General features: G+C 62.6%; 3 protein-coding genes across 5 annotated transcripts; 2 read left to right on the forward strand and 1 right to left on the reverse strand.

The window, feature by feature from the left end:
• The first annotated feature begins 3,491 nt into the window (after window positions 1-3,491).
• Window positions 3,492-60,262, forward strand: CAMSAP1 (calmodulin regulated spectrin associated protein 1). 2 transcript variants are annotated; one of them, XM_039219633.1, is made up of 19 exons: window positions 3,492-3,597; window positions 3,746-3,905; window positions 23,505-23,767; window positions 24,560-24,721; window positions 34,281-34,361; window positions 35,330-35,362; window positions 38,015-38,156; window positions 45,039-45,178; window positions 45,269-45,365; window positions 47,320-47,497; window positions 47,882-47,973; window positions 48,479-48,563; window positions 49,227-51,504; window positions 52,463-52,599; window positions 53,194-53,402; window positions 53,512-53,614; window positions 55,274-55,389; window positions 56,082-56,200; window positions 59,123-60,262. In XM_039219633.1, the coding sequence occupies exons 2-19, from the start codon at window positions 3,746-3,748 to the stop codon at window positions 59,423-59,425; spliced, it is 4,698 nt and encodes a 1,565-aa protein (XP_039075564.1). In that variant the 5' UTR covers window positions 3,492-3,597; the 3' UTR covers window positions 59,426-60,262. The 2 variants fall into 2 exon arrangements, with proteins under 2 accessions (XP_039075564.1, XP_039075565.1); XM_039219634.1 differs by lacking the exon at window positions 35,330-35,362.
• A 9,596-nt stretch (window positions 60,263-69,858) lies between these two features.
• Window positions 69,859-117,687, reverse strand: KCNT1 (potassium sodium-activated channel subfamily T member 1). 2 transcript variants are annotated; one of them, XM_039219645.1, is made up of 32 exons: window positions 117,593-117,687; window positions 99,026-99,067; window positions 93,293-93,372; window positions 92,643-92,742; window positions 89,704-89,760; window positions 89,481-89,529; window positions 89,336-89,395; window positions 89,125-89,199; window positions 88,975-89,058; window positions 88,601-88,695; window positions 87,396-87,576; window positions 85,442-85,606; window positions 85,162-85,298; window positions 84,011-84,074; window positions 83,819-83,927; window positions 83,174-83,282; window positions 82,632-82,781; window positions 82,226-82,464; window positions 81,832-82,063; window positions 80,858-80,963; window positions 78,650-78,822; window positions 78,352-78,423; window positions 77,997-78,131; window positions 77,665-77,776; window positions 75,484-75,585; window positions 75,118-75,201; window positions 74,906-75,034; window positions 74,578-74,598; window positions 73,699-74,020; window positions 72,526-72,588; window positions 70,112-70,196; window positions 69,859-70,038 (listed from the first exon to the last, which is right to left on the reverse strand). In XM_039219645.1, the coding sequence occupies exons 1-32, from the start codon at window positions 117,685-117,687 to the stop codon at window positions 69,918-69,920; spliced, it is 3,648 nt and encodes a 1,215-aa protein (XP_039075576.1). In that variant the 3' UTR covers window positions 69,859-69,917. The 2 variants fall into 2 exon arrangements, with proteins under 2 accessions (XP_039075576.1, XP_039075577.1); XM_039219646.1 differs by lacking the exons at window positions 72,526-72,588; window positions 99,026-99,067.
• Window positions 117,688-128,843: 11,156 nt separating this feature from the next.
• SOHLH1 (spermatogenesis and oogenesis specific basic helix-loop-helix 1) lies at window positions 128,844-133,120 on the forward strand. The gene is made up of 8 exons (XM_039219659.1): window positions 128,844-128,884; window positions 129,077-129,160; window positions 129,581-129,716; window positions 130,016-130,137; window positions 130,223-130,335; window positions 131,282-131,468; window positions 131,938-132,008; window positions 132,797-133,120. Exons 1-8 carry the CDS (start codon window positions 128,844-128,846, stop codon window positions 133,012-133,014), a joined length of 972 nt encoding a protein of 323 aa, XP_039075590.1. The 3' UTR covers window positions 133,015-133,120.
• The last annotated feature ends 3,055 nt before the right edge of the window (window positions 133,121-136,175 follow it).

Genomic DNA, 136,175 nt, shown 5'->3' on the forward strand with positions numbered 1-136,175 from the left:
GGATAGCCTAGAAGAAATGGATACATTCCTGGAAACACACAGCCTCCCCAAAACTGAGTCATGAATAGAAAATCTGGATACGCCACTAGTGACTAAGGAGATTGAAAAAAATCATCAAAGATCTCTCAACAAAGAAAAGCTCAGGGCCAGATGGTTTTACTGGTGAATTCTACCAAACACAAAGAATTAAAATTGGTCTTTCTTAAACTCTTCTAAAAAAAAATTGAAGAGGGGAAGTACTCCCAACCAAATAATCCAATTTAAAAAATTGGCAAAGGATCTGAACAGACATTTTTCCAAAGAGGATACATAGGGGCGCCTGGGTGGCTCAGTCAGTTAAGCATCCGACTTTAGCTCAGGTAACGATCCCGCCTTTGGTGGATTCGAGCCCCTCCCTTCCCCGTGTCAGGCTCTGTGCTGACAGTTCAGAGCCTGGAGCCTGCTTCGGATTCTGCGTCTCCCCCTCTCTGTGCCCCTCCCTGCTCACTCTCAGAAATAAACACTAAAAAAAGAAGAAGACACATAAATGGCCAACGTGTACATGAAAAGGTGCTCAACATCAGGGAAAATGCTAATCTACAAGGAGCTATGACTTCACCCACCCCGTCAGAATGGCCACCATCAAAAAGGCGAGAGCTGACAAGTGTGGGCAGGGATGTGGACAAAGGCAAATCCCATGCACTGTTGGTGAAAATGTAAATGGTACAGCCGCTATGGAGAACAGTGTGGAGGTTCCTCAAAAAATTAAAAATAGAACAACCCAATGATCTAGCAATTCTACTTCTTGGTATTTATCCAAAGGAATCAAAAACACTAATTTGAAAAAATACCCACACCCCCATGCTTATTACAGCATATTCACAACAGCCACGAAATGGAGACAACCTGAGTGTCCATCAGTGGATTTTATAGTTTTATGTACACGTATGTGTGTATCTCACACGTATGAACAAAATACATGAATACAGCCATAAAAACCCCTGTCATTTGTGACAATGTGGGTAGGCCTCCAGCGCGCTGTGCTCAGTGAAATCAGAGAAAGACAAATACTGTTGTGATCTCACACGTGGAATCCAGAAACCAAACTCGTATAGAAACAGACAGCAGATCTGTGGTTGGCAGGGGCTGAGAGGTGGGGGACGTGGGAAGATTTTGGTTAAAATCGTTACCAACTTACAGTTTTAAGAGGAGTGAGTTCTGGGGACGTAGTTTATAGTATTCTGGCCACTCAATACTGAACTGTAGCCTTGAAGGCTGGTGAGGGAGTAAATTTAAATGTTCTCAAAAGACATACACACAAAAGGTAACCAGGTGAAGTATGGATGTTAACTAACCTGACCACAGTAATCATTTCACGATACATACCTACATATGAGTGCTACGTGTACCGTGTACTATACATGTAACAAATCATCAAGTTGTAAGCTTAAACTTACGCTGTGTTACATGTCAACTGTATCTCAGTAAAGCTAAAAACTCCAAAACAACAAAAACCCCAAGACCCAAAGCTGCTTTGCTGCACTTGAAAAAAAAAATTATATACTATGACCAAGTGAGGTTTCTCAGGAATGCGAGGCTGGCTGAGTATCTGAAAATCAAATCAACGAACCATACCACATTCACAGGATGAATAAAAAGACCTCACGGAATCATCTCAATAATCACAAAAAAAAAGGCGCCTGGGTCGCTTAGTCGGTGAAGCGTCCGACTTTCGCTTAGGTCATGATCTCGCGGTTCGTGGGTTCGAGCCCCGCGTCGGGCTCTGTGCTGACTGCCAGCTCGGAGCCTGGAGCCTGTTTCAGTCTGTGACTCCCTCTCTCTCTGACCCTCCCCTGCTCATGCTGTCTCTCTCTCCTAGAAATAAATAAAAATAAAAAAAAATATTTTCAAATAATCACCAAAAAAAAGCACTGGACAAAACCCAACACCCTTTCCTGATAAAACCTCAACAAAACAGGAATAGAGGGGACCCCCCCCCCAACCTGATGAGCAGGAAAGCCCACATCTGAGTGGTGCTGGGCAGCACAGACTGGCTGCTTTTCTCCTAAGAGCAGCAACGAGGCTAGGATGTCATTCTACCGGAGGCTGTGGTCAGCGTCCTTAGGCAAGAGGAAGAAATAAACGACACCAGGATTGGGAAGTGAGAGGCAGACTGTGTCCGTCCACAGATGGCATCACCTTGTGTGCGGAAAGTGTGGGAAGTCCTTAGGGATCGACTGAAAACCTTGGAACTAAGAACGCGTCCACCAAGGTTGCAGGACAAAAGGTCGATACTGAGACCCTTGCAGGCGCCCTTGACCTCGGTTCTCCGCCCCAGGGTCCGCATGGGGGGGGCATGGGGGGCGGTCTTCCGGAAGAATCCCGGGCCGGCCCGCCCCTCCTCCCTGACCTCGGCAGGGTCTTTCACACCCTTTCTTCACCGCGCTCGCGGTCTCTCTTTGGCTGCCCATCTCGGGGAAGGGGTCGGGGCTTCCAGGGCTGGCCTGCCAGCACCCCCGTGGCCAGCCCCTCTCCGAAGCCGGCTCCGGACCACAGGCGTCCCTGTCGCCCACGTGCCGGCGCTGCCCGGCCCCCGCGTGCCCTCCCCGCGCCCCCCCCCCGCACGCCTGTCCTTGACCGCCCTGCCCCCGGCGCGACCTCTGCCGGGGGGGGGGGCCCTCTCCGCTGGGTGCTTGTGCAACGACCGCAGGCTCCACATTCCGGCTTAGGGCGGCGGCCCCCCCACACCCGGACCCCCACCCAGAAAGCTTCTGCCCCTGCTCTCCGCGGGTCCCGGGTCTCTGGGCTTGGGGTTCTCCGGGGGAGGGGGGACGGGGAGGGGCGGCGGAGGCGCGGGCGGGGCCGGTGCCCAGCAGGCCCCTCCTCCCCCGCGGCGGGTTCGGGGTCCCAGCAGCGGTGGGCGGGGCGGCCCCGTCAGCAGTGCCTCTCTCCGGGAGGGGGAGACTCCGGGGTTGCGCTGGGGCTGGGGGGGGGGGGGGCGTCGCCCTCCCGAGGTGGCAGTCGGCCCGTCGGACGGCGGCTGGCACCTCCGCTGCAGACGGCCAGGGTCCCGGACGGAGAAGGCGCGGCCCAGACAAAGAGCTGCTACGGGACCCGCCCGGACCTGCCCACCCGTGCCCGCCCGCCCCGCGCGACTCGCGCCCGGCGCCCGCGGAGAGGGGCGGGGCCGCAGGCTGGCCCGAGGCGCGTGCGGCGATGGGCGGGGCGAGCGCGGGCCGGGAGCGGGTCGCTCCCACTGCGCGTGCGGCGGGGGGCGGGGCGAGCGCCGGCCGACCCACTGCGCGTGCGGTAAGGGGCGGGGCTAGCGCGGGTCGGGGGCGGGGCGGCGGGCGGCACCCAGCGCGCGTGCGCAGGGCCTCGGCGTTGCGCGCGCTCCCGCCGGTTGGCCGCCCCCTCAGCGGCCGCAGCCGCCGCCGCCCCCGGCCCGCGCAAGCGCCCCCCGCCCCGGCCCGCGGCCGGCCCGCGCCCCTCGCCTCGCCGCCTCCCCGGCCTCCGGGCCTCCGGGCCTCCCGGCCTCCGGGCCCTCCGGCCTCCCGGCGCGGCCCCGCAGCATGCAGCAGCAGCACCCGCGGTGGCGGCGGCGGCGGCGGCTGTGAGGTGAGGCCGGGGCGGGGGCGGCCTCCCGGGGGCCGCGGTGCTCGCCGGCCCGGCCCCCTCGCGGGTCCCGGCGCGGCGAGGGGCGCGGCGCCTTTGTTGCGGCGGAGGCCGGGCACCGCCCGCGCTGCAGCGGCCTTTTTGTGTGCAGATGGTGGACGCGGGCGGCTGCCCGGCCGGGGAGGGCTGGAGGAGGATGGAGGCCGCGCCCGACGGCGCCGTGGACATCGTGCCCCTGGACCGCTACGACTCGGCCCGCGCCAAGATCGCCGCCAACCTGCAGTGGATTTGCGCCAAGGCCTACGGCATAGGTGGGCCGCGGCGGGGGCGCGGGGCGGGGACCTGGGGTCGGCTCCGGCCGGGGGCCGGGCGGGGCCGCGGGCGGGGCCGGGGCCCCGCGCCGGAGCCGGGGCGGGGGGTGGGGGTGGGCGCGCCGGGGGCGGGGGCCGGGGCCGCCTTTGTGCTCGGGGTCCCCCGGCCGCGACGCTGTGCGGGTCGCTTGCGGAGCGGGCCGCGGGGGCGCGCGGGGCGGGGGCCCCTGCCCGCAGGTGTCGCGACGAGCGGGCGCTCCCCTCGCTGCCCGGGGGTGGGTGCGGGGCCGGCCGTCGAGCCAGACCCCTGGCGAGGCCGGAGTGCCGGGGCCAGGCCTCTGGGTGCGCGCCAAGCATCAGACGTGGAGTTCCCCGAGAAATCGCTTTTTGAACGGGTTGTGCTTAGCGAGCATCCTTCCCCACGGTTAATTCCCGTTTTGAAGAACTAGGTAACCTTGTTACCGAATCCAGTTTGTTAGGCCCTAATGCGCTTCGTGGATTCAGACTCTCCTATTTCCAAGCCCTCGAATCGCACGGACCTGGTGGTTCCCGTAGCGGCTTTATTGACGTCTGGGGCTTTGTTTTGTGTACCACCTTGGGAGCTGATACGGTGTAACCTGCCTTCTGATTTGAAACCGGTTTAAAGGGGCGCCTGGGTGGCTTAGTCGGTTGAGCGTCCGACTTTCGCTTAGGTCATGATCTCGCGGTTCGTGGGTTCGAGCCCCGCGTCGGGCTCTCTGCTGACGGCCAGCTCGGAGCCTGGAGCCTGTTTCAGTCTGTGACTCCCTCTCTCTCTGACCCTCCCCTGCTCACACTGTCGCTCGCTCTCTCCTAGAAATAAATAAAAATATTAAAAAAAAAACCAACCTGTTTAAAAATGGCCGTTACTCTGGTGCCAACAAGCCTGTTTCCAGAGTGACCCCGAACTGGAGAGGGCCCTTTGGGGGGAGTTTGGTGGACCCTTTTTGAACGTTGCGGAGCAGCGTTGCCCTGTGACAGGGTCCCAGCAGGCGGAGTGGCGGGTGCTGTCGGCGGCGGCCGCAGGTCCCAGCCATTCCACTGTCGCCTTATTTGAGGCAGGTTTCAGAGCGAGCAAGGGGAGCGCGTTCCTCGAGTTTGCTGTTGACGGGTTTTGTTTAGGGAAGACGGCTCGGTCCGAGCGTCCTTTGGTGCCGGCCGCTGCCACAGCCGCGAGTTGCCGTGCTCTCCGGGGGAGCACGGAGGACTGTGGAGCAGGAGGCAGAGGGGAACACCGAGTGGCCCCGCGGCGGCGGGCGGGCAGGTGGAGGAGACGCAGGTGCGGGTGGACCTCAGCGCCCCGTGTCCCGTGTTGGCTGGTGGTTACAGTTCACCACGCCGCTTCCGTCCCTAAGCCGTGTCTCGGAGTCTTCCACGTTCTTGCATCTTCCGTGACTGCTTTCTTCCCGTGACCCTCCGTGATCCTTCCCAGCGTCGTCCAGGGGTCTGGCTTTTCCACGGCCGTGTCGTGCTTCACAGGAGGCCTGTTCACCCTCCGGGCGCCGGCGGGCCTGGTCCTTTGCTTTCAGCCACAGCGCATTCTTGGGCGCGGCCCCTGGGGCGTGTGTTCGAGGTGTCGCTCCTGTACGTATTTTAAGATTTTGTGAACGGATATGGGGAAGTTTCTGGTAACGAATGCCGTATCGACACGAATACCTCTAAAAAGCGCTCTCTGCGTGCTTTACGATTCTTTTAGCAAAACGAACGTGTGTTTATCTTCTCGCCTTTCACTTTGGCGTTCGGCCGGGGATTGGTCAGCTATCTGGCAATGAGTGTGCGCCCTCAGGGGTGGGTCTAGTTTTATTTCCAGTACCAGTTCTCTCTTTAATGTTTGTCGACTCATCAGATAATTATTTCAAAAACTCATATTAATAGGCCTTACTGTTTTGAAATCATTAAAAGCCGGTGTTCATAGAACAGAACGCGAGTGCGGGCAGAAGGCGGGGAGGTGCCGTCCTCACGCCGACGACCAGAGCTGCGTTGCCCGTTGGTCACTGTCCCGTGGCAGTGCTGTGCTCATCACACGCTTATTTGGGGAGGTCTGGTTTCCATCAGTTTTGCCAGACGAGAAGGTTTTTCCATTCTGTACATTGATTCAGAAGGGGAGCAGATATAGGTTTTTTTTTTTTTTTTTAGTTGACAGCCTGTAAATTTACAAATTTGGGAGCTCTTAATTCACGTGATCGAGAAGACTCACCTTGGCTGAGCTGAACCGATTTTATGTATGTCATTGGTGTGGAGGTCACAGCCTGGGTGGAAGATTCGCTGCTACCAGTGCACCGTCTGGTGTTTCAGGAGAGCAGAAAGGTGGAGGGGGGTAGTATTGTGGTCGGATAGTATCCCCCCCGCCCCCCCCAGTTCCTAATCCAGGGGCCTGTTCTTTGTTTCTTCTTTTGGATGTTTCCCCGTGTGTCTCCGGCTTAGTTTTCAGCTAATTAGACATGGTTCTTTCAATCAGCAGCTTTAATGGTGAATCAGCGTTGGGGGTGGGGATGTTGCCGAAAATGGCTTCAATATCTTATTTGTACAATTGTCATATGTACCTAAGTGAGAGTGACCGGCGTTTTCCCTTTGTGTGGGAATTGGAAGCCAGCAGACACGCCAGGGTGAGGTGCACGGAGGCTGCCTTCACGTTTCGTATTGGCCTTTTGGGGCTCTGGGTGTCTCCCGGGAAGCGCCGCCCTGGGCCGGTGCCCGGCGTCTGCAGGGGGGGGGACACGGGAGCGCTCACCTGGGCCCGGCCTGCGGTGGCAGGTGGCCAGACGGGAAGTGTCCTCCGGCTCTCGGCTCCGGGGCTGCCGCCAGGACTGTGGGCCACCTTGTACTTTTATTTCTAGGTTTTGCCCCTCCTTTTTGGGGCAACAGTTGTTTTATCGATGACGTTTTAATTCATTCTTCCAGAAGTAACATATCGGTTGTGTTGAAAGTTACTCACTTACAAGTGACTGCAAGAAAGAGTAGAACGTGGGCGCCCGGCAGGGTTGTGAGCTCAGGACCCACCTGGGCCTCGACTTGACTTAGAAAAAAAGAGTAAACCGGCGTGGCTGGCGCGTTTGTGCTGTGTTTTGGGTGAGAGCTGTAAGACCTTCGGAAGGAAGGTCCTGCAGAGTGCGGGGCCTGCTGCCTTCCTGGCTGTTGATTTTAGCCCATGACCTTAGAAACTCAGGGCCATGTAGGCCTTGGTCTCGGGGGGGTGAGGGGCCGGTGGTAACTTTTGTCACCTTCCAAGGGAAGAGCCAGCGGGGAAAGGGCTGGACGGCACCCCGCTGTTGGCGGACCCGTTGCAGTGTGGCCGAGCGGCCGAGCAGCGGTGACCTCTCCCTCGAAGCCCTGGAAACCGAGCGGACGCTGACCGCAGCTCCCCACCCCGCCCCCTGAGCCGGGCAGGGCCGTAGGGGCCGCCAAGGTCAGCCTTCCTTTTTTATGGGCAGCCCGCTGGGGTGGAGGCCGGCTGCAGGCCCGTCTGGAGGCCGAGGAGCTGACACTCTTCCTCTCACTCGCGTGTGGGAGTCCTCCCGGAGCGCGCGCCGCCCGCCGCCTCCCCGCACGGCCGCCAGGAGGGCCCGGTTGTATTAGGAGCTGCATCTCTTTGTTGTCACCTCCAGGCCCCGGCTTTGTGGCAGTGGCCTCCGGTTGAGATGAATCGTGTGCTCGGAGCCCGTCTCCAGGCCCCACGACCAGAAGTGGAACCCGGCTGCGGGACAGCCCGGGCCGTGTGATCTTAGCGCCGAGGCCCTCATTCGTGAGCAGACGGTCGTTTTTCACTCGGTGATTCACCCAGATTAGCGTGCTTTATGAGTTTAGAGCGTATTTTGTAATGTAGTCTTTTGTTCTTGGCAAGGGGTTGAGTGCCCCTGAGGCGGAGGCCATGCGTCCCGGGTGCGTCTGCTGGGTCGACTAGATTCCGAAGGGCTCACCGCTTGGCCTTCTGGCGTGACTTTCCCTCGGCCTTGGGGCCCCGAGAGCCGCCTGGTGCGTGTGAGCTCAGGGGTCACGGCTGTCCCGCTGAATGCCACGTCTGTAGCACTCGGCTGCTTGTCACACACGTACCAGCTGAGTAGAGGGATGCGGTCTGCACCGTGTCGTGGTGGCCGGAGCACGGACGGGTTTGTACGGCTGTGCCCGTGTGCAGACGCTTTCTCTCCTGTCCGGTGCCAGGAGCTGAGTGTCAACCAGAGAGCGCACACTCATCTTTGAGTTCAGACTGTCCTAATCTTTTTAGTATATGTGCTGCCGAAGCGAGCACTGTCCTAATCTTTTAAATTTGAGCGACTCTCAAGATGGTCGGCCGCTGTTGTGCTGCAGGGTGTTAAATTTGTGCGCATGTTCTTGCAGAAATCCCGTAACATATGTGTATTTTTATTTCATTTATTCTCCTGCCTGCCCATAGGCTCCTCGTGCTGTTGATTTTTCTGTGGCCGTAGTGCTGCTATAGGTACCAGTGTTCTTTTCCACTTTCTAGTTGAGCTGCTGAAAAATTCAGATTGCTTTCATTTTTTTGTCCGAACGTGACCAGGATGGAGCCAGCGTTCTGTTCGCTGAGCCAGTAACAACCACGTAGCTGTCACGTGTGTCATTGTATCGTGCAGCACGCGCCATGCAGGAAACAGGTGCTGTGGTGCCACCCTCCTGCGTGCTCGCAGCCACGGGCACCGGTGACACGCGTGAAGGGAGACGAGCTCACTCCGCGCGGTGCCGGCACGAGCGCCGTCTGCCGGCGGGCTGTGGGGCTGCAGGCGGGTGGGTGGGGGCCGAGGGGGGCGCCATGGGGCCAGAGGCGCTGGAGGGTCAGGTGCTGCAGCGGCTCCAGGAGCGCAGGGGAGGCGCCTGGCTGGGTTCTGTGCAGGCGGAGCCAGTAGCCTCCTGATGGGGTGTGTGGCCTGAGATGGCAGTGACTCGTTTGGAAGGCACTGGGCAGCCTGTTGGTGGTGCTCTGGGGGCCTGGGGAGGTTTCTGGGCAGGGGTGCGGGGCTGTGAGAGGCCGGGCCTGGAGGGGTCCCGCTAGCTGGTTGGTGTGGGTGGAGACTGTGGTGATGGGGGGGGTAACCGGTGGCTGCCGGGACAGCTCCCGTGTGCTGGAGGGCTCACCAGCGACAGGTCCCTGCCCGCCCCGGGGGGCTGCGGGTCCGGGTCCTGCTGCCGCCAGAGCCTGTGTCCGGTGAGGCCGTTTCCTGGTGCGGGGACAGCCGTGCTCTGGAGCCTCCTGATAAGGCCGCTAACCCCGCTCGGGAGGGCGCCACCCTCAGAGCCCATCGCCTCCCAGAGTCCTCGCCTCGGCCACATCACCCTGGGGGCTCGGTCTCAGTGTCCAGTGGCCCCATGGCCGAGCCTGCTGTGCCCAGGCCTTGCGTGGCTCGTCTGCCGTGGGAAGGAGAGCGGGAGCAAGCTGGCAGGTGTGAGGGGAGCAGAGCTCTGGGACGGGCCTGGCTGGTACCGGGGCAGGAAGAGTCAGTCCTTTGTCCGCGGAGCAGAGGGAGCTTTTTCTTTTTTTTTTTTAACATTTGGATATTTGCCTTCTTTTATTCATTTACTTATTTTTAAAACTTTTTTAAAAATTTTATTTATTAAAAAATTTTTAAAAAAAGTTTTTATTTATTTCTGAGAGAGAGAGAGAGACCATATGAGCAGGGGAGGGTCAGAGAGAGAGAGGGAGACACAGAATCTGAAACAGTCTCCAGGCTCTGAGCTGTCAGCACAGAGCCTGACACGGGGCTTGAACCCACAAACGTGAGATCATGACCTGAGCCGAAGTCGGACGCCTCCCCAACTGAGCCCCAGGGCGCCCCTAGAGGGAGCTTTTCTGCCTCTGGCCTGTCACACGCTGAAGGGTCATCCCTGAGTTTCTCTGTCTGCTCCTTTCCTGCCTCTGGCCTGTCCCTTTCCCTTGTTCATGCTGCCCAGGCCACTTACATGCCCCCCGCCCTCTGTCCCGGAGTCACTTTGGAATAAGTCGGTTGGAATATGGCAGAGACTTTGGTTTGGGGCTTTGAGAAAACGAGCGTAGGGGCGCCTGGGGGGCTCAGTCGGTTGAGCGTCCGACTTCGGCTCGGGTCATGATCTCGTAGTTCGTGGGTTCCAGCTCCGGGTCAGGCTCTGTGCTGACAGCTCGGAGCCTGGAGCTGCCTCGGATTCTGTGTCTCCCTCTCTCTCTGACCCTCTCCTGCTCATGCTGTCTGTCTGTCTGTCTGTCTATCTCTCTCAGAAATAAAACAAAACAAAACAAAACATTGAGAAAACGACCATTGCTGAGATATGGCAGACGCACGCATTTGGAGTGTAGCTTGAAGGGTCTGAACAAACGTAAGCACCCCTGTGAGCAGGACCACAGTCAAGGTCAACCGTTTTCACCGTCTCCAGCCAGTCCCCATCCCCGGGCCCACTGACTGGCTGCTGCTGCTGCTGTGGATCCGAGGGGTCTTTCTAGAGCTTTGTTCACGCCCTTCGTGCGTCAGCTCCTCCCCTCTGGCTTCCCTCGCTCGGCCTCACGGTGTGCGGGGTCCCCCCGAGTGCATGGAGTGCCCCCCCAAGTGCACGCCCTCTGGCCAGGCCGTAGGAATGGTGGGCTCGTTCGGCCGCCCGCGGTCTGCTCGCTCGCTGGGGCCGAGGCCGTGCGTGTGCTGCCGCGAGTGTCCCCCCCCCCCACCCGGCTGGGGCGCGTGCCCGTGCGCTGCGCTCCCGTGTCCCGGGCAGGACTGCGGAGCCGCCCGGCTGGTTGCCAAGGTCGGTGCGGGAGCTTCTGTTCCCCCAGCCGAGCGGGAGCTTCCCGTTGACCCCGGTCCTTGCCAGCACGTGGCATTGTCAGTCTTTTTAATTTTAGCCGTTCAAGTGGATGCGGGTGATGTGTCACTGTGGTTTGGGTGTGCATCTCCCTGGTGACTGATGATGGTGAACAGTTTTTTCATGGGTTTACTGGCCGTTTGAGTGTCTTTTTTCAGTTAAGCTTTATCATGTCTTTGGCCAAAGTTTTAAAAAACTAAACTTTTATTTTGAGGTAATTGTGTTACCGTGCATTTGTAAGAAAGTAGGCAGAGGGGTCGTAGACACCCTTTCCCCAGTTCCCCCAGTGGTAGCTTCTTGCAAAAGTGTAGTTTAATATCACAGCTGGGATATTGACATTGTATAATCTAGATGCAGAACATTCCAGTCCCACAGAGACCTCTTCCGGTTTGTGGCCCTTTTCTAGCCACACCTGCCTTGGGTTTATTTTGCTCTTTTTTTTCTAGTTTCTTGTGGTACGAACTTAGATTATTAAGACCTTTTTTCTTCTATAGCATAAGCATGTAGTGCTGTACACTTTCTACTTGGTTCTGCCTTAGCCGCATCCCACAAAGGTCTGGTGTGTCGTATTTTCGTTTTCATTCAGTTCTGTGTACTTTGTTTCCTTTGCTACTTCTTGACCTGTGAGTTATTTGGAAGTGTAATTCCCACGTGTTGAGATTTTCTTGTTTTGTTTCTTTGTTACTATTTCTAGTGTGATTCCCTTGTGGTGAGGTGACATTCTGTAGGATTTCTGTTCTTTTTTAAAAAAATTTTTAATGTTTTATTTATTTTTGAGAGAGAGAGAGAGAGAGAGAGAGACAGCGTGAGCAGGGGAGGGTCAGAGAGAGAGGGAGTCACAGACTGAAGCAGGCTCCAGGCTCTGAGCCGGCAGTCAGCACAGAGCCCGACGCGGGGCTCGAGCCCACGACCCGCGAGATCATGACCTGAGCCAAAGTCGGACGCCCAACCGACTGAGCCCCCCGGGCGCCCCCGGATTTCTGTCCTTTTAAAGTTGCCCAGAGCAGGGTGTTTTTGGGTGAGTGTCCTGCCGGCATTGGAAGAAATGTGTTTTCTACTGCTGTTGGGTGGAGCGTTCAGATCTCTCCTGGCTCATTTCCGTCTAATCATCTGTCAGTTTCTGACGGGTGTTGGAGCCTCAGCCGTGCCGCACGCTGTGTATCTCCCTTCTCCGCTCTGCCATTTCCCCTCGTGTTCTGTGGCTCTGTAGTTTGGTGCATACGCACTTGGGACTGTAGGTCTTCCTGCTGGGCGGGCCCTTTTACCGTTATGTACTATTCCTCTCTCTCTTCTGTCATCTTCTTCCTACTTTGTCGTGTGTGCACACAGCTCGTCCTGCTTTTTGTCCATTAGCAGTGTTTACCTGCTGTAGCGTTTTCTTTGGCCCTTTTCTCGGCACGTTGAAGTCCTGGAGTCTGACGTGAGTTTCTTGTAAACATCGCATAGTTGGTTGTTCACATATATTTATTTATTTAAAGTTTATTTGTTTTGAGAGAGAGAGTGTGAGAAGGGGAGGAGCAGAGAGAGAGAGGGAGAGAGGGAGAGTCCCAGCCAGGCCCCTCACTGTCAGTGTGGAGCCTGCTGCAGGGCTCAGACTTTCAAACTGAACCCTGAGATCCTGATCTGATCGGAAATCAAGAGTCGGAAGCTCAACCGACTGAGCCCTCAGGCGCCCTGCCTTTTTTTTTTAAGTCACTCTGCCAGTCTTTGTCTTTTACTTGTGTATTTAGGGTATTTACACTTAATGTAATTGTTGATAGTTAAGGCTTATGTCTGATGTTTTATTCTTTTTGTGTTTCTCATTCTTGTTTTTTTCTTCTTAGCTTTTGTTTGTTTGTTTTTCTGTGGATTATCTATTTTTTTAAGATTCCGTTGTGATTTATATGTATCGTTTTGGGTGTGTCTCTATAGTTTTCTTAGTGGTTACTCTGATATGATAGTGCTCATGCCCGATGTCCAGCAGCTGACTGGTATTGCATTGCCATTTCAAGGGAGGTGCAGAGATCCTTTTTTCCATCTCGGTCCCTTTGCTCTCCTCAACTTCTAATACCGTTGTTGTGAGCGCCTGCAGCCGTGGGACTTTTTGTCTGTCACCAGATGGAATGCGGAAAACTGGAGAGGTGGATAGTCCGTTGTATTTGCCCAAATGATCTGTGTGTTTGTGTCACTCCTGCTGCCTGGTGCTCTCTGGACTCTTCCCTTCTCATTCTTTCTATTTGGAGAATCTCCTTCCTCTGCTCTTTTAAGGTTTGCTAGAGATGAGTTTTTTAAAGTTTCCCTTTGTCTTTATGTCTCCTTGCTGCCTTGAGGAAAGTCTCCCCAGCCGTGGAACCTGGCTGACAGCTTCTTTTCCTGTAGCCCTGGAAGGCGGCGTGCCCCCCTCTGGCCCCGTGGTTCCGAGAACCCTGCCGTCCCCCGAGCCCGTGGCCCCTCTTTGGTGTGTAGGGTCTCCCTGTAGCTGCTTCATGATCCGCGCTTGGTCAAGTTAGGGGTGATGTGTCTTGCTGGGCATTTCTTGGGGTTTGCAGTATTAGGGGTTCACGCGACTCTTTGGAACCTGTGGGTTTGTATCTTTTGCCCCATTGGGGAGGTTTTCAGCCATTGTTCCCTTCAGCCCCCCCCACTCTGTCCTCTTCTCTGCGACTCCGCTGATCCAGCTGCCGGGTCTCGGGTTCTCCCCCCACGGGCCCCTGAGGCCGTGTCCGTGTTCCTGCCGCGTGGCTCCTGGCTGTGCTTGGAGCTGGGCGGCTGCGCCCGCGAGCTCACCAGTTCCGTCCTCTCCTCTCCACTTTCCTATCCAGCCCCATCCGGTGAGTACGATTTCTTGCTCAATTTTTCAGTTTTATATTCAGTTCTTTTTATAACTTCTTTTTCTTTGCTGAAATTTTCTGTTCTTTTGTTTCCAAAGAGAATGTGTAATTGCTTGTGGAATTGCGGATACGATAGTTGTTTTTAAGTCCACGTTGGAGAACCCCAGCATCTGACTCGTTTTAGTGTTGATGCCCATCGATTGTCTTTTCTCCTTAAAGTCATGGTTTTCTTGGTTCTGGGTGTGCCGGTGACCCCCGGCTGCCCCCGTCACTCTGCCTCTTCTGTCGGGGACTCTGGGTCCTGTGTAAAGCGTTCCCTGCAGCAGCAGCAGCAGCTCCCGGTCGACGGACAGCCCGCGGGGCCTGGCCGGCCTCCGTGGAGCGTGGTCCCCGCCAGTGTGATGGTCACAGCGAGCCTTTGCCCGTGTGTCCGCCGCCGGGGGGAGCTGGGGGGAGGGTGGCCGCCGTGGGGCTCCCGTGGCCCTGCCGTGGCCCAGCCGGCGCTGTTTTACGGAGGCGGAAGGGGCTTCCTGGTGCTGGACTGCGTGTGCCCCTGAGGACGCAGGCCGTCTCCTGGGGGTCCCCACGCATCTGGTGTCGGTGTCGGTGGGATGGTGTGTCTCCGGCCCTGCGGGGAGGGAGACTGCCTCCGGGCCGGGGCTTTGTTGCGGCAGGCGGTATAGACAGCCGAGCGGGGCTCCTCCCGGGGGTCCCCGTGTCTGCCCACGCACCTCGCCCGCTGTTGCTGGGCCGAGGGCTGGGGGGTGCCAGGTCAGGTCACCTGGCGGGTGGGGGGTTGTGAGGCGCCCGTTGCCGTGCTGGCGTCCCACCCGGTCTGCCTCCTCCTGCGGCCTGCGGGTTCTCTGTGCTGGTCTTTTGAGTCCTTTCCAAGGTTTATCGTTGCGCTTCGTGGACAGGAGCCACCTCGTCCTGACCGCAAGTCCCTCGTGGCCGCTTCACATTTTCATTTTGTTTCTCAGTTTACGCGCTTTGGTGTGTGCGTCTGCCCTCTGTCCCGCTGGGTTGCGTGAAGTTTACGGGGACAGGAAGCTCCTGGTCCCTCGTCTCCTGCAGTAATACCGTTTTCTGTCCCACATTTTCTGTCCTGTGTCTCTGGGCCTCCAGCCGTGCTCGGTGACGCTGGCGGGACCTGTCACCTGCCTCCTCGCCTGCGCGCCCTCCTGCGCTGGCCTGTTCCCCACCCCGTGTGAGAATGAAGTGCAGTCACCCTGTCTTTCTCTGCCAAGTTCTTTCTTTTCTTTTTTTGTAATTTCCAAATCGTGTTCCTGTCAAAATTCTTCATCTTGTCTCTTCCCGGTCTGGTTGTAAGCATGGTCGCGCCGGCTGCGGGTGCCCAGGGCTGTTACTTCCTCTCTGTCTGGAGCGGTTTGGTCAGAAGCGTCTGGGCGTGGTTTTCTTCCAGTTGGTTCTGTTTGGGTTTGCTGGGCTTCCTGCGCCTATAGATGGGTGTCTTTCACCAAGTATGGGGCGACTTCGGCCGTTACCTATTCAGATGCTTTTGGGCGCCCTCTCTCTCCTGCAGGAGTGCAGGGGCGAGGTCCCCCCTGCAGGGGTGCGGGGGTGAGGCTTTTGATGTCCTCAGGTTGCTCCTCCAGGCTCTTCCTTTACCTCAGTCCGCGCCTTCTGGGTGGTAATTCCCAGGCATGTGTCTCAGGTTCGCGGGCCCTCGTCCCTCCCTGTCCTCCCCCTCCTCCTCTGCGGGGACGTTTTGGCAATATGCTGCGCTGCTCTCTAATTCTGGTTCTTTTATTTTAAAAGCTTTATTTCTCTGTGGAGAATGTCTGTTTTCTCATTTATTTCAAGAGTTCTTACCTTGACCTTGGGGGCCTGGTTATAATAGATGCTTTAAGGTCCCTGGTAATTCTGACATCTGGGTCATTTCAGGGTTGGCATCTGTGGATTATCTCTTGCCCTGAGAATTGGTCACGTTTCCCTCTTTCCTGTACGTTGAGTGATCACGGGTTGTGTCCTGCACGTCTTGACTGTTGCACCGCGGGGCCGCTTTCCGGCCCACGTTGAAGTTCTGGTGGTCTGTTCCGTAGCCGGGTGGCAGTAAGCACCTTGAGGCTCAGACCCCAAGTCTGTTTTGCCATTTGTATGCCGTGGTTTCAGGGTCACTGTGGTTCTTTGGGTCTGTCCCACGTGCGCGAAGCCAGGGGGGTGCTCAGGTTGTGTGGAGGAGGGGTCCCCTTTGCTGGCCTCCCCTGCACTTTCTGCTCTGGGGGGCCCCTCTTCCCTGTCCCCTGGCTAGAAGGACGGGGCTTCGCTCGGAGTGGTACTGGCCGAGCAGAGGACAGGGACGTCAGTGCCCTCGCCGCCACAGACCCCGAGGCCCCCGCCCTGCAGAGTTCTGTAACTGGGGCTGAAAGGGAAAGGAGGGAAAGCCCCGATTCCTCCCGCTCTCCCGTGCGCAGGACCCTTTCCTCGTCCTCTGGCCAGAAAGGCCGGGTTTCTGTCCTTGTTTTGACTGCCCGCATATGTGCCTCCGGGTGCCCTTGGGTCAGAGCCCCGAGGGGAAGTGGTTGCGGAGCCCGGGACCCCGTAGGTGTTGCTTCTTAAGGCTTTGCGTCTGCTCCCTGGTCACTTGCTGCTGCTGGGGCTGCTTGTGGCATCGGGTGGGGGTTAGTTGTGGCCGGTGGGGAGAGACTGTCCCTTCACGCTGGCGGCTCCGCAGGCCTGTGACCTGCTCGTCGCCCAGTGTTACTGCTGCCTTTGTTCGGGACGTCCTGTTACTTTGCTCACTGCTTGTTTGCACGTGGCTCAGTGGGCGAGGTCCGGGAGATGTAGTGTCGCGGGAGGCCGGGGACAGTGCCTTCCTCTGGAGGAACCTGCGTTCCCAGACACGGGCCGTCTCCGACCCCCTCACTCCGGTGCTCCCGGGCACGCATCAGGGTGCTCTCGAGGCCTGCTGTACTTGGTCAGGTCAGCTCCCAGGGAGCAGCCTCTGGGGTTCCCGGCCGCATGCCTGCCCTGCTAGGTCACCAGGGTCCCCTGCAAGTCCAAGTTCTGTCCTGACTTAGAAGGGGCCAGAAACGCAGTGCCCCCTCGTCACGCCTGCTGTGGATGGAGCACAGCCTCCATGAGCGTGCTTTCGGGTCTTGGGCTCTCTGGGCTGCAGGCTTCTCCTGGCACGTGGCCCGGCCACCTTGCCCCCTGGTCAGCTAGTCCGGCTAGCAGAGGAGAGTTCTGTGCACCCTGCCTGGACCGTGCTGTCCCCAGGTTCTGGAGAACTCCTCTCTACATGGGCTGCGTACAGATGCTCCCTCGGCATTGGGCCATGTTTGGTCACAGAATCTTACCTTGCCAGACATAAGTTGCTCAGCTTGCCGGACTTGCTGGTGGGCGGGCTGGTGGGCGAGCTGGTCAGCACCCTGGTGGGCAGGCTGGTGGGTGTGCTGGTGGACGCGCTGGTGCGTGGGCTGATGGACCTACTGGCCGGCAGCTGTGTGGGGATCCCTGGGGTGTGTCAGTTGTGTGTGACGTCACTTCCCTGGGAAGAGGGACTGGCTAGCTCTGGCACTTCCCTAGGGAGTGTCTGAGGCGTGAGTGTGTTGTGAATGGGGGAGGAGTTAGCCAGGACCTTGGCATTCGGGTTTGTGCTCAGTCCTTCCCGTTGGTCACCTCCCCTCCTGCAGGCACCGTCCTGGGTCAGAGCTGTCCCCCAAGCTGTCCCCTGGGCCTCGAAGTGCAGGGGAGGAGGGGGTGTCGAGGGTTGATCGGGCTCTCCCCACTTGGTTTGGTGGCGCGGCATCCCCATGGGGCCTGTGAGCCATGTGCCTGGGCCAGTGGGGCCGCCTCTCCTCCTCCCTGCGGGGGCAGCGCCCGTGGGGGTGCAGGCATCTGTGAGGCCTGCGCCCCTGCCCTCCCGGCCCCGGCCGTCCTCTGCTCTGGCCTGGGTTTTCTTTCCATCCTGGGACTTCTCTTTTCCTGGGCTTTCTCATGGTTTTTTGCTAGTTTTTTGTCTGTTTAAAAAATGTTTGTTCTTCGCTCTAAAGGCACGTTTGTGAAAGCCGGTCATGTGCTCCTCAGAGGCTTCTGACATTGGGCCATTATGGGGTCGGGCTGTGCTGACTGCTGACTCTGGTGCTTGCGGATTCCCTCGGTTTTCCGCGCTGAGTGAGTTTGCATGTGGCCTGGACGTTCTGACTGTTGCGTGTGAGAATCTGGGGTTTGCTAAAATCCAGAGAGTTTTCTTTTTTTAAACAGGTAGTCAGTCAGCCCAGTTAGGCTGAGACCGTGAGTCCCCATGAGCCGCTTCGTGGGCCTTTGCTCCGTGCTGGTTTCGTCCCGAAGTCTCTGGGCCGTTGCAGTCTGTCCGCAGGGCACTTCTGTGAGCCAGGGCCCGCTGTAGTTCCCAGGGTCCGCGCTGTGCCCTTCCCGGTTAGTGTCACACGGGGCACCTTGCGTGGTCCAGGACAGTACACACAGATTTTAGGGTTCTTCATTCAGCACCCCTTCCTGCTCCCGGGGGGCTCCCTGCAGGGGTCTCCCCAGGCTGGCCTGAAGCATCTGTGCTTCCTGCACCTAAGGTGTGTCAGAGAAAAGAGCCTGGGGGGCCTCCCGCTTCCCCCCACCATTTGGTACAGTTTTGTTAATGGTTCTGGCCTGGTGTGGGGGCAGGGAGCCTGGCATGGGGCAGGGGGGCACCTTGTGTGGGGCAGGGGGCCCAGTGTGGGGCAGGGGAGCACCTGGCGTGGGGCAGGGGGGCACCTGGCGTGAGGCAGGGGAGCACCTGGTGTGGGGGCAGGGGAGCACCTGGCGTGGGGCGGGGGGGCACCTGGCGTGGGGCGGGGGAGCACCTCGTGTGGGGTGGGGGAGCATCTGGCGTGGGGCGGGGGAGCACCTCGTGTGGGGCGGGGAGCCCAGTGTGGGGCAGGGGAGCACCTGGCGTGGGGCAGGGAGCACCTCGTGTGGGGTGGGGGGGCGTGGGGCGGGGGAGCACCTGGTGTGGGGCGGGGGGGCGTGGGGCGGGGAGCCCAGTGTGGGGCAGGGGAGCACCTGGCGTGGGGCGGGGAGCACCTGGCGTGGGGTGGGCGAGCATCTCATGTGGGGCGTGGGGCCGGGGAGCCCACTGTGGGGCAGGGGAGCACCTGGTGTGGGGCGGGGGGGCATGGGGCGGGGAGCCCAGTGTGGGGCAGGGGAGCACCTGGCGTGGGGCGGGGGGCGTGGGGCGGGGAGCCCAGTGTGGGGCAGGGGAGCACGTGACTCTGCCTCGCAGAGTGGTTTCTCTCTTCTCTCTGGCGTTTCCAGCTTAGGCCCGGGGTGTGGCCAGAATTCGAAGGCCTCTGGCCATGACATGGTTGAGGGTCCGGGCGGGGGCCTGGCGCCACGGGTGACTGGGCCGCTGTCCTGCTGGTCACCGGAGGTGTGCGGGCTCTGCTTTCCTGAGACCGAGCTGGGGCCAGGGGAGACACCCCCGGGGGCTCTCGTGCAGGGGTGTGGCGGCAGTCCACAGGGTGGAGCACGTGGCAGACGCGACGGATGGAGTGGTGTGTGACTGTCACCAGCCACAGGCTCTGCCCTCAGCACCGAGGCTCACACCCGGCCCTCACCTCACCGGTCCTCACCCGGGGGGCCGGGGACACGGGCCATCGCACATGCGCCTGGGGTTCTGAGAGGCCGGGCTGGCCCGCGTGGGTCCTGCTTCCTGCCGTGGAGACCTCCAGCTCTGAGCGCCTGTGTCCCCAGCCGTCACCCGTTTCTGCTTCCTGCTGCACGTAGCGTCCTGCTGGCTCAGGCTTCTCAGAACCCTCCGGTCCATCGTGGGGCTTCCCACCCGGTGTGCCCGCGGGGTCCTAGCCCTGGATCGCCAGCCAGCGTATGTGCTGTCGCCGCAGACCAGTGTCACCGGGACCGCTGTCCCTCACGCCGGGCTGTGGCGGTGCTCTCTCCTGATCAGGGCCCCGCCGGGCACCCGCCTCCTGCTGCCCAGCGTGTCCTGGGGTGCCCTCAGCCCAGAGCCACTGCCCTCAGGCTCACCTGCCGCTTCACCCCTCCTGCCTTCTGCCCTTCGTCCACCCCTTTCCGCCAGAGACGCGGGGCTCCTCCCTCCCACCGGCCAGAGCCTCCAGACCTTGCTCTCGAACCCCCACCCCCATCACCGGCTGCTCCTGTGGTTGGCTAGGCCCGTGGGGCCCGGCCTCTGCATGCCTCCCTCCAGGCACAGGGGGCTGCTGGCCCTCTCCGTGTCCCTCTCCGTCCTTCACCCTTCCTCACTCTGCTCTTTCCCAGCCCGGCACTGCCTCCTGCTTGCAAATCCACGGGCCCCTCTCTGTTTTCCTGGTGTTTTATCTGTTTCCCCCGTGGTTGCTGATCGCTCCTGCTGTGAAATGTTCTTTCTCGGAGCCCGCCTTCTGTTTCCCCCCTTCCCCGGTGGCTTTTCTGGGCCGGTTCTGGCTTCTGTTCCCCACTCCCCCAGGTCTGACCCGCACGTGGCCAGGGGCACCCAGCGGGCTTTTCTTCCACCCTGCGTGCTGCGGGGCTGCGATGATGAGTGCTCCGGGGTGGAGTCCAAGCTTGTGTGCGCGGCGCTTGGTGACCTCTCAGTCGTCTTAAGAGGCTCTGCCCTGAGTGGTGACTTCTTCATTCTTGTGACCCTCTCATTTCTGTGTGTCTTTGGCTCACAGTAGGTGCTCAGTAAATAACGGCTATGCACACGAATAATTCTGACAAACTGTCTTTTGGTTTGTAGAGGAAATGAAAACTAAGTCACTAATAACAGCTTCAAGGCATCTGCAAAGTTGTCTTCTTTTAAATAGCTGTTGATTTTAATTAAACTGATATGAAATTTCACAATTGGTGCATAAAGGCCTTGGAGTAGGTGACCTGCTGAAGCAGATTAACTGGCTTGGCTCCTCCCACGGCTGAGGGCAGGGGCTGCCCTGAAAAGGGGGTGCTGGGAGGTGGGAGTGTGGCCGCATGATGTCCGGAGCACTTACCTGCAGTAGGTGCATCATCTTCCCGAATCTGGAGTTTATGAGATTCAGTTCTATGATTCGTATATTCATATTCAAATGTGGTTAAAAAGTGAGTTATCCGAATCAATGTATATTGATTAGTTTTGAAAGTTCCACCAAGTGGGCTGCCCGTGGGAAGTCTTTCCCCTCGGGACACAGAGCAGCTGCCTCAGAGCCACGGCCGTGGTTCTGTCCAGCCTTGCCAGGCCCCCGTGTGCGGGCAGACTGTGTCTTTCTGCACCTGCGCCCCTGGGCCCCCGTCCTTCCTGCGGCTCACCCTCCACTTCTGCCTCTGTCCGCTCCCCTCCTCCCAGAGCTGTGACCCTGAGGGAACTTTCTGTCCTGAGGCCTGCAGGCCTCTGCTGTCCTGGAGGGGAGCCCATCAGTAATCTGAGAGGTGAGGGGGTGGGGCTAGGGGGGCGGTGGGGGGGCGGTGGCTGTGGCGGTGGCTGCGGCATGGCAGCAGGCTGTCGTTTTCTGGCTGGAGGCTGGGTCCCCACCTGTAGGGGCAGGAAGGGGGAGCGTGGCCCCAGCAGCTGTGGCACAGTGTTAGAGGCTCTGCCCTGGGGTCGGTGTCCTGCCGTGTGCTCGCTCGCTCACCTGAGGCACAGCCGCCGCATGTGGCCCCGAGCTCAGTGATGGGGGCGAGGAAGACAGGCTGTCTCTTACCCGTATCAGCGGAGTTGGATAGGCAGGTCTCTGGAGTTCGTCGTTGCTGTATGTGTAAGGATTTGGAGAGTACTGATTAAGGAAGCCTTTTCCTGATTGATGAAAATAGCTCTGTTATGCTCATCCATCACTTCCAGAAGGTTTTGCAGTGTACCAGTGTAGTTCAGAATAAAAACAACAAAAAAGTTAAAAAAAAAAAAAAGGGAACGTCAGCCAGAGCTGCCGGGCTTTGGCAGGAAGAGAACTGGATGACCCTGACGCTTTCGGCGAGCAGCCAACCTTGAGATGGAGCCCAGGAGGGCGAGTTGGCAGATTGGGCTCCGCGGCCACCAGCCTCCTCGTGCAGCTCTTAAGGGGCAGGGGGATGAGGAGATGAGCTCGGGAAGCGGCTGGGGTCAGGACGGGCGTTATGGGTGCCAGCCCATGCGTGGTCCTTCAGCCACGAGACTGACAGAGGTCGCCTGGGCCCTCTAGTAGGCAGGAAGTGCCCCTTGTGGCCCTGGGGAAGTGAGGGGGCACTAGGAAAGCAGATGGAGCTGGGGCCGGCGCGGCGGCGGGGGGAGGGCGCGGCGGGCGGTCGTCCCGCTGCCCAGCGTCGGCCTTGCCTCTTGCAACCGAAAATGGACTCGGATGGTGGACTCCCTGGCCAGGTGTCCCCCTCCACTCCCATCCTGCACCCCCTCCATCAGAACCAGGTCCTACGTCCTCCACGTGTGTCCTCCCCGGCCGCCAGCTGCTCTCTGGAACCGTGCACCCTGGTGCTCATGGGGCCAGCTCCTGTCCCTCCCTCAGCCCCCCCCCCCACAAGTCACCGCCACCTACAAACACAGCAGGAATCTCCCCACGGTGTTCTGCACCGGGGCTCCCTTCTGCTACTGTCGGGGTGATCTGTTCTGTCCCAGAACTCGGGGTGATTTTAAAATAGGATGGTCTCTGACAGTGTCGGCTTGTCCCAAGGAGGCAAGGGTGTGTCCCTCCGGAAGGGGGAAGGGGGAAGGGCTGGGCCTGTGTGCCCACAGGGCTGCCATGGTGTTGGTCACCGGAGACGTGAATCGAGGTGCTTGCAAACAGACCGCCAGTGTGAATGTCAGCCGCTGTTAGAAGGAAGAGCCAGTGGGGACAGGAGGAGCCCCACACCCACAAGGAGATGATTCAGGGCCCCTAGAATAGCGTCAGTGATGAAGACAGTGAGGACCTGCGGGGGGGGGGGGTGGTTGCGGAGAAGCTGAGGGCACTGTTGGAGGTCACTTGCAAGGTTGCCACAGAGAGCCTGGACTGTGTGGGAGATGGTGTGCCGGCGCCGCGGGTCTCAGCACTAGGTGCCTTGGGTGTCCTTCCCCAGCATCTGTCCGTGGAGAGCCCAGGCCTGTCTGGACTCTTCCACAGGCGGGGATGTTCCAGAACTCAACCGAGGGGGCCGTCTCAGGTCCAGGGGCCCCACTGGGAAAGCTCAGTCAGCCTAAGTCTCTGTACCTTCGCATTTCCCAGTCTGCCATCCCCACGGGGCACAGCAATGGACACCTTACGGGGCAAGCGGGAGGGACACTGTTGGGGAGACCGTGCCAGTCATTTAGAAACCGAGTGTCCCCAGCTGTGCACATGTGGCTGGTGTCTGTGTGGGAGCTGGTGTAGACCTGTGATGTGAGTCGGGCCAGGATCAAGAGTGGCTTCTGCTGCTCGTGGCCTTGGGCACATCGTGTACTCTCTCTGTGCCTCCGTTTTCCTTTCTTGAAACGCAGAGAAGAAAGTCTCAGTTTGACAGACTTGTGGCGTGCCTAAGTAACAGGGCTTGTGTGGCATCGAGTGCTGCCTGGCCCGGGGTCACGGGAGGGCTTGTCCCTGCTGTTCTGTCTTCGTCACAGTGGCTGCAGGCCTGGCGTCCTCTTCCAGAGAGGCTGCGGCGTCAGACCTCACCGCCGTCTCCAATTTGATGTCAGAAAATGGTGCACTTGACTCATCCCCAGCACCAGTGCTGGGCATGCTCCATGCCATCCGCAGGGTGATGAGGACCTGTGTGTCGTGTGGGCCACGCGCGGCCCCCGTGGCGTGACTGGGTGCCGGACTGCATCTCGGTTTCCCTCTGGCCCCGCTGCCCGCTTAGGGCTCCCGCGCTTGCTTCTCATGGCTGTCTGGCAGGAGAGTTACCCCGGAGGTCGTGGCGGTGAAGTCACTGTGGGGATGGCATCGCCCACACCCCCAGGTGCCACCAGCAACCGGTTGGCCTTGGCCGGAGATGCCGGGGACTTTTATGTTGTTGGTTGCCCTTAGTGATTGACAGCAGCTCTGCCTTCTGTTGGCATTTTGAGCGAATGTGTCACGCTCACGGGGCACTCTCTTCCTTGGCTCAGATAACATCCCCGAGGACCTCAGGGACCCCTTCTACGTTGACCAGTACGAGCAGGAGCACATCAAGCCGCCCGTCATCAAACTCCTGCTGTCGGGCGAGCTGTACTGCCGGGTCTGCAGCCTCATCCTGAAGGGGGACCAGGTGGCTGCCTTGCAGGGACACCAGTCTGTCATCCAGGCCCTGTCCCGGAAAGGCATTTATGTGATGGAGAGCGACGACACCCCCGTGACGGACCCGGACCTCAGCCACGCACCCATAAAGATGGTGAGTGTCCTGTGTGTGCGGGGTGGGGGAGGGCTGTCTGTCACCGAGGACGACCGCGTCTACCGCGGGCACTGGTGAGGGCACCCCAGCCTGTCACGCTGCCACGCACCCTCTGCAGCGTGGATCGCAAGAGTGTCCGGCAGGGTGGCGGGCTAGCGGCTGTGCGGCGGTGTCCTGAGGCGCGTGTCTCCCAGTGCCTGCGACTTGTGGGGCGAAGGGTGGCTCCCCGTCCGCGCTCTTCCTCCTTCCAAGCGCTGTGTGAGCGCGGAGGGGAAGTTGAGGCGTGTTCGTGGAAACATCCGGAGGCAGGCATCTCGTGGACGTTGTGGTGTGCGGCAGTCGGGCCTGTTCTGTTAGGCTGTGCACGCATATCGTGTTTTTATGTCCAGGTGAAGAAAAGACTCCTTTTTCTGCCCTCTCCCCTGTCTCTGGAGGCCACACCGTTGATGTGGCTTGTCCCGCCCGCCCCGGGTCAGCCAGTTCCGGTGCCTCCCACGTCACTGGGATTGGCTGTTCCCTGGCGATTTGCGTCCCGTGGCTTTTCACTCTCGGGCTTCTCGGAGGGTGTGTCATGGGTCAGCAGGTGCCCCTTGGGTGCCGGGAGGACACGGCGCCAAACTGTGGCGGGGGGGGGGGGGGTGCCGCGGCAGGGCTCCTGCGAACCTGCCCTTTCATGCTCGTGCAGCCTTGGGCACATCTCCCGCCCTTGTACCCCACCCCCTGGGGGGGCGCTCAGGGTTGCCGCGGAGACGAGGTGGGTTTGGCCGCCCTAACTGTCGCCTGTGCTGCCAGAGTGCCCACATGGCCATGGTGGACGCCCTCATGATGGCCTACACCGTGGAGATGATCAGCATCGAGAAGGTGGTGGCCAGCGTCAAGCGCTTCTCAACATTCAGTGCCTCGAAAGAGCTTCCGTACGACCTCGAGGACGCCATGGTGTTCTGGGTCAACAAGGTCAGTGCCAGGGCTGCATCGGAGGGGGGACGGGGGCCACGCGGCGCCTCCTCGAGTAGCGCGAGTGGGCCGGGGGGCTCCCCAGTGGCAGGTCCGCCCCCCGAGAGCTGCGCCCCCCTCGTGTGTCGCACGGAGACCCAGGCCCTGGCAGGGGCCCCAGGAGTGAAATGTGCCGTGTCCAGAAGTGTATCTGCTGCAGGTGTCCCCCGGGTGTGCCGAGCGCGGCCGAGGTCTCAGTTTCTGCGTTCGTGCTGTTTCCATCTCAGGAGCTCCGTGCGTCGGAGGGGCGCTCGAGTTTGGAAGGGGTTTTGATTATGAAGAGAAAAGTAATGTCTTCCTAAGTGCTGTTTTCTCTCTTTTTAAAAAATATATACGTATTTTAAATGTTTTTATATATTTTTGAGAGACAGAGCACAAGCAGGGGAGGGGCAGAGAGAGAGGGAGTCACAGAATCCGAAGCAGCTCCAGGTTCTGAGCTGTCAGCACAGAGCCCGACACGGGGCTCGAACCCACGAACCGTGAGATCATGGCCTGAGCCAAAGTCGGACACATAACTGACTGAGCCCCCAGGCGCCCTGCTGTTTTCTCTTTTTATGTTTAGAGGTTTACAGTGTGATCTTTTATACGACGCTTAGAAAGGAGGTTTTCAGTGGCCCACGAGTGTTTATAAGATCACCTTGCCAAAGCATTTTGGTTATTCGGCGTCTTTATACGTAAACAGATGTTAACTGGGGACACTTCCCTAACGCAGCAGCAGGCGGAGAAGGTGGAGCAGCTCCTCGTAAAGTTGTCTTAGGGGTTCAGTCGGTTAGGCGTCTGCTCTAGATTCAGGCTCAGGTCATGGTCTCACGGTTGGTGCGATTGAGCCCCGCCTCGGGCTCTGCGCTGACAGCGTGGGGCCCACTTGGACCCTCTCTGCCCCCTCCCCCCAAATAAACTTCAAACAAGTAGTTGTGTTAGTCTGCCCCCAGGATTTAAGTTATTTCCTTACATAGTTTTTTGCGTGTATTCTTTGTAATGTAAGGCTTTACAAGAGGCAAAGTAAAAATCGGTGGCCGTGGAAGGAGTTGAAGAAGTGGGTGAGCTGGGCCGCGGCGGGTGTGCCGACTCCCCTGGGGGGCGTCAGGCACGTGTTGTGACTTCTGGCTAAGATGCTTGCCCTGCTCTTGGCTTGGTTTCCTACGCGGAGGTGGGGTGGGGGCGTCCAGTCACGGGCAGGCCCCCTTAATTCCTGACTGCTGGGTGAGGTAGAGCGCTTTTTCGCGGTTCGCTGCAACCTGCGGGTCCTGGTTCGGACTGAGGCCAGTGCCCGTGAGTCGGCCTGCTGGTGGTGGGCACCGTGTCTGACCTGCCCCCCGGCGGCGCACAGCACCGCCCGCACCTGTGGGAGGCACCCCGCAGCAGCGTGGTTACAGAAGGGCGCTCGTGCACGTTTCCGGAGGACCTGGCCTTGGCTGATAGTCCTATAGTCCCAGCACGGCCGTCCTGCGGCCACGAGGCCAAGTGCGTGTGTGCGCGCGTGTGTTACCTCACTGACGTGCGGGGCTCCATTAGTTTCCGGTGCGCGGCGTTGTGATCGAACAGTGTCACCACGGCCTCGTTAGGGGACTTGACTGTATGCCCTGTGTTGTGCCTTCCTCCCTCCAGAGCTCAGGTTTTCTGATAACTTTTATTGGTTTCTCCTTCTTATAAATGAAATGACACGGTCATTAGAAAATATGATGAGCAAACAACTCAGAATATAAACTCCCCATAACCTCACCACCTATATATGTGTTTTAATATAAACTCTCATAATTTTTAATAATTTAGGATAGATAGATGGGGGCGCATGGGTGGCTCAGCTGTCTGACTTTAGCTCAGGTCATCATTCATGGTTCATGAGTTTGAGCCCCATGTTGGGCTCTCTGCTGTCACCTCAGAGCCTGCTTTGGATCCTCCATCCCACCCCTGCTCATGTTCTTTCTTTCTCAAAAATCAATAAACTTAGAAAAAGAAAAAAAGAATTGAACAGTTCTTATTTATTTGGCTGTAAGATCCAGGCTAGGAGCACAGTTAGGGGCTCCTAGGGGCTGGGCTGAGAGCGGAGGCTCGCCTCTGGCAGCACGGGGAGGAGTCGCTCCGGGGCTGGCGTCAGGGCTCGCCTGCTGGTGTCTCGGGACCCGGCTCTCCGGGTGACCGAGGCCACTTCCCTCCCACGTATGACTGGCGGGCAGTGGTTGCCACATAGCTGAGGTTCATTTGTAAAGGCTTTTGATTGGTTTTGATTGGTTTTTGCCAAATTTCTGACGATAAAGACTACTATTTTCTTTTCATACTCTCGGTCCGTATACATGTCTTTTTCCGTGATTTCCCATAAATTGGATATTACTAAAAAATATTTGCCGTTTTTAAAGGTGAGAAATAGTGTCATATTTTATTTCTTTGTTTACTGATAAAGCTGAAGTTTAAGAGATGGAGGGTATGTTTGGCCATTTGTTTTTCTTTTTGATAAATTAACTCGTCTGTGAGCTTTGGCCATATTTCTTTGGGCGGTGGGTACATTCCTTTTCTCCCCTGCCTGATCAGGTTTCTCATATATTAAGGGTGTTTTTCGTTTGCCATATCTGTGTACATGATTTTCCAGGTTATTGGCACTTCTGTTTGCCTGTGGACTTACTGGTACATGGAAGATGGTCTTCATGTGGTCCAGCAGCATCACTTTTATCTGCCCCTGCGCATTTTTTTGGTATTAACCTCTGTATTTCAAAGAAATGCACTCTTTTTCTGACTCTGCCTCGGCCTCTGGCAGGGGCTGCCTTCTGATTTACTGATAGCTCGTGTGACCCTCCGTCTGGTCCCTGCTGGTCCGCTGTGGTTATACGACCTACTGTGGTTGGATCTGTAGTGAGATGTAGTATTACTGTGACTAGGTGTGACTTTTCCATAGCTCATGCCCCTTTTCTTGTGCCACACTTTGGTTTTACTGGAGTTGGTACTTGCTTCAGTTTTTTGTGACCTTTTTGGATTATTTTATTCAGTGTTTTCCATATTTTATATTTCCTTAGCATTTCCAAATGAACATAAGTTTCTCACGTTGATAGATTTTCCCTCATGTGTATTTTCGTTCTCTGATGTTGACGAAGCGGTGAGCTCTGGCCAAGGGCGCCCCCACACGTATGCCTTCATGTGGTTTCTTTCCAGTGCAGATTCATGGGTGTCAAATGAGGGGTGTGCTTACTTAGGTATCTGGCACTCAAGGGGCTCCTCTCAGATGTGAGCTGTGATGCAGGGGGAGAGGCGCCCCTGTACTTTGTGTACTCAGAAGGTCTGTCCCTGGACTCAGACGAGGTGTGAGCTCCCCAAAGCCTTTCCTTCATGGACTATGGCCATGGCCTCTGTAGTGTGGGTCCTCTGATGCCTGACAGCTCAGAGCTGGGTCCAAAAGCCTTCCCACCTTCCTGTTGCGGGTGGACTCTCTCCCCACTGAAAGCTGCCCGTGTGTTTCATAAGGTTTGGGCTCTTGAGAGTTTTTATGTGGTCAGTTTTCTCTTCAGCATCAATCTTTGATGCCTCGTAAGATCTGGATCTTCTCTGAAACTGTGGTTGCAGGTGATGTTCCCAAGAACATCCCAGATGCTTCTGGACCAGCCCCTCCCCGCTCCCTGGGTGACCAGGCCCTCTGGGGGGTGGAAATTGCCCTCCTCAGGATTGGGACTCGCGACCAAGCTGTCCTCCGGATTCCCTGCTCTGTGTGAGACTGAGCTGTCCTCTGTCCCTAGAGTTGTGGACTTTTGCCATGACCGTCTTGCTGTGGCTTCCGACATCTTTATTGATGCCCGGCCTGTTGCTTTAGTCTTTGAAAAACAAACCCCAGCTTCGCTGCTGTCTGATTTGCACCCAGTAAATGGACCCAGTTCCTTGAGTTTGACCAGTGACTACCGTTTAACGTTTACCATCAAGGTAACATTTCCATCTCCCTAAACACGTTCCCTTGTGTCCCTTTGCGGTTCATCCACCAGCGTGGGTTACCGCTGATCTGCTCTCTTCAATAGAAATGAGTTTTACCGCTTCTAGGATTTGATAAAAACGGATCATGTGTATGTACTCCTTCACGGAGCAAAACGATTCTGAAGTTAATCCACGTTAGTGCATCTGGCCGTGGTTTTCTTTTTATATTCCGGAGAATTCCATCGTGCGCACAGACCACAGTTAACCTGCCCCCCGCTGGCGGATGCTGCAGTTGTTTCTGGTTCTTGTCTGTGGTGGAGGCTGCCAGGAACCTTTGTGTACAAGTCGGACCTGCAGATACGTTTTCATTTCTTCGAGTCACGTACTTAGGCGTAGAATTGCCGGGTCAGTGATAAAGTCGTATCGAACATTAGAAGGAACCGCCTGAGTATCTTCCAAGGCGATGGCACCACTTTGAGGGGCCACCAGTAAGAGAAGTCCAGCTGTCCCAACATGTGCCAGCACTTGGGATAGTCTGTCCGTCAGCCGTGGCCGTCTGAGTGGATGTGCGGGGCTGTCTTTCCGTGGTTTGCGTTTGCGTTTGCGTTTGTGTCCGCCTGGCGACTAAGCACATTTGTACGTATTTTGTTAAGTGCATGTTCAAATATTTTGCTGAATTTTAGGGTTTGTATTTAATTCTGTGTCAGTTTTGGTAACTTGCGACTTTCAAGGAATTTCTCAACTTTATTTTCATTGTTGAATTAAGTAAATTATTACCCTTTAGATGTGCGTGTGCCTGTAGTAGTGTCTCTGTTGTTTTCCTGCCCGGGGTAACTTCTGTCACTTGTCTTCCTTCCCTTGGGTTGGTCTGGCTTGTCAATCTCATTAATCTAAAAACCTTCTTTAGAGTTTTACTGGTTTCTTCTGTTGTTTTCTTTTTAATTTCTTCTCTTTTAATTAATTAATTACATTAAATTTTTAAGTAATCCCTACACCCAACACCAAGATCAGAGTTGCACATTCCACCGACTGAGCCTGCCGGGAGCCCCTCTCATGTTGTCTGTCTGTCCGTCTGTCTTTCTTTTAAGTTTATTTATTTTTATTTTATTTTATTTTATTTTATTTTATTTTATTTTATTTTATTTTATTTATTTCTAGCAGAGAGAGAGAGAGAGACAGCGTGAGCAGGGGAGGGTCAGAGAGAGAGGGAGTCACAGACTGAAACAGGCTCCAGGCTCCGAGCTGGCAGTCAGCACAGAGCCCGACGCGGGGCTCGAACCCACCAACCGCGAGATCATGACCCAAGCGAAAGTCGGACGCTTAACCGACTAAGCCACCCAGGCGCCCCAAGTTTATTTATTTTTAAAGAGAGCGTGAGTGTGAGTTGGGGAGGAGCAGAGAGAGAGAATCCCAAGTAGGCTCTGAGCTGTCAGCACAGAGCTGACTTGGGGCTCGATCTCTCGAACCATGAGATTGTGATCTGAGCCAAGATCAAGGGTCAGACAGATGCTCCACCTGCTGAGCCCCCAGGTGCTCCTCTTGTTGTCTTTCTACTTAAAGTGAGTGTCTTTGTTTAAAAAAATTGTTAAGTTTATTTATTTATTTTGAGAGAGAGCTAGCATGAGTAGGGGAGACAGAGACACAGAGAGAGAGAGTCAGAAGCAGGCCCCGTGCTGTCAACACAGAACCCGACTTGGGGTCAAAGTCACTAACCTCAAGATCACGACCTGAGGGGCACCTGGGGGGCTCAGTCGGTTAAGCGTCCGACTTCAGCTCAGGACATGATCTCACGGTCCGTGGGTTTGAGCCCTGCGTTAAGTTCTGTGCTGACAGCTCAGAGCCTGGAACCTGTTTCAAATTTGTGTTTCCCTCTCTCTCTGCCCCTCCCCCACTCAATGCTCTGTCTCTCTGTCTCAAAAATAAATAAACTATTATTTAAAAAAAAAAAAAAAGATCACGACCTGAGGTGAAATCAAGAGTGGGGTGCTCAACTGGCTGAGCCCCCCCAGGCGCTCCTTAAAATGAGTTTCTTATGGACACTGTGGAGTCAGCCCTGCTTTTTTATTCAGTCCGAGAACCTGCCTTATTGTTGAGGGTTTTAGACCAGTTCTGTTTAATGTGATGATTGAGCTATTTCCGTCTGACATCTTGTCTGCTTTCGATTGATCTCATTTTGTCTTTTTCTTTATACTCTTCTGGCTTATTTTAGACTGGGTAGTTTTTAGTAGTCCATTTTCTCCTGGAGTTCTTGGGGGCTGCTTTAGGGTTTGGTTTTCACCGTTTGCCTTCAGAGAGCATGATGCCGTGTCACTCGGCGCATTGGGAATGACTTCTCCCTCCCTGGCTGCTGTGCGCTGCCTGCTCCGCTGCAGCCTCACATATGGAGTTTTATTTTCAACAGTTAGACATCTTTTAAAGTAATTGAAACTAGGGGCGCCTGGGGGCTCAGTAGGTTAAGTGTCCGACTTCGGCTCAGGTCATGATCTCACAGTTCATGGGTTCGAGCCCCGTGTCGGGCTCTGTGCTGACAGCTCGGAGCCTGGAGCCTGCTTTGGATTCTGTCTCCCTCTCTCTCTACCCCTCCCCTGCTCATGCTCTGTCTTTCTATCTCAAAAAATAAATTAAAAAAAAAAAAAAAAAAACTTAAAAAAATAAAGTAATTGAAACTAGGGAACATTTATCCACATCGTCTCCATTCTTGTTGCCCTTCATTCCTTTGCGTAGATGAGGGTCCTCGGAGTTCTGGGCTTAGGTTCCCTGTACCTTTTTAACAAAACTGTGGGTCATAAAGAAGTAAAAAAACAATTTAATCTGTCAGTGTTTATCATATTAGATATTAAAAACAAGAAAACTCAGGGGCGCCTGGGTGGCCCAGTCAGTTACATGTCTGACTTTGGCTCAGGTCATGATCTCACGGTTCGTGGATTCGAGCCCTGCGTCGGCCTCTGTGCTGACAGCTCAGAGCCTGGAGGCTGTTTCGGATTCTGAGTCTCCCTCTCTCTGCCCCTCCCCCGCTCGTGTTTGGTCTCTCTCTCAGAAATAAACATTAAAAAAAAAATAAAACAACTTAAGATTTTTATTAATTTGGTTAAAAATAAAACCTATTTCATGTTAAAATAATGTATTTTTTAACCAAAAATGACTATATTTTCTGAGAGAAGAAATGGTATTTTACAATTTTGTATGTATCTGTAATATCCGGCTTACTGGAAGGGAAGCTAGACGCTCTTAGCTGCCTTTGCGTGCGATCCACTACAGCACGTTTGCGTGGAAGTGTGGGACGACCGTCTGGCTTCCTATGGACGTATGGCTGGGGGAGGGGTGTGTTCTGAGGTTGCGGTGTGGCGGGATGTCGTCCCCTCCTGATGTCGACGTGTCTGCGTCCCTGCGTCAGCTATGCGGTCCGGCCTGCTGGTGTGTGGGGCTCAGGGCCCTCCCGTTCCGCCCTCTGCCCTGCAAGTCCAGATGCACATTTGGTTTTGATTTGACACCAGAACTTGACAAGTAGTAGTTTCTCAAAGGTTAATTGCAATATGGAACTTGAACCACTTATTCATGTGAATTGGGGTAAGATTGAGGTTGTAAAATTCAGTATTTTTAAATCTATAGTCCAATGGTTTTTAATATATTTGCAGAGTTGTACAGTTGTCATCACCAATTCCAGACATTTTGATCACATGCAGAAAGAGAGTTCCCTTGAGCACTCACCATCCCCCACCCCTGCAGACCTCAAACCCTGGCAGCCGAGGACCTGCCTCCAGTCTCTGCGCGTGTGCCAGCCATGGGCATTTTGTGTCAGTGCAGTCCTGCCCTCGGCCACCACTGCTCGGCGTCACGTTTTCAGCCGTCGCCTGTGCCGTAGTGTGTTGTGGCGCGCACCGCACTCCACCCCTGTGTGACAGAAGTCATGCGGCATGCCCCCGTGCCGACCTGCCACGTTGTCTTTATGTGCTTCTTGGCTGGGGGCACCTATGCCTGTCTGTCGGCTCTCGCGGATGCTGCTGTGATCGTTGTGGACGAGGTTTGTGTGGTGTGTTGTGTATTTAGGGATGGGGTTGCCAAATCGTGTGGGAACTCTGACTTTTAGCAGAGCGGCCTCACCGTCTTACCCTTACCGGGGGGGTGTCAGGTCTCAGTGTCCCACGCCCTCATGGGCGCGCGCTTTCTAATTTTTTGATTCTAGCTATTCTGGAGAGGTGAGGTGTGGTCTCGTGGTTTAGGTTCGAATCTCCACGGTGGGAGCCTCTTCATTTTTGTGTGCATGCTGGTCATCTGCAGGTCTTCTCCGGAGGGAGGCCTGTTCAGATCCTTTGTCCATTTTGAAATCAGATCATTTGTCTTTTTATTGTTATAAGAATTCTTCTGTATGTTTTGGGCACCAAATCCGTGACCTTCGTCCTCTGTTATGTTAAAGTCCACGTACGGTTCCCGTGTCCTTCGTGGCTGTTCCAGTGATGTGTCTGTAACATACACTCGTCACTTGGAGAAAAGATTCGGAGGCAGTTGTGTAGATCTCTGCAGCGTTGTCACATGTCAGGAACAGGATGGAAGGTTACATTCATCAATGTCACCATCAGCCTAATCAGAAAATCCTTTTTGTGTTAGAAAGCTATCTAGCATATGACAGAAATGTGTCTTCTCAAAAAGTCTTTATTGTGAAAAATTGTAAAAGTGAAGAACTACACAGAGAACACTCATGTGCCTACCACCTAGATTTCACAAGTAAGGTTTTATAATACTTGCTGTATTACTTATCCATCCATCTATTCTTTAAAAAAATTTTTAAAATATTTATTTATTTTTGAGGGAATGCGAGTGGGCGAAGGGGCAGAGAGAGAGGGAGACACAGAATCCGAAGCAGGCTCTAGGCTCTAAGCTATCAACACAGAGCCTGACGTGGGCCCTGAACCCACAAACAGGGAGATGGTGACCTGAGCCGATGTCAGACACTCCGCAGACTGAGCCCCCCAGGCGGCCCCATCTGTCTATTCTGATTCATTTATTTTAAAATGTATCTGTATTGATTTTCTTTTTACTGTTTTCTTTCAAAAAAAATTTTCTGCCTTCTTGATTTGATTTGCATGACTTCATTTACTTGTAGTCTTGTTTAGCAAAACATTCAATTCCATGTGTTTTCATCTCCTGGCTTTGAACACATCCTTTAAGCATTGAGTATTTTTCTCCACGGTATTACTTTATAATTGTAATTTTGGTTTTATCTTGGGGTTAATCATTCCAGGAGAGAATGAAGCCTAAGAGGTTGTTAGTGAAGGAGTTCACGTTACATTTTACGATTGAAGGTGATTTGGCGTTACTTGCGAACGGTCAGGGACGCGGGAGCCACACCGTCTGCCAGGCGGCGTTCGCTGATAGTTGCAAGTCGCACTGCTGTGCACCGTGGGCCTCCGGCGAGGTGGCGAGCATCACGCTGGCGTGCGGCAGGCCGGCTCTGGTGTCCACGCCCAGCACAGACCGTGTGGAATCTCTATATTTCTGCTTTTGTGTAATTGGCCTAAAGCATACCCGTGTCTCAGACCCAGGCTGCAAACAAGCGAGGTGGGGTCTCTGGGTGGAGAAGGGAGGGCACAGAAAGCCATTGCCCTTTTAATGCATTTTTCTTCCACTTCAGGTAAATCTTAAAATGAGAGAGATTACGGAGAAAGAAGTCAAGTTAAAACAGCAGTTACTGGAAAGCCCAGCTCACCAGAAGGTAAAGGGTACACTGAACTCTTCTGGAATGTGTCGAGTTATGGTTGCTTCCGGTTTCTAAGAATGATTCCCGTATCCTCCACTTGCTTACCCTGTCTGTACGCCCCCCCCAAGCGCACTCCCAGGCCTCCCGCGGAGCGGCCCTGGTGCTGGGCATGACGGTGCGCTCCTCTCTTCTCCCTGCACTGCACGGCGGGTGGGGGGCTGTATTTAACTGGGGGGGCGAGGGGGAGGTTGGGAGAGGTCGAAGCTCCAGAACGGGGTCGTACGGATGACCTGGGGGTGGGCCTCTGGAGTCACTGAGGAGGAGAAAACTGCCTGCTGCCCAGGGCGCCCCTGAGAATCGTGTCTGTCACCCCTGGGCTCCAGCGTAGCCGCTGGGGCATCTCTGGGACCCTGCATGGAATTCAGGCAGGGGAACGTGAGGTGTCCCGTGAAATGACACAGATGGTGTGTTATGCATTCTGGTCATTTCTGCCCTTGTCTCCCCTATGATAGTGTTTTTTGCCAAGCAGGTGTGTGACCAAATCCATACCCCGTAAACGTGCGTGAGATGTGGCCCGGCCGCACCTGCGGTCTCTTGTCACTCCTTATCTGGTCCTCTCACTCTGGGCATGGGGGGGGAGGCGGGGGCGGATGCCGTGGGCGGCACACCCTGGGCTGCGTGTCTGTGGGCCTCCCTGCCCGTCACGTGGGCACAGGGACGCACTGAGCGCCCCCTGAATGGCAGTTGGCGGCTGTCCCGTGGTGCCCGGCCCAAGCCGAGCGTCCCGCGGAGGCCAGTGCTGTGGAGGTGCCCGTGACCGCCCGCATTGTTCGCGTGGCGATGCAGGGCATTGGGTCCTGCGCCCCGGGCGGGTCTCACTTCTCAGAGCACGCCCGGTGTTCCTGTGTGTGTTGTGTGGACGCGTGTGTGACGCGGCCGCCCGCTGACACTGTCTCCTGCCTTCTTCCCTGCCTCCCGAGCAGTCCCCCTCCAAGTGGTACTGGAAGTTAGTGCCCGTAAGTGACCTCCGCGCGCCCGCTGCGTCCAGACGGCCATTCTGTCACAGTCGCTCGCTTCCATCACACAGCTGCTCACACCTGACCCGCTTCGTGTGTCCCGCGTCCTCCCTGGTAGTGTGGCCACGCCCCTGCAGTACCAGCGAGAACGTGACCCTGGGCTCCGTAGCCTTTCCCTAGACACGCCCAGTCAGGTTTTGCCCATTTCTTAGGTAATTTTATACTCTTTGTTGCGGGAGAATATCCATACGTTCTCGCCGCTCGCAGGCCTCGGGGAGTGACACGTAGGCTGATTCCCCGAGTTACTGCCTACGTTTTTTGTCCTGATGTTACCTTCCCTGATGGTGTGTAACGTGACCTCTCTCAGGAAGTGTCACGGGGTAAGGGCTGGAGGGGCTTCTCTCTCCAGGGAGACAGCTCCCTGGGTGTTGGCACCACCCCTGCCGCCCGCCCGGGCGGGGGAAAGGGTCTGAGTTAGGTCAGCATGGATGCAGGGTTTCTGGAATCCAAGTTAACTTGAAGTGTGACTGCTCCCATAAAAAGAAAGTTACGAGCTAGTGACTTGGATCGACAGTCTTAGTGGTGCTAACCGCCCCCCCCTCCCCCCGCCCGGGAGCGTTCTGGAAGCAGAAGAAGCTGCTGACGCTGTTCCCGCGGGAACCGTGGGGACTCCAGGGGGTGCGGCTCGGAACGAAGTCTTGGAACACACCTTTTTGCAGACCCTTTAATGGCCTGTTCCTTTAGTTTAATTATCGAGACCAGAGTTTCCTCAGACTTGTGTCACAGAGGAGGCGGCGCGGCCACGCACGGGAAGATCCGGGCCACGTGAGCAGTGACACACTCTGCTCTGTGGCCAGCGTGGTGGATAAGTTTGCTTCTGTTTGCAATGGGTCAGTAACAGAGAAGAGGAAGGCATTTTTTTTATGAGTATTTACATGTCTCTTCCCGAATCCTGACGGCCAAGAGCCGAGTGTTAGGTGACGTTACTTAATGAGGGGCCGTCAGAAACGGAGCGTCCCGCAGGAAGCCAGGTCTCAGCCGAGGGTTTTGTACAAGGGCAGGACCATTCAGGTCTCCCTGTAGCCGTTGGTGGCCGTGACTTCAGCGCTCAGCACGCGGGCCAGTAGGACGGGCACAGGCGGGTGTGGTCGGGCCACTGGCCTGGACGGCAGCCTGGGGGTCATCGTTCAGGCTCCCCGGGCCCTGGAGTTCAGAGGTGCTCCCTGACGTTAATGAGACACACGCCATCCGTGTTCGGTGCAGAAACCATTGGCTTCACTGCATGCTGTGGTCCGTCCCGTGTGTGCCGTGTGGTCCGTGTGGAAGCCTGGCTTGGCGCATGTCCCACGCCCTGCATGCCGCGCGGCCCGCAGCCTGCCGCAGTCCGTGCCGCAGGCCTCGAGAAACAAGTTAAGATCTCCGTCAGCATGGACTTCCGTGACACGAGATAAAGCGCATTCCCATTTTGAAAGAATGCATTAGGTGTGCTTTATACCAGATACCAGTATTGATCAGTCCACCTTGTATGTTTGTTCAGACGACTTCAAACTCCCCATTGCCGAGAGGGTTTTTCTCCTGGGTGACGCCGTTGGCACAGCTCTCAGAAATCCACAGTCGTTAGCGACTGCTGGTCTCTCATTTCTGTTGTGTCCGGCCGTAGACATTAGTGCGGGGGGGGAGGGGGCGCGCAGAGGACGCCCGGACAGGCACCTGCACGGACGCCCCTACCCTGGACGGCACGCACGTGCGCACACTCAGACCGACGCGCCGCCGTGGGGCTGTGCTGAGAGGTGGGCGCTCTGACGGCGCACACGCCCTCTCCTCCAGGGGCGGAAGTGTGGAAACCTTGACAAAGCACCTGTTTTATTAAAAAAAAATTTTTTTTTTTATCTTTATTTTGAGAGAGACAGAAAGTGAGTGGGGGAGGAGTAGAGATGGGGAGACACAGAATCTGAAACAGGCTCCAGGCTCTGAGCTGCCAGCACAGAGCCCGACGCGGGGCTCGAACCCACGGACCGTTGAGATCATGACCTGAGCCAAAGTCGGACGCTTCACCGACTGAGCCACCCAGGCGCCCCAAAAGCACCTGTTCTATACGGCACCTCGCATGCATTTAATTTCCTGACGACTTGTTGCATTTATTAGAGAGCCTGGTGGACATTTTCTATGAAATGTTGTCGAACCCGGTTTAGGGAGTTTCTCAAACCCTGTCTAATGTCACTGTGTACTTTTCTTACTGGCTGAGGTTCACGCCGATGCTACTGAGGAAGGGAACAGATGGGTCTTCCCGGCATTCGGACATTCACCATTTAACTTGTTTCTCGCTTGTTCAGAGGATGCGGCTTTTGGTAGTGTAGCCGTGCATTCTGTATCTGGTCCCGTGTGCCCTGTAGAGCGGGACAGCCCTGGTGCTGTTAGCGGCTAATTGCTGACACCCAAGTGTGGCCGGGGCGCTCAGTTCCCTGGACCTGGACATGTGTGTTCAAGGCCAAGTGTGTCATCCAGACGTGTGAGCTTGTCCCATGTGATTGCCATCATTCTAAACACCATCCCGAGGGCATCGTCTTGGTTCTAGATTTAACGGCCTGCCCGTAGTGTCGGGGGTCGTGGAGGCCTGTCCCGCGTAGACCACTCTCCTCCTGTCATCTGCAGGTGCGCTATCGCCGAGAGCACCTGTCCGCGAGGCAGCCGCCCCACTTCCCGCTGCTGGAAGACCTGATGAGAGACGGCAGTGACGGGGCCGCTCTCCTGGCCGTGGTCCACTACTACTGCCCGGAGCAGATGAAGCTGGATGGTGAGTGCAGAGACCTCCCCCCCGGCCCCCCCGGGAACGGACGCGAGGCCCGGGGGAGCATCACACGCACCCCCATGCAAACGCGTAAAAGCCCAGGAAGTAGCTCGCTGAACCCAGAATGCCAGCGGGGATGCTAGCGGGAGTACACAAATACGAGGGTCAAGGACTTAACTTAACCTGCAGTTTTCTCTCCTGGAGAAATTGTAAAGTGTTAAATATACGTGACTTCTCCTAAGTTTCAGAAGGGTGAGGGTTTGTCCATCCGGCTACAACTGACATAAAGCATCTAGAAGCTGGCTTGGGGTTGGGAAGGGGCAGACTCCATCTCTGAGTGGCTCACACACGTGTGGCCCTGGTGACGTGGCAGCACCGGTGCGCGTCGTGGGCGCTTCCTGCCCGCCAGTGGCCGTCTACGGGGCCTTGGGACAGAGTTCTGGTTTAGCTTTTGCTGAACATCCTTCTTCATGAAGGACAGGGACACAGGCCAAGAGCACGGCCGGACTCCCCTGCACGTGAGGTCCTTGTGTGAGACCCCGGCACCGGGGGCGGAGCTGAAGTCGGTCCCACTTCAAGTATAAGTCTGGATAAAACGTTTCTATAGATAAAACTGTAGCTGAACTTGACAGAGGGGAGACTCTCCGGTTCCAGCCAGAGTCTCTGCGTTGGAGTGACAATCCCAACTTGACACCTGGTTGCCCCGAGGCCCGTCGGGTCTCCCGCACCCCTCTAGCCTTGGGGGGGGGGGGTGGGTGTGGTGTCGAGACCAGGACCCTGGGAAGGATTCGGAAAGGCCCACCTCCAGGCCTGGGAAAGATGCCGGGCACATGTCAGATGCCTGGGGCCCCGGGCCAGGCCGGAGATGTGTCTTGAGGAAACGAGCTGCCAGGCCACCTCACAGGCGGGGAGAGGCTGAACTGTGTGGTGCCCACGGGGCAAGGGGAAGTTCTCGTGGGACTGAGTCCGGTGCTGGTGGCAGTCCTGGGTCAGAGGCCAGAGGGAGAGAGGAGGCCTGCTGGGGGGGGGGGGGGGTGGCGCCCTGGCTGCTGCAGACATGCCCGGTGGGGGGGCAGGACCATGTGGGGAGACAGCCCACGCTGCACCCGCAGAGGCGACAGGCAGCTCTGGCACCGTGTGGGGGGAGGGGATCGCGGACGCTCGCGGTGATGATGGACAGAAGGGAGGTGGTCTCGCTGAGCGTGTGACGGAACCTTCCCAGGCCCTCAGCACCGTGTTTCGTTGCACTCTGCATCCTGGATGTTTCTCAGGCCTGCCTGCAGTTCGCCTGGCCCGCCTCTCCGGCCGATCCGTCGGGGGTCTTAGGACAAAGTGAACTCTGGGCAGGAGGGGGTCTTTTTGAAAGGGGAGGAGAGGCCGCATGGAAGCGGCGGTGTCAAGCCTCATGGCGTCTGAGAGTGGCACGGCGGGTCCTGACCGCGACAGACGTGCAGAAGGAACGGGCAGATGCACTCTGAGTTCAGTCACAGAGAGACTGACGGAGCAGGTATGAGTGGAGGAAGGCCACGGAAGGCTCGAACACAAGATTCACGGGCGTGGGCCCACGCACCAACCGCGATGCCATCCGCTCTTTGAAACGGGCGAACCTGGGAGCGCTCACGAGAAGCGAGCCTGAGTGCGGCCCTGGAGAAACCTCAGCGGGTTGTGGGGTGTTGTCAGAACTCTCTCCAAACCTCTCAAGTCCGTAATGAGTAGACACCAGAGGGGATCTTTCACATGTTTGTGGCTCACAGTCGCGGTCACGGTGCAGGCGTCTGGGGTGGGCTCCACAGGGCCGGGGCTTTGTCTGTTTTGTTCAGGGACACGTCCCAGCTGCTGGCCTGGTGCCTGGGACACGTGGGTGTTCAGGAGACACTTGCCGTGTAATGAGTGAACACACAAACGCATGCGCACATGTGCGCAAACACGCAAAGGCGCACACACATGCACACACACATGCACACCAGAGCTGGTGGCCTTGGGGCATGTTCTGGAAAATGAGAACTTTTAAAAGTTAGCGAACTCGGTTCATCTGGTGCATTAGAAAAGAAGGAAACCTGAAGAAAGCTGAAGGAAGAAGAGAAAGGGGTAGTTGTCTCTCTCCCACTAGTCAGAGGCCCCGACGCCAGGAGGGGCTGAAGCTCATGCTCTGTGTCAGAGGGGCCGGGGCACATCTGGTCTCTGAGCGCAAGCCCTTGGTTAGGGAGCCGTGAGGAGGAGGGCAGAGGGCCCGTCCCCGTGGAATCCCGCAGTCCGTGTAAAGGACGCGCCAAGGACGTGGGACACGCCTCAGGAGATGGGCACGTGCTCTCAGAGCCAGACAACTCGAGTCTCAGACGGTTCGCTAATGGCCGCCAGGTGTCAGATGACGGCTGAGTCTGTGTGCTCTGCGACATCATTCATACGGGAGGTGAGCCCGATCTTCTTCCCCGTCGGCCTGACCCGGAGCTGTGTCCATTCAGGGCAGGGAGGGGTTTGTGGACGGGTAAGAGGGCATGGTTCATAACCATGGTGGAATGTTATGCAGCTGAAAGAACGGAACCCTGCTGCCTGTGACCACGTGGACGGACCTAGAGGGTGTTGTGTTGAGTGAAATAGGCAGAAAGAGAAATAGTGTGCGATTTTACTGGGTGCAGCGTGTCAAACACTGACAAAACCGAAATTGTCGTAAATGCAGAGAAAAACCGGTGGTTATGGGGGTGGGCTGGGTAGACGAGAGCTGAAGGGGTGAGGAGGGGTGGGCAGGGTGGGCGAGAGCTGAAGGGGTGAGGAGGGACGGGGTGGTGGACGAGAGCTGAAGGAGGCACAAGTCTACAGTTAGGAAACGAGTCGTGGGACGAGGGGCACAGCGCAGGGACGAAAGAAGAGCGCAGTAACTGCGGCGACGGATGTGACGGCACCCGCACAGTGAGCCTTTCCTGACGTGTGTGACTGCGAAGCCACTGTGTGACCCTCCTGACATACAGCAGAGTGTCGGCTCGTCTCCCTCGGCTCTCACTGTCTCAAGGGGGATGAACGAATGTGCCTGAAGACATTTGCTTTTTACCAGCGTTTCTTTATATTAGTAATTTTTCGAGTGAGCAGTTTGTATCTCCTTTCATGTCACAGTACTGACTTTATATCGTTGAATAAGCGAGTGGATATGTGGTGCTAAAAAAACGGGAAAGGTTGCTTCTCTGCGGGGATGGGCCTCGGACAGAAGACCACAGCTGCCGCCCTTGCGGTCATCCCTGAGACCCCTGCCGCCCTTTACCCTTGACTGTGGGCAGCCACAGATCCCCAACGTGTGCGTAAGCAGCAGTCTGAACGTGAGGCCAAGTCCGTAGGGGCCCCACGGGTGAGCAGAGGAAACACTGGAGATGAGCGAGGACGGTGGCCAGCGACAGGGCGCTGGAGGAGAGCGTCCGGAACACGGAATGCAGGTGTGCACCGCAATGGGGCGGAAACGGGCTTTTGGAGATAAAATGTGTCTGCTGAAGTTTAAGAGTTCACCGAAGTGCATGGGGCGTCTGGGCAGCTCTGTCGGTTGAGTGTCAAACTTCGGCTCAGGTCAGGGTCCTGCAGTTGTGGGTTCAAGCCCCGTGTCAGGCTCTGTGCTGTCAGTGTGGATCCTGCTGGGGATTCTCTCTCGCTCTCTCTGTCCCTCCCCTGCTTGCTTGCTCCCTCCCTTTCTCTCTCTCTGTCTCTGTCTCTCAAAATAAATAGTTTACTGAAGTGTTAGATGACGGCTTTGAAGAAGTCTCCCGGAAAGGACATCTAAAAAGCAGAACGGACAGTGGGAGAGAAGAGGTGGGAAAGCGAGAGGCTGAGCCCAGCAAGACCAGACAGGACGGCGGGAAGACTTACCCGGACGCAGACGACATGCACAGAAAGCCGCGTGGTAGGAGCCACTGCCCACGTGTGAGGGGTGCTATCAGCCTGCGGCTGCCTCAATGCCGCCCGTCGAGGCCCCGGCCCCCACCTGCCCCCGCCCCCACCCCGCGTCCTGGACAAAGGTGGACCTGTTTGTCGTCCTTGGAAGGAGACCTGAGCTGTGTTCTCAGAGGCCGGCAGTCCGTATGACAATTGTGATTTCCTCGGGTGGTTCGTTTATTGCCAGTCTGGTACTACATAATTTTTTTTTTTTTTACAGAAGTGGACAAAGTAAGGTAAAAATTCATGTGGAAGAGTAAGGACCTAAGGGCCGAAATGAATATTTTGTAACATTTCATTTGGATGTATTTACGTTTACAGAAGAATGAACAAGGAATCCCTGCCGTACTTTCATCCACACGTTCCCATTGTTACGTTTTGTCACGTGAGCTCTATTTCTGTCACTGAACCGACTGGGAATAACTGGGGACAAAGGCATTCTGTGATCACCGCAGCCGCCGGGGGCTCACAGCGAGCGGCCCGGACTCGTGGGCCAGTCGGTTTGTCACTTGTCCCAGTAGTGTCCTTCCCAGCCGTTGCTCCCAGCCTTGGTGGCCCAGCTCTGCTCCTGGAGGTGGCTCTCGGGGCGTCCCGTAAACTGGAGCCGGCGCCCAGTCATTCTTGTGCGTCTCGGGTTCGGCTTTGCAAGAGTACAGGCCACTTGGCTTGTTGGACGGCCCCGCTTGGGTCTGTCTGGTGTTTCGTCCTGATTAGACTCAGGGCACGTTTAGCAGGAGCGCCTTCCCGGTGCACCTGACTGGGGACGCGAGGCCGCTGGGCCCTCGGCTCAGGCGGTGTCGCTGGGCTTCTCCGGTCTGAGGTCACTGTGTTTTGCCCCCCTCATTAGTCATTTGGGGGAAGTGGCTCTGAGACTGAATAAATAGCCCATTTCCTAGCAGACTGACCAGCTAGCCTGCTGCCGCGGGGAGTGGGGCGCCTTCTTGCCGCTTGCTTACTCACGGCTCGGCGTGCAGCAGGACGGCCTCATGGGTTTGTGTCCGTCGGCCACGGGTTTGCTGTTTTGTGGTGGATCAGCGCAGGTGTCAGCCAAGTGGGTTTTGAAGAATAAGAGTGTGGGTGCTTGGCTCGACACAGACAGAGACCGAGTTGTGTCTAACTTTGTGTTGGCTAAACCAGTGTGGTTCGGGCCTGGGAGAGTCGTGTGGTCTAAAGGAGCCTGGCGGTGGCGTTCCGGGGCACACAGCGCTGTGGACACGTGGCCGTCTGGCCTCCATCCACATGAGATGGGCGCTCCTGCCTTGGATGAAAGATCTACGCCTGAAAAGCAAAACGTAGTGATTTTGAGACAAAAATATAGGAAGATATTTTTAGGTCCTCGGTGTTGGGATGGATTCCTGAAGTTACAAAAGAAAAACACAAGTGATAGAAAAGACTATTACATTTAATGATAGGGGAATTCAGTGTGCCGACAGAGGATCTGGGTAAAAGCTAAGGAATGAGCTATATCCGTGGTAAAGTATTTGGAACGAACAACGACGACAGCGGCCTGGCACACAAGCCTGTTGGTACCATAAGTAAAGAAGTTGTACAAATTAGTAAGACGAAGATGAATCACCTAGAGACAGAGTGAGAACAGGCTTCCTGTAGAAGAGGAAGTGGAGAGGGACACCACCCCCGAGGTCCGGGCCAGGGGGCGTCTCACCCCCATCCAGTCGGTGGCCGGGTGTGCGCGGGTGCGGGGAGTGCGCGCGGGAGGGCGGGCTGTGGGGGGCTGTCCCGCTGTTCAGACGAACGCCTGAAATCCACCCCCTCAAGTGGGTGGACATGGACACATAGCCCTGAGCTTTGGGGACCGACAGACTGCCAAGTGGGAGGCGCAGCGGGTCAGTCAAGAGAGCCAGGCCCACGCGTAGTGTTTGTGGCCATGCTGACTGGGAGCGGACAGTGGTCTCGGGTGGGGGAGAGTGGTAACCCGGGGGAGTGGCCGGGGGGGGCCTTCAAAACACCCCGTGCTGTTTCATTACTGAAAGGAGCTCTGAGTCAGATCCGGTGTTAATACTTCCGTCTGAGCAGAGGGTCCTTGGGAATCTGACCCTGGTGTGTGTAACGTCTCATAATCGCACTGAAAAACACGGAGGCACCGCTTGGCCGTGTCAGCGAGCCGAGTCCCTCCACCTGGAACAGGTGTGTCTTGAGTTGCTCGTGCAGGGCAGGGCGTGGCGGGGGGCCGGCCTCATCGCTGTGAATGTGGGGCTGCAAGTGTCATTTGTCCTTCCGAGCTCTTCATGGTGATTTTTTCTGAAGAATAAAGTTATTTGAAAATAGCTTCTATTTCTGAAATTCTTTTCTTACTCACGTGGGTTTGCAGGCAGAATTCTCTCCAGTCGTCCACGCAGCTCCTTCTATCCTGGCCCTGAGCTGCGCCTGGCTGTGCGGTGGGGCTGGGCCGTGGGTGCTCTGGGGCCCAGCAGGGCAGCGGCCCAGGTGCTGTGGACAGCCGTCCCCGACCTTTTTCACGGAGGGAGCCTTCAGCTACGCGTTGTCTCCTGGTTTGCGGGGATTCGTAGTATTCTGGGTTATTCCTTGGGTAGCCTCACCCCTCTCCGCCTCCACAGTGGAGATAACCTCACACAAGGGTCCTGCTGGTGCAGGAAACTTGGTAAAACGTTAAGAGCTTTATGCAGCAGTGTCTTTTATAAACTGAAAGGAGATGGTACTGTCCATTCTGGAGCCCCAGGCTTAAGATCTCAGTTTCTGTTATGCTTTTTAGGTGTTAACAACTGAATTCCAACCCTAAAGATTCTCAGGTCTTTTTCTTGAGTGCTGTTTCTATATTTAGTGTTATTTGTTATACTTACTATAATGTTTAAATGTTATTGTCCTAAGTATCACCATTCCCTTCATTTAAAATGTTTCCGGTTCAAAGTTATATATGTGTATGTATCTACATATAGGTAAACGCGCTGAGCAAGCAGAGGGTCTGTATAATATTGTAGTTTTCTCCTCCCCCGTCAGATATATGCCTGAAGGAGGTCACGTCGATGGCTGACAGCCTCTATAACATACGGCTTCTGAGGGAGTTCTCGAATGAATATCTTAACAAATGCTTTTATCTCACCTTAGAAGACATGCTGTACGCCCCATTAGTGTTGAAGGTAATCACAAATTATTAAAGACACATTTTTTTAAAAGCATTGATGAGCAAGCTATTTATTGTGTCCTTGTTCTGGTTTGTTTTTGTTTAGCCGAATGTCATGGTTTTCATCGCCGAGCTCTTCTGGTGGTTTGAGAACGTCAGACCAGATTTCGTTCAGCCCAGGGATGTACAGGAGCTAAAAGATGGTAAGTGGCCAACCTTCTGGGAGTGGATAGCGGTTTCCTCCCCGAGATGCCAAGAATGTGCTCGGTGCCGAAGGCGCCCTTGGTGGGTCGCTGCCTCTTCACGCGACAGTCACCTTTAAGTGGTTTCTTCTGGGAGTGCCGAGGCCTGCACCGTCGTCACGGCTGCCCGTCTGCAGCTTTTGCGTTGGGTCCTAGAGCTTTCCTCGAAGAGCTTTCCTCAGGGGGCAGCTCTGGGCCTGTAAAATCAGAATCCCGGCTCATTGGGAGAGCGATTGGGCTCCCTGGTTGGGAAGAATACAGCTCTGCTCTTGTCTGTGAGGCAGAAAACCTGTGTTTGCTGTGGGGTGGAATAAGTCCGCCGGCCTTTGCTGGCCTCTAAGGATTTTAGAAGGTAGCATGGAAGAGTGTCCTCACATCCTTGTGATGTCTTAGAATCTAAAAAGCCACAAAGGAAACTATTAGTAATTTGGCCACCTTAAAATAGAGACCTTCTTTTCATTGAAAAAAGATACAGAGTTAAAGAAAAGCAGCTACAAAGGGGAAAAGATACTTTCAACACTTACAATAGATACCTGGTACCCAGAGTGTAGATCTGGTACCCAGAACATGTACCCAATACCCAGAGTGTATACCTAGTTCCCAGAGTGTAAACCTAGTACTCAGAGCATATACCCGGTACCCAGAGTGTACCCAGAATGTGTACCTGCTACCCAGAGTGTATACCCAGTTCCCAGAGTGTATACCCAGTACCCAGGACATACACCTGGTACCCAGAGTATATACCTGCTACCCAGAGTAAATGCTCGGTACCCAGAATGTATACCCAGTACCCAGAGTGTCTACCCCGCCAGCCTGGGCGCCTGCGGTGTGGGCACCTGCTGGGAGCTCTTGGCTACAGGTGTGGCTGAGCTCTCCAGACAGGAAGGTGGACTCTAGGCAGGATGTATGCTCGTCTGCTCCAGTGGATCACCGCTCCTCCCATGGTGGGCCTGAGACACTTGATGTGCCACCAAGTGTTCATCTGGCCTCCTCGGGGACCGGTCCCTCTGAGGAACTCTTCACTGGCCCCGGGGGAGCCTGCCTTTCGCCTCCCCGTGTCGGTGCGGCCCTGCCCCTCACGCATGTGCGCACCATGCCCACGTGGTGGGGCTGGTGACAGGCCGGCTGGCAGCAGCCTGCGGCATCCGTCCACATTCAGAAGCAGGCCTGGTCTTCTCTCCTGTCGGCAGGTGTCGCGCGGCTGCAGGCCGGAGCTACAGGGTTCCCTGCAGCCTGAGGGTCCTCAGGGTCACGGGGCAGCATTGATGGCGAGTCTGCTCTTGTCACTGGAGTGCATGACAGTGCTCTGCTGGTGACAGATCGTTCTGGATGTACAGTCGCTAGGTGTCCTGTGGGCAAGGCGCTTGGGGTCTGCCGTGCCCAGTGCGGGCCGGGTTTGGTGTTGGAAGGTGTGTGGTTCTCCGTGGTGGGAGGCCTGGTCCTGCTGTGGGGCGCCAGCGTCCGCCTCTGTTTCTCCTGCTGAGACCTGCAGTCGTGTGGCCGCACGGAGGGTGTGCTGGGCCTGCGGAGGGTCCTCATGTGCTCTGTGCCCCTTGGCCGGGGCAGTGCCCCAGGTCACAGTGTGCTTCGTCTAGAACCCTCCTTCCCTCGAGAGCTGTGGGATGGAGTAGTGTGGGTGTTACTTCGGTGGGTGATCTGGGTGCCCCCGACCAATGGACCCCTGGTTCTTGCCCTGCTGGCGGTCAGGGACACCGGCCGGCGTGTGCCCTGATGCTGTTGCAGCTTTCACTTTCGACGGTCGTCTTGTTTTGGGAGAAGTTTGGTTTCAAGTAAAAGTTGCATTAATTTTAGCTCTTATCAAAGCTGCGGATTGGTTGGGTTTTTAGGTGCTTCTTGCTAAAGTTTCCAGTAACTGAATAATAATGGACATTTCTGTAAATTGCTGTTTGTGCAGCTAAAGCGGTGTCGCACCACAAGAGCAGCCGGCCCCCGGTTCCCATCTCCAATGCCACCAAGCGCAGCTTCCTGGGCAGCCCCGCGGCGGCGAGCCCGGCCGACCTGCTGCCGCCCACCGCGCTGCCCCCTGAGGGCGGCCACAGGCACCGCCTGCACCCCGAGGAGCCCGAGCACCTGTGAGTCACCGTCCGCCCTCTTCTCCAGGCGGTTTGCACTTAGAACTGCAGTACGTTTTCTGTGACGGGGAAAGTAGTGGGGGGTTGGCAGTGGGAGGACCTCCCCCCGCCCCCGTGCCTTCTGCTTCCAGCGCCCCCAGGCAGGGGAGGGTGTGCAGGAGTCGCTGTGACCCCGAGTTGCCATTTGAGGATATTTATCTCAGGTTTGAAGTTCTTGGTACTCTTTTGGCTTTTTTTATAATAATTAATTTTTCCCGAAGAATCTATGATTTTTTCATACGTTGCTGTGATTCATGGTTCTGTCTGTGGTTTATTGTAAACATTTGCCGTTGAACTTGAAGACCGGTAAACCGGTGATTCTCTCTCCTGTTCTTTCCCATTCAGGGGGAAAGGCGCATCTGCCTTCAGCCCGTCGCACCCTTTACTGCCCCTGAGACAGAGACAGCAGAAGACCACACAGGGGGACGGCCTTGCTGGTAAGACACGTGACCCCTGCGCCTGCCTCGGTCCTCCGCCCTTCCTCCTGCAGCTTTTGGCTTAGCTGATGGCCCTTGGTGGGTATTCCTACTCTGATGCGGTCATTCTAGTTTGGAAGGTTACAGTGGAAAAACTTTAATTTGTATTGATGTTTCTTAGGATTTATAGTCTTTATAGAAGACTATGATTTATAGCATCATTAATTCCATGAAGGATACGGAAGATTGTCCTGTCCTACCCAGTGAGCAAGGCCTTCTGCGTGTTGGTGTTTACTTAGAGTTCCGACGGTCTCCCGTCATGATCTGGACTAAATACTACCGAATTCTGTGCTACTTACTGAAACTCTTGAAAATTGCATTGTGATTGTCATGGCTTTTCTTGGGAACTTCTGGTGTTCTGGATTAGGATACATTTGCTTGCGAAATGGTTATTATGTTGAAAGAATTTGAGGTGCTGTGAAATCAGCTGTGTAACACCGAACGCCCTGCTTCCTCCACCACACAGATCAGCGACTCCGGTCCAACTCTTTAACCCGCGCGGATGGTCAACCACGGGGCGCGGCGGTAGCGTGGCCAGAAAAAAAGAACAGGTGAACTCTCTGGGTTTCAAAGTCTCTGTGTGGAACGTTCCTTCGGCTAACACTGCCCTTCTCCCGAGGGGGTCCAAGGCCCGCTGGGCTCACTGAGCCCCACCCAGGGAGTCTGCGGGTCAGAACCCTTTCCTGACGGTGCTGGGGTGTCCTCTCCTTAACTTTTCTCGTTCTTGTGAAGGATTGAATCCCGAGTCAGACACGGGGTCCAGGCAGGCAGCAGAGAGAATCGCAAAGGTGTTTCGCATTACATAAGCTTTTGTAGTTGAGAAAATATGGTCTTATTTCACGGAATGGTTTTCTTACTGTAATTTGTAATTGTTCTTAAAATGTTTAGCTCTGATTTCTAGTCTGATAAGTGTGGGCATCAGTAAGTATGTAATCGTAGCATACGTGCTGCTGAAGCGGGCGCTCCGTAAGTACGTAATAAAACCGCTCGGAGATCCTCAGTGACGTTTAAGGGCGTAAAGAGGCCCCGGGGCCTGCAGGCATGGGAATTGCTGGACTCGAGCTGGTCTCTGGTTGTCCTCTGCTCTGGGGAAGGGTCTGCTCAAGTCCCCTAGACGCGGGGTTGGTGCTCCCTTTTGGTAACTAGTGCCTTGTCTCTTCGTGTGTTTGAGTCCCCTCCTCGTGTAGACAGGCGTGTCTCTCCCCACATTGCAGGCCTGTGTCCCAGCCGGCGCCCTTTGCTCTCCACCATGCTGCCAGCTGTGACATGGACCCCGGTTCTGGTGACAGCGTCAGCCTGGCCCGCTCCATCAGCAAGGACAGCTTGGCCTCCAGTGTCATTAACCTGACCCCGCAGAACCAGCCCCCGCCTGCCGCGCTGGAGACCGACGGGAAAAGCCTCCTGAACAATGTCGACATCGAGGACGAGGAAGAGGAGCTCGTGGCCATCGTCAGGACAGGCGTGGCTCCCCATGGCGGTGACCGGGCCCCGCCGGCAAGCGCCAGGTCTCCCCGGAGACTGGCAGACGCCCTCGAGCGTGAGCCTGACGGGTTCTTCCTGGAGCCGCTGATGCCGGCCGTGCTGAGGCCCGCCAAGGAGAAGCGGGCCGTTGCCAAGGAGGACGAGTGTGGGGAGGGGCGGCCGCGGGGCCTCACGGGTAGGAGGCCCAGCGAGGGCCAGCAGCCCCTGGTGCGCAAGCGGGCGCCCAGTGGCCACGGCGGCCGGGACTCCAGCAGGACCTCCGCCCCGATCTCCTGTCCAGAGCGTCCCGCGGGCGTGGACCCCGCGCCCGCCGAGGCAGGGCCGCAGGCGGCGGGCGGTTTCGATCCGTTACCTCAGGGACAGCCTGCCGATGGCTTCTTCCTCCACGTAGCCAGCGCCGGTGACGCCGCCGAGCCCTGGGCTGTGCTGAGGCAGGACTCGGACTCTGACGTCGCAGACCTGGAGGAAGCCGAGCAGGATTTCGGCGGCGACGACCAGCCCGTGGTGACGGCCGGGGACGCCGGGGAGGAGGAGTCGGCCAAGCTGCAGGAGGACTTGAAGGTGCGGGAGCACGAGGACAAGGACGACGCCAGCGGCCGCTCGAGCCCGTGTCTGAGCACCGTGTCGCAGGGGAGCGGCATGTCCGCGGCCAGCGGCAGCGTGAAGATGACCAGCTTCGCGGAGCGCAAGTTCCAGAGGCTCAACAGCTGCGAGACCAAGTCGAGCACCAGCAGCTCCCAGAAGACGACGCCGGACGCCTCGGAGAGCTGCCCGCCCCCGCTGACCACGTGGAAGGCGCGCAGGGAGCAGAGCCCGGGCGGCCAGGCCGGGGACCACGCCAGCCTGCTGGCCTCCGAGCTGGTGCGGCTCCGCATGCAGCTGGAGGAGAAGCGCCGGGCCATCGAGGCGCAGAAGCAGCAGGCGGAGGCCCTGTCGGCGCGGCAGCGGCTGAGGCTCGGCAAGGCCGCCTTCCTGCACGTGGTCAAGAAGGGGAAGGCGGACGGCGCCCCCTCGCCACGCCAGCCATATGCGCAGCACAACGGGGACGGCCTCGACGGGGTCTCCAAGACGGACGAGTTTGTCGCGAAGGAGGAGGCGAGGGAGGGCGCCCCCCAGTCTCCGGAGGCGGACGCCGAGAGCCTGGTCTTCCTTCAGCACAAAGCGAAGGGCCCGGCCGCCCTGAACGAGCTGGAGGGGAGCAAGGCGCTGTCCGCCGCGCTGCTGCAGGACGCCGGCGAGGCGGTGGACGCCGGCGAGGGTGACCTGTCCATCGAGAAGCTGAACGAGACCATCAGCACGCTGCAGCAGGCCATCCTGCGGATCTCGCAGCAGCAGGAGCAGCTGCTCATGAAGCCGCCCGCGGCCCCCGCCCCGGGCCCGAGGCAGGGCGGCCCGGAGCAGCCGGTGCGCGTGGCCGTCCACTTCGTGGAGCCGCTCTCCCCACCCGGGACGGTCGCTCACCGCAAACCCCCCCGCCTCAGTCAGGGCCGGAATTCCCGCGCGGGGAGGCCGGCCGAGCTGAAGGTCCCCAAGGACAGGCAGCAGGCTTCCTCCCGCAGCAAGACCCCGACGCCCAGCGTGGAGACCCTGCCGCACTTGCGGCCCTGCGTCCCCCGGACCCCCTCCGACCCGGGCTGGGACGGCGTCGCAGAGCCTGGCAGTGACCCTCCCGAGAAGTACTTCTTCGACAGCTACAGGCTCCACGACGAGAGCAACCAGCGGACGCTTGTCTTGTCCTCTCCCAAGGACGCAAACATTCTGTCCGAACAGATGAGCCTCAAAGAAGCTCTGGAAAGCAGCGTGAAGGAGGCGGCGCTCATCTGCCCCGTGGTCTCAGGGAAGGAGAATGTCCCTGTGGACGAAGCCCCCAGGGGCAAGGCCAGTCTCATCGAGGTGGACCTCTCAGACCTGAAGGCCCCTGACGACGACGGGGAGACAGGGGCCCCCCAGAGCGCAGTGGACCTCGCCGGTGAAGGTGACCAGAAGCCGGGGGTCGGCTTCTTCTTCAAGGTAAACTGCTGCCGGCGTCTTCTCTGATGGCCCGTCAGGATCTTATACTCAGAACGGGGTCCGCAGACCCTCCCCCAAAGGGCCAGGAGGGAAGGGTGCTGCTGCGCGAGCCCCCACCCCATGTCCCAAGGACCCGACTCTGCAGGAAGCACACGGGGCAGGGCCTGTCGGAGCGAATGGGGCTGGGTGCCGGTGAGGCTGCAGCCCTGTACCCGACTCAGGACCCCATGGGACCTGCGTGTGTTTGAGCCGCGGCTGCGGAGGCGTGCGCTCGGGGAGGGTTTTGTTTCTCTGCCTTTCTCGGGGTGTTTCCTTAGGCAGGAGGGAGACGGATGGTGGGGACTCCTTTCTGTTTTCATGGTTCTTCTCCCACAGGGCACAGGATTTCCCTTCTCCCAGAAGCAAGCAGGGTTTGGTTTTTGATGCTTTCGAACTGTAAATGAACAAGTATTAATCTGGGTGTCAGCTCACTGTGTGGAAACCCGGGGTGTAGTTGTGCAGGTAAACTGGCTTCAGCAGGAGACCCTGAGGAAGGCGGCAGGTTAGGGCTGTTTTTTTCTTTTTTTTTTTTTTTTAATGTTTATTTTTGAGAGAGAGACACAGAGTGTGAGGAGAGGGTCAGAGACAGGGAGACACAATCCTAAGCAGGCTCCAGGCTCAGAGCTATCAGCACAGAGACTGAAGAGGGGCTTGAACTCACAGACCGCGATCGAGATCATGACCTGAGCCAAAGTCGGATGCTTAACTGATCTGAGCCACCCGGAGCCCCAGGTTGGGGCCGTTTCTGAGTGGGGTGGTTTTCCGTTTGTATCTTAGCATCTGTAGGGACAGGCTGATTCATCGGGGAGAAAAGTGAGCTCGCATGTGCACCGTGCACTAACCCATTTTCCCTGCACACGAGTGTGCCGGGCCTGGCGGGCCGTGACCCTCAGTGTGATGTGCGTTGTCTGCTCTGTAGGATGAGCAGAAGGCCGAGGACGAGCTCGCCAAGAAGCGGGCGGCCTTCCTCCTAAAGCAGCAGCGCAAGGCCGAGGAGGCGCGAATGCGGAAGCAGCAGCTGGAGGCGGAGGTGGAGCTCAAGAGAGACGAGGCCCGGTAAGCCGGCTGCCGCGCCTGCTGGGCCCCTGCCCTCCCCTGCCCGGCCCCTGCCATCTGCCGAGCCCAGTCTGCCCAGTCCCCAGCCCGTCCTCCCTGCCCGGCCTGTCCTTTGCCACGCCCCAGCCTGCATTCCCCCCTCCCCTCAAGGCCAAGCTCCGGCTGAGCCATTTCTGGGGCTCATCTCCCTCATCCAGCACCACATCCCTGTGCTCTCAGCACTCACCCTGGGGTCGCGTGGCCCTGCTGGGGTGCCTGGGGTGCCTGGTGTCCACGGGTTGTGGAGGGTGCAGGAGGGTGCAGGTCCCTCAGTCCAGGCTTGGGGGCACAGGGTGCAGGGGCACGGAGTGTCAGATGTGGGGGTGTGGAAGTGCGGGGTACAGGGACACGGGGTACGAGGGCACGGAGTGTTGGATGTGGGGGTGTGGGGCGCAGGGGCATGGAGTGTCCAACGTGAGGTGTGGTGTGCAGGGGTGTGGGGGCACAGAGAGATGCTCTCGTACCGGAGCACGGGATGTCAGACGCGGGGTGCGGGGCGCAGGGACACGGGGCGCGGTGGCGGCCACACACGCCTGAGCCGAGCCTGTGTCGCAGGCGGAAAGCCGAGGAAGAGCGCATCCGCAAGGAGGAGGAGAAGGCCCGGCGGGAGCTCATCAAGCAGGAGTACCTGCGCCGGAAGCAGCAGCAGATTTTGGAGGAGCAGGGGCTGGGGAAGCCGAAAGCCAAGCCCAGGAAGCCTCGGCCCAAGTCAGTCCACCGGGAGGAGTCTGGCAGCGACTCGGGGACCAAGTGCGCCTCTACCCGTAAGCAGCCAGGCGGGGCGGGGCGGGGCGTGCTGGGCGGGGCGGGGCGTGCGGGGCGGGGCGTGCTGGGCGGCGGGGCGGCCTCACCGCAGCTCCTTTGTCTGGGCAGCTGACCACCTGAACCGGGCCCAATCGGGCTCCAGCCTGTCCCTGGCCTCCGCGGCGACCACCGAGCCCGAGAGCGTGCACTCGGGGGGCACGCCTTCCCAGCGGTAAGGGGGGAGTGCGGGGGGAGCGTGGGGCGGGCAGTGGCGTTGTGTGTGGTGGTTCTGGGGTGATGTCTCGTGGGCTCTGTCTGGCCCCGCTGACTGCTGCTGGCGAGGTGGATCCCTCTTGCTCTGTAGCCTCTACTGCAGCCANGGGCGGCGGGGCGGCCTCACCGCAGCTCCTTTGTCTGGGCAGCTGACCACCTGAACCGGGCCCAATCGGGCTCCAGCCTGTCCCTGGCCTCCGCGGCGACCACCGAGCCCGAGAGCGTGCACTCGGGGGGCACGCCTTCCCAGCGGTAAGGGGGGAGTGCGGGGGGAGCGTGGGGCGGGCAGTGGCGTTGTGTGTGGTGGTTCTGGGGTGATGTCTCGTGGGCTCTGTCTGGCCCCGCTGACTGCTGCTGGCGAGGTGGATCCCTCTTGCTCTGTAGCCTCTACTGCAGCCACGTGTCTTTCCTGTGAATGAGGAGGTGCCCCCCAAATACCCACAGTTCCCAGATGGCGCTTCTGGGGGGCCCACAGTCCCCACTGTGTCGTCGCTAATCGTCCCATAGTGTCCCTGAGGGCCTGGACCCTGCTCCGGACCATTCGTTACATGAACTGTGTGCCTCCTGAATCCAGACCAACCTCTGCTCTCCTTTGTCTCCTTTGACCTTGATGCTTTTGAGAGAAGAGGCCAGTTCCCTGGGGACGCCCCCAGCCTGGATTTCCTGATGAGCTTCAGGCTGTGTATATTTGGCGAGCGGGTGTTTCCTGGTGTAGCCTGCCAGGCGGGTCCTAACTGGGGCTGTTTTGGCGGGGCGGAGGGGAGCGACTTGCTCACCTGGAAACCCTTTTGTAGCTAAAAAGTGTTTTGGGAGAAGATGCTGGCGACTTTGTTGATCCCAGTGTTTGCTCAGGGGCCTTAGTGACCACTGCCCATTGCCTTGTCCCTTCCTCCACGTGTCCTCACCGTGAGTGTCCTCCTGTGGCTGTGGCCTAGTTTTCCCTCTTCATGTGTCCGGTGGCTTCCTGTCACCTGAGTCTTGCAGAGGGCACACGTGGGGGACTCCAGATCCTGGTTGGGGTTTTGTGCTGATGGTCAGTCGCCTGGGCCAGCCGCAGCCCTGAGTCCCGCCCCCTGCGAGCAGCCCTGGCACCACCGGCTCCTTCTGTGCTCCGTGGACACTGCTCTGGGGGACACAGCTCAGGGATCAGAGTCGTCGAGACCTGGGATTTTGTACTGAGCGCATGGCGGCCCCTCCCTCCTTCCTCCCCGAGGTCTTGTCCCCCGAGCGTCAGCAGCACGGATGTCCCAGACCTTGTCCGCCGGCTTCCAGAGCCAGCAGGGACCCGGTGCGGCTGCCCTGCCCTGTCAGGGTGGAGCCTTCGGACGGACCCCTGGTAGAGGCCGACGTCCCTCTCGCGGGGTCTGTTCTTGTCACTCTGTCATACCTGAGGTCTTGGACTTTTATATTTTGCCCGAGCCGACGCTTGTGGTTCCCAGGGCAGAGTAGACTGCCAGGCGCTCCCCTACGGTGCTGGACGTCTCCACCACCTCAGATTTCCCTGCGCTGGTGGTGAGGGCTGGCTGCGTGTGGGGTGGGTGACGCCAGCCAGTGTGGGCGGGGGCCTGGGGGTCCCCGCGACCCTCCCGGTCCCGCCCATCGCCCGCTCCTTCGGCAGAGTCGAGTCCCTGGAGGCCTTGCCCACGCTGAGCCGCAACCCCAGCAGGAGCACAGACCGCGACTGGGAAACGGCGTCCGCGGCGTCCTCCCTCGCCTCCGTGGCCGAGTACACAGGTAACAGCCTCGCACCCGTGGCCGTCACGGCGGTCACAGCACGTCCCTGCCTGGGTGGGGCAGGCCTTGCTCGGCTCCAGGCACATCAGCGGCCGGTGACACGCCTTTCTGTCCTCCAGGCCCCACGCCAAGTAGTATGTTCCTGGCATTGGGGCGCCTCAGTTTATTTATTTATTATTATTATTATTATTATTATTTTTAATGTTTTATTTATTTCTGAGAGAGAGAGAGAGACAGTGTGAGCAGGGGAGGGTCAGAGAGAGAGGGAGACACAGAATCTGAAACAGGCTCTAGGCTCTGAGCTGTAAGCATAGAGCCCGACGTGGGGCTCGAACCCACGAACCGCGAGATCATGACCCAAGCGAAAGTCGGACGCTTAACCGACTAAGCCACCCAGGCGCCCCTATTTATTTATTTTAATTTATTTTATTTTATTATTTTATTTTATTTTTAAATAAAAGAACAAAGCAGAAAGGGGACAAGGCTAACAGCCACTTTAATCTTTTTCTTAGCGTGTAATCGAGACTCTTCCGCACAGGTTTGAGGTGACTGTTACTTTTCCTCTTCAGAAGCCTGGGCCTTGCCGACGAGCCTGGCCACCCGGCTCCGGGAGGTTGTCGCCTTGCTAGTGAGTGTGCGCCTGCAGCGCGTGCCTTGGGGGGTTCCATTTGTGGCTCTCGCCTGTTTCACAGGTCCCAAGCTGTTTAAGGAGCCAAGTAGCAAATCAAACAAGCCGATTATTCACAACGCTATCTCTCACTGCTGTCTGGCTGGAAAAGTGAATGAACCTCACAAGAATTCAATATTAGAGGCAAGTATCAAATGTCAGCACTAAACTTTTATTATTCTTTATTGAAGTACAGTTAGCGTGCGGCGTTCTTAGCTGCAAAGTTTTTATATAGAAGAAGGTGTACAAATTAAGGGTTCTTCCTAAAACTGAACTTGACTAACACGTGAGGGTAGCTGTGGCCGTGGCTCTGACCGCCCTAGTGCTGGTGTCGGGGTTGGGGGAGATGGAGCGCGATCGCTCGGGAGCTGTCTGCACGGAGCTCTGTGACACGGGAGTAGGGGCAGCGTGACGGAGCGCAGGCTTCAGACGAGCCACGCTGGAGCACCTTATACGTGGGACGGAGCTGGTGGCTCGGGCAGGGCCGTCTGGTGAGAAGCCAGGGGAGAGAGAATGGTAGACGTGGTGTGTTAGCAGAGAACAGTGTGATCGCAGGTAACGGGGGAGCGGAGTTTGTACGCTCTGGCCTTAGCTGCCGTGGTGGCAGGAGGAGACAGGAGGAGCCAGCGGGGGTGTCCTAAGGGGTGGAGGGGCGCGCGGCCGCAGGGGTGGCTCCGGTGTCCGCTCAGGTCACTGCGGAGACGGAAGTTGGGTGGGGAGGGCTGTGCTGACCGCTGCCTTCTCGCGGGCACTGCTGATCCCAGCTGCTGCGACAGCAAGCTGGGCCTTGGGTTCTGTATTTTATTTTGAAAGAGAGTAAGGGAGAGCTCGAGCTGGGGGAGGGGCAGAAGGGGAGAGAGGAATCCCTGATAGGCTCTACACTCAGAGCCCCACTCGGGGCTCGATCTCATGACCTGAGCCAAAATCAAGTTGGATACTCAACTGACTGAGCCACCCAGGCGCCCTGGGCCTTTGTTGTTTTAAAGGTGAGGTGATGGCGGTCTCGGCAAGAATGGTCTGGAAGGCATTTGGAAGCAGAGACTCCAGGTTAGGACGTGAGTGGGGGTCAGTGTCGGGTAAGCGATGCCCTCCGCACCACACGGGGCCGCGCGCCTCTCCTTTGATGTCTCATTCTGGTCTGGGTGCCGAGGGTCTGTCAGGAATAGATCCAAAGGTCCCGGCTGTGAAGCTGACGTCCTAGGGTACGAGGCGACCCTTGCGAGAGGATTCTCGGGCTCCTTCCATAGGAGGCTAGACAGGAAGTGGTCCTCTGCGGGGCTCGGCTCCACGTCCTAGTGTGAAACCCGCCGCAGACTGTGTGGACGAATGGGCGTGGCTCTGTCCCCATAAAACCATTTGCAGCAGCAGGTGGTGGCCACGCTTGGCCTGTGCTGGAGGCGAGGAGGTGAGGGGGTGAGGGGTGAGGGGGTGAGGGGTGAGGGGTAGCCCAGAAGGGCCGGGCAGTGGGTCCGGGGAAGGGTGCCGCAGGCAGGTGGGAGCACGGCGCCCGGGTGCCCAGATGGGAGTGAGCCGCTGGGCAGGAGGAGCTCGGGGAGGACGGGGGGCCCGGCTCCCCCAGGCCCCGAGGGCAGAGGAGGGCCAAGGACCGACCTGCCTTCCGAACGCCACTTTGGCTGTGGGCCGAGCACGGGCGTGAGGGGAGCACGGGTGGCAGTGGGGGCAGAACGGGCGGTGTCTGGGGGCGCGTCCGGTTCTGGGGGTGCTTCTGCACCAGTTTCATTTAGTTGGGTTCTGTTTTTCCCCACTAGTCTTTTAAAATACGTATTTGTTAATTTGAATTAATGACAGGCTGATTATATTTTGACAAAACCAATGTGTGTTTGTGAAAAATAAGCATATTTTCTAAAGCAAAAAATAATTAGGAAGAAAAACAGCAGTTTCACGTTTTTACCAATCTTTCAAGTTTCTGGGTCCTCGTCCGTTCCTGCTGGCAGCGTGCTCCGGGGGCACCGTGACGTTGCCTCTGGAAAAGCCCCCCGCACACGGCGGCGGGTGGGGGGGAGGGTGTGAAGGCGGAACCTGGTAGCTGTTGGTGGAGGGCAGTGACCTGGGAGCCTCGGGACCGGGTTTGAGAACCGAGGGGGTGGACAGTGAAACCAGGGCTTCCCGAGCACAGGGGGGCCTCTTTACAAAGGTCGTTAGCACAGAGCGCTTAGTTGAGGGCGCGGCGGGGCGATGCGTAACAGCACCCGCAGGGCTGCTCGCAACGGTGGCGGCAGCGAGGGGTCACTCACACACCACACACCCCTCTTGGTGGGCAGAGCAGTGGCCACGGGCGCCACGCCCTGGGGGCGCAGAGGACTGTCCCGCTTGGCCGCTGCCCGGCCCGGCTCCCACCAGCCCGCCGTCCGTCCCTGGACGCCCGGCTCCCGGTCGTTCTGCGGAACAGGACCCCCGCGCCGGGTGGCCTTTGGGGCCTTTCCAACAGAGCGTCACGGTTCTGTCTCCTCCGAGTGGTAGTGCGAGTGAGGTTCCCCTTCCTCCTGCGGCTACTTGCCCCGGGTCACGTAGCCGGGCGCCACTCGTGGGGCATCCGGCCCTTCGTGCTTTCCTGACGGTGCCAGCAGGGCCGCTGTACAAGGCGTGCGTGCGGGTGTCCGTGCGTGCTGGTGTGTGCGCTTCGGTGTCCTGAGTGCACACCTCAGACCGGAAGCGCCCAGGCCCCCATGACTCTGCCCAGCGTTGAGAGCAGCCGCCCACGCGAGTTCGATCCGCTCTGCAGCAGGAGGCTCCAGCGTCACCCCCTCACCGGCACTCGTTGCCACCTCCCTGCTGGGTTGGGGCCTCCCCGGGGGGCGTCCAGTGGTGACCCACGTGGTTTTGATTTGTGTTTCTCTGGTGGCTCGTGTTGTGTGTGACTTTTCTCCGCCTGCTAAAAGCATCTTCTGTCGCACAGCTAGACCCAGGTCTCCGTGCCATGTGACGCCGCACTGGCTGGTGGGCCGGGGGTGGGGGGGTGCTGAGCACCCACAGAACGCTGTGGCAGCCCTGAGCGTTGGAGTGGCGCTCAAGGCCCCGTCTCTCTTCCTTTACTCCTCGATCCAGGAGCTGGAGAAGTGTGACGCCAACCACTACATCATACTGTTCCGGGACGCGGGCTGCCAGTTCCGGGCGCTGTACTGCTACTACCCCGACAGCGAGGAGATCTACAAGCTCACGGGCACCGGCCCGAGGAGCATCACCAAGAAGATGATTGACAAACTGTATAAGTACAGCTCGGACCGAAAACAGTTTAACCTGATCCCGGCCAAAACCATGTCCGTCAGCGTGGACGCCCTCACCATCCACAACCAGCTGTGGCAGCCCAGGCGGCCCGCGGCGCCAAAGAAGCCCCAGCCTCGCAAATGACACGGGCGCCGGCGGGGTGGCCTGGGGACGTGTGCACGGGGCTGAGAGTTCTCACTTCCGTGCGTTTGGGTACGAAGCGTGCAGAGCCACAGACCTTTTCCAGCAAGGTGTCCGTTAACGAAAGGAAAGCTTCCCGGGCTCCCCGCACACGCAGCGGGCGCTGGGCGGAGCGAGGGGGCCGGGAAGAGGCACCGGGTCGAGCGGCTCGGCCGCTGTTGGCCACGGAGGCTCGGCCGTGGGGTAAGCGTGTGGTGGGGTGTCCGGGCAGTGCATCCCTTTACTTGAAGTTCTCCTCAGTGTGGATGGAAAGTGATGTCCTTCGCTTTCTCACCTCCCACCCCAGCCCCTGTTTGCACGTGACCTGACCCCCGGGTGCCGCCGGCTGTAATCCTGCGGGGTTATAGGGCTGAGGCTCGGCCTCGGGTCAGGGTGTTTGAATGTCGTTAGGAAAGGAATTCAAATTGGGGGAATCTTGCTCATTTGAGAAATTGTATGATATTTATTGATTGTGTCTACTGCCAATGTTTATATCCGGTTCTACGATTTCTGAAAAAAAAATCCTTGTTCTTTGCTGCTCAGAAAACGTTTACTGAAAATACCAGTTCACTAAAAGCACTGAAATCTGCAAAGTCTGTCTTCTACTAAGCTGACGTTTACAGACGTGGGGACGATTGCCGCTACCATGCGGTCACGGGGATGGCGAATGGTGCCACCAACCGGCGTTAGCCTCGTTGGAAATAGATGAGCTGAGCAGATGACGGCCATCGCTCGCGGAGTTTTGGATCGCGCTCTAATGATTTGTTCACTTTAATAAAGACAGATTTTGGTAAAGTAGAACATTTTTCCTTCTGAGCGTGTTTCTCCCGAGAGGTGACACGCCGAGCTGGCGCTGCCCTTGGGGGCTGTGTCGCACCATGACTCTTCTGTGTCCCCAGAGGTGTGTGTGCTGCTGCGTGCCGATCGGTGATTTTGTTCCTCCGGGTATTTAAAAACGACCTAAGTGGTGGTTTGCGGTGGAAACGGCCTTGGGTTTTCTCTGCACTGGTCCAGACGGTCCTGTCTCGGGCCCCGCTGGGTATGTGCCACAGCTCCCCTCTGCCTGGCCGTGTGACTCACCAGCTGCTCTGAGACTTGACCCAACTGCCAGAAGATTCTGGAGTCACAGAAGATTGTGGAGTCACTGACGTCAGTTTTGCACACGTTTTCTGGGGCATGTTACTTGAGCCCGCGCTGAATTGCAGCGAACACTACAGGTCGATGGGAGAAGGTAGGCGGATGCAGCTGCTCCCTAACTCGGGGTGTGGACGCGTCAGGGAGCCTGTGTGGCTCAGGGAGGAGGGGGGAGGCAACCAGACTCGGGGAGCTGCAGGCCCTCCTCCGGCTCCCTCTGGAGACACAGTAAGTGCCGGGGCCGCGGCAGCTGCGTCCTGGGAGTGAGTCGCGGGGCCGCCAGCCGAGGACTTTGCAGGGGCCCCGCGTGACCTTGTTCCTGTGATTCTCACTGGGTGCTTCGTTCTAGCTGTGTGTTTGATATTCTAATGTATTTATTTTATGAAAGCACTAAAACGTAAAGTAATTAACTTGCTTTGTATTAGTCACACGCGTGTGAGCTCATGGCTCCCTCTGGGTTGGTGTCTCGGCTCTGTGCTCTTGAGGAATTTCACGTTTTTAGGTAACCGCCGCTCCTCTCGAAAAGCGCATCCTTCTGGCTCACGGAGCAGGGAGGCCTCCCAGCCGCTTCCTTTGCGAAGTCGCCACTGGCTTCACCACGGCGCTGCCGAGTGGGCGGGCAGGAGTCTTCTCGATGAGACTCTGTGCTCCCGGCGGACAGCTGGGCGGTCATTCCCGCCAGACTCTGGGGAAATTGAGGATTTCCCGGGTGCGGAGGGGCAGCATCCGCGGTACCGGGACCGTTGGCGTCCGCGCTGTCCGGTGGGCAGAGGGCGTGAAGGGCTGGTGTGGGCTGGTGCACACGCTCTGGGCTCTCTGTGCGCTGACTGGGTAGGCAGACGTCTTTACTCGGGAAAGTTTCAGATGCGGGATGCATCTCATGGTCAAGATGGTTGACTTTTGTGGCCTGAGGGGGCGAACGTTCGTTTTCAGTCCCCAGGGTTGTGGCGGGAGCCCCGCGAATGCCTTGTGCCTTCCGACCGAAGCCCCACGGTGCGCATCCGGATGCAGGGCCGGCGGCGCCAGGTGGTACGTCTCGTTCGGGCGCCCTGGCTGCCGTGTGGGATTCAGTCCCAAAAAGAAAGCGTTGACCAGATGCTGGGATGTGTGAAGTTGAAGTCCTTGGTCTTGACAGAGCCCTGGGAGCCCGAGAGGGTGGGCGTTCGAGACAAGTGACACTTGAGCGAGCCCCACGCTGACATGCACGAGGGGCGTGGATACGGATGTGCGTGCGGCACGTGCCCTTGGGCCTTCCGCCCGTGTTCTCGGTGCGCCACTCTTCTGGGCCCTTCCGTGAGGCGGAGGGGCCCGTGGTCAGGCCTTGGCTGCACCGCAGCTGTGGTTGTCCTGTGGACGGGAAAGCGTTTGCCCGAAATAGCTTTCCTTTTGGAAGGAACTCGCGTCGCCTTGCCAGTCGGTGCCGACTCCCTCCGAGGCGCGGGTTGGAGCGTCCTTTGTCATAGTGCTTCACGCGTGCGGGGGCCGTGGCCGCCCCGCTGCCCCATCCGGCGCGCCGGGGAGAAGCAGGCCGTGCCCAGGAGGAGGCCGTCTCTTCGCAGCGCTCAGGGCGCTTGCTGGCTGCTCAACGGCGCCGGCGGGCGGGTCCTTACGGCGGCAGCGAGCGCGTACACGCCGCGGTCCCGGCCCCGCACGAAGGCGCCAGGCCATGGAAGGCGGGTGTCGGGGGAAACCTTGGGCTGCGGCGGCTGCAGAGATGTGGCCGCAGCGCGGGAGCTGCTTCCCCTCACTGCGCGGGGGAGGGGGGGAGACACTGGCCGAGGGAGCCAAGGCCCTGAGCCCCGCACGGCCCCACAGCGGGCCTCCTCCACTCCCCTTCGTGCCGGTGGCGCGGGCGCAGCTATTCCTGGGATGACGTGCCAGCAGATGCGGGCGGTCAGAGCCACCATCCGGGCCAGAGATGGTCTCCTGGCACCACGCCCTTGTTCTAGAAAGAACGGAACCGCACCGGCCCTCCCTGTTGTACATCATCACGAAGAGGGGGCGCCAGGGTGCGCAGGGCGCTGTTCCGTGTGGTGGGATAAACAGACAGGTGACGCAATCTGGGGGTCCGTGCGCAGCTGGAGGGGCCACTGGGGCCCGCGCTCACGGCGCCACCAGAACCCCGCGGTCTTCAGTTCCAGGGGAGGCGGCGTCTGCTTTTTGGCCTTTTATTCCAGATGATGTTTCTTTTCATTACAAACCAATCCTTGTTTTTCTTTTTTTTTTTTTAAGTTTGTTTATTTTGAGAGACATACGGAAGGGAGGAGAGAGAATCCCAAGCAGGCTCCACACCATCAGTGCAGAGCCCGACGCGGGTTCGAACCCACGAACCAGAGAGCAGGGCCTGAGCCGAAACCATGAGTCAGACGCCTCACCGGCCCAGCCCCCGCGCCCCCCAGTTCTCCGTACGCCGGGGCAGAGCGCCCCCACGGAAGAGTTAGTGACTCACTAGCGTGCAGCTCGCTGTGTTTCACAAAGTGCCTTTGCAGATGTGTGAGCGGACGGTGCGTGGCCACATCGGCCTCATGCCAGAGCTGTGGGCTCCCAGCGCCTGGGAGAAGCGTCCAGAAGGGCTTTGTGGAGGGAGGGCCGTGCGGTAAAGAGGCTTCAAGTGACCTTAACTGCTGAAAAGGGGCCCCCGGTTGTCCCGCTCCGGTTGTCCCGCCCGCCGGCTGTGGGCTCGGCGCTGCGCCAGGCACACCCGTGGGACCCAGTGCACGTCTGGAGTTAATTTGGCAGAAACTGTCCCCGGTAGGGTCCGGAAACGAAGAAGCAGAGGGTGGGAAGGGGATGGGGGGGATGATGTTCCAGGTCAGCAGCCGGGACTCTGGGATGTCAGGGCCCCGGGGATGGACAGCCTATTTTTGTAGGAAATAGCAACGCTACTGACACTTTGTACAAAAAACTCCGTGCATGCACGCGTGCATGTGCATGTGCGTGCATGTGTGCGTGTGCCCGCGCGCACGTCTGACGTGTGGAGTGAGCCTGTTGAACAGGCTGCAGGGCAGCGTGACGGCTGCAGTTGCTGTAGGGCCCCCCCCCCAGGTCCCCCAGGCCCGTCCCTGAGGGATGGCGACCCCGCTCCCCTGCCCAGCGCTTCAGACTCTGGTCCTTCCATACGATCCTCTGCAGCACATCTGGAGATTGTATGCTAGAGGTTTGGGTTTTTTTTAATATGAATTGGTTTTTTTAGTCCAAGGTTTATATAGTTAATTTACCAAGACTCTGCGATCCTGACTTTTTGGCTTTCAGATAAAAAGGGGTACGACACAGCTTGTTTCGCACCCGTCCCCTGGGATTGCGGTGCAGGCGGGATGCGGTGGGCGGCCCCGGCTGTGGGTCCTGGAGCCCGAGTCGGGCCTGCGCGGCCTGCGCGGAGCTCACATCTTTGTCTGGGCTAGAAATGGACTCACCAGGTAAGACAGTCCCTGCTCACCAGGCAATTAAATCTCAGTTTTGTTTACTTAAAGCCTAACAGTTGCGTTGAAAATACGATGTGTAAATAGTCACGAGGGTGCGGGCGCCAGGAGCCGTCTCTCCCCCCTCGGAGGGACACGGCTCACACCGTCCCTGGTGGCCGCAGCTGTGGCCCTCGTGGAGTGGCGGGGACGGGAAGTGCCAGGCGTCGATGGCCTCCAGGGACACCCTTGTCTGACACGCGGCCAGTGAGGCTGGGCCACGTGCTGCTGCTGGGCCCCGTGCGGCCCCAGGGACGCTCTGTGGGGGGGGGGGCAGAGTGCACCTCAGACCCCTGAGGCGGCGGGGGGGGGGCGGTGCAAGCAGATCGTGCAGGGGTGACGGGAGACGGGCCTGGAAGCCGGGGTGTCCAGGGCTTGAGGGGAGGCGGCTGCCGTGCTTGGGGCCCCGGCCCCGCGTTTCCCTGATGACCGCAAAGCGGAGCGTGTCCCAGGCCTTGGCGGGTATTCCGCTTTCCTCCTGTAAGATGCCTGTTCACGGTTTTGCCTGTTTTCCTGCCGAGTGTCTGTCTTTCCCTAATTAGTAACAGCAGGTGAATTTCTGAGAGAGGAGACGCAGGACAGAGTGTCCCGTTCTGGGGCTTTTCCCTGTCTGGCTGGTGTCGTGATAAACGCGAGTCCCTCAGACTTATTTGGCCCAGTTATCATCGCCCTTGTCAGAGCCACCACGGGGCTGCGGAGCCGTCCCGGAAACGAGCTGGTGGAGCGTGTGTTCGGGCTTCTGCGTTTGGGTCCCGGTGCGCCTGCAGCCGCCTTCCCCGCCGTGTGTGGTGGCAGCGCCGGCCGCTCCTCCGGGGGCTCTGGGACGCTGCGCCCCCCCCTCGGCATCCGGCCTCTGGCCCGTGGCCCCTGCGCTGTCTCCCGGCCTGCTGTCTGCGTCGGGCAGAGTAGGGACCCCGGCGGTGTGCACGGCCTCTCCGGGACCTGGGGCTGTGCTTGGTGGATGGCAGAGGGTTAAGGCAGCTGCCCTCGACGTGGGAGGTGACCCTGGGCGTCCTGTGAACCCGGTGTGCTCACAGGGGTCCTCGGAGGTGCGGGAGGGAGGCGGGGAGGAGGTGTGGCTGCTGCAGCAGAAGGGCCGGCTGTGACCGCAGAGGAAGGGACTGTGAGCCCGGGTCTCGGGGAGCCCGGGTCTGGGAGGGAGGGGCCAGGATCTGGGGAAGGCGAGGCAGCGGACCCTCCCCCAGAGCCTCCTGAAAGGCGCGAGCCCCGCTGGCGCCTTGATCTTCGTCCAGGGACACCTGCGCTGCATGTCCGATCTGCGTAGCCACGAAGGTGGCCCGCCGGTGGTGTTTGCGGCTGCTGTGCCCTGTGCGCCCTTCTGTCTGCAGCACCTTGTCCCAGTCACTTCCCGCGACCCGGTCATAAGTCTTGATAGTTGGGAAAATAGGTGCTCCCATCAAGAAGGGCTTGAGTATTTCTGTGCGACACCGTCTACATGTCCCCAAACCATCCTCAGGAATGTGTAGTCTCCTGTGTATTTGTTAAAAATTAAGAAAAATTGGGACACCTGGCTGACTCATTTGGAAGAGCATGCGTCTCTTCGTCTTGGGGTCGGGAGTTCGAGCCCCATGTTGGGGGTAGAGGTTGTTTAACTAAACAGGTGAACTTTTTAAAAATTAGGAAAGATTGAAAAAAAGTGAAATGAGCTTTCAGCAAGGAGGCTAAAATTGTAAAAATTGAAAGAAACACGTGTTCAAAGCAGACGCTGATGGAAGAGAAGACGCAGGAGGGCTGGCCGGTGAGAGCAGGGCCGGGACCCGCCACACCCGCCGGAGGCGCCCGAGAGGAGGGAGCTGCGGTCGGCTTGTCACCGCTGAGTGCGTGAGAAGTGACCCCAGCAGCGTCGTGGGGGGTGGATGGCACGCCCGGTAGCGGTCAGGAGCGCACGCGTGCACGCGGCTGGCCGTGACTCGCGCTGCGGGCGTAGGAGAGACGGACCGCGTGGAGCAGTTGGTAACGTTGAGCACGTGCTCGTGAGAACGTGCAGTCAGGACTCGTGTGCTGGGGATGCCTGCCCGAGGCCGCCAGCAAGCCCCGCGGTCGGCAGTTGAGATGCTGTGAGGACCCCCGCGTGGGGCGGGACGGCGGCCGGGCAGTCACAGGGACCCGCCCTGGGCTTGCTGGACACCGAGCCGGTTCCGAACAAGGGAGGGAGCTCTCATGTCCAGAGCGGCGTCCGGAGGCCCCGCGGGAGCAGCTCCGGCACCAGCACCTGTGTTCACAGGGAAAGGAGGAGGGAGCCCGCGCCCCTCCCGGCAGCCTCTCCCCTGCTCTGTTCTCTGGACTTTCCGGGCTGGCCGTAGATCGCCGGTTCTGAGTTGTCTGAGACAGAACGGTTGTCTGCTGTTCCCAAATAAAGTCATTTTGTGGGTAAAGTAATGGGCTTTTTTTTTTTTTTTTTTTTTTAAAGGTCAGTGAAGGGAAACCAGAAACTCAAATCCTCATTTGCAGAAGTTCGGAAGCGCCCTCGGGGAAGCGGAGGGACAGGTGACGAGCACTGGCGCCCAGGGAGGACCTGGAGGGCAAGCCGATGGGAAAGAGCTTTGTGCAGAAGGGCGAGGGGCGCCCTGCTGAAGGCCGCGTGCGGCCGCTGGGGAGACGCCGGGTACGGAATGCGGGGCGTGGCCGGGACACAGCTGGGGAGACCCCAGGTCACCCCCCGGGGGGTCCTGGCTAGGGGGCTCCACAGATGGAGCACAGCGCCAGGCGCAAGTCCCCGGACACGGCGTGCAGCCTGATCAGCTGACTCTGGTTTGGATTTGGGGACCAAGGACAAGGGTGCCTGTCCAATGTCCTGTCTTTCAGGCTTGGGGAGGGGCTTTGAGGCCCCCGGGGCCGCCTGTCCATCTCTGCACCGGCTCTCAGGGAGGCAGGAGGCAGCGGGGGAAGGTTGCCCTTGGAAGACCCCCACCCCGGGCCTCCTCAGGGCCCACCAGTTTGGGTGATGAGTGCCCAGGACCCTCTCTGACCTGAAGGGCCAGGACCTCGAGATGAGACAGAACAGGGGGCTGTGGCAGATGCCCAGCTGGGGGCTCCGACCATGGGATGGGGCCACAGGGAGGTCGCCGGGCTGAGCAGGCTGCCTGGCACAGCCCCCAATGGACCCCGGAAGCACAGGGCCGGTGGCTGTGAGGACTGGGAGCCAGGCACACTGAAGACCCCCCGGGAACCCCCTCTGAGGAGCCCCTCTGAGAAGCAGTTGGCTTCTGGAGCCAGGAGACCCCAGGGGCCTGCCTGTGTCACGGCCAAGAGGCTGTGTGAAGTGCCCCCTTGAGGCAGGGCCCCTGCAGAGTGCCCTGGGCGCAGGGGCCCCTCCCTTGAAGACCCCGGGCTCTGGTGGTGTCACTCATCGCCAGCTCAGTGCTCTGCAACCAGGGCGAGGCAGAGGTGCCAGAGAACAAGCGGGGTCCCGCGGAAGACACCCGGGGGACCTGGCCTGGCCCGGCTCTGTAGGCGGACAGTGTGGGCTAGAGAGTGCCCTCCGGGGCGTCGCCGAGCTCCTGCCGGCCTCACTGTGGGGGAAGGTGGCTCTGGCCAGCCGGCTGCCCCTGGGGGCTGGGAAAGCCACAGTCGTGCCCCCGGCCCAGCCCCGGACTTAGAGCGCCCCCCGGTCCCCTCCCCGGGACCTCAGACCTCAGCGTGCGTCCGGCCCGCGCGGCCCTCGGGTCCCCCCCGGGGCTGGTGGCCCTGCTGGGCCCCACAGTTCCAGGCACGTGTGCGCACAGCTTCCCAGAACTGGAGTCCGGCTTGAGGGGGCGCCGGGGAGCTGACGGGGCCCGGGGATGTCGGGGGATGCCCACCCCGGGGGCCAGATGGGGTCGCGAGTTCCTCCCGCTGACACAGGGCTCGTGGCCAGTTTGGGGGCTCCTTTTCCCGTCCACGTGGGTGGACACCCCCCCCCCTCCGCGGCTTTAGTGGCATTTCGCGTGGCGCTGTGTCCCTCTCCCAGCGCATCAGTGGGGCTCTCCGACACGCTGTTTGCTCTGGGGTCTGCGGTGCCCCCGCCCCCCGGCCTTGCGGGCAGTTCTGTTAGCTCAGGGGTAAGACAGGAGGCGTCAGCCAGTGCGTGTGACGACCCCTGCTGGGAACCTGCTCCTCGCCAGCTCCCAGGGACACACCTCCCAGTGTCTCCACTGTGTGAGGGCGCCGTCCCCGCCACCTGTCCCGGTAACCCCGAACTCGCAGGCCCTGAGTCCCACTTGGTCCCGGTGGCAGGAAGGGTCCTCTCCCCCTCTGCTCCCTCGGGGAGCCGGGCAGAGGGTGCCAGCAGAGGGGGCTGGGTCCCCTGCGGCTGGGTGATGGTGTGGGAGGGGTGCTGGCTGGCAGGACCCCCTGAGCCGCTGACACCCTGCTGGGACGGGCCCTGGTCCCCAGGGGCCCCCGTAGCCCGTCACGGTCCAGGGCCCTGGGAGACCCCCACCCAGTCCACAGTGCCTGCCTCCTCAGCCCCGCCACACCGAGGGCTGGGACATCACCCGGCCGGGACCCAGGCCAGCCGGGCGCAGGGGGAGAAGCTGGATGTGGGGCCTGGGTCGTACCCCTCCCTCAGGGCAGGTCCCTCTGCCCGCTGTCGCCACCTGGAGGCTGTGCTGACACTTTCCTTCACCCGGATTCGTGGGGTGCTCTCCGTGGACACGATGGACACGAACTTGGATGCCTTTGTGCTGGTGCACACCCCAGGGGTGGCCCTGTCCTCTGAGCGGGGGGCAGGGAGGGGGACCCAACACCTGCTGGTCTTGGGAGCCCAGCACACGACCCTGAGTCTGGGGTCCCTGCGCCCACCCCGGGGGCAGGCCTGGGCTCCGGGCAGGGCCGCTCACCAGGGACACCCCCCCCCCCGCAGCGGTGCTCCCCAGCTGCCGGTACCCAGAGGCCGGACGCCGCCTGCTTTCAGCTCAGGCCAGCAGCCCTTCCTCGGAGTGGGGGCTTCCCTGCGGGGTCCGGGTGGGGTGGGGTGAGACGGGGCGGCCGTGAGGCCATGGAGAGAGTGCCTTATAAACGACCATCCTCTTTGCAGAAAGCATCCATTTAATAGAAGGTTCCAGCACTGACTGTGCAACACCTGTCACACACAGTCACAAAGGAACCACAGCGGCTTGTCACCATCGGCCACCGCCCAGAGTCCTTCCCTTGCTGAGGAGAGAGCCAGGGCCAGCGGCCTGCAGCGAGTTGTGCTTCCATCGGGCGCTAATGGGCACCGAATTCCCTGTGCCAAGGCCCCGCCCCCGCCCAGAGCCGGGGCCGGTCCTGTCAAACCAGGGGAAGGACGTCTTCTCCTCCCTCGTCACCAAGGCCTCCCTCGTGTCACCGGGCCCCTGGGCTTCTCGAGGGGCCCAGCTGGACACTTGTAACTTTCTTGCCGTTATGGCTTCCCTCTCGCGCCCACTGCTTGCTGCTGGGGAGCTCACCGCCGGGGACCCCTCGGGGCCACACCCGCACAGTCGTGTGGCCAAGGCCAGCGCAGGAGCCGCGGGCGAGCCCCGTGAGCGAGCTGTCCGTATGCGGCTGGGGAAACCGGCTTCCACGTGGGCTGTGTGTGTGAGCGAGTGCGCGCGCGTGTCGGGCGCAGCTCCTTCCCTCCCCACGCACCCCGGCCTCACCCTCACCCCGCAGTGTGGCTGGGGCGCCGGGACCCCTCCCCACGCAGTGGACCCCGTCACGAGTTGCGGTACGTGGGGACACGGATCGGACAGGTCTGTAAAAACAGGTTAAAAAAGGCCTCCCTCCCGCCAGCTCCTCCCGGTGGGCGGAGGCGCGCTGCTCCCTCTTGGCTGCGCGGGGCTCCAGGAGGCGCTCCCGGGAGGCGGGGGCCCCGCGCTCCATGCGACGCAGGGACGGGCGGCTCAGAGCTGCGTCTCGTCCCGCGTCTCTGGGCTGCAGGAGGCCAGCCTGTTGCCGCAGGCGTCCTTCCGGCCCTCGGAGCTGCCGGCCACGTGAGCCAGGGGGTCGGAGCGGATGAGATACCTGTGGGGGAGGGGAGAGCCCTGGGTGCTGGCCCCGTCCCGGCCGGGCGCCCGTGCGGGGACGCGGCACCTACACGATGTCGTTGGGCTCCAGCCGGGTGTCGGGAGGGGGGTTGATGAGGACGTAGGACAGCGTGTTCTGCTGGTCGTTCATCTCGTCTGCGAAGACAGGGACGCAAGGCCGGGGTCATTGAGGGGCCGGCAGCCACCCGCACGGGCGTGTCACGGAGGTGGCAGCCCTGAGCAGGGGCACGGAGCACACCTGCGTCCCCTGCACAAATGTGCACGCGCTTTGACGCACACCTGGCGCAGCCCTCCCGCTCGTCACCCCGCCCCTCTGCGCCAGGCACACGCCTCGTTCCAACTCTCTGCTTTGGATGCGTGTCCCTTCCCTCACGACGTGTCCCCGCTCCCTCCCCAGAGGGGCCCCTGGTCTCCGGCTCACACGTGGCTGTGGGGACGCAGCGCCCAGCAGGGGAGCGGGCTCTGGAGAAACAGCGGTCCTGTCACGGACGTCCCCTGGCCACGTAGAGGACTTGGGGGGGCACACCCTGGCAGAGCCCTGTGCTCACGGGCAGGGTGACAAATAGCGCGTGGCCTCCGTTTACCCCTGTGGTGAAGTCTAGAGGCTTGTGACCCAGGACGGACGTTAAGGGGATGGGCGCTGAGGGGGGGGCCAAGGCCGGGCCCCGGACCGACACGTTCTGAGCGGAGCAGAGTCTCACCCCCGCAGCCACAGCAGCTTTGAGGGGGGCGGCTCAGGCTGGGACCTGGGGGGCAGTGGACCCCTGCAGCCAGCGGGGTCTGCCCCGGAGCGCACGGCCTGCCCGGCCAGTCGCTCTGCTGGGTGACCTGGGTGACCGCAGTGGGTTGGGGGCCCTCTGGTGGAAGCTGCTGGTCGCGAGCAGCGTGGGGGGAGGCTCACCTCGCAGCCCCGGACCAGCATGTGTCTCCCAGTGGGCTTCACGGAGCTTTCAGGGGAGAGGAGGCGGTGCAGGGGAGACGGCCCTTGTACACCCCAGATCCCGGGCACCAGCACCGGGTCAGGACCCAGTAAGGGGGAGAGTTTGGTGTGGGGGCGGAGCTGCCAGCCGGTCCCACCCCTCCTCGAGGGGCCTGGCAGCCCGACCGGGTGCCCATCTTCTCTTCCCGATGGGTGCATTCGTGCCCCATGGGACCCTCTGCACTCGGCCTGGGGCCCCGCTGCTCCCCCAGGGGGAAGCAGGGGTGGGAGGTGGTCAGTCACGGGCCCTGGTTTCCCCAGAACAGGTCAGCTTGGTGGGGAGGCAGGGGACTGATGGTGGCTCTCCTGGCAAACGAGCAAAGGCAGGGTCACCTCCCTGCTCCATCCTCGCACCCCCTCCCCCCCAACCCTGCAAACCAGGTGCTTCCACTCTGCCCCCAACCTCGGCTTCTGACTCCTGGCCCTGCCCTGGGGTCCGCACCTCACCAAGCCTGCACGCTCCCTCCAGGGCAGCCGGTGAGCAAGGGCTGAGGGCACACAGCTGCGTCCAGCAGGTTAGTGACGACGCCCTCTGTGTGGAGGGGGACCACCCTGCAGCCCTGGCTAAAGGGGCCCCCTCGCCTCCGGTGTTTCGTCCTGCCCCGGGCACCTCTCTGCGACCACACATGGGCAGGGCCTCCGTAACCACCACCAAGTTCTGGTGACCCCCGCGGTGAGGCCACCCTGGCCTGGGAGCCTCCTCGGAAAACGACCACAGCTGGGAGCCGTTTGTGGAAGCCGCGGCCCCGGGACCCGTGCCCGCGGGGCTGCAGACCTCAAGGTTTGCACTGCGGGGCCTGGATGTGTCCCCTTGGGGTCAGCCCTGTATGGAGGGGCCGCCCCAAGGCGCCAGGGCATGTGGGCCCCGAGGCTTCCCTGGGGCGCGTGGGCCCCCTTCCGGGAAGAAAGAGGTCCTGGCAGCGGGGCTGGTGGCCCGGACTCTGCTCTGACTTCTGTTGGGGCCTCGGGGCTGCTCTGGGGGCTGCGGGGTGACCTCTGGGAAGAAACCTGAGGCCCTGGATGAGAACTGGCGCCACACCAGCTTTGCCTCAATTGGAGAGTGAGACCCCGTCCTGAAGCCCCCGCTGGCGTGTGGGGGTCACCTGTCCACTGGCCCAGACCTCAGCAGGCCCCGCCGCACTCGGGGTTGGGACCCCGGCCTGGAACTGTCTGGACGCTTCCCCAGAGCGGAGTGGGCTCAGGGCCCCAGGGCATCGGGGCAGCTGCGGGGCGGTAGCCACCAGTGTGTGGGGACAGACGCGGACAGCAGAGCTTCCTGAACTAACGGGTGAGCATGGGGGGAGCAGCGGCCGCCAGGCGCCACACACCCCGCGGGCTTCCTGGGGACAGTCCCGTCCTCCACACATGGAGGAGGGGGGGCTGTCAGGGGCCCCGAGGCGGGCCCACCTGGGACCCTCTCCTGTCCTGTCCACCTGCGTGGGGGGTGGCACTGGGCTGCCCCCAGTGTGGCCGGAGCAGAATTACCTTGCAAATATCCCAGGTTTACCCGATTCATGACATCACTGGCTGTTAAATTTGCTACATCCTCTACGGAACACACAGGAAGAGGGACAGACAGAAACAGAGAGAGAGAGAGGTCAGCAAGCAGTGCGCGGCGGCCGCACAGCGGGGTGGGACAGACAGGCAGCGGCACACGGGAGGCCGTGCACACCGGCACCCGCCGGCCCAGCCGCCCGGGAAGCAAGGCCATCGTCACCAGCAAGGCAGGTCCGCTCTGCCAGGCTCTGGGGTCAGCGGGCTGGGGTCGCCGGCCGTGGGGCCCAGTGCACACCGAGTGCCCTGCCCGGAGCCTTGGCCTCAGGGCCCAGGCAAAGGGCTGGCAGCACCGGGCCAGGCAGGGACACTGAGGGGTGAGGGTGACTCATGCAGCTTCGGCGTGGCAGGCGTGGGTCGCCAGACTCTAGCCTCTGATCCTGCTTGGTGGGGGGGGGGCTCTAGGGTCCCTGTCCCAGGCCACATGGCAGGAGGCGGGAGGGGGGAGAGCGGGCGCCCGCTGGGGGACGGGCGGAGTCCCGGGGACGGAGCCCAGTGCAGGCCGTGGGCACAGACAGGCAGCGGCGGGAGCGGGGCCCCCCCTCAGCCCCGCCAACAGGCAGCCTCTGCAGGGAGAGGAGCTCCGGGCCTGCCCGTGGTCAAGGTCGTGAGCTTCTCCCCAGAAGAAGCTCCAGAGAGAAGGGGGCGGCCAGGATCTGCCGACAGAGACAACGCCTGGGGTCGTGTTGCCAAGCAGCGCAAGCGGGCGGCCGCGGTGTCCGCTGTGGCCCACGGAGGGCGTCCTGGCACTGGGCCACTCGCCCGGGGCGCCCTCATGTGCCCCCTACGCTCTGGCTGCTGGGAAAGCCCTGGAGGGGCGGCCGGGGTCTCCCCGTTCTCCACGAGAGCACAGTGCACCCCTGCGTGTCTGATCCCAGAGGCGGCTGGTCCGTCCCCCAGCAGGGCCCTGCCTGCCCCTACGCCCGCAGCCACCGCTTCCGGTCCTGCGTGCCGGGCTGTCGGCTCCAGTCCCTGGGGAAACCGAGGCCCCAGAGCAGCAAGGGGGAGCGCTCCTCGCACCGGAGGGGCTCCTCCCATGGGCCCCATGGGCCCCCCAGCCGTGCTGCCCCAGCCCCCCTGGCGGGCGGGCGGCCGGGCCCTTACCGTAGCCGGTGGTGGGCAGCCCGAGGTGCTTCATGCGGTTCTTGACGAGCTCGGAGAGCTCCTGGCGCTCGGAGCGCCGGTACAGGCTGAGCCGCTGCTGGCTGGCCCACTCGGCGGCCGCCGCCCTCCCCGCGGGCTTGGGGCCCTTGCGGCTCAGCCTCCGGGCCCACGGCAGGCTCTTGCGCCGCAGCAGCGGGTGCTCCGCGGGGTCCCCGCCGACCGAGTGGCGGCCGTGGGTGCTGCCGCCGCCCGCCTGCGCGCCCCAGGGCCCCCTCGCGTCCTGTGTGTCCGGGGCGTCCTCCACGCTCACTGAGATCTGGGACTGGCCGAGGCGGGAAGGTGAGGGCTGGGCCGGGGAGGGGGAGGCCCCCAGGGCCCAGGCCCTCCTCCTGAGCCCCCAAACTGCCAGCCTCCAGGTCTGTCCGGGTTTGCTGGGTGGAGGAGGGCAACTCCCTCAAGCTCTCTGGGCCCTTGTTTCCGTGGCTCCCCACTGGGCCCAGCGTGGCCTGATTTTGCCACGGAGGACTTGCCCTGTTTGTGCCTCCACCTTCCCATCTCGGGGGGGTGGGCGGGGAGGGTGCAGACAGCACCCCGGAGGGGCTGGGGGCATGGAGGCTGGGCCAGACCAGCAGGGAGGGGCCACAGCAGGACATGCAGACAGCTCGTGGGCTTCCCTCTCCGGGCCTCAGTTTCCCCTCGTGTACGGGAGGGGTGATCCCATGCGCCCTGAGCTGCACCTTGGCCCCGCGTCCTGGGGACTCCCTGACGCTGCCCTTGCCCAGAGCCAGGGCCCTGTGCCCCCCAGACTTGGGGTGGGGGGCCCCGGGGAGGGTGGTACACATGTCAGCACCTTGATGTGAAGCCTGAGAGGCCACTCACCTGGGCTCTGAGGTCATGCGGCTGCAAAGGAAACGGGGGGGCAGCCTGGGTGCCCGTGGGCGCTTCTGCCCCTGCCCCCGACCCCAACACTGCCTGAGCCCCCCGCGGGCTCGGGACCAGCGCGCCAGGCTGCCTCCTCCTCCAGCCTCCCCCGTCCCACCCGGGGGCCGCAGCCACCCAGCCACGCACGGCGCCACGGGAACTGGACGCCAGAAGGGCCCGACAGCAAAGGCCTGGACCCCCAGAGTTCAGTGTGGGAGGGGCACGAATACACAGCCTGGGGGCTGCTGCCCGCAAGTCCCCTGTCGGGAGCATGCCCGCCCCGAACCTCCGAGCCGGAGAAGACGTGGCACTGGGTCCTGTAGATGCCGATGGGGATCTCGGCGGTGGAGGAGCACAGCTTCTGGAAGAGGCGCCCGTACGTGCGGATCCACAGGTCCTCCTCCGTGATCTTCATCTGCAGCGAGTGGCCGTCTGAGCGGGGAGCCGGCCGCGGGGCCCCCGAGAGTGGCGTGCCCGCCCGCCCCGCCGGTCACTCACGGAGCAGAGGTAGCCGGAGCCGGGCGTGGTGTCGAGGCCCAGCAGCAGCCTGGTGATGGAGATCATGTAGTCCTTCACGAAGGACTGGCCGGACAGGGAGGCCGCAGTGAGGCCGGGCACCCCGGGGACACGCCGGGCGCCCTCAGCCTCCCGCGGGCGAGCCTCTCCCGGCCACCGCAGTCCACTTGGTCCAAAGGGATTAGAAGCCCAGAGGCTGCCTGGAGCGGAGCCCAGGGCGGCGCCCTTCTGGGAGAAGACTCGGACAAGACCCAGGGAGGGGCGCTCGGGACAGGGACTCCATCCGGAGACGGAGAGAAGGCTCCCGCTGGGCGCTCTGCGGCCTCCCTGCCTCCCGGCCCCGCTGACCTGGTAAAGCAGCGTGTCCAACATACTGATGCTGAAGACGCGGCCCGCGGCGAAGGGCAGGCGGAACATGAAGGCCAGGTTGGAGCCGTTCTCCCGTTCCCTCTGTGGGAGAGGGGGGTCAGGGGCGCGCCTGCGCAGGTGTGTGTGCCGCAGTGCCCGGCCGCCTACCCCCAGCCCCGGCCGCACGCGAGGCCCCGCAGGGCTCGGCTCTGGCCACCCAGACTTGGAACTGATCTTAGTCATCTTGTCACTGGGCTTGTGCTCGTAAGTGAGGTCGGACGGGCGGTGGAACCATGGAGATGCCCGCCGCCCGGTCCCTGTGCGTCGTGACGACTTTCCCGTGGCTGTGAGTCCTGTTCCGTGTCTAGGAGCTGACTGCGTCCCTCTGTGTGCCCCGCCTTCTCCCCCGCAGCCAGCAGCGCACCCGCCAACCTCTGATCCTCCCCTCCCCCCCGCGAGGTCCCCGGTGAGGCCCCTGGGCCCACTCGGCCCACACGGGACCGTCTGCCGTCTGGAAGGTCCCGCGGCGTCCCCTGCACCCCCGCCAGGCCCTGGCAGGTAGGACGTGGACGTGTCCGGGACCATTATTCCCGGCACCTGAGGTCCGTCCGCACCCGACAGCTGAGAGACCCCCTCCTTCCCACGGGGACCAGACTTGCTTCGGAGGCAGAAGGCAGCAAGGGACCCAGAGGCCAAGGGCAAGGGCGTGGAGCCGCCTGGAGGCGGTTCTGGCCAAGGCGCCCTGTCTGGTGACGCGAGCCACGTGGGTGTTTGGGTGCTCAAGGCGCGTCACCGGGGCGAGCGGCGGAACCCTCGAGCCGTTCCAGATGTCATTTCCTCCACCCCAAGCAGCACTGCTGAGCCCCGGAGAGCTCGGAGGGGCGGGGGAAGCATGGCGCTACGGCGCCTTTAACAGGACCCCGAGGAGAAACACTGTCAGGTGCTGGCCTGCGTCACTGTTACAAACGTTTCCTTCAACGCTCCTTGAAGTGGCAGACACCCACACTTTTATAAAAGTCAGTTCCGTTAGCTCTTCAAAGAAATGCACTCGGTGCCCCTGTGGGTTGAAGTCGCCACCAGACCGTCTGGGCGTCCCGGGCGTCCGGATGAGGCCTCTGTGGCCTCGGGCCCAGCACCCACAGGGGCAGGCGTGATGGGGGCTCCGCCAGCTCTGACGGGTGGCTCAGCCAGCGCCGCGGGGACCTCAGGCCTCATTAGCTCGGAGCTGCCTCTCAAGGCACCTCCTGGGGCCACAGCAGGCTCACTGTCCTGAGCCCGACAGGGCGCCCCTGCCCCTGGGGGCCATGCTGTGCAGTTAGGAGGGGCGGCTGGGGCGGGGGAGTCACCGCAGGAGGAGGGGGGAGGGGCGCTGGGCGCACGGCTGCTGGCCGGCCCACCTGGAGCCTGACCCCGAGCTGGTCAGTCACCCCCGGCCATGCTCGGTCAGACCGAATTCCCAGGTCCTGAGGATCCCCCCCGCCCTCCACCGCCCGGACCCAGGAAGGCCGCCCTAGGCCGCGGCGGGGGCTCCTCCTCCTGCCCGGCTCCCGTGGCCCCCCCTGACACGTGGGTTTGGAGTGACAAGTTCGTCCCTTGTCTGGCGTGGACGGCAGCTCCGGGCCTGCACGGAGGGCCTGCCGCTCCCGGTCCCCTCCACAGCAGTCACCTGCTCCCTGCTCTGCCTCGTGGGGGGGGCAGCTGTGCCTGGGGGGGCAGCCTGTGTGGTACCGTCACCTTACAGTCATGCTGCCACCTGCCCGGGCAGGGGCGGGTCAGCAAATACACCGCAGGGTCCCTGTCCCTGGGGGCTGGTCCCTGGGCCCGGAGCGCCGCCCCAAGGCCAGCTGATGCGCCTCCCGGAGCCCCGAGGAGCCAAAGGCGCATCCCCACTCTGGCAGCACTGTGTGTGTGACCTGAGGCAGGTCCCCCCTCGCTGAGACTGGTCATGTTCCCGGCGTGGGCACAGGAAACGGGCACTGTGTGTCCCTGTGTTGGTGTTTATGGACGTGACAGGCAGCCTCGGCCCCAGGCCCGGACCCTGCCTTCAGGGCACGACGTGGGCTTCTGGCCAAGGACGCTGAAGGCTCCTGGTGACACCGGAGCCTCGAGGCCCCCCGCCCACTCCCTCTGGGCTCTGACAGCAGGTCAAGCAGGGAGGGAGGTCAGGTGGGGGCCCCTTACCTTTTCCAACTTGGAAAGAGCCAGAGAGTAGCTGTCCTTCGCGCGGAACTGCATGAACCGCATGTTGGAAGGGTGGGTGAGCTCCGTGGTGATGCTCAGGCTGGGGAAGAGCCTGGGGGGGGCGGCGAGGGCTCAGGTTGGGGTCCCTGGGCACAGGTGGGGGGAGGGGCTCGGAGAGGTGTCTCCCGTGGTCATGGAATGGGAGGAGGCGGCTCAGGGTGGGGTCCTTGGTTGCAGATGGGGGGAGGGGGCTGAGGGAGGGGTCCGTGGTCACGGAGGCAGTGACGGCCGGGCCCCCCGATGGCTGGGGCTCCGGCCTGCCCGCCCCTCACCGGAACATGGTCTGCACGTTGACGATGGTCTTGGCGTCGGCCATGTAGTCTTCCTCTGCGCTCATGGTGCTCTCCTTGTCCACCACCACCAGGTTGTCCGCGTAGATGATGCCGCACTGCAGCAGGCTGTCCAGGCTGGGGGTGTGGGGGGGAGCCGTGTGGCCGGGAGTCCCTCGGGGCCAGCTCGAAGGTCCCGGGAGCTCCCTTTGGGTGCCCTCCTTCCCCCTCCACGGGGGTGGTCTTCAACCGCAAGGGCCCCCCTGCGCCCAGGGAGCGGGAGACTTGGGAGGAGGGGGAGGGGCTTCTGCTAAGAACGGGGCGGTGCCCTGGGCTCAGCAAGGAGGTGGCGCCTTACTTGTCCACGGAGCCCTCCATGTAGTAGACCATGGGGAAGCAGCAGATGGCTTCCAGGAAGTGGTGGTCGGGCCTGTGGGGGGGAGCAGGCCCTGGGGCCGCCATCCTGCCGGGCTGTGTGCCCCCCATGTCCCCCCGAAGCCCCCCAGGCTCGCAGCACATCAGACAACAGGGCTGCTCTTTATTTTACCCGAGGGAAAACGGCAGCCCCAGGGGGGACTTGCCCGGGTCCCACACTGAGCCCTGGGGGTAGAGGTGCTGGGGCGGGGGAAGGGGGGGCGGGGCGGGGCCGGGCGCACTTGTTGTCCAGGAGCAGCACGATGGGGTTGAGCTCCCTGCGGGGCCTGTAGTAGGCGCGCAGTGGAACGATGAAGTTGTACAGCCCGTTGCCCGCCGTCTCCGCCGAGACGATGATCAGCTTGTTCTTGAAGCCGTAGGCCTTGGCATCTTCGTAGCTGTTGTGTTTGCAGCCCTGCGGGGGTGCGGGAGGGGGGCCTGGGTAGGCGTTGTCCTTGCAAATAGAGCCACTGGCCACCGGTGTCCGCGCCCGCAAGAACCGGTTCGAAGGGATCGAGGGAGCAGGCTGCGGGGACATGGGGAGGGTCCGCGGAACTGAGGACTGGGGGGCGTGGGCCTCAGGGCTTCTCGTGGGTGAGCAGACCGCCGGGCCTGCACTCGACGGCAAGTGTGGGAGCCCCCGAACCCCTGCCACCTCTTGACTCCACATCTGCACGAGGGGGCCACTGTGGTGACGCCGGGCTCTCCTGGGGACCCCCTCACCGAACGGCAGTCAGCCACCGGCCCCATCCTCACCGCCTGGCAGATGCGTCCGCCCCTCGTGGCTGCCCCCATCAGACCGTTCAGGGGCAGAGCGGAAGCTGGGGCTCCGGGCGGGGGGACAGTCTCCTCGGGAAAGGGAGGGAGGTGTCGTGGGGACCTGCTTCTTAGCAGAGATCTGTGCCATGTACATGTGTGTGCATACGTGTGCACATGCACTACGTGTAATGCGTGTACATGCCTACATGTGAATGTGCATTTACATGCAGTGTGTGCACGCACCTTCACATGTAGTGTGTATGCATACGTGTGCGCGTGTGTACATGTATGTGCGCACACATGTACGCATGCACATATGTATAGTGCACACGTACATGTTTGAGGGTACAGGCGTATGTGTGCATACACGTGTAGGTGTGCGCCTGTGTAGCGTGCGTGTGCACACGTGTCTGCATGTGCACACGTGTCTGCATGTATAGCACACACATGTATACATGTATGCATATGAGCGTGCACGCGTGTAGTGTGTGCAGGTGTGTGCAAGTATGCATGTGCGTAGGTGCGCACCGATGCCTAGTGTGCACATACATGGGCACATACGAGTGTTCACGCACGCACGCATGTCGGCTGCACATATGTGCAATGCGTGCACATGTACACATATGTGCGTGTGTACATTAGTGTGCACATGTGTAGTGTGCGCACATGCATATGTGAGTGTACACGTACGTGTGGTGCACATGCTGTGCATGAGTGTGCGCACGTGTGCGTGAGTGAACACACGTGTAATGTGCATGTGCGTACGTGCACGTGTGTGTCTGTGTCTACACGTGCGCTCTCTAGCTCCGTCCACTGAGGCCGGGTGCAGTGACACCCAGGCCCCGCCCCCAGATCTCGGTTTCCCAGCCTCATTTCCCCGGGGCAGAGGGTGGTTGCAGGACGGGGGCAGGGCGGGTGCAGAGGGGGAGGGGCATCGCGGGTCCCAAAGCAGAGCGGTGTTCGGAGGACGGCAAGGACCCGGCCGCCTGAGGGGCTCCACCGGCTAAAGGGCAAAGTCTGAGGCTCAAAATCAGTGACGCTCGGCAGCGGACGGTACCGCCGCCACGGTCAGTGCGGTTGGAACCCGAGCCCGGCGGGCATCTGCGATCCGCGTCCACACGGAAGGGGCGCGGAGACGTGACGCACGGGCGAAGGGCACCCCTCCCGCCGCGTCTCCGCACACCTTCCCACGAATGAGTCACTAACCACACAGGCAAAGATGGAGGAGCCCCTGTAGCACGTGATCAACACCAGCGCCCCAGGGGTGCGGCGAACGGGCATCTGGGGCCTCCAAGGCTGTGCGTCACCTTCCGAGATCTGGCCCCAGATGCACCTGCGGCGCCTTCTCACAAGAACACTCGTGGGCCCCCGCCCACGGGAGACACGCAGGGGCATGGGGAGGGGGCGCCCCGCTCTCGGGAGACACGCAGGGGCGTGGGGAGGGGGCGCCCCGGTCTCGGGAGACACGCAGGGGCGTGGGGAGGGGGCGCCCCGGTCTCGGGAGACACGCAGGGGTGTGGGGAGGGGGCGCCCCGGTCTCGGGTGGTTCGGGAACATACGCCTCTAAGGCGGAAGCACCGTCGTGCAGGACCAGAGCGAACACGGGCAGAGGCCCAGGATTCCCTTCTTGGGCCGCGGCTTCGCCGTAAGTTTGGGGTCACGTCCCACCGCGCGGCAGGGAGGTGACCCACCTTGTCCAGCCGCAGGCAGCAGAAAGGGGCCTTCACAGGCAGAAGGTGGCACAGAGTGGGCGAGCTGCCGATGTAGGGCGAGTTGGGCGGGTAGCCCTTCACGTACCTGGTGTGCGGGGGGGACAGGAGCCCTCAGCGTGGCCCCCGGCCGCCCGGAGGACGTGGTCCTGGACCTGCCCCCCCACGGGACGGCCCCGCCCCCTGCCCAAGCCCCAGAGCAGGCAGGGCCGCGCTCCAGGCGGCCACACGGAGGCGCCAGGCCCCGCGGACTCATCTGTGCCAGGGCACGGCCCTTCCCCTGGGGGCTGAGGCCTGGCCCACACAACACACACGTGGACACACGCACGAGTTACACGGGCCTGGAAACCATGGGCAAAACCCTGAGGGGCTCTGATGGCCGGCCCTGCGCCCCCCGCAGCCTCCCGCACCCCGGCCGGCGGGCAGACGCCAGACCAGTCTCCCCAGCAGTGCCCAGTGCACGCCACACGGGGGCGGCCTCCCGGCCACAGCCCGGCCCCAGCAGCGTGGGGAAGGGATGGCCTCAGAGGCCAGCCCCGCCCCGGCCCCCCGGTGTCCAGCAGCCCCGGGCGGTCCGCCTGGATCTCAGAGCTGGTCCCTCAGGGCCACAGCCCAGGAGGGCGGCGGTCAGAGCCTCCCTGGACCAGCGCAGGCTCCTGGCCGTGGCCCTGTTGTGAGGGCGCCGCCCCGAGGCCAAATGGCTGAGAAGCGCCGAGGACAGACTGGGGCAGTGGGCAGCCCTGGGCCCAAACCCAGGGCAGGATGGCGGCTCAGGACGGGCCAGGGGCGTCCGGGCCCGGACGGCGCCGCACCAGGGGCCCCCCCACCCGAGGTCCACAGGCCACGCTCGGGACAGCCGGCCCCTGCCAAGCACGGTATGGTGGCCCGGGGCGCAAGCCGGGGCCGTTTCCCTCCCCCTCCCGTCGAGAGCGCCCGTGCTGGCGGGCGGCACTCACTCCACGGCGGACAGCCCCTCGTCCTCGGACGGCGTCGTCTCGTCCTCCGACGGGTCGCTCAGCAGGTCGCAGGGCAGCAGGGCCGAGCTGTCGGCCAGCTCCAGCACGGGCGCGATGCTGGGCCGCCGGCTGCCCGAGCCGTTCTCCGTGGGCAGCGCTAGCTTGCCGCCCCCGCCCCCGCCGCCCCGCGCCGGCCGGCACTCCGCGTTCTGGAGGTCCATGGCCACTGTCCCTGGAACAGAGCGGTGGGCTTGGCCGGCGGCCCCTCCCCAGGCCCTCCTGTGCGCGGCTGGTTCCCGGGTCAGGGGTGGACAGAGGCTCACGGGGGCCCCCGGCGTGGAGTCGGGTCAGGCCCGCCCGCCCAGCCCCGCCCCTGCCCGCCCGCCCGCCTCACCCATGGAGGCCACGATGCTGTGCACCGGCAGGCGGCTGGACCCCTCGTACAGGCCCCGCCCCGAGAAGCCCTTCTTTTTCTGCTTCTCCTCCTGCTTGAAGATGAAGGCCGAGTTCTCCTCCTTGGTGATGTTGATGTAGAAGCACGTGTCGCAGGCGGCCAGGATGTGCCGCGGCCCCGGGTTGAGCAGGATGCTCTTGTTGTCCTCGCGCTTCAGCCCAATGAGGCACACGCCGTACCTGGGGGGCGGGGCGGCTGGAGGGGGCAGGGCCCAAGCCCCCAGGAGCCTCAGAGGACAGGCGCAGAGGCTGGTCCCCCCCAGGGCCCCTGGCCACCCGCCCAGCCACCCGCCTGTCCCCGTGCCCCCCCAGGGCCTCCCCCCAACCCCGCCGGCGCCCGGCCGTACTTCTTGTGTGCGTGGAAGGCGGCGTAGGTGAAGCTCTTGCCCTCGTACTCCCGGAAGAACTTGCTGTCCGCCATGCGCACGTGGTACACCTCGTTGCCAGAGCATCGTCCGTACATGCGCTGCCACTGCTCCGGGGACTCCTGGCCTTCCCTGGGGTCCAGCAGCCGGAGTCACCTGCTTTGACCCCTGACCCCTCCCCCCATGGCTGGGCTTCCTGAGAGGACCCGCCCTGGGGCCCCAGCCTGGTCTGCCCCAGGGCGGCCCCTGGCCTCCGATACTGCCCGATCCGCACCCCGCCCCCCGCCCGGCTGTGGTGAACCAAATGCACTTTCTCCCGCAAACCAAGCCCCACCAGCCCTTGTCACTGTGTCCTAGGCCCAGGGCTCTCCAGGCACCCCCCACCTGGGTCCCTGCCTGCAATTCCCGGCAGCCCCCTGGCCGCTCCCCGCTCAGGCCCCCCCCCCCACTTGGCTGCTCTGACCCTCCCTGGGCTCGCCTACCTTCCCGGGCGCCCTTCCCGTGTCCCCTTCCCCAGCACTCACTGGCCACGGGACGTGTGCACCAGCAGGGTGATGAGAGTGGACGTGGCCGGACAGATGCAGTTGAGGGCCAGCATGGCGTACTTGCACTCTTCCTCACACACCACGTGGTCTGCAGCAGGAGGGGCCAGGTCGCCGCCCGGGCCTGGCTGCCCCCACAGCAGGCACCCCACCGCCCGGTGCCCTGCCCCCCGCATCTTGTCTGTCCCAGCACTTCTGTGCTTGACTCCCAGCTTGGTGAGAACAGGGCTGGGCGGGGCCTGCGCCCCCGCGCCCCCCCCCCCCGCCCCGGAGCCTTGCTGGAGCACGCGCACCTGCCCCCCCCGGAGGCTGGCTCGGGGCCTGCGCACCCGCCCCCCACTCTCGCCCCCGGGAGCCTGGCTCGGGGCGCACCTGCCCCCCCCCCCCACGGCTGGAGCATGCGCACAGAGGTGCTTAGCAGATGCACCAGCGCTGGGCTCCTGCCTCCTCTGGTCCCGGGGCCCCAGGTGCCGGACTGTCGTCTCGAGCAGCTAGACTTACATGGGTCCCACGGCCCCCCACCCCGGGGTGAGGACACTCATGTGCCTCCTGCCACGCCCCTGCAGGCTGCAGCCCCCACTCAAGGTGCACACCCACCCGGGTGCACACCCACAGCACCCAACGAACCTGCGAATTTGACATGAAACTTGTTCTCGGGCTTAAGGATCTGGACGTACAGGGGGCAGTTGGGTGCAAAGTCCTTCACGGCCCAGGCGCGCAGGATGGTCTGGTGGTCCTGGGAGGGGTGTGGGGGCGGGGCTAGTGCTAAGGGGCGGCAGCAGGGGGGGGGCTCTGCCCCAGGCGCCCCCCCCCACTCACCGCCGCCGTGCGGTCCACCTCGTTGCGGCTGCTGAGGATGAAGCAGGCTTCCCCATTGTCCATCCTGCAAAGCGCCAGGCCTGAGCGCTGCCTCGGCCGCCAGGGCCGCCAGGGGCGCAGGGCAGCGGCTGGAAGCACGGGACCCGTCGAGACCCCACCTCACTCCGTGCGTATGGGCTGGTCTCGGGGCACTGAGCAGTTCGTGGGGGGCACGCCCTCTGTGACCCCATTAGGCCACGCTGGGCTGGGGCAGTTGGTGGGGAAGATGCTAGACCCTGCCCGCTGGCTGGCCTGTCCCTCCCCGGGTCTGGGACCCTGGACGGCCAGTTCTGGTCCCCTCTCTCAGCTGGACAGCCCCGGGCTGCAGCAGGGGCACCGAGAAGCGGCTCACTCCCCCCGGGGCAGGGGGCCTGGACCCTCCCCACCCCCCTCCTGCCCGGGCTTATCGCCTGCCCCCGCCGGGCCTCCCCTTGGCCTGAGCTGGTGCTGGGGCACAGGGGAGATAGGGGGGCCCCAGGCTCAGGGCGTGGGCAAGTAGACGCCCTTGGTGTCCGGTCTCCTGCTTCCCCACGGCCTGTACCACCCACATTCCATCAAAAAGGAAGAGGAGAGGGGCGCCCGGGTGGCTTAGTCGGTTGGGCGTCCGACTTTCGCTCAGGTCATGATCTCGCGGTTCGTGGGTTCGGGCCCCGCGTCGGGCTCTGTGCTGACTGCCAGCTCAGAGCCTGGAGCCTGTTTCAGTCTGTCACTCCCTCTCTCTCTGACCCTCCCCTGCTCACGCTCTCTCTCTCATAGAAATAAATTTTTAAAAAAATATTTAAAAAAAAAAAAGAAGAGGAGAAGCTTCTGGAATGGTGATGTGATGGGGGGAGTCTCCTGGGGTGTCCCAGAACATGCACTGGCACATTTTAGAAAGTTCCATGTAACAACTCACTCTGTCAGCTCATTTTTCAAAGAAAACTGGCCTACAGCCCCTGCCTCCCCACCCTGGCTCCACGGGGAGCCACGCTGGGACCTGACTGCACCCCCAGCCGGAGCGGTGGGCGGTGGGCAGGGAGCTACAGCCCGGCCGACGGCCACGCCGCACACCCGCCTGCCCTCCCACCCCAGCCCTGCTCGGCGCCGCACCCTCACCCCCGGCTGCCGCTCACTTGGCTCGCATGAGGTCCTGGTCCTTGAGCGCAGAGCCCTGGAGGTAGATGACCCGCTGCGACCACAGGGGGATCTGCAGGGCCCTGCGGACCTGGGTGTCCACCTCGGTCGGGCACAGGATGACCACGTAGTAGTCCTGCGGGCGCGGCCGCGTCAGTCCGCCGCCCCTCGGCGCTCCGCCTCCCCGCCCCGTGCCGACGTGCGTGATGCGCAGCCGAGGCGGACACTCCCTCCTGCACAGGTGGGGAAACCGAGGCCCGCGGTGCCCGGCGGCCTCACCTGGAGCCGGGGGTGCGCGTAGAACTCATTCAGAAAGTCCATGAGCAGGTCGATCTTGAGCGAGCTGACGCACAGGATCACGTGCTTCTCCGTCTGGGCGCGGTGGCGGCTGTAGTTGCCGCCGGACTTCTGCCGTTCCATCCACAGGTAGACCAGCTCCTCGAACTGTGGGCGGGAGCGGGGGGCAGCCGGGGGCCTGGGCTCAGGGGGCTGTGGGGGGAGGCACCTGGGGCCCCTGGCCCCCAACACCCCAGGCCCCGTGGGGGGCCACACGGGGGCAATTGGACGCCCCAGCTCCCGGCCCAGGAGGCCAGGCCACTGTTGTCCGATGCCGAGGTCCACACCTGGACGTGGAGCTACTGAGGCGGCCTGTGGGTCGCTGTGGGCCCGCGATCCCTTTTGGAGAAACGTGAGGGCGCCTTCGGGAACTCGCAGCCGGAGTCGGAACTCCAGGCTCCAGCTTGGAAAGGGCACTTTCAGCACAAGTGGTTCCAAGCCCAGTCAAGGCCGCGGGACTCGAGGCCGCCCGCCCAGCCCACACTTCTGGGTGTGAGCCTGGAGTGCTGGGAGCCCTTTTAAATTAGGAGAGGGGCAGACAGAGGGGGCACGGTGAGGGGCCTCCCCGCAGCCTGACGCCTGTCTGCAGGTGGCAGCCAGACCCTGAAAGTCTCTGGTTCTTTCCACCCCAGCATGGAGGCCACTCACATGTTTAACAGAGCGGAGGGCCCTGTCTGGTGCGCGCCTGGCAGGCACATGTGCCGGCAGCTCACTGCAGCCAGGGAGCGCACACTAGGCTGTGGTGACGAGACCCCGTGACCCTGAACACAGGCCTGGCTGGAGGCGCCGGGTCCGGGGGGTCCCCTGTGCAGGGTGGGGGCTCTGACACGGGCACTCAGCTCGGGCCACACCAACCACAGCTGTGCTATGGGCTCTGGGCCTCGGCAGCCTCGTCCGCAAGAGGGCCTGGTGACCCGTCCCCTCCCCCCCAGGCTGAGGTGGGGACTAAACGGCCTCACTGTAAATGTTAAAAAAATTAAAAAAAACAAAAACAAAAACGGGGGCGCCTGGGTGACTCAGTCAGTTAAGCGTTTGACTTCGGCTCAGGTCATGATCTCGCGGTTCGTGGGTTCGAGCCCCGCGTCGGGCTCTGTGCTGACTGCCAGCTCAGAGCCTGGAGACTGTTTCAGTCTGTGACTCCCTCTCTCTCTGACCCTCCCCTGCTCACGCTGCCTCTCTCTGTGTCTCAGAAATAAAAACATTAAAAAAAATTTTTTTTAAATGGCCTCACTGTAGCGATTCCATTGTGTCCCTCAGACTCCCGCCCACTGGGACCTTATTCGGAAACCGGGTCTTTGCTGTAATTAGTCGAGAGGGTGGGCCCTCGGCTGCCGTCTGTTGTCCTTAAAAGAGGGCACAGGGGACCCGCGGGGAGAAGGCATGAGAAGACAGGGACGTAGCTGGAAGCCTGGGGGCCCCGGGGTGGCCGCCAGCCCGAGGCTGGGAGGGTGCAGGGAGCCGCCCTCAGGGCCTCTGGGAGGGCTGGCCTGGCTGACGCCTCCGGAGAGGGCGCATTTCTGTGGTTCTAAGCCCCAGTCTGTGTCGCCTCAGAGGCCTCCGGGCTGCCTGCTGGGAGGAGGCTCAGCGGGCGCACGGCTGTCTGCGCCGGGCTGATGGCGGGCGGGCGTAGAGGGAAGGGCGCACCGGCACTGGTCTCTTCCGGAATAACCAGGGGGCACCCGAGGGAGCTGGCTCGGCCCCAGCAGACCGTGGTCCCCATCGAGAACACACCCCCGCCCCGCGCCCCCCGGCTCCTCGCCCCCCCCGGCCTCACTGGCCCCAGAGCCCCGGCAGGCCCGCTGCGAGGCCTCGGCCGCTGCCCCTCCCGAGGGCCGCTCCGTCAGTGCCAGCCTCCGGCTCTGCCCGCGTCAGGGCGGGGGTGGGGCTGCAGGCCCACCTGCAGCGGGAGCACCACGAGCGCCACGCAGATCATGACGACCACCAGCAGCTGCGACGGCCAGATCTTGGGCGTCACGTCGCCGTAGCCCACGGTGGAGAAGGTGACGATGCAGAAGTAGAAAGCCGTGAGCAGGGACAGGTTGTCCCCTGCGCGCTCCAGGTGCTGGATGCCGCAGGTCCTGGAAGGCCGGGCCACTGGGCTGTGCGAGGGGCCCGGACACCTGGGGGGGGGGCTCCCCGAGCTTCGCGCCCTGGGCTGTGCGAGGGGTCTGGACACCTTGGGGGGGGGCTCCAAGGGGCTTCCCGCCTGGTCTGCCAGAGGGGGCACGACACAGCTGTCTGGATCTCCCCTTGGATATTCCCTTTCCAACCCATGGCTCTTTCGAGGCCCCTGGGAAACATGCCGCGTGGGTGGGGACCCACACTGGTGGAGGGTGGCCTGGGGGTCAGTGGGAGTGGGCAGGCGCCCCGACAGGCCACCCCGCTTGGAGCCTCATCCTCAGCAGCAGGTCGGACAGGGCACGGGGCCTGCCCAGCCCCCTACCGGGCACAGAGCTGACAGCCCCACTTCCCACGCCTGTGACCCCAAGTCCCCATCCCCACACTGTGGCCTGGGGCCCACAGCACACAGCACGGGGTGGCACAGAGAGGGGCTAGAGACCCCCCAGGGGGACAGGGGGACGCACTGGCTGCTGGGAGAGAGCAGCTGAACCAGCCGGGAGCCTCCTGCCCTGGGGCTGCCTGTGCCCTCTGCTGAGCTGTGTGGTGTGGGCAGGGCTTGGGGGAGGGGAGGCAGGGGGCACGTGGCCCTCCTCTCCTTCCCGGCCCTGGCGCCTGCCCCACATCCTGGCCTGGGGGACAGGACGTGGTGACCGCCTTCGCCAGCACCGGGCAGGGCCAGTGCCCCAGAGCCCCTACGGGAGCTGAGCACGAACGGCCCCCCCCTTCACCCTGGCCGTTCCCAGACCTCGTTCTCAGCTGGACCCCAAGCCAAAGGGTCCCCGTGGGGCTTGGGCCGGTGCCCGGCCTCCCGAGGTGTGGACCCGGAAGCCAGAGGAGGAGCCGGACCGGGACCCACCGCAGCCTGGGACCGTGGGCTCCACGCCGTCCCGGGTCCTTGGGCCGGGCCGCCTCCTGCCACCGCGAGGCCTTCTAGGCGTCCCGCCCGAGGAGGGGGGCCGCGGGGCTGCTGGGGGCACTCACCCCGTGAAGACCAGGCACAGCAGGGTGCAGAACAAGATGAGGACCTGGTTGAACATGGCCGACTGCGTCCGCAGGATGGCACGGTGGAAGTCATTCTGTGGGACGCGAGCTGTCAGCGGAGCCCGGGGCCTTCCGGCGCCGTGACTGCAGGCGGCGAGCGGGCGAGGGGACGGTGTGGCCCCTCCCAGGCCCCGCCGCCCCACGCGTGCGGACACCCGCCCTGGGCCGTCGGGCTCCCCGCCGACAGCTCTGAAAGGCATCTCGACCGGACGCTCAGCCAAGGGTCTGTCCGTGGGCCTGGCCTTTGCGGCCCCTTTGCATCACCCCTCCTCCCTCCGGCCGCGGACTTCCCGGGGAGCGGGGCAGGCGCTCACAATCATGTTCTCCAGAGCGTGTTTGGCCAGCCAGCAGTTCAGAAACACGGGGATGAACAGGTTCCGCAGGGGCGCCCAGAATATCTGTGGAGGAGGCGGGTCAGGGGGCCGGGCCCGGCCGCCCTCCCCCTCAGCAGGCCGCTCACCCACCGTGACGATGAAGGGCAGCGTGGTGATCATCTCCAGGACGAAAGAGACTCGGAAGATCTGCTCCCAGATGTTGCCCTGGGGGCCACGGGGGGCAGGTGTGGAGAAGCACAAGCCAGGTCAGGGAATGGGGGGCTGAGACAAGCCATCCAGGAGGTCAGGGAACGGCGGGGGCTCAGAGCGGGGGGCCAGGCCGGGGGTGGGGGGCACTCACTTTGTAGCTGAGGTAAATGAGGAGCATTGTCTCCAGGAAGCTTATTATGGCCACGATGACCTGCGGGGGGGGGGGGCGCAGGCTGAGTGGGGCTGGGCGGGGCTGGGCGGGGCAGGGCCCACCCGGAGCCATGCCCCCCACTCACCTGAATCGCCCACAGAGTCATCTTTCTTTCCACCCAGAGGATGGGAGCCCTGGGGAGGGAGGGAGGTGAGCCTCGGGCTGGTGTCCCCCAGTGCCCCCCAGGGCCTCCACTGACCCCACGCTGTTCCTCGCGTGGAGGGAGGGCACCTGCCGCCCCCCCCCCCAAGAGACAAGGACGTGAAGAGAAGGGAAGGTCCCCGGGAAAGGAGGGGCGGCGAACTCACCAGTTGATCTCGGAGGACGAGGCGTTGAAGGTGTAATTCTGCTTCGGGCAGCCCCAGCTGTGGAGACACAGAGCTGGCCCAGCCCGGCCCCTGGGGACCCTTCCCACGGCTGGCGTGGGCTCGGGGAGCACGGCGGGCGGGCAGCCGCTCCCCCCGGCCCGGGCCAGCTTCCCGCATCTCAGACAGGCGTCCGCGCTCCTACAGCCTGCCCCCACCCTGCACACCCGGGCAGGGTCTCAGCGGAGGAGGGGCAGCAGGCGGGGCGGGAAAGCACCCCACTCCGGGCTGTGAAAGGCAGAGCCCGGGTCTGACGGCAGGTTGCCGGGAGGGCTGTCCAAGGTCAGGGACGGAGCGCCCAGGGCCTCCTGGAGGCCAGGGCTGCCACCAAGCTTGGACGATGCACTCAAGACGGGGGGGGAGAGCTGAGCGCCCACCCTGCGGGGGGACGAGGTGCACGTCTCCGCGTCGCCCCCAAGATCAGGCCTCTCTAAGCAGCCGGATGCCCAGCGTCTGGGAAGGGGGTAGCCGCAGCCCCCCGGTTCTGCCCCGGCTGTAACCAATGCCGGGTCACAGGCCAAGAGGACCTCGCGCTCGCAGAGCCTCGTGGGGACAGACAGCTCTTCCCACTTTTCTTCCAGCTGACCCACTTACCGGGGCTATTATTGCAAACTCACTGCCCACAGGAGTGGCTGGCTCCCTCCCCTCCGCCTACCGCCATCCACGTCTCCAGCCATTCACCCACCATCCAGCTCTCCGTCCAACTATCCACCCACCGTCCATCCACCCTCCATCCGTCGATCCATTACTCATCCATCTCCCATCCACCCGTTCATAACTCCCCCACCCGCCTCCCGCCCACCCATCCAAGCGCTAGGCACGGGCAATGACCTCGAGACCTGGTCCCTGCAGGGACGTGGAACCAGAAGTCCCGGGAGCCGCTGGAAAGAGAAGGGGGTGGACTCAGGGAAGCGGCTTGAGAGTCAGCGCCGCCAGATTCCCTTCCCAGCCGCCGTGGCTGGATCTGCACGGCCCCACCTGGGTGGGGAGGAGCCCCGAGGGAGGGGCCCAGAGTGTCTGGCTGGGGACACGCCAGCCCCGCATAGGGACAGGGCAATCTGCACTGTCCTCAGGCCCCAGGAGTCAGGTGGCCACACTTTACCCTCAGGGAAGAGGCGGGAAGACTCCGCACCGAGGGGTGAGCTGTCCACCCAGGGGACAGCGATGACCAGGCTGTGCCCGTCCTGACTGCAGGCCTGCAGCATCTGAGTGGCCCCTTCAGCGTGAGCAGAGCCAAAGGTGCTACACATCAGAGGAAACCCGCTCCGCCTGAGCTCAGCAGAAGCAGACCCTCAGCGGGAGAGGAAAACGTAAGGAAGAGGCAGGTTAGAGGCACTGCCTCCGGAGCGGCAGGAAGCAAGAAGGAAGCGTCTGGAATTAAAGCACGATGCAGAAGCCAGGGCTGGACACGGAGCCGAGGAAGTCACGCAGAAGCAGCACAAGAGGAGAGACGGGAGACAGGATCGTCCGGAACCACACAGCCGGGCGCCGGAAGCCCAGAGACGCGGAGGAAAGGGGTGCGGTCTCCGGCGGGGGGGGGAAGGGGCCACGCCAAGGCGTCACGGAGACTGCCAGACACGGGCACGGAGACACGACACGACTCCACCAGCCTCCAGGGGAAAGAAGTGTGCTTCCCACGTGACTCGCAGGAACGGCAGCGGGAAGACCGCGCAGCAAGAGGGCCCGACGCTGCTGTGGCCGCGGGCCTGTGAGCCCACTCAGACCTGGAGGAGGCGGGCAGCGCCTGCTCTGTGCCAGCGAGGGGGTCCAGGAGGGGCAGGAGGCCCTGCCCGGCTTGTACCCTGCCCCCTCCCCAGCTGAAGGCAGCACAGCGCCACTCCCGCACACACAGCCGCACCCCGCCCCCACCCACAGCCGCTCCCGCGCACCTCCAGATGTGCACACGCGCACACACAGAGCCACTCCCGCGCACCGCCAGATGTGCACACGCACACACACACACAGCCACTCCTGTGCACCGCCAGATGTGCACACACACACAGCCACTCCTGCACACCGCCAGATGTGCACACGCACACACACACACAGAGCTGCTCTCGCGCACCGCCAGATGTGCACCCACACACAGCCACTCCTGCGCACCACCAGATGTGCACACGCACACACACACAGAGCCGCTCCCGCGCACCGCCAGATGTGAACATGCACACACACACACAGCCACTCCTGTGCACCGCCAGATGTGCACATGCACACACACACACAGAGCCACTCCTGCGCACCGCCAGATGTGCACACGCACACACACACACAGCCACTCCTGTGCACCGCCAGATGTGCACACGCACACAGCCACTCCTGCACACCGCCAGATGTGCACACGCACACACACACAGAGCCGCTCCCACGCACCCCCAGATGTGAACATGCACACACACACAGCCACTCCTGTGCACCGCCAGATGTGCACACACACACACACACAGCCACTCCCGCGTACCGCCAGATGTGTGCGCACGCACAGTCACTCCTGCACACCGCCAGATGTGCACACACACACACAGACACACAGCCACTCCTGCGCACTGCCAGACACACATGCGCACACACACAGCCACTCCTGTGTACCACTGGACATGCGTGTACATGCACACACACGTGCGCACACACGCACACACTCAGCCACCCCCGCACACAGGGCACCTCCCCCCCCCCCCCCCCCCCCCCCCCCCCCCCCCCCCCCCCCCCCGAGCTGAGCCTGTGGGTCAGCAGGACCGAGTGCGACATCCAGGGCCTGGTCTGCAGGGGAGGACGCTGGGAAGGAAGGACTCCCCGGGGGCTGGGTACACCCCCCCTACACTGACCCGAGCCCCCCCCGCCTCTGTCCTAGCAAGCCACCCCCAGCCCCTCTGGTCGCCCACCATCCGATCCCCAGGGCCGGGTCGTCCAGCAGGACGCGGACGATGTACAGCAAGCAGGTGAGCAGCTTCAGGGAGAAGTTGAACAGCCGGATCCTCAGGCCTGCAGGGGCGGGGGGGGGTACATCAGGGCTCCTGGGCCACTGAAGCCCCACTGAAGTCGCTGCTGACAGCTCTCCCGGGGCACTGGGGACACCCTGGGCTGCGGGGTGCTCTGCGTTGCCCGGGAGGGAGGCCCTCCATCCCTGTCCCGCCTTCCAGATGGGGGTGGGGACCACTCCCCACGCTCCTTGAGACAGAAGGGGGGGGCCTGGGGAACACACTGATGGACCAAGACCCATGCTTCATCCTGCACCCCAGATGGGGTCCCAGGGGGCCAAGCTCCTGCTGGGAAGGCGGGTGGGGGAGGTGGCCAGAGACCCCTCTAGGGTGCAGGTAGGAGGCCTGGGGCTGCCCGGGGGGGCTGTGCCAGTGCCCTGGACGGCCGTGGCCCAGCCCGGTGTCAAGCAGCGGGGCAGGCTCCCGTCCCAGGTTCCCCCCCACACTGAGGGGAAGGTGGCCTGAAGCTGAGGGGCCCTCCCGCGGCTCCCTACTGCTCACTGCCACCCGCCCAGCGGCCTGCAGCCCCGCCCCTCCCGCAGGCCCCCACTCACTGGATCTCTGGTTTTTGATGAAGAACAGCTTGAGCCGCTCCTTGAAGGTGTTCTCGTTGACATAGAACTCCACCTGGACCCTGGGGGCAGGGGAGAGGGCCATGGGGGCCGGCCCGCTTCTCCCGCACTGCAGGAGCCGGGACAGACCCGCGGGGACCCAGGCCTGGGAGGGGCCCCGCGTCCGGCCACCCGCAGCGGTCCCGGCAGACCTGCCTGCCAGCCCTTCCAAAGCCACCGGGCATGGCTGGGGCCAGTCAGCCGCGGCCTTCCTGGCACCAGGGCCCCCGGAGGTGAAGAGCCATGGGCCCGCAGCCTTGACAGTCACAGGCAGCCCGCCACCAGGACTGAACGAGCCTTGAGTGACCCTCAGCACAGGGCTCAAAACACCCGTGGCATCTAAGCAGGCGTGGAAACCGATGGTGGGCTGCACTGTCTGCGGGCCCCTAGTGGCTGCGGCCCAGGCCCGATGCGGCCTGCAAGGGGCTCGGGCACACAGGCTGGAAGCCCTGACCTTCCCCGCGCCGGCCGTCAGGCCCGCTGTGGGCCCCTCCAGCCCAGGCTGCTCCCCCCACTCAGGCTCACCTGCTCCCCCGGCCAATTCCCAGGCCTGTCCGGGCTCCCAGCCTCCGGGGGACCGGCCACAGCACACCCAGCACATCAGGGAGGGGGGTGGAGTCGGGGAGGGCCATCGGGTCCCTGGGGTAACACGCCCAGCACCTCCGCAGCCTCGGCCACAGGCGCGCGGGGGCCGCTGTGCTCACGCTGGCCCGGTGTCCGCCCGGACGACAGTAGGACGGGCGGGGCGTGGTCCTGGGGGGCCCACCTCCCGGCATCGTCCCCCGGGGCGGGGGCTCCGGCCTGCGGGCCAGTGGGCTGTGAACGGCCTCTGCCTGGTGGGGCTCCGCCTCCCCTGGGGGCGGGAACGAGCTCGCCCCTCGATGCTGAATGGGGTGCTTTGCCAGGACTGGCTGTGCCACGTGCCCGCCGTGGGGGGCGGCCCTCCTCCCGCAGCCTGCTCCCGGCACAGGACGGTCTGACAGGCGCGATGTCGCGGGGGGGGGGCTGACCTGCTCCGGGCAGGGCGGGGCGGGGATGGGACTCCACTGGTCACAGGGCTCAACAAGGGCCCCAGAGGAGGACCAGGTGCCATAGGCCCTTCCCCTCTCTTGGGTCTTGGTGCAGGGCGGTCACCCCAGCACACCCGTGTGCCCCACGGCACCCCTCCTGTACCCCAGCACACCCCTGTGCCCCACGGCACCCCTGCTGTACCCCAGCACACACCTTGTGTCTCACGGCACCCCTGCTGTACCCCAGCACACCCCTGTGCCCCACGGCACCCCTGCTGTACCCCAGCACACCCCTGTGCCCCATGGCACCCCAGTAAGACCCCTTTCCTCTCTCTCCTCAGACCCCCGCCCCTGCCCTCCTGGCTTACTCCTAAATCCCTAAATCCCACCCTTCTCTGTAGGTGCTGCCGCCTGGAGCTGGGTCGGGGGGCGCCCCTGAGGGCCTCTGTGGGGAGTTGGTCTGACAAGCCTGGCTGGGCCTGGGCCCGGTGCGGTCGGGTCAGGAGGGCAGACAGATGCAAGTCAGTGAGCCCCGGGGAAGAGTGCCCAGCTCAGGAGCAGCCCTCCCCAACGCGCTCCCGCCCCATTGCAGCAAAGCCTCCACAGAGGGGTCTCCCCACCCCCCGGGCCCCTCACTCAGGCCGCTTCTAGGAGGCATCAGGGATGCACCCTTATCTGGCCAGCGAGGCCCCGCCTGGCTCCTTCCTCCTCAGCCTCCCAGGGCACTGACCATGCTGTGCCCTCCGTGCCTCCACCCTACTCTGCCCCCTCCCCCCGCCCAGACTCCTTGGCTGCCTCCCATCTCAACTCTGAATGCGGGGTGCCCCAGGGCTGGTCACGGGCCGCCCTCGACGCCCACCTGACCCACTTGTGTGAGGTAACTTCTAAACCCCAGCCTTGCTCTGAGCCCCTGGCTGCCCTGCAACATCGGCCTTTGGGGTGCCCTCCCTAGACCAAGCAGGAGCCGGAGGCGGACCTCACACTCTATGCCGCTGAGAGCCCCCCCACCCCTTCCCGGGTCCCCCGCCTGCTCCTGCCGGACAGCTGGGCATCAGCAGCTGAGACAAAGCAGGAAGCCAGAGTCAGGTCTCCTTCCTGTGCTCTCTGTTGGGAAAAGCCAGCGACCCCCAGCTCCTTCCCTGGGGACCCCAAACCCTGACCCAACTGTCCACCTGCCCCCACTTCCCGCCAGCCTCTTGCTGCGCGTGGTGCATCCCTGATGCCTACTGGACGCCCTGCCTGGGCCCGAGGGTCGGGACTGCTGACCTGGGCCTAGCTGGGCCGGACGCAGCCCCTCCCCCGCTCCCCAGGAATGGAGCCCTAGTCACTCCTCGGCCGGCCCTGGTCCCCTGGGGTCAGCTGCAGACACCCATCGGGACAGCCCCCAAGGCGGCCATCGGTGGGAGAGGGCTGGCGAGGGATAAGCTGTGGGCTGGCGGATGCGGCCGCGTGAACTGAGCCTCAGAAACCTCTCTCGCTCTTAATGTTTCATGAGCTGTGGCTGCACCACCGCAGACAGCAGCTCACAAGCTGTCCATTTATCCTGAAGTACAGTCAAGGCGACAAGCATAATTAGGCCCAAAGGGGCGCTGGGCCGACGCAGGAGGAAGCCTTGGAGAACTTCCGGACCCCGGCAGCCCCGGGGCGCGCAGCATGGCCTGGGCCCGGCTGAAGGACACTCAGCCCAGCAAGCTCACAGGAAGAAGCAGATGGGCTCTGGGATCACGGACGGGTCTGGGCGGGCAGACAGAGCCCTGCCCTCCTCCCGCCCCACTGCTCATGGCCCCTGCACCTGTCTGAGCCCCGGCCTCCTCATCTGGGGGATGGGCAGTGACAGGAAGTGTCTGCTACCGGTGTCCTGAGGCTGCCAGATGGGGGGGCTCTGGCTCTGGAGACTTCGCCTGCTCTCTCTGCCTCTCAGGCCTGTCCCCATCAAGTCTAAGTGCTTGTGCCTGATGGAGGAGTGAGAGGCCACCCAAGTGCGGGGCCTGGGGCCTGGCACCCATCAGCTCACATGGTGCCTGTGATCTCCTAGGTCCCGACAGTGGCCGGCTCTGGCGCTCCCATCACCCAGAAAGGACGGGCCCCTGGGCCACAAGTCCACGTAGGTGGCTGCAGACTGCACGTGGCTGATGCCCTCCATGGTCAGGGGTGAGGCCGCAGTCCAGCCGTGGCTCAAGGCCCTGTGTGGGCGTGTGGCCAAGCTCCCGGGAGGCTGCTGTGGGGAGTGAGGGAAGGGCTGAGCCGGGAGAGGGGTCCTGAGAACACACGGGGCCGCGGCCCGGGGCTCGGCCTCGGCATCCAGCTGCCCCAAACACCACAGCGGGGCCAAGGGGTCTACTTGCCCCACGTCCGTGCACTTTCATCCTCTGGGCCTAAGGCCCCGAGGGGAGGCTGCCGCCTGCTGCAGGGCCCAGGGAGAAGCTCTACAGCCGGGGTGCCCCTAGGGCATGGTCTCGGGGCCCAGAGCCTGTGGGGAGCCTGGGCCTCAGAAAGCCCTGGGCGTAGCCCCCGGGGTCAGGCCGTGAGCCCCGAGGACTGGACAGGCCTGGGACAGTCCTCAGCCCGGGCTCTTCCAACCTCAGAGGCTGCCAGTTCTCAGGCTGGTGAGGACAGGGGTCCCGGCCGAGCAGAAAGAAGGGCCATCTCACTGAGCCCTGCCCTGGGGCCCCTCAGAGGGCTCCAGCCAGACTCATCCCAACACGCATGGAAAGTGAGGCCCGCCAAGGCCCAGGAAGGTCAAAGGCACCAGGGGACTGGGGCTCCGCATGGGAGCAGGGCCTCTCAGATGTGAGGGGTGGACAGGTCAGTCCCCAGTTGGCTCTGCCCCATCCCCACGAGGCTTGTGTTCGGGCAGGCCCAGGGCCACGCTGGGGTGGAGCCACGGAGCCCCCCTTGCACCAGCAAAGCAGCTTGAGCCTCCCCCCACCGAAACCGGGACAGGACATGCCAGGCGAGGGTGGTGCCCAGTGGGAGCCGGGCAGGGAGGCTGCGGGCTGCACGTCCCCCTTCTGACCGGGGAGCTGACCCGTGGGCTGGCAGGCAGGCCCGGGGACAGGCCTTCCAGGGAGCCCTGGCAAGTGGCTCAGGCACAGATGGCCTGTGCCGGGAACCCTCCAGAGGTGAGGGCCGGGTGGTGGGGGAAGCTGGACACTGAGCACACGGCGGGCCCGCCCACCCGGCCACGACAGCTGTGCACTTACATGGGGCCGAGCTCCTACTGTCTGCGCCCTCCGTGAGGCGCCTGTCCTGGTGGCTCGCTCCCTCCACACGGGAGCCCGCGGACTGGCGGGCGAGAGGAAGGGCAGGGCCCAGGCCTAACCGCCAACCCAAGGCCAGCTATTCTGAGAAAGGGCAGAGCCTATGACCAGCCCAGGGACCCAGACTGGGACAGACGTGTGGCCTGCTCCACCTGCCACGCACAGGCACTTCCTGTAGGCGCGTGCAAGGAGCCGGGCTTGGGGGCAGAGGACGGGCAGGGGTGCCCACCGAGGAGCGAGGCACTGGGGGTAGGGGTGGGGTAGGGCTGAAGGCTGCTTTGTCCCCCCCACTCCCAGCTCCAAGCTTGCAGACTCGCCTGTGGGGAGGGGGTGCTGATGGCCGTGTGGCCAAAGATCCCCATGGGGACATCCCTCCAGGCACCACGACCCTCGGGGGTTGGGGGCTCTGAAAGGCTTTCCTCTAGCTGCGGCCCGGGCCACCTGCTGCCCCAGAGTGGCCTGCTGCCAGGGGCTGCCCATGTCGGGACCCAGAGGAGCAGAGCAGCCTGGGGACAGAGGAAAGGCAGGGCGAGTGGTGGCTTCTCCAACTAACAGGTGACCCCAGCCTGCATGTCACTCGGAGGCAGCCCCACCTGGGACCGCCTGCACACATGTCAGAGGGGACTCCTGTTCCCACACCCTCGGCTGGGCCGGGGCCTCGGGGCACAGGGTGTCTGCACTACCGGGGAGACTCCGGGGTGGCCCTGTGGGCGCTGGAGGGGCCTCTGCAGCGCAGGGGCCTGGGCCGGGGAGCCAGAGGCCCGGGACTGTGGCCCACCTGCCGGGGTGACCAAAGGTCCGAGTTGCAGGCTGCAGGGGGGACAAATGTCAACAGCTGGAAACAGAGCGAGCAGCAGCTGTCGTCGCCAACAACGGAAATTAATGACATCGGGTCCCCCTTAGTGGCCACACTGAACGCCGAGGGCCTGGGCAGGATGTGGCTGCTCTGAGGAGGATGCTGGTCTCCCCACCCTCAAAGCCACCCTCCTTTGACCTAGATCTTAACGGAAGCCAGGACACGCCTGGGGGCCTGCCCAGACAGCTGGCCTTGGCTGAGTGGGGAGGGTCCCAGCAGGCATCTGCATGCCTGTCCCCACACACACAAATGGTGGGGGTCCCCATCCCCACTGGGCACTCCTGAGGGCTGTGGGTATCCGCCTCTGGATGGCCCTGTTTCCTAGTCTGGGGCTCGCCCCCAGGGGAACCCCCACTGTCCAGTCCCCAGCCTCAGCTTAGTCCCCCAGCAGTGGCACCCGACGGCGTGGGGGGTGGTGGCCAGTGCTGCCTTGTGCCTGCCCCCGCCTGGCCGCAGGGCAGACTGGATTCTGAGCCCCTTCCTCCCAGGGTCTGCTGGGTGCAAAGACACTTGTCTTTCCCTGCTGCGACCCCTCCCTGTAAGCACTTACTGAGACAGAGAGGAGTCCAGGCTGAAATCTTCCACGTGAAGCCTGGGGACAGACACGGGTGGTCACATCAACATGGAAGACAGGCAGACGGAGGGCTTGGGCTCCTGGACCAGGTGGGGGCACAGACACTCAAGGAAGCTCTGGGCAGTGTCCGAGGGAAGCGGCGGGGTGAGGGGCACCCCTGTGCACACCCCCAGGCCCTTGGAGCCCCCAGTCAGGAGGAGGTGCCCATGGGAGGCAGCCCGTGGTGAGGTACTTACTGGGCCTGGCCCCCAGTGCCCGAGAAAGCAGCACAGCACCCGTAGCACATGCACCCTGTGCCCAGGCCAGACCGCACGCAAGGCCAAGGCCAAAGACACCTGCCTTCAGCACAAGGATTCAGCAAGTATCAGTCTGTCTGACGAGCGCTCACTGTCCCTGACCCTGACAAGCCCGCCTCAGGCACCGTGACCCCAGCTCTAGGGAAGGGCACCATCAGCCCCACTTTATGCCCAGAAAGCTGGCGTGGCAAGAGGCAGTTCCCACACAGGGAGGACACGAGAGCCAGGGCCCCGCTGTCATCACGTCTGTCCACCTCGCCTCTGCTCCGCTGCTCTCTGGGGGCCTGGCCACAGAGCCCACCAGCCCTGCACCCTGACTTCCCAGGGAGAGGACGGGCCGAGGCTGGGAGCGGAGGCTTCCTGGGGTGCCCAGGTGCACCCCTCCGCTGGACCAGCAACCACACACCTGCTGTCCTTTGGGCGGCCTATCCTAGGATTCCCCCAGACTGGCCACAGGAGTTGACGCCGATGGCTGGTCCTGGGTTGGAGGGGGGTTAGGAGGGGGACGGCTGCTGGCAGCTCTGGGCCTGGGCTGCGGGGGGGCTGGTGGGGGAGCAGTGCTGATGGCAGCTGGGCTCTGGGACTGGCCCCTGGGGGTTCTGGTGGTGTGTGTGTGTGTGTGTGTGTCTGCACGCACGCGGGTGCACACAGGCGGATGTGCATGTTTGCAGAAAGCCCACTTGCTGACGATGTGCCCATCTGGTGCACAGAGAACGTCAGGGGGCTTCTCTTAACCTTCGGTGCTGCCACATTTCAGAAGAGAATGTGAAGATCAGCGAGGACTAGGGCCTTCAGGGCTGGGAGGCAGGGAGGAAGGTCAGAGCTGGGTCAGCCCCTCACCATCCTGCGCCCCGGCCGACAGCTCCTGGTGCCGGGGACGGCGCGATGGGGCTGCGGGGCCGTCCGGAGGGGCGCACTGAGGGGCTGGGCTCCGCACAGAGCAGGGGAAGCCAGGGCTTTGCTGGGAGCTTCTGGCAGATTCTACATGTTTGTCCACCTCAGGTTTCCTGTCGCTGGCCCAGGCGCTGCCCCAGCTCTGAGCTGGGGTGACAGCTGCACCGGGCGGGGGGGGGGGGGGGGGGGGGGGGGGGCTGGGCAGGAGCCTGGCAAGGCGGGGGCTGTTGCAGTGGAGCCAGGAGCTCATGGAGCGTGGGTGCGGGGTGCTGGGGAGGGGGGATAAGGAGAGTGGCCAGGTTCCTGGAGGAGCATGGGGGCCAGCTAAAAGGGGGGGGTGAGCAGGCCTATGGGGAAGGGGCTCTGCCTACTGCCCTTGGCTGTGACAAGCCTGGGGTCACGGCAAACACGTGGGACTCTGGGAACGACAGCAGGAAAGCAGGACCACACTGGAGCCCCAAGGACCCCCGAGATGTGGAGATGCATACTGGGCTTGGAGCACCTGGGAGGGCCCGGCGAGGGCGCGCTGGGGGCAGACTCGGCCAGCAGAGCAAAGTGGCCGCCGCCGAAAGGTGTTTCCTGCAGTCCTTGCTCCCTTTCCTTCCTCAGCCCCCGAGTTCACAGCAGCTCCCGGGCCCTGCACGGAGGTGCGCCCTGCGCCTCCCGACCCGACCCAGCGTGGCGGCCGGAGACACGGCGGGGTGGACACACCGCCCCCAGCGGCCACTCAACGCAGCCTTGGCGCGGGAAGGCCTCCACCTGTTCCGGCCCCGCCTCCTCCTAGCCCCGCCCCACGTAGGCCCCGCCCCCAGGCCCCGCCCCGCCCGGACCTTCGTGCAGAGGCGCCTCAGCGGGAGTTTCCGCCTCTGCTCCCCAAACCCTGCCTGTCAGCCCACCTCTGTTGAGACCACTCCGCGGATGTCCCCTCCCCTGAAACTACCAGTGGCGGGCATCGGCTTCACCTGCTCCCTCTCTCCTCCCCTCGGGGCATCCACACCGATGGGAGGGTCCACGCCAGCCTGGCTGTGCCTCCAGGTGCCCCCACTGCACTGCACCCCCAACCCCTCCCAGACCCCTGGGTTCTGCCTCCTAGATGTGTCTGCAGTCCTGCCCTTCTCACCGGGGCTGCCACCGTCATGCCTTACGGGCCACCCACTCAGATGTCCCCTCCAAGGATACCCCAGGGGGCCCCGCACCTGCTGCAGAACCCAAACCAAGGTGGGAGGCGGGGAGGAGGTGCCCCGCAACCAGGCTCTTCCTCTCCAGCCCTGTCTGTCCATCAAGGGCGGCGCACCTGACATGTGGCAGCTCCTGGGAAGGGCAAAGGCCACCCAGCCCCAGGCTTTTTGGGGGGGAGCGAAGGGGCCCCAGCACAGCCCTGACCCATGGGGAGAGCTCAGTGGACCCCCTGCTCAAAAGCTCTTGATTGATGGTCTTCATCACTCCTGCCCCAGGTCATGATTTCTAAGCATTGCCCCTCCCCCTCCTGGCCTTAGCAGACATGGGGGAGGGGAAGGACAGAGGAGGAAGCAGGGGACTCGGGAGCTCAGGGGGCTCTGGCGGGCGTGGGGGGCGGGACCCATGCTGGCCCACCACGGCGTCCACGCCACTAGGGTGCATTGTGTGTGTGGGGGGGCGCTTGAGCACTGGCACTGGGAGCAGGCACCTCCCTGTGCCTTGCTGCCTCCCCAGCTACAGTGGGCCACCCTGGGGAAGGTCGATGCCTCGCGTCCCGGGACGGCTGGCCCTTGCTGGCCCCAGAAGGGGGCCAGGCATGCAGATGGGGCAGCCCCAGGAGCTCTGGCCACTGGCTCCCTCTCCCACCACCCTGCCCTGGTTGTGCCGGGTGCTCCGTCGGATCTGAGTTCCTACGGAGCAAAGCCCCTGCACGCCTTCCTCTGCCTCAGGAACCTGTGGCTCTACTGCTCCTGTCCAGAAGCAGCTCCGTGGCAGGCACCCAGCATCGGGGACACAAGGCTGCAGGGCTCCAGGCCCTAATACCGCGGGCTGGCTATGCAGCTACACAGTCCCCTTTCCTCTGTTCTGTAGGAGGCTGATAAGAACCTTGTACCTCAGGGGCTGCTGGGGATAGAGTGAGGCCGCCCGGAAAAGGGTCTGCACAGAACTGGGGGCAGAAGAGTATGGGGATGGGAGAGGGCTTCCTGGAGGAGGTGGCCTTGTCGTCTCAATTCCCATTCTGCACTGCAGGCTCAGCCTGGGCAGGACCTGGCGTCTCTGCACCCCTGCGGGAACAGGAATCTCTCGCAGGGGCTGGACTGGCTGTAACCAGAGCCTCTGGAGCCACTGCCCCCCACGGCGTCCAGGAGGAGAGAAAGGAGAGGAGCCTGTCCTCAGGGCCTTGGCCAGCACTTGCTTCCTTCCCACCCAGGCTGCCCATTAGCTGCTCCAGGGCCTCTCAGAGGCACTTAATCTCCAGCCTTAGCAGTCCACTCTGGCAAATGGGAATAACCACTGGGCATCAGCTTCCCATCAGGAAAATGCTTCTGCTCAGAGGAGCCAGAAACAGGGTGTGAGGGCAGGAGGGGCCTGGACAGCCTGTGGCCGGGGGGAGGGGCAGCGGAGAGGCTCCCGAGGCGCCCCTGGTCCTACCATCTGCCAGGCCACGTCCTTGCCAACCTCAGCCCCAACTCTGACAAGGCGTCGCACCCTCCCCAGGCTTTGGCCCTGGCTGCTGCCCCTGCCTGGAGGGCCCCTGCCCATCTCCCTGGGCCGCTCCCCGTGGGGCCAGCAGCCCTGGAAGCCCCCACTCGCCTCACCCTGGCCCAGCCTGCACCTCTCTGCCAGGCACAGGTTTCTGTGCCCACGATGTGTGCCCACACCGGGGCGGATCTGATTCATCTCTGTTTCCCCGGCAGCATCTAGAAGGGCTCCCTGCACAGAGAAGGTGCTGGCTAAATACTGCTGCTGGCTGAGGGCTGGTGCTGCAGACGGAGCCTCAGTGTCCTCATCCGTGAAATGGGGGTGCTGTGTTCAGCCCTGCGCTCGGGGGAGCTGGAGAAGGGCTGGTGAGGTCCCCTTCCCCAGGGGGGCCCCTCCCCAGGAAAATGAATTCCTGCACCCTGGTTGTCACCAGCTTCAGGTACTGGTCCCCAGGGAGCCTCAGACCTGTGTCCCAGCTCCAATCTGCTATGCAGCCTTCGGCCAGGCCCCCAACCTCCCCCCTCCCCACACTGCCCGCCTCTGAAGTGGAGACTTGGATATTGGCCTTACCTCCCCCCAGCGGCTGCTGGACCCACTGGAGTGTGGGCTCTGGGAGAGGGGCAGGCAGGGGTCCCTGAGCCAGCCGGCACAGTGCCCAGGACCTCTCCCCTTCTCCCCCCAGCCTTACCTGCAGGCCCACAGTACCAGCCTCTAAGAGCGGGAGGGAGGGGGGAGAGCACAGGCTCTCAGAGGCCGGCTGAAAGCACAGGGAGTGGTCCTGGCGCCTGGGTGAGGGTTCAGAGGGGGCAGCCCGGCCGTCGCCCCCTTCCCGGGGCTGCAGGCGACGCGGCAGGTGCAGCCGAGCGGAGCCGGTGCGGGATGCGAGCGGCAGAGCAGCAGAGCCCCTCCCGGCGGTACGCGGGGTCCCCGGGCGCGCGCCCCTACCTCTGGCCCACGTCGCTGCCCACGGAGCCCCCGCCGCGGGCCGGCAGCAGCGGGCTGAGCCCGTGCGGCTCCTCGGGCGCCGAGGCGCCGGCCGGGGCGCCCCCCGGGCCCGCCTTGCCCTCGGACGGCGAGCGCGGCAGCTTGGCCCGCGCCATCCTGCGGGAGCGCACGGGCGGGAGGCGGCGGGGGCGGCGCTCCCATCTCCGCGCCCCGCCCCGCGCTCCCCGCGCCGCCGCCGCAGTGGATCGGCCCGGGCGGGCGGGGGGCGCCGGGAGGCGGGGGGGGGGGGGGGGGGGGGGGGGGGGGGGGGGGGGGGGGGGCGGCGGGAGGGGTCTCGGCGCCGGCTGCCGGGCATCCTTATAACGGAAGTAGTAGTAAGAATCACGACAGTCACGGCGGCGCTGGGGGCGGGGAGCAGTAGTGGCGGCGACAGCTGGTGGCGCTCGGCCACTCACCTCCGCACGCCGGAGCTGCCGGAGCCTGGGTGCGTTGGTGCGCAGCCGGCCTGCGGGTGCGGGGGACCCGGGAAGGGCTCCGATGGCCCGCCCGGAGCTGTGCCCACCTTTCAGGCCCCACTCTTGGTGCCTGCCTAGGTTGGGCGGGTCCACCCCCGAGCCCCGATTCCCTGCCTCCGTGCGGACCCTCGCCGGGCAGTACCCATCTGCGACTCAGCTCCCTTCTGGGCACAAGATCCCTGCTTCGGACAAGGCAGCTACTTTGCGAGCCCTGTCCACACCTGACGACCGGCTGGGGCCAGCTCTGATCACCGCCCTGAACACGAACAACTCAAGCAGACGGTGAAGATTTCGGTTGTGCAAAGTGGGGAGACTGAGGCAGGGAGAAATGGATGGAGGACCCAGGTGAGGTGGCTCACTGGGCCAGCTGGAGGTGTTGGTGCTGGGGGTAGCGAGGCCCTGGCTCTGGGTGCTCGGGAGCCCTGCCAGGTGTGGGGGTGCCGAGATGCATGGCTGTCCCCCCACCACAGCCAGGGACTCCAGGCCCTCCTGACCTGCCCGAACCCTGACATCTAGACCAGAGGCCCCAGCTTGTCTGGCCTGCCTGTTTCTTCACCCGACCTGTGTGACCCAGCAAACCACCAGGGCCTGAGCTTATGGAAGGTCTGTGGGAGACAGGTGGGCTTCGGGACACCCAGCCCCTGCCTGGCCTTTCCCCAGATCGCGAGGCAGGGACATCTGGTGCAGAGCTCTCCGGTGGCCTCAGCAAATCCCCACACCAGCATCCCCACTCCCCCGCCCCTACAACTGCATTTCAGTTAGGAATCTGCCCTGGAGAAATGAGGGCTCTGGGCAGGCAAAGCCCCCTGCCTGCCGTGGGGAGCAGAGGTGAGGAGATGGCGGCCGCTTGTCCCCCTTCCTGTGGAGTGACTGCACGGGACGACAGCTGGAAGGGTCTCGGGGCCTGCTGGCAAGCCAGCCACGTGCAGTGGGGGGTGCGTGCAGCACGGCGCTAGCAGGGCCGTGGGCGCTGGCGGTGCCCGTACAGCCGCAGCTCTGGGGTCCGGGCGCCATCCCCGGGCAGGGCCGAGGCTCCTGGGGTCTGGTCAGTAATGCAGAAGGGCAGACATCGGGGCTGCTCGCCAGGCCCCCAGGAGGTGCCAGAGCCGCGGGGCCCTCGGGATGCACTTCCACCCAGACAGAACACAGGCTCACGTTGCTCCATGTGGCCGCGGCCCACCCGACTGCGCTCCCAGCGGCAGTGCCTGCCGGCACCCTGGGGCCAGCCCATCGGCCACGCCCACTGTGGTCCTGGACTTTGAGAGGCCAGCGGCCTCACCTAGCGACGGCTTCCGAGGTCCAGGATAAGAGGCAGGTGAGAAGGCAAGGCTTTTCCAACATTTTGTTCGACATGCCCTCACAAGAGATAACTGGCTGATGTGCAAGGAAGGACCACCCGACAATCATCAGCACCACGCCTGGGAGTGGGTGACGCCTGGGAGTGGGTGGCTGAGACCTCTCCAGCTGGCCGCCACGTCACTTACGTCAGGACTGATTCATTTGGAAAATGACCATCTACTTTCGCCTCTGGCCGGCGCTGTGTTTCCTGTGTGTGGTGGGCAGCCAGCCCTGGGCACAGGCAGCGCCCAAGCCTCCGCGTTCCCCGGCCGTGGCGCACCGTGAGGAGAGTCGTAAACTGCCTGCTCCGACTGGGGTCGGACACCCGCCAGCCCCGCGGCTGCAGTGGGAGGGTGGGCGAGAGTGAGCGCCCTTCCCTCGAGCCACAGGACAGCTGCCCTATGGGGGGTCATCGCCTCACATCTCCTGTGCCCAGAGGGATGGGGCGGCAGCGGGGGACAGGCCGAGTCCAGGGTGTCTGAGGGCGGAGCCGCCAGGCTTCTGAGCGACTGGACGGGGGTGTCAATCAAAGCTGAGTGGGTGGGCGGTGACCCTCGAGGTGGGGAGAAGACGACGAGCAGACGAGCAGACGGGGTGGTCACTGATCCGTCCTTCACGCGCCTACCGCACACTGTGTCCTGGGGGCCGGACACCCACGCCTGGCTGGAGAGGGGCCCTGGAGCAAGTGCGGCCCACGGGACCCAGGTATGACGCCTGGAGGTGTGAGGGCAGGTGGGCAGGCTGGCCCAGGAGCCTCCGGAACCCAGGGAGATTCGGAAACACAGCAAAAGGCGGCAAGGGGAGACCCTGAAGCCGAAGGCGGAGGCCCAGGCCCGGCATCGCAGACTTTCCGAAGTGGTGTCCAGAGGAACCAGAGAGGCACCTGCCTGCACCCTCCAGAGCCACCCTGCTGTGTGCCCAAGGGGGCCTGGGAATCCTCTCCCGCACCCCCACATCGAGAGAGGCGAACCAGAGGTGCGCTGATCGCTAGGCCTCCCGGGCTCCCGCCTGGGGCCGATAAGCCCGTGAAAAGGTGCTCAACACAGCCGCTCGCTAGGGAAACGGGAATCAAGACCACAGCGAGGTACCACCTCACACTCACTCACCAGATGCTGCTCTGGGACCAACAGAAAAGAAAGGTGCCGGCACGGGTGTGGGGGATGGGGCCTCGTGTGCCGCTTGAGGGCACGTGGGAGCTGCGGGCACCGTGGGAGGGCCTGGTGCCTCCCTAGAAGTGGGGTTGCCGAGTGACCCAGCAGCTCTGCGTGTGGGTACATGCCTGAAGAACTCAAAAGAGTCTTGAAGAGATATCTGCACACTCGTGGTCACGGCAGCCTCACTCATGGCAGCTAAACACGAAAGCAACCCAAGGGTCCATCGGACGGACCACAGATGATCTGTAAGATGGTCCGTCCACACCACAGAACTTTAGCCTTAAACAGGAAGGAAATCCCGACACCGGCTACCACGTGCGTGACCCTGGAGGACCCCGTGCTGAGTGAGGTCAGCCCGTTACAGGGGACACGCTCTGTAGGAGTGGACACTCCCAGGAGGCCCTGGGGGAGTGGGGGCCACAGGTGCGGGGGGGGGGAGGGCGGGGCTGGGGGAAAGGAGGGGCCGTGTGTAACGGGACGGAGTCCAGTCTGGGAAGATGAACACGATCTGGGGACAGACAGGGTGGGGTGGGGTGGGGAGGGGCGATGGCTGCACAACAGTGTGAATGAACTTGATGTCTCTGAACTGTGTCCTTAAGATGATAAATGTTAGGGGCATCTGGGTGGCTCAGTTGGTTAAGTGTCAGACTTTGGCTCAGGTCATGATCTCAGTTCGTGGGTTCGAGCCCCGCATCGGGCTCTGTGTGACACCTCGGAGCTGCTTCCGATTCTGTGTCTCCCTCCCTCTCTGCCTTTCCCCACTCGCACTCTGTCTCTCCTTTAAAACAAACGTTAAAAAAATTTTTTTTAAGTGATAAATTTTATGTGTGCTTTTTTCACAATATAAAAACCTGGGAAAGGCATAGAGCCCAGCGGCAGGGCTCTGGGCGGACACAGCAGAGGCAGCTGAGCACCAGGACGGGCGATGATTAAATCATGGCGGGTGGGTTTCCTGTTGCTGCCACAACAAATCTCTCCAAATTTACTGGCTTAAAACAACACAAATTTATCATCTTGGCAAATTTGTCCTGGAGCCCGGAGGCCTCAAATCTAAGTATCCAGGTTCCTTCTGGAGGCTCTGGGGGAGGACACCCCTCTTACCCCCGCCAGCTTCTCAGGGTCTCTTCCTCACGCCGCTGTGACTTCTGCTTCATCCCCCCCTTCCGAGGACCCGATGACAGCACGAGGCCACAGCAACAGCTCAGGAGTGTCCCCTGTCCCCGTGAAGAGCCTCAGCTGCCTCCCATGTGCAGAGCCCCCCCCCCGCCAGCAGGGGTGACAGGCAGGGCTGTGCTGCTGTCCCTCAGCCAGCTGTCCCCGCGGTGGAGGGAAAACCAGGCAACGGGTGACAACAGTCTCCCCTAAACTGTTCTCCAGGCCTTCGGACCTGACAGCCAGCCTGTGAGGAGCACCGGAGCCCGAGGGACAGGCTGAGCCGCTCCGGAAGAGGCACCCAGACACATACAGATGGCGGAACGTTCTGCAGGAAAGGAGCGTATCTGCTACCTTTGCTGTGTAACAAATCATCGCGGACGTCACCGCTTAAAGCGGCTGCTTTATCATCTCCTGTGCCACAGGCTCCAAGTCTGAGCAGAGCTTAGCTCGGCTTTTCCGTGGGGCCTCACGAGGCCGACGCATGTCAGGCGGGACCGGGCTCCCGCCTGGACTTCTGGGTGCCGCCGCCTGCCGGCTCATCCAGCCACGGGCAGGCCTCCGTCCCGGCGGCTGTGGGGCGGCCCCTCCTGCTGGCTGTCCCCCCTCGGCCGCCAGGGCCAGGACCGGCATGCCAGATTCCCCCGGGGCCCCAAAGCTCTGGCTCTCGCGCTCCGGCCAGAGAAAGCGTGCTGCCTCCACAGGGCTCGTGTGGCCGGACAGGCCGCGTAGGTGATCCCTAACTCTGATGGCCACGCACAGTCCCTTGCTCTGCTGCCAGGGAGCATCACGGGCGGGCGGCTCAAGTGACAGAACCGTGTTCCCTCGCAGTCCTGGAGCCGGGACGTCCAAGGCCACGGCGCCAGCAGGGCCTGCTTCCAAGGCCGCCTCCACGTCCTGCACACGCTGACTCCTCTGTCCCCTCTCTGCGCCGGTCTCCGAACCCCCCTTTGTTAAAGGGCATCAGTCCTACAGGATTAGGGGTCACCCTGACAACCTCTTGTTTGCTTAATCACCTGTAATGACCCAGGTTCCAAACAAGGTCACTTTCGGAGGCACCGGGCGGGGGCGGGGCACTCAGGCAGTCAGAACTCCACCGCATGACCTCAGGAGACATGGAGTTCAGCCCCCACACTGTGCGATGTACCATGGCCCTGGCTGGGACAGCTCATCGTATCCACGGGCCTCGGCAGCTGTGGAGATCCTGGGGGGCCCCATCTGGTAGGAGCCATTCTGGATCAAGAGGAGTTGGGGTCCTAATAACCACAAGGACTCAGCCCTCCTGGGCCGAGCAGGCCAGCTGCGAGGGGCTGGGGGCCACGGGCAGCATCTCTAGGCCAGGTCGCTGCTACTCCCCCTGCCCCCCCGCTCACCTCCAGGACTTTAATCAACTCCTGGGCACCACCAGAGTGTCCCCGCCCTCCCCCTGCCCCGCCCCAGCACAAGGCGTGGGTCACAGGCGACGGCCCATAAATGCCACTCAGAATCTGCTTCTGTGAGACACGCACTTCCCAGTGGGGGCTTGGCGTGGGCGCCTGGGCTGCTGGGCAGCTGGCACATTCCCACCCCAGGCGGGAGAGAGAGGATCTCTCCTGACGTTCTCGCGCGCCAACGGCTGGGACGGCTCGAGCGAGGGTCCTGCGGCTGCCCTAATGGGGACCGCACACTGGGTGCTTCAACAGCAGAAACGCAGTCCCACCAGTTCTGAGCCCAAAGTCCACCAGCAGAGCCACTGGGCAGGAGTCCGGGTGTGGCAGGGCACCCCTCCAGCCTCTGGTGGCTCCAGTGTTCCTTGGCTTGTGGCCTCGTCCCTCTGATCTCTGCCTCCGTTCTCAAGTGAGACCTCAGTCTGTTACCCACCCCCCCCCTCTTTCAAGTGTGGTAAAATATACATAACACACTTTACCATTTTTTCCCTCCTTATGAGAGCACATCGATGGCACCTCGGGCCACCAGGGTTCTTTCCCCATCTTAAAATCCTTACTCTGGTCACATCTGCACAGGGCCACAGTCTGGCTGAGCTGGGAGGGGGCTGGGCCCCACCGGGCTGTGTCCTCTCCTGCCCCGAGGACCCAGAGGGACAGGAGTGGGCTGCCCGGGTGCCACACCTCCCCACACACGGGCATTAGAGCCGCTGCCGGCCTCTGCTGGAGTCCTTCGCCCCTTCCCCTCCGAAGGGCCTTCTCCCTGCTCCCGGGCCCTGACACTGCTCTGGAAGGGGCCCCAAGAGCACAGGAAAGCCTGCCAGAGAGGCAGAGACTCACAGAGACAGAGAATGAGCTGCTAATTAGCTAGGTGGGGGCAGGGGCAGGGCCGGGGGCCTCCAGGGGTGGATGGGGGGAGCTTTCAAAGATGGCCTCACCTTAGCCCCTCTGGACCCCGAGGTGGGCATGTGCTGAGGAGCCCACTGAGGCTCGGAATGGGGGCAGGGAGACGGAAAGAGCCAGGACCTGGGACCCCCCTGGGCCTGGGGAGGAGGGTGCAGCCAGCCCAGCTCCCGGAGGACACAGTGGGGCTGGGCAGGGCCTTGCCAGGCTGCGGGGGCTGCCCCTGCCCACCACACAGCTGTGGAGAGAGGCCGGGGGCACTCACACCTACGCACCTGCACCAGAAACCGAGCCCCCCGCCCAGTCCAGGCTCCTCCCGTCCCCTCCCCACAACTCACCCCCAGGCCTTTTCCCTGCCCCTGTGGCCCCTCAGGAGCAGCCTCTTCCCTGGGCTCTTGTGGGGGTCAAGGTCACGAGGGATGCACCGCCCCCACAGCCCCTCCTCTGGAGTCCTCAGGGCCAGGAGTCACTGTCCCTGCAGGCAGGGGGAGGTGCCCGTCTGCTCCTGGCTCCCACGGCCCAGTGGGAGGGGGCCTCTTTTCCGGCATTTCCGCTTTGAGTGTATTTTCAATACCACTTTAGACCCTGCCCCGGAAAACACCCCAGCAAAGGGACAGGCCAAGTCATTCACAGACTCCATCCACCCTTAGCAGGCTGGGGGTCCCGCCCCACAAGGGCAGTGACCACTCTGCAGGCCCAGCACGCTCCCCACAACCCCACACTGGAAGCTTCCCTAGTGACCGGAGAAGGGGGCAGGTGCCGGTCCCTGGGTCCCCACCACACTCGTGCCCTGTGATGGGGGTGTCCGCGTCCTGGGGCTGCCATAACAAAGTGCCAGAAACTGGGGGGCCTGAAACAACAGGAATTTATTTTCCGCCAGTTCTGAGGCCAGAAGTACGAAATCAAGGTGTGAGCGGAGCCTCGTTCCTTCCGGAAACTCCAGAGAGGGTCCTTCTTGCTTCTGCCAGCTCTGGGGGGCCCCAGTGCCCCGGCATGTGTGGGTCCCTGCAGCCTCTGCTCTCGCCTTCACGTGGGCCTGCCTGGGTATCTTTCCTCATAAGGACACGGTCCCTGAGGTTAGCACCCGCCCTGACCCAGAATGAACTCACCTTGAGATCTTTACCTTAATCACAGCTGCAAAGACCCTATTTCCAGGGTCTTTATAAGATCCCACACAGGCTCCAGGTAGACCTGGGCTCAAAGCACAGCGGGGGTGCGGAGTACTGGGTGCCACCCCGCCCCTCCGAGGCGCCCCTGAGCGGCGCCGTGCCCCTGGACAGGGCCCTTTGCTTCGGGACCTGCGTCCGGTCAGCCGGGTGTGCGCCCAGCCCGGAGGGGAGAGGAAGCTCCAAGCAGGCTCTCTCTCCAGGCCCTCCGGGACGGCCTCAAAGCTTAAGGAATCTGAGTCAAAGCCCAGCTCAAGCCCAGGAAGGATGAACTGCCATTTCTTCCATAGCGTCGACTCACTCCCCCCAGCCTGCCGAGGACTCTGTGTGCGGAGGCCCCGACCCCCAGTGTGATGCTGGGGGGAGGGGAGGGTCTCGGGGGGACGGCCGAGGGGATGAGGGCTCCGCTGACGGGGCTGGGCCCTTACGAGAAGACACTGAGGCGCCCCCTCCAACTGTGCACCCAGCACCCCGTCTGCGGGCCGGGGAGGGGGCCGTCACCAGGACCCGCCGCGCCGGCACCCGGCTCTCAGGCCCGCAGCCTCCGGATCCGCGGGGAATAACGTGTGGTCTGAGCTGCCTGGTCTGTGGTGTTTTGTTCCGCAGCTGAGCTGCCTGAAGCTGGGCCCAAACACCCCCACTTCCCGCCTTCACTTCCGATGCAGGAGGAGGTCCCCACAGACACCAGCACAGCCGCAGGCGCTACGTCAAGGGACCAACAGGAAGGAGAATTTGAAACCAAAACTGATCATGGGTTCGCGACCCTGGAGGACGCAGGCTGCCCCCTCGCCGGGCGGCTGTGCTGTGTTCCGCACTGACTCAGGAGGGACTGAGTTCTGAGCCACATGTACACGTCCCCGGGAACACACGCTGACCTGCACAGCCCCAGGGCTCCACCCACCCTGTGGACCCCAGACGCCCCCAGGGCACGGGCGGGAGCTCCAGGAATGCCGGCACCCGGGGCGCCCCGCAGACTGAGCCGCTCGCCCGTTTCACAAGCGCAGCCACAGGCCCCGGGGCCCCGCTGACCCATCTGGGCGCACGCATGCCTGCGTCCCCCCCCCCCCCACTGCCAGCCCCTCTCCCGTCCCTCTGTGGTGTCCCTTCATTGTCCATGCACTCAGCTCACCCTGCCCCCAGGCCGGGGGGCGGGCCTCAAGCTCCAGGGGCCCCGCCTGGAGGAAGGCATGACCTGTCCCCAGGGGGCCAGCCGCAGCAGGTGGCTGCTCGGGGCCCAGCAGAGGCTCGGGGAGGGCGGACGTGAGGGCTCTGGCTTTAGTGCCGCGTCCCCGGCGCCCAGGCACCATCCAGTTCTATCCGTGAGGCCGAAGGCGCAGGACGCCCCCAGCCTGGTCTGGGCCACGCCAGCCGGGCCCCCCTGCCACTTCCCTGACTGGCTGCGTCCCCCGAAGCCTGGGGGTTTGCGGTGGACACAACCCCCGCCCCCTGCCCAGAGCGGGGCAAGGAGCAGGTGCTGGGGCAGAGCTAGGGTCCCACCCTGCCCCAGCCTATGAGCCGGCAGCCCAGCCCTGCCCGGGGGTCGTGGCGCAGGGAGGAGGCAGGCCCCCAGGAGGCCCGGGCCCCGCGGCCCCACGCGGGAAGGACCCCGGGGCGCGGGGCTAAGCGGCGGGGCTCCCGTGAAGTCACGCCGGCCCTGCTTCAGCCTGACCGCCGCGGCTGCAGCACGTCCACGGCCGCCTTCCACTGCGAAGCGCCCTCCGTGTTCATGGGTGTGCACGGAACCCACGTGTGCGAGACCCGGGCCAGCCTGCCGCCCCCATGGCCCTGGCTTCCCTCACGGCCCCCAGTCCATCCCGAACGCCCCTCCAGACGAGAGAGAGGTGGCTGCCCTCTCCGGCTCTCAGGAGGGTCTGGGTCCTGCACCAGGGAGCAGGAACCGCCCCCAGCCTCTGCACCGTGCTGCCCTCCGGGGCCGCCCCTGCCACGTCTGCGGGAGCCCTGGGTGGGGGAGGGAGCATGGGAGAGGGAAGGGGGTAGGAGCCCAGAGGACGGAGCACCCTGGGGGGGGTTCTGACCCTCCCACTTGGAGCTGAGCCTGGGCTTGGTGGCCTCTCCAGTGTGGCTCAGTAATGCCCACTTTTTAAAAAATTTTTTTAAATGTTTTTATTTATTTTTGACACAGAGAGAAACAGCACGAGCATGGGAGAGGCAGAGAGGGAGACACAGAATCCGAAACAGGCTCCAGGCTCTGAGCTGTCAGCACAGAGCCCGACACGGGGCTGGAACCCACGGAGCTGAGATCATGACCTGAGCCAAAGTCGGACGCTTAACCGACGAGCCCCCCGGCGCCCCACTAGTGTCCACTTATTAACAGTCCAGCCGAAGTGGCCCCAAGGGCAGTGCTGTTCCAGGAGCCCCCCCACTCCCGGTGGGACTTCACGGCGCACACACGAGCGGCCTAGTCCCCTTCTGCTTGGCTGAGGGGGAAGGGCGGGGGGACGGGGCACGCCTGCTGCAGAATCGGGGTCGAGAAGGAGCCCCCGCCCCGGGGGCCACGGCAGTCCCCTGTCCCCAGCTCAGGGCCGGCAGGGGTGAGGCCCCCTGTCCCTGCAGTGCAGGACTGCTGTGTTCACGCTTCCCTGCTTGTTGTGTGAAATAATATCTGGTGTTGCTCAACCTAGAGACACGCCAAGCTCCATCCGCTGGTGTCAGAGGAGCTGAGGCAAACAGCCCTCAAGGGTGGCATTCTGACCCCTGGAGGCCTGGCCTCCTCGTCCTGCCTGCAGCAGGCCGATGCCCACCCCCCTAGCCCCCAGAGCCCCTGAGAGCCTTGGCGTGCACGTGTCCTCCCATCAGAGGCCAGGGAGAGAGGGGAGGCCACAGACCCTCGCGCTGCCTCCGGCCGTGGCTTCGGCCCCCCTGCTGGCGGGTCCTGGCCGGCAGACAGCTGCGGAGAGCAGGCGGCCAGGGCCTGCAGGCTGGGAGCTGGCCACGTGCCATGCCCTCTGTCCTCACCGGAGGCTTCTCCACTCCAGCCTTTTGACAGCTGTGCTCCCTGTGGGGGACAGGGCTGCAGTGTGACAGCCCCCATGTCCCCGGGTCCCTCAGTGCACAGAGCCCACCTGCATCTTCCTGAGCCAGGGGCGGGGTGTGCGGGGGGTGGGGGGGCGGTGGGGCTGAGAGCCTCCTGTCCGGGATGCAGGTGAGGAGGGGAGAGCCACTTTTAATGAGAAAGCGCCAGCTGCACAGCCCTTTCCTCCTTGTGTCATTCGAGGTCCCATCACAGTGCTCTTTGTGGTGACAGGGGCTGTCGTCACCCTTCCAGGAGGAGGGCTCACAGTGGGCGGGGCCTGCAGCCTCCAGCTGTGACTCAGACCCCGACCCCCCCCCCAGCACAGGAGGGTCAGCCTTAGACAGGGCTGGGAGGGGGAAAGGAGGGGCTTCCTTCAGCTGCTCCTTGGCCCCCGCTGCCCCCTGGGACCCCAAGACAGGGTCTCGCAGGCAGCAGCGAAGGTCGCCCCAAGACCTCAGCTGCTCCCCAGAAGGTCTGCTCTGGCTCCGCCCTCCTCCCCTGCCTGGCACCACCCCCCCCAGGCCGCTGCAGCCTCCTTGGCCCACGTGGGCTGAGTCTCTCCCTCCCTCCAAGGCCACAGTGTGAGGCTGCAGTGACTCACTACTGGTGGCTTTATCTCTCTGGAGAGCAGGAAGCCCACAGCCCTGGCCGCCCACTCGCAGCAGCCTGCCACACGTCAGGGCAGCTGTACCCCGCTCACCCCACAGAGCCTGCCCTGGGGCCTGTGGGCTGACGGCGGAGAGCTGGGGGAAGGGAAAGGGTTCCACGAGAATGCTGCTGAAGGTGTGGGGGGGACAGGGGGCCAACCCTGTGCTGGCGGCGGGTACCCCCAAGCCCCCAACCTCATGGTGCAGGGGGCAGCCCGCAGTTCCAGCCCCTGCCAACCCCGTGCCCCTGCAAACATCCTTACAGGCTCCCCATACATGCACAAGGGGTCCTGACAGGCCGGGCAGAAGCCTGCCTGCATCCTCCACTTTGGGAACCCATGATGAGGAAGGGGGCACAGACATCAAGGAGGAGACAGGCACAGAGGGAGAGGCTCGAGCGGTCCGGGCCAGGCCGTGTCACAAACACTGAGGAAGAGGCCTCCAACAGCCTGGCTTTCGCCGTCTCCTCCCTGAGCTTGGATGTCAGCTCAGAGCCCAGCCTGGGCCTCCTTGTGTGTGCGTCCTTACGGGTGGGGGTCTCCAGTGATCTCAGCGCCCTACCCCGCCCACCACCCCCCAGTGCCATGCTGGTTTCCTGCACTGCCTGCCCCAATGTGCACGGGCATGAGGGGTTCATGAGAAGGACAAGGCCAAACTTGAGTCAGAGAAGTCTGAAAACAGAGAGGCTCCTCCTCCTCCAACTGGACTCGTGACACAGTGGCTGGTGGGGGTGCCAGACGGGCCCCTGCCCCAGGCGGCTGCTCCCAGCACCCCGGGGAAGCCAGCACTGGGCCTCACAGGCTCCCCTGCAGCCCCCAAGCCAGCAGGGGTAGCATCATCGGGAACCTGGCTGGAGATGTGCAAGCCAGCACCCCCTCCCCACCCGTGAACCCCTTGGACACTCCAAGGTCTGGGCACGTCCACCCAGGCCCTGTGCCTCCTCTCTGGGGTGAGCAGGGGGGGACCTCTGCCATCCACTCCTGAAAACCGAGGGGAGGGGTGCGCTGCTCTGATTTCATCAACCACAGACACTGGCACTTATCGACGCGTCCGGAGGCCCCGGGCCCGCCGGGGAGACAGCCCCACCCGCCCGCGCTGGGAGAACCTCCAGGAATGCTGTTTTCAAGGGTTCAGCAGGTCCCGGGGGGCGGGGGGGGAAACGCTCAGCGCACAGGTGTGACCCGGGAAAGCCCCTGCCCGCGTTCCAGGAGGGCAGGAGAGGCCCCAGCCGCGCACATCATGCCAGGACCCTCCCGACCCCTCTGCCTGTCCCGGTCCTGAGCTCTTGGGCGGGCTTACTTACAACCACAGCACTCAGTCCAACAAGAAGAGACACAGAATTCAGAAAGCCCCTCTGCTGAACCCACAGACTTGGCCACCAGTGGGTAAACACGGTCGGTTCACGTCTCCTGATGTGCTTGGAGCGGCGCGGGCAGGTAGGAGGCTGTGTGTGTGGGGGCACAGGGAGCTTCGGCAGCTCCTCCCGGCGCTGTCCTACACACTGACCTCAGTCACAGCTGCAGATCCGGCAACTGGTCCTCTGGAGGCTCAGTCTGTGTCCTGACTGTTCCCACCTGGGCGCCTCACGTGTGCTGCCTGGGATATTTGCACTGTTGCTGGGGGTGGGGGCGTGCGCATTCACCCTGCTGCTCCGGGCTGGGCGGGGGCGGGCACCAGCAGGTACCAAAGGCCCCTCCACATACAAGGCAAGGAAAACAGCTCATTCCCAGGCACTGCAGGCTCCAGCGTGTGTGTCCCTGCACTGCCTTCACTGGCAGGCCCGAAAGCGCCTCTCTTGAGGCTGACAGAGCTAAAGGGCCGGCTGTTTACCCAAGACAGCTATTTGGGGAAAAGGCAGAGAAAAGCAACATTGCCTTCAGCTTCCTGCCAGCTCCTTCGGCGCATGAATTAGTCCCAAGGGCTGGTTCTGCTGGTCTCTCACCGAAAGACTCCAGTTCATTCTGCTTTTGTCCACCCAGAAGAATCCGAGGTGAGGGAACATTGTCACCCTCCGTAAGAACCCACGACATGAGCCTGAAAGGCTCTCACTCAGTTAAGGCTGAAAGGCCACAGCCAGAGTGGAGGAACCGGCCTTCAGCCAGGCTGCAGGGCCCCACGGTGGGCTCAAAGCAGCAGGGCCGAGCGGGGCAGGGAGGGGCTGGGCGCGGGGGGGGGGGGGGGCGCGTCCGGCCTGGGGCACCGCCCTGTGATCGGTGTTCGGGAAGACTCCCCAACACACAGCTCTCTGTCCCACCTTCGGGGGGCCCTCCCGGAAGATGCCTCCCTCGTCGCCCAGCCCCCACCCGAAACTTCTCCCGTCCGGACCCGGAAGCCCGGGAAACTCGAGGGCGCGCCGCGGACCGGCCTTCAGCACCGCGGACAGCTCCGCGCGCTCGGCGCGACCCCCGCCCTACCTGTCGTCGTTCTGGAAGGACTGGTCTCCCAGCAGCAGATCCCGGAAGCGGTACCGCGGCGGCAAGGGCAGCACCTCCGTGTCCAGGTCGCTCATCTTGAGGCTGGCGGTGTCCGGGAGCACGCCGTCCCCGCGGCCGCCGTCCCCGGCGCCGGGCCGCCTGCGGGCACACGCCAGCGCCCCCTCAGCCCGCGCTCTGCTGCACCCACGCCCCCCTTCGCCCTCCCTGCCCTGCCTCCGGGAGCACCCCCCCCAGCCCCCTCCGCCCACGCGCCCCTGCGGCCAGCCCTCCTGCGCCTGCCAGGTCAGCCCCAGCAGCCCCTGGCCAGCACCACCCCCTCCCGCCTGCACCCGCAACCCCTCTGCCCCGCCCCGCCTCCTGCAGCCCCTCACCCACCCGATCACCCTGCACCACCAGCGCCTGCCTGGCCTGCCCTCTGCTCTGTAAGCCCCACATCCCTCGGCCTGCTCCCAACAGCCCCCACCACCCCAGACCGCCAGGCCTGTGGCCACCCAGATGCACACACTGCACCTGCCTGGGCTCGCTCCGAGCGCCTCCAGGGCGTGGCAGGAAGCTCGTCAAGGCCAGCTCAGGGCCCTGCAAGCCCTCCTGCCTCCCCCTCCACAGCTCTTGCTAAGGCTGTCTGCTCAGGGTCCTAGGGGGGAGGTGGGAGTGAGGGACCAGGAGACTTCAGAAGAGGCCCTTGTCCTTGGCCTCCTTGGGGCTGAGTGGCTCAGGTCAGATCAGAACCTGGGACGGGGTGTCAGGATCTCTGAACTCTGGCTGTGCAGCCCTTAGAGCTGTCACCAGGATTCCGAGACCACAGACACCTCTTCCCCTATCACTTGAGTTAAAGAGACCCGGTGGTGTCGGAGCAGGGGTGGGGGCGGCCCCCAGACGGACCCTGGTGTCTATCGCTCTGTGAGGAGCAGGGATGTGTCCTCCAGGGCTCCTGTACCTTTCCCGCCCCTATCTCCACACGGAAGTGTACTTCGGCCAGTTACCCTAACACAAGCGGGGGGCAGGGGCCAGCAGCCCCCTGAGCCCTCGGCACACGGCACCTCTCTGCTCCTCAGATCACAGGGTCACCAGCCACCCCATGAGCCCCGCAGCAGCGGGTGCCACCTGATGCAGCAGGGCAGCCGCACATTTGTTAATAGAGTGCCTTGGGGACACACACACCCATGTCACAGATGTGCAAACAGAGACCCAGGCTCCTGACCCCAACCAGCACCCTGGACTCTTGGTCCTCTGGCATCACCTAACCTTCCAGGTGAGTCCAGCCCCAAGCCACCCCTCTGTGTGGCTTCCAGACAGCCCATGGTGACACGCCTGTGAGAAGGCAGAATTCTCCACCTGCTGGGCTCAACCTCACCAAGCTCCTCTGAGAGCCAAGACCCCAAGGAGGACAACACGCCCGCAGAGATGCTCTAGAGTGGGCTGGGCCTGCGCTGGGCCTGCGCTGGGCCACCGGGGCCCCTCCTAAGCTGCTCCCGGGACAGCAGTGTGCACTGGGGGAGGCGTTCCCCACTCAGCGGCCTGCTCCCCAGGCTGAGCCTGACTGGCGGGAGAGCAGCAGGGGACAAAGGACCTGCCCGGAGGCTGGGAGCGCGGGGTGGTGGGCGGGAGGCAGGCGCTCACCTGGAGCACGGGTCCACGCAGCTGGGGGGCAGGTGCTATCAACCCCCTCTCTCCTTCCTCGCACCGGGAGGGGCAGGCACGCGCCCCGAGCCCCCGCTGCGGGGCTGCCGCATGCTCCCCGGCCCCCGCACACGCAACAGGCAGGTCCCGGCACCCCCATGCCACAGCCTCCAGAGCTGCGCAAGCACCGTCCCAGGCCGAGGCCACAGGCGGGGGGCAGACCCAGGCCGACACGCTCCTGCACTCCCTCTGCAGGTTACAGGGTCAACCCTGAGGATCTGGCAGCATTTGAAAAATAACATTTTCCTAATTGCATCAGCGTGGCCTCATGTTTTTCCTGAGTCACAAGCTGGCGGGGCTGTGGGGAGGCGCATGCAGGGGAAACCAACGTCCAGAGACTGGGGCTGTATTTCCCCGGTTTCGCCCCTCTCTTGCAGAAAGTCTCCTTCCACGGCAGAACCCAGAGACCCCCGAGCCCTCCAGCTCCTCAGCACGGCTGCCTCTGCTCCCTCCCATCTGGAGCCGCCTTGGGTTTTCTCTGCGGCCTGAAGTCTCAGGTCCATGGACCTCCTGCTTCAGGGGACGCAGGGGGCAGGAAGAGTACCAGGAGAGGGGAGCCCCCCCCCCCCCCAGTCCTGGGGTGGACAAGAAGGATGTGCTGTCCTTCGTCCCTCGCGGTGCCTGTGACACCGGACACTCGTGTGAGCACAGGGTGGTAAACAGAGGCCCTGCTGGCCTCCTGGCATCTGTCCCATCCCCCAGCACAGCGGAACGCCCGGGGACCCAGCTGTTGTGCTAGCTGAGGGCAGGGCCCAGGGTCTCAGAGGTCACTGCAGGAGAGACCGAGCAATGATCCCTGAGGCATCGGGTCTGGTTGAGACCTCTCCCTAATCCAAGGTGTGTCTCACTGAGGGCTTCTGGGCACACGTCCCTGCCTAAGGGGGGGGGTCCGGGGGGACAAGAATGTGACCCTGGCTTGGCTGCCCAGACACAGTCTACACTCCCCCTCCCACGCCCTCCTCCCTGCCTGACCTGAGGGGCTGGGGAGGAAGGGTGGGGCCCCGAGACCATGCCCATCGTCTTTATGTCTCCTGTGATGGCCGTGCCGGAGAGCTGATTTCTACAAGAAATAAGTGCTTAGGCAGCTTAAGGAAAGCATCCCTCTCCCCGACCCTCACGCCTTCGGGATGAGACGTGGAGTCTCACCTGTGGGATGTGCTAACCCCTGGAGCCAGGGTAGAGTGGCCCCCCGCCCCCAGGTGGGGGGGGAGCCCCTGTTCATCTTGGGGACTCTCGGGCCCTGTTGGCACAAATGCATGAGGCTCAGGCAGCAGCTGAGGGCCCTGATGACTCGAGTGTGGTCCGCTCCTGTCCCACCAGTTCACACTGGAGGCCCAGGGAAGCCACTTCCCGTCTCTGAGCCTTGGTTTCCTCATCTGTAAGCAAGAAGGCTTTCCGTGCTCACGGGCAGAAGGTATGCAGATGAAAAAAGGAAAATGTGAGCCGCTCAGCATAACACCTGGCCCAGCCGGGCTTAGTCAGCAGCAGCTTTTAATGCGGGGCTGTTGAACAACATTTGGCCACATTCCACCGGATAAAGGCTCTGACCCCAAGTGTCAAGTTCCTGGGATGGCCAAGTCTGCGTCCGGCTGTATCCAGGTCAGCGGGAGATCCCTCTGGGAAGTTCTGATTTGTGCCGCTGACCTATGGGATCCAGGCAGAGAGGCCTAGGATGAGATGGAAAGTGCGCGGCCTGGCACGCACAAAGTTAAGTTGCCTGGGCATAGTCATGTGCCCCAACCCCGTGGGAGGGAGAGCCGTGGCTGAGTGCCAGCTGCATGCCCGGCACTGTGGCTGCAGGGCAGTGGCTTGGGGTCCCGAGAACAAGCCGTTGAACCAGGACTCGCGATTCCCGTATCTGAGTTGAGCACCTGTGGGCTCATGGAACCCGAGCAGCCACACAAGGTCCTTAAGCTTAGGAAGAGGCCCAGGCAGCTGGACAGCCAGGCTGGAAGGGTGCTGAAGGCGTCCTGAGTAACGATGACGTGCTGGCTGCCTTCAGGCGGTGACAGCCACGGCTCTGTGCTCACTGCTGCCTCCCTGGTGCTCAAGGCCCATCAAGAGGACTAGAGGAGGCAAACAGGCCACGCTCCTCCCACCAAAGGCCAGTGGTCTTGCACTCGCGCTCTGCCCCCTCAGTCGATGCGATGCCTAAGCACAGACAGACACAGCGCTGCTCTCCTTTTCCCCACGGCCGGCCCAACCCCATCCCTGAATCACACGTGCACAGGCCCAACGTCGAGGTCGGGCGATGTCCCTTAAGGCTCGAAGTACAAACAGCCCAAGGAGACCGTCGGCAGGTGGGACCCAGTGGTGTATTAACACCGCGCTGCCAAAATAGAATGAAAGTTGTCTAAAAGAAGAGCAGTACACCTCGCCCTACTAAGAAATTCGAGGAGAAAGTCCAGGGGGATCACGCTGGGGATGCTGATAAAACATTCGCCAAGGTTCAAGATCTGTTGGTACGTTAAACACAAAAAAACACATTCTTAATAACCCACAACATAAAGAATCTTCCAGAAATCTAGCCAACATCATGTCTGTGAAATAGGGTTGCCATTCCCACTCAACCTGGGACACAAGTCTGCCACCAGGATGGGTGTCCTGACTGCCACACGAGACAAAGAACGAGAGCCGTGAGCACCAAGAACAGGAAATGCAGCTCTGATCGCTCACCTAGAAAACCCCAGAGAACCAACTGGAAAACTGTTAGAAGAGACGAGAGTACCGGGTAACCGGGCCCCACCCGAGAGCACCCGACAGGCCAGGGCAGAGGCGGAAACACCACAGACCAGCTCGGGAAGACCCCGCTTCCACACCTGCGCAAACCCCAGACCCCAAGCTGCATTTGCACGAAGCTCACGGGGCCACGGGGGAGGCTGCGTGGCGCCCAGACACGCTGGAAGCTGTCATTAACAGGACGAGGTCATGGTCCCCACAGCTTAGCAGTCCACTCTCCAGACAAAAGGGCAGAGGCGACCGGCTCCCATCAACACAAGTGGTCATTTTCTCAGAACACGACAGATTGTTTTCAAAACTCAAACTGAAAAACATACACGTAACAATAGCCAAGACGTGCCTGCCACTGTCCCCACTAAGCACCACGGCCATGGGACGCGTAGGCTTTGGCACAAGAATAGACCCACGGCAGGGACTGGAGGGTATGGGGGGTGGGCACTGCGCTGACGAGACGGGAGGCGGTGCCTGGCTTGGGGGGGGTGCTGGAACCCACCTACCCTGGGAGGCTACGGTGCGGCTAACACAGGCCCCGACCTCGCGGCCCCCACAGAGGAAAAGGCTGGGAGAGAATACGGGGAAAGTCACCTGGCGTAGGGAAGGCATCTACGCCATGAAGACTCGAGCACGGAAAGGAACAGAGCAAAGGACAGAGCAGCACTCAATAGGGAGAAGGCGCCTGCAGTGGTGACCACGCTTAGGTCCCCACGAGAACACCTGCGGATCGTGTAGAAAAGACACGGCGGCAAAGGATGGGTGAGCGGTGGGTCCAAGAACGCGCACCCCAGCCGCGTGGACGCGGAAGAGCCTTCCGCTGCGCTGCTCACCAGGGAGCCGGAGGCGCGCTCAGTGCTGGTGGCCACATGTGGCCCAGAAAGGCCCAGAGCAGGGAGGCTGTGGATCGGGGCTCTCGGGTCCGCGCCTGCTGCAGGGACGTGAGGAGCTGCTGGGAGCCCTGCGTGGGCAGAGCTGCAACAGCGGGCTGCCCGCCCAGAGCCTGTACCCGCACACCCTCCCCTGTGCCAGAGCCTGCCCGGGCCCCGGTGGCTGCCCGCCTCAGGACGCTGCCGCCAACAGTCTGGAGGTCCCTTAACTCGGGACACGCAGTTCTCCCAGCACAGAGCCACAATTTCAGGGGGTTCTATGTCAAACACCAAGCACAACACCACCTCTCGAAAGGAAGTTTCCTCCAGGCCCCCAGCCTGCCTGCCAGCACGGCCGTCCCCACCGCACAGTGACCTCAGTTTGGGGGTGGCAGCGGGGGAGAAAGGCCACATCTTGCCCGCAGTGCCACACAAGGAGACCATCTCACAACAGCCTTGTTATTGGGGGCCAGGAGGTCGGGGGCCACCCCAGGCCAGAGCCACAGCCCAACCCGTGTCCCAGGCCCACCTCCGGGCAGGCTGCTGGGAGGAGCCCCCGGCTCCGGGCGTGTGGCATCCTGGGAAAACAGTTCTCGTCCCCTCCTGCTGGCAGCGCTCGAACTGGCCGTCCCGGGGCCTGCGGGAACTGAGGGGCACCTCCCGTAAGGGGCCTGCTCCCTCTCCTAAGGGGAACCTGGCCCTCAAGGTTCACACTCGGTTCTGAATCCCCAAAGAGCCGGGAGAGCCAGGTTTGTCAGAATTGGGGATGGGGGATGCGTGCATGCACGTGTGTGCGTAGACATATGTACGCACGCGTGTGCGAGCATGTCTGTGCACATGGGCAAGTACAGAGCACACGTGTGCGCACACCCTCACGTGTCCCCACTCAGCATCCCAGCGAGTCCGAAGACAGTGCAGCATCATCGGGGTGGGGGCTGCGGAGCACAGGCGCGGCGCCCGGGGAGCAGAAAGCAGCACCTGTGCTCACCGCCACAGAAAAGCTAAGTGCTTCCTTTGCACAATAATTAAAAAGCCAGAGTCATTCAAGCTGCTCACAGCCCTGGGCAGGGCTCTCCGGAGAGCGTGTCCATCCTCCCCTCAGGGAAGGGGCTCTGCGTCAACGCTGTGGCAGCCGCATGTGGCAGCCGCACGCCACCATCTCCCAGATGCGTCAAGTTCCGAAGTGACAGCTCAGAGCCTATCGCTGAGCTGGATTCAAACTGGAGAGTCATCAGAACTGAGGCTTCGGAGTGGGGTTCTCTGCGCACCTAGCAAACCCGGAGCATAGGGAGCAAGGGCCTGGTGGTGGTGTGGACGCAGGGGCGGCGGCTCCCCCTTCCCGAGCCCCACCCCCAAAGACTTAAGGGAGGTGGAAGCCACAGGGATATGCAGTTCTTGCCCTGCTCACCTGGGCAGGCTCAGGAAAGGCCCCCGTTGCACACCCAAGAAAGACACAGCACGGCTGGGTGATCCATGGTTGGGCGGTGGGTCCGTGTCCCATTGCAAGGCCCAGGACCTGTGGCTGGTGCTGTCCACCAGCTGCATCCCATCCTCTGGCTAAAGTCGCCCAAGTCCTTCCCCTTCCAGCTAGACCCACGGTGGCTACTTGGAGGGACGAGGCCGACAAGAAGAACGTACCAGAGCCACCGGGACCGGTTTCTGCCACTCCGTGGGCAGCTGGCCGCCTGCCTCACGCACCACATGTGTCCCGGCCACAGCGCCTTCCCACAGCCAGAGCTGGGTTCCCAGGGGCTTCTCAACGCCCTCCGCTAGCAAGGAGACGGTGGGGGCCCTTCCTGACGAGCGCCAGCCGAGGTCCCTGGCAGGGCGTCTCCGGTCAAGTCGCCGTAAACACGTGGGGCAATGTCGCGGGCACACAGAGCTGGCGGCCGGGCGGCTGGTGTGTCCGAAGCTGCAGACCTCACTGCCCCAAACATGCCGGAGCGGCTGCCCTGCGGGCCCCTGAGCCCGCCTATGGAAGGTACAACCAGACCACGTGGCGGCCTCTACCCCCAACAAACATTTTAAGCATCTAGTATGAGCCTTGCGCCCCAAGGCAAGGCCTCTGGCTCCTCTCCATGCTCCAGAGGAGAAAAAGATTTTGGGTCAGCGTGGGCGGCCTCATCTGTACACACGCACACGCACATGCACACGTGGCCTGAAAAAGCCCCAAGATGACTTTAAATATACCTGTGTGATCATAGCGTCCTCCTGAGCCACCTTGGGGCTCCACCCAGAGGCCCCCCCCCCCAAGTCCCCCCAGCCCCAGGCAGGGACAGGGCCCTCCGGCACACTCGAGGTGCCCCCACTCTGCCCTGCACAGCGCTCCTACACGGAAAGCGGGTGCGTGCACAGGAGCGCATCACACTCAGGCATGCACCTTTCCCACCCATTAGAGCCGTCCACACACGGCTGTCCGGACACCCACGGGCACCTCCCTGTGTCAGGAAACAGAGGGCTTGTCTGGGAGGAGAACAGAAGAACTGCCCCGTGCCAGGCAGGTGGCGCCTGGGAACAGCCCGCAAAACCCTGCATCCTCAGGGAGCCCAAAGAGAAGCCTCAGGAAAGAATCTGCAACTCGGTCACTGACCCTTCGTGGGGAGGGGAAGTCCCGGTAACAGTGCCCAGAGTCGGCCACACTGCAGCTGTCCCCGAGACCCAAGCATGTGGACAAGCTGGCTGGGGACTCAGAGGCTGTGGTGCAGCTGGCTGGGGGGACACGGGTCACACCCACGGACCTGCAATCTGATACAAACAGAAACCCAAGTGGGTCCCCCCACCTCTGCTACCCTTCTCACTCACCTCTATCTTTCTGAGTCACTGCTGTAGCCTCTCCTGGCCCAAACCAGACAGCTCTAGGTCCCCCCAGACCCCCAGACCCATGGCGGCCAGGCCTGGGCTGTGCCTCGGGCCCTGAGAACCTTCCCACGGGCCTGGGCCACTTCCTGCTTCCCTGCAGGCACCACTCCCTAACATGGGCCTGGAGGGCGGGCCGAGACCTCCAGCCAGCCATGTGCCCTGGCAGGATGCCAGCCCCGGCTCTCTGTGCCCTCTGCCACCAGGGCTTGCAGGGTGCCACACTAGTCCCCGGGGTCGGAGGGGAAGGGCAGGGCTGTAGCGGAACCAGCAGCTCTGGGAAAGGCCAGAGGGCTCTGACCCAAAGGCCAGCACCGGCCGCTCTGGGGCAAGAGAGGCTCTCCCTAGGCCCCTGCCCCTTCCGTGACAACTGTCACCTCCATGGCAGTGATATCTGCACCTGGGGAAGGAGCGGAGTAAGAAAGGCAGTGCCCAGTGATGCTCCGGGGCGCCTAGGACCTGGGGCCCCACCTCCCGGGCTAGGCACGGGGCCCAGACGGGGGGCCAGGCACCGAGGTAGACATTCCTGCAGCCCAGAGATCCAGAAGCCCTTCCGGGGCCCCCAGGTGCTTGACCTTACAGCCTGGGGGCTGGTCCCACCAGCAGGAGGCAGGGGTATCATCCCTCCTCTCTCACCTCCGCACCGTTCCGGCAGCACGCACACCTTTCAGGACATGGCCCGCCCGAGCTCCAGGGAGGGAGGAAAGCCAGGCGCCCGGACTCCGGCTGGCCCTGCGGGGAGCCCTGGTGCAGGAAGTTGCCTTACAGAAGCCCCCTCCCCCCAGACCCTCAGAGGAGCGGAGAAAGGTCTTCCCCCTCCCAGCTGAAGACAGCCTCCCTCACCCAACAGCTGTGTCCACCGCTGCTCCCCCTCCAGCCCAGGCAGATTATACTCCCCGGCCCAGTCTGATCTCTCTGGGGCAGGGGGTCCTCACACAGCTTCCTTTCCCTGGTGGGGGTGAGTCTTCACCCCTTCCCTGGGGGGCTCCCTACCTAGCCCGACCTTCTCCCCTGCCCTGGGTTGGGACACAAGCCAGTCACGTCTTTTCTTTCCTGGGCTCTGGGCCAGTCACCTGGATGGACAGGACACGTGGCATCCTGAGACACTATGGGTAAAGGTGGCCCACCGCGGCCTACTCCCAGGCCACCTGGAAGCCAGGTCGGCTAGCCCTCCTCACCCGGCTGAGCAAATGGAGACGCCCAAACAGAAAACGACAAGCCCCAAATACCCAGCCATTAAAAGGCCAAATTCCTGCCCTTTGTGTCACACAGTCCACCTGCCTCCCACACCGAGTCAGGGCCCTTTTGAGAACTGCCCTTGAACACCTGCTTCCACGAGGAGTGCCCTTGCCCCTGTGCCCTGTTGCCGCCCTCTCGCCCCAACGGGGCCTCTCCTGCAGGCTGGATGGAGGGGGAGCTGCTAGGGGCCGCACACCCAAAAATGGCCGCATTGGGGGCACGTGCGCGCCAAGGGAGCAGACAGACAGCAGCCACGAGCACCTGCCGGTCCCTGGAGTAAGCTGGTCCCGTGCGGCCGCTCCCGTTCCCCGAGGCAGGCGGGGGGAGGGGGTACTCACGGCAGCGGAAGTGGAGGTGGGCCTGGGAGGGGGCGCTGGCGGGGACTGGAGTCCCTCCGCCCGGGGAGAGGCGCAGCGGCCCTACCTGGGGGCGCATCTGCCGTCGTCGAACACGAAGGTCCGGTTGGTGTGGCCCCCGCCGCGGGCCGCCGGCCGCGCCCCCCTGCACGAGCCCCCCGGGCTGCGCGCTCCGTCGGGGAGCGGCATGCGGGGCGGCGGCGGCTCGGATGCGGAGCCGAGGGCGAAGCTCCTTTGCTTTACCCCGAAACACAACACTTTTCTGCCTCCTGGCAGAGGTGAAAAAAAAAAAAAAAAAAAAAAAGCCGGTTCCAGGGTCGGGGTTCGGGCGCCAGGCCGGGTGCGCCCCCTGCCGGCTGCGCCCGGAACCGCGGCGGCTGAGGGCCGGGCGGGGACGCAGCTGGGTGGGCGCCTCCCCACCTCGGGACCCCGCCCCCATCAGGGCGCTCGGGGACACTTCGGTGGCCGGAGAACCCCAAGCGCGCCACAGGGCGACTAGCCCCTGGGGGGAGGGCTCCGCCCGCCCCTGGACGTCCCGCAAGAGAAGCGGACAGCTGGGGAGAGCACGGACACCGAGCCCCCCCGAGACCCGCAGGATGAGCTGGGGGGCGGAGAATCCGGGGGCCCACGGCAGGCAGGGGGCACAGGCGTGGCAGGGGGCTGGGATGGGGCAGGGAAGGCACTGGGGGGGGGGGTGAGGTGACGTCGGGGGTGGGCGGGGAGCTGTCAGGGTGCCCCCTGGCGCCTGGGTGGATCAGGACGCTTAGTTTGGGTGGAGCGCCCCGCAAGAGGAGCTTTGGGGGACAGGCACACGTGGACCTGCAGGCCGCCGGCGGTGGGTGCGGGGACCTCCAACCCACCCCTAACTGACCCCTGGGCCCCACACGTCTTGGTGAGCATTTCTCAGGCCGGCCTCCCCTCAACCCTGGGACCCCCTACCTAGGCCTCACCGTCCGCCCCAGATGCCCCGGCCCCCAGCAGCTCTCTCGTCCCTTCCCCCACCCGCGCCTGCCCTGCCTCGGGTAACACCAACTGCTGCGTCGGGGTGCAGCCGGCCGCCCCGGGCCTCCGGCCGCCGGCCCACGTGCCAGCCTGCGCCCCCGCCGGTTCCCGCTTGCGGCGCCGGCGCCCGGCCTGCCCCCAAATCGCCGCGTCCGCCCTCCGCCCTCCGCCCCGCGGTGGCCGCTTACCGCGCCCTCCTCCCTCGTCCGGCCCCCCAGGGCGTCTCGCCCCCCTGTAGACCCGGCCCCGGGGAGGCGGGCCGCCCCCCGGAGAGCAGGGAGGGGGGCCCCTCGGGCTGGGCCGCACGCCGCCCTGGAGCGGGCACGCCGAGGCCGCCACTTTCTGGCAACTTCTGGCGGGAGAAACTCAGGCCCAGGGCGAGTGGGGGCGGGGCCGCGGGCGCACGTGGGGCGGGCGGCGTGCACGTGAGTGGGCGGGGCCCGCGGGCGCACGCGTCAGGGCGCGTGGGGGTCTCGGGCGGGGGTGGCGTCTGTGCTCATGGCGTCGGGGGGAGCTGAGCCTGGCGCCCGCGGGTGCAGGTGAGGACCTGGGGGGCTGGAGGGGGTCAGGGGTGCTGGGCGGGGGGGACCCAGTGCGACCGGGACCAAGCTGCAGGCCCCTCCCCCAGGGCGCGTGGGGCAGGCCCTGTGGGGGGAAGGCGGGCCCCCCGAGGACGTCCCCGCGGCTTTCTGGGGTTCACGGAGCTCGGCGCCCCGGCCTCTCCCATCCAGCGCCCAGGGCCGCCGCGAAGACCAGGCGGCCGAGCGTGCGGGCTCCGGCCTCCCGCGGAATGTGCTCAGCGAGAGGGAGCGCAGGTGGGCGGCGCTGGGGGAGGACGGGCCGGGGGGCCGGGGGGCCGGGGGGCCCTGACCTGTGGCTCTGCGGGTGTTGTCGGCCGCTGGGACGGGGCTTGCGGGGTCTGTGCAGTCAGGGGATGGCTAGCAGGTGCCCGTGGTGAACGAGAAGCCCCAGGGGAGGGTCCTCCACTGCAGCCCCCCTTGACCGGAGTTGGGGGCGTCTGGAGTTGGCGCGCTGGCGTCGAGGCCCCTGGTGGCCCAGGGCCCCGCTGGCGGTGGCCGGCCGGGCCCCGGCGGCCTGCTATTTGCAGAGCTCACTCATGGGGGGGAGAGGGTTCCTGTTCTTCAAGCTGGAGACCCGGAGGTGCCCGCGAGGAGGGGTGACCTGGCCGCCAGGGCTGGGGGTGCTGATGGGCCTCGTTGCTTGTCTGGAAGCAGGAAGCGGATCTCGGTGAGCTGCGAGCGCCTGCGGGCCCTGCTGCCCCGCTTCGCCGGCCGGAGGGAGGACATGGCCTCGGTCCTCGAGATGTCGGTGCAGTTCCTGAGGCTGGGGGGCGGCCAGCATCAGCCCGGCGTGAGTGCCGGCCCGTGGGCACCCTGCAGGGCAGTGGCTGCAGGTCTTAACCCAGGGAGGCAGCTCTGACCTCCCTGCTCCCGCCTCCCCCAGCCCTGCGCGCCCAGCAGGGCAGGCATGACCTCCGCAGGCGTGTTTGTGCTGGATCCGCCTCCACCAGTGAGGCAGGAACCCCCCCCCCCCAGCGCCCGCCCCCCGCCGAGCGGTCATCACTTAAATCCCTGGTGACGCCTTCTCTGCTTTTCCAGACCAGAGTCTGCACTGGGGTGATTCCCTGACCACATCTGTCCCAATTCTAGGCTCTCGCTCTGTCCAAGGAGACGTGGCACAAGTGGCAGAGGGACATCTTGCAGCTAGCCCTGTCGAGTCCGACCTCAGCAGGCGCACCGGACTCCGGGGTGGCAGTGCCGGGGGCGACTGAGTGAGTGTCCCCCGCGTGGCCAGGGAGCCCGTCAGGGCAGCAGAAGCAGACTGTTCAGGGCGCCTTCTGTGTTTTTGTCCTTCAGGCCTCAGGCTGCTCCTCGCCGTGCGACCGCGGGTGTGGCCCAGGCCCCGCCGGGGGCGGCCGCAGTGCTGGACGGGCCGCCGGGCCGCCCCGGTGAGCAGAAGTGCAGGGCAGGTCTGCTCGTCAGTGGGGCCCAGATGCTTGCTGTCCGTTCTCTCAATGTGACAAGTGCGCTTGTCGGGGGAGCGTTGGGGGAGACCCCACACCGCCCTCGGCTGCTGTGCAGACCTCAGGGCAGGGGTCGCCTCGAGGGGCGGGTGTGCGGGGCAGCTGTGAGCGGTGGCTGTTCTCTTTGTCCGAGTGTCTGCTGGGGAGCGGCGGCCAAGCCCGCAGGTCTCTTCACTTCTCCCCAGGGAGGCGCCCCTGCCCCTCCTCTGCCCTGGGCCTCGCGTGCTCCCTGGGTCCCCCAGGAAACAAGTTGGCCCCCGCTGTGTCCAGCTCTCTCCAGCGGCCCCCACACTGCCCTGCTCTCCTCGGGTGCCTTTTTCATTGTTTTTTTCTGTAACCGAGTGAGTCACCGGCTGTGTTCTCTGTGCTGTGCCAGCCAAGCCTGTGGGCACCTCTGATGTCTCCCTCGTGCTGACCCCGCACCCCAGCTATTTGTCACTCCTCGGACACGGGTGCTGGTGATTGCCCTGTGCCAGAGTCCCCGAGTGCCACGGCGGGGAGGATGTGTCCGCCAGAGAGGGGAGGGGGCTTGCTGTCAGGGCTGGTGGCAGAGCCAGGGCCGCAGGCAGGGCGTGAGGGTGCAGAGGTCACGTGCCAAGGGAGCTAGGTCTGAGGGTAGAGGCCAGGATCAGGGATTGGGGGCAGATGGGGGTAGGGTCCCAGCTCTGTCCTCCGTGGGCCTGCCCTGAGGTCAGCGGGGTCTCTTCTGAGAAGCGTCCCTGGCCCCTGGTGCATAGCACCGCATCCCCGGCCTGTCCCTGGGGTGTCTGTCTGACTCCTGTCCCCGAGCTTCTCGTGTCCTGTGCAGGGGCAGTGGGTGGGGGCGGGGGCCTCTCGGGGAGGGCTGCTCCCCACATGGGGAAGGCCCACCTGCACCTCCCTTCTCTCATAGAGCCTCGCAGCCTGGCGCCCTGGCCCTCGGACCCAAGTCCCCGCAAGGCCCTGAGGTCGCCTCCACTCTGGCCTCCCCACTCCTGGCAGCCACCCTCCCCTCTGGGGAGCGAAGAGGCTCAGAGCTGCCTGGGCCAGGCTGGGTCCCCGATGGAGGGGGCCTACTCGGTCACGACGCCGGCCACCGGGTGGGTGTCCTGGTGGGCGTGTGTGCCAGCCCCGCACGCTGCCTCCTAGCCCTGCCTGGGCTCTGCCCGCCCCTGCCCCTGGAAGTTCGCACCCCTCCCTCGCTGTCTGCCTGGGCCACAGCTGTCAGCCCAGGCCTGTCGGAGCCAGACACTGCCGTGTGGCTTTCTGATGCGTTTCCGAAAACATTGTCGTGTTCCCAGGCAGTCTGTGTTTCGGCTGATAGCAAACGAGTTTGTGTTTGGTGAGCGTGCACCAGCTGGGGCGTGCGAAGGGAGCGTGGCCGAGGCAGCGGGGCGGGCCAGTCTGTCCCCGGCAGGCAGTCTCGGGGCCTAGGGGGAGGGAGGGGACCCCTGTTCTTCCTACACCCAAAGCTGCCTTTGAGGGCACACGCCCTTGTGTCCAGCGGGGAGGACCAGGTCCACAGGGGGCGGGCGGGCGGTCAGGGTGCCGTGTTCCGGCCTCGTTCAGGTCTGCGTCCGGAGACGACGTGGAAGACGGGACGTCCCTCCTGCTGAGCACCGGTCCCGACTGGTGGCTGGGTGAGTGGGCGTGCGCCGCCTGGGCCACCGCTTGGCCAGATCAGAGACAGGCCTCGAGGCCTCAGCCGGTGTGGCCGAGGGGCTGGGCAGGCGGCTGGGAGCAGCGAGGAGCCAAGATCGGGCAGGGTTTCCTGTGTGGTGCCCGGTCCTGGCGCTTGTCTCTGCTTTCCTGTTTCCTCCTCGCTGGGGGCAGGGTGGGGGAACACAAGGTGCCACGTGCGCACGTGGACCCTGTGTGTGAGCACGTGAGCATGGTGTGCACGCGGGCCCTGTGTGTGAGCATGTGAGTGTGGTGTGCACGCGGGCCCTGTGTGTGAGCATGTGAGTGTGGTGTGCCCACGGGCCCTGTGTGTGAGTGCGAGTGTGGTGTGCCCACGGGCCCTGTGTGTGAGTGCGAGTGTGGTGTGCCCACGGGCCCTGTGTGTGAGCATGTGAGTGTGGTGTGCACGTGGGCCCTGTGTGTGAGCAAGTGTGGCACATGGGACTGGTTGTGTGTTACCTGTAAGTCAGGGCTTGTGCCTTTTTTCTATGCAACGTCCCCACAAAGGCACCTGGACGGGGAAGGAGTGGGATGTCTGTAAGGTTCAGGGCTGGGGACACGCCTTTCTCTGTGGCCTGGTGGGTATTCTGGGGGCCACCCACCCCCCAAGGCCCTCGGGAGCCAACGGCTTCCAAGGCAGGCAGGACAGACAGGCAGAGGTGGGCCTCTCTGCGCCTTGACCCCGCATTTGACCGCCACACGCCCCCCAGGTCCCCAGGCTGACGTGTCCCGTCTCTGATGTTTCCAGGGTCTCTGGAGGGCAGAGGCGCCGGCGTCCCCACCAGGAGCGCGGTCAGGAGCAGCCTGCTGGACAGGGCAGAGCCGAGCTTCCTGGCAGACGCCGGGCCAGGCCCCCAGGAGCCCCTGGACGGCCCCCCGGAGCCCTGGGGCCCGGACACTGGCTGCCTCGGCCTGGCCCCGCGGGAGGAGGTGGACGGTATCTTCCCCGACTTCTTCGCCAGCTAGGCGGCGGGACGGGGACCCGCCGCGCGTGCCGTGTCTTGTGCCAGGCAGCTCATCCCTGGTTTGAGGGGTGGCTGCTCTGCTCGGCGAGGCTGGCGGAGTATTAAAAGCGGTGCGCCTGCGGAATCCAGCCGTTCCAGAGCTTTTGTGCAGTCAGCGCGGTTCGCCGGGCATGTGGCACCACTTCCGCTCTGAGCGCGGCCACCTGCCTGGGGCTTTGTTCCTGAGACGGACTTGGCCTCGTGAAGTCCCCGAATAGCCCCGCGGTCTGGGGAGGCTTCCAAAGGATGGGGACTTGTGTGCTCTGGGCCTGCTCCCCAGAGACGCGGGCGGGAACCCCACTTGTCACGCCCTGTCCAGGGTGTCCCCGAAAGGGCCAGCTGCCATCTTTGAGGCAGGGGCCTCTGCACCCTTCACACGAGGCGTCGGGTGCCTGGCACAGAGGTCGCCTGGTGGGGCCCAGCACTGTCCCAGCTGCTCCTGACCTCTGGGGCCCGGGGCAGGGCTGGGTGACCGGGAGGAGCGTCCCAGGCCCCTGGGGTCAAGGGCAGTGGACCCTGCCCTGCATGGCTTTGAGCCATGGCAAAGGCAGGTGCCAGTCTCCGAGCCAGGCTGGCGGGGGGCTCACCGCACCGGAGGCTCTGGGCTCCAGCTCCCGTGCCCTGAGCGCTCGGGGCTCCAGAGGGCTGTCTGCCGTCCAGGACAGCGGCTTCTCCTGAGTGGGCTCCAGGCCCCATCCAGGCTGCTTGCTTCACACCTGAGTGTGTCTTTGTCTCAGTAGCTGGAAAGTTCCATTCATTCTGTGTGTGAGTCACCACAGACAATGGTGACAAGCTAGTGGCGTGGGATGGAGGCGCTGGCGGAATGAGCCCTGGTGGAGCTGGAGGGGAACCAGGCAGGACTTGGGGAGAGGCCCCGGGGGAGGCCACAGCAGGGAGGCTCTTGCCCCAGAGCACGGTCCTCAGGACCTCCTCGGTGGTCATGTGGGGGCGTATATGCAAGCACTTCTCGAGGGTAGCACGGGGTGGGACAGCGCCTTAGGCAGGGTGGGGCCCTGTGGGTGCCCGGTCCTCACCCTTGCACCCGGAGCGCAGCGCGGGTGACTGTTCGCTGTCTGGTGTGTGAGGGCCGAAGCCAGAACTGGGGCCCTGCCCCTGTGGGTCTCCCGTTCCCTGAGCCCAGGCGGGCCCGGGGCAGAGTTGTTGAGCCCCGCCTCCCCCACCTGGGAGCAGGGGTCAGGTGCAGGCTCCGTGGAAAGCCCCGGGTGGTGCTGGGCAGGCTGACCTAGAACGGTCTTACCCAGAGCCCCGGGCAGTGCGCCGTGCCCTGCGCTGACCTCAGGTCGGCACCCAGTGAGGGAGATGGGAGTCCGACTGAGGCGCGGGGGAAGAGACGCTACCCTGCCCCTCCGCCAGGCCTTCTGCAGAAGGACAGGGCCTTCTGTCGGGGGGCAGCTCCCTTATCTTGGGGAGGGGCCTGAGAGCGGTCTTGAGACCCAGGGAGAGCAGTGGTTGATCCGTGACACCTGCTCCCAGCCCCCCAGCGGGGCCAGAGTGGCCGCAGCCAGCATTCAACTCGGCTCTGGCCGTGTGGTCCCACGGACCCTGGCCTGCAGGCTCCGGGAACGCGGGCGCAGAACCCCGTCACTGAGCTGGCGGGGACCTGGCCTCCCTCGGATGGACCGTGACGCACGGGGGAGTAGCGGGTGGGGCCCCCGTTTGGCTGGCGCCCCCCCCCCCCCCCAGAGCTGGAGGAGAGCGGGGCTGCCACACGGCCTGGTCTGGTCGGGCTTGGCTGGGGCTGGAAGGAGCTTCTGGGGAGCAGCTTTCGCCCCCACCCTCCTCCTTTCCGGCCCTTTGCGAACCAGATCGCAGCCCTCGGTGGCGCGGATTGTAATTGTGTGTGTTCAGGAGTAGGTTAGGAAACCGTCCCTCGGGTGATTGCAGGCTGGTGATTATGGGCTTGTTCTCTGGGTTGTGGGGGCGGGGGTGGGGCCGCGTCAGCGCGACCTCCACAGCTCTCAAGGTGACCTGCTTCCCTCCTCACCGCCCCCGCCGGGGGTCCTGTTTGCCTGCGAGTAGGACACACAGAAGGGATGCAGCTCAGCAGGACCTCCATACCCTCAGGCCACACCCCCAGGCCCTGCACTTGGACGGGAACATTTTAGAGGGACAGCACCCACACCTGGGGTCTGGTGCCCATCAGCCTTTGGGCGGAGAGCTGACTGCTCCTCACTGTCGGCCCACCCTCCCCAAGCCCTGCACCCCGGCAGCCTGGGCTCCTCTCCGTCCTGCCCTCCACGCCTTTCCTCTGCCCTTCCCGCTCCTTGCTTCTCCCAGCCGGGCCACTGGGGTCATGGTGAGCTGGTGTGCTGGTCGGGGTGCTCGGTGCTGCTCCGTGATTGGTGTAACCCACGGCAGTGTAGCCCTGTGGATGCTTGGATCCTGCCCTGGAGCCCCGGGGCGGCTGTGCCGGCTGCTCTGCCGCTGGGGAGGAGGCGCACCCTGGGCCCCCCTTGCCCCCAGGCTCTGATCTGGTCTTGGCAGCAGGGCCGTGTTCTCTGTCTCCCATCCCAGCTGCCCGGTGAGGGAGGGAGGGAGAGGGAATCGTCACGAGACCCGTGCTTGGCTGGCCCGGCCTCACTGTCCCCCCACATGACACCCCTCAGGGGGCCAGAGACCAGCTGCGAGCTGCGTGCCTCCCATCGGCCCCGTGACAGCCGGGACACCTGGTCATCCCCCGGCGGGCGCAGATGTTCCCAGCCCGTCACCTGAGCACAGTGGGGTGCTCACAGCGGGAAAGGGGCCCCCAGGCCTGCTCAGAGGATGATGGGACGAGTCCCTTTGCCCTTACTGCCCCCCTAGCCGCCCCCCCCAGGTGCTGGCAGGGCATCGGAGCCGGGGACGAGGGCCAGCCACCCTGGGCCTGTCCTGGAGGAAAGGAGGCGGGGCTGGGGGCTCCGGGGTGAGAGCGACTCAGGCAGAGTGAAGAGGAGCAGGGAAACGGGGCACCCCCAGGCCACGGCCGCGCTGCCCCGGGATGCGGGCTGGCGGCAGAGCAGATGCAGAGTGGGAAATGGGAATGCCTGGGCGTCCGGGGCCCGAGGCGGGGGCGGGATTTGGAGAAATGAGCTGGAAGGCCAGGGCCCTGGGGGGCTGCAGGTG

The sequence above is a fragment of the Hyaena hyaena genome, unplaced genomic scaffold (assembly GCF_003009895.1).
Source record: "Hyaena hyaena isolate Hyena2069 unplaced genomic scaffold, ASM300989v1 scaffold_823, whole genome shotgun sequence".
Taxonomy (NCBI): Eukaryota; Metazoa; Chordata; class Mammalia; order Carnivora; family Hyaenidae; genus Hyaena; species Hyaena hyaena.

Bases quoted from the DNA above. Each gene is read 5' to 3' on its own strand.
- CAMSAP1 (XM_039219633.1), top strand. From the start codon at position 3,746: ATGGTGGACGCGGGCGGCTGCCCGGCCGGGGAGGGCTGGAGGAGGATG. The intron at 24,722-34,280 runs GTCAGTGCCAGG...CTTCCACTTCAG, and splicing joins TGGTGTTCTGGGTCAACAAG to GTAAATCTTAAAATGAGAGA. The intron at 35,363-38,014 runs GTAAGTGACCTC...TGTCATCTGCAG, and splicing joins GGTACTGGAAGTTAGTGCCC to GTGCGCTATCGCCGAGAGCA.
- KCNT1 (XM_039219645.1), bottom strand. From the start codon at position 117,687: ATGAGCGACCTGGACACGGAGGTGCTGCCCTTGCCGCCGCGGTACCGC. The intron at 82,064-82,225 runs GTGAGGCGGGCG...GCTCTGTTCCAG, and splicing joins CAGCATCGTGGCCTCCATGG to GGACAGTGGCCATGGACCTC. The intron at 75,202-75,483 runs GTCAGCGGGGCC...CTGTCCGGCCAG, and splicing joins TGGACACGCTGCTTTACCAG to TCCTTCGTGAAGGACTACAT.
- SOHLH1 (XM_039219659.1), top strand. From the start codon at position 128,844: ATGGCGTCGGGGGGAGCTGAGCCTGGCGCCCGCGGGTGCAG. The intron at 128,885-129,076 runs GTGAGGACCTGG...TCTCCCATCCAG, and splicing joins CCTGGCGCCCGCGGGTGCAG to CGCCCAGGGCCGCCGCGAAG. The intron at 130,138-130,222 runs GTGAGTGTCCCC...TTTGTCCTTCAG, and splicing joins GCAGTGCCGGGGGCGACTGA to GCCTCAGGCTGCTCCTCGCC.